Source organism: Artemia franciscana, chromosome 11, assembly GCF_032884065.1.
Source record: "Artemia franciscana chromosome 11, ASM3288406v1, whole genome shotgun sequence".
NCBI classification, from domain to species: Eukaryota; Metazoa; Arthropoda; class Branchiopoda; order Anostraca; family Artemiidae; genus Artemia; species Artemia franciscana.
Genome location: NC_088873.1, coordinates 22566693 through 22710871, shown reverse-complemented (window position 1 = coordinate 22710871; position 144179 = coordinate 22566693). Strand labels below are relative to the sequence as shown.

The 144179-nt window shown below is 35.2% G+C and overlaps 3 protein-coding genes across 5 annotated transcripts in view; 1 reads left to right on the top strand and 2 right to left on the bottom strand.

Annotated features, from left to right (window-relative positions):
* The window catches only part of LOC136032976 (transmembrane protein 64-like), a 25801-nt gene extending 7878 nt beyond the window's left edge, over window positions 1–17923 (bottom strand). Inside the window, exons 1-4 of one of the 2 annotated variants that reach the window (XM_065713484.1) lie at window positions 17801–17886; window positions 10231–11305; window positions 4349–4894; window positions 2299–2460 (exon numbers count right to left, since the gene is read on the bottom strand). In XM_065713484.1, coding sequence (XP_065569556.1) covers window positions 2299–2460; window positions 4349–4864 — 678 coding nt within the window. In that variant the 5' untranslated portion in view covers window positions 4865–4894; window positions 10231–11305; window positions 17801–17886. Of the gene's footprint in view, window positions 1–2298; window positions 2461–4348; window positions 4895–10230; window positions 11306–17800 lie in introns of both variants that reach the window. The other variant, XM_065713483.1, reaches the window with a different exon arrangement.
* A 2110-nt stretch (window positions 17924–20033) lies between these two features.
* LOC136032970 (probable RNA-binding protein CG14230) lies at window positions 20034–54453 on the bottom strand. The gene is made up of 8 exons (XM_065713471.1): window positions 54241–54453; window positions 45726–45820; window positions 42731–43339; window positions 31573–31767; window positions 28657–28847; window positions 24144–24276; window positions 20941–21193; window positions 20034–20240 (listed from the first exon to the last, which is right to left on the bottom strand). The coding sequence occupies exons 1-8, from the start codon at window positions 54404–54406 to the stop codon at window positions 20077–20079; spliced, it is 1806 nt and encodes a 601-aa protein (XP_065569543.1). The 5' UTR covers window positions 54407–54453; the 3' UTR covers window positions 20034–20076.
* A 5570-nt stretch (window positions 54454–60023) lies between these two features.
* LOC136032969 (uncharacterized) lies at window positions 60024–143074 on the top strand. 2 transcript variants are annotated; one of them, XM_065713468.1, is made up of 12 exons: window positions 60024–60120; window positions 80244–80434; window positions 84756–84883; window positions 88915–89204; window positions 95987–96328; window positions 97673–97849; window positions 106835–107103; window positions 112388–112783; window positions 115880–116686; window positions 131401–132346; window positions 134438–134638; window positions 141779–143074. In XM_065713468.1, the coding sequence occupies exons 2-12, from the start codon at window positions 80292–80294 to the stop codon at window positions 141911–141913; spliced, it is 3834 nt and encodes a 1277-aa protein (XP_065569540.1). In that variant the 5' UTR covers window positions 60024–60120; window positions 80244–80291; the 3' UTR covers window positions 141914–143074. The 2 variants fall into 2 exon arrangements, with proteins under 2 accessions (XP_065569540.1, XP_065569541.1); XM_065713469.1 differs by lacking the exon at window positions 97673–97849.
* The last annotated feature ends 1105 nt before the right edge of the window (window positions 143075–144179 follow it).

Genomic DNA, 144179 nt, shown 5'->3' with positions numbered 1-144179 from the left:
TAATTCTCTTTCTTTAGAATTGATACGTTAATTGTACGAATATTCGAAATCTCTCTTATAAAACAATTTCTAATAAGGACTAAAGTATTGAATTGCAATTTAGACTTTATATAAAATTTGAATGTAAATGTTTCAGTCACCCATAGTTTTTGCGCAATTATCTTCAGCAAATATCAAAAGTTTATAATTTAATTCATGAAATTAATTTATCAGGCAGAAAAGGAATAACATAATCCAACAACAGCAGTATAGCTTTGGAATTGTACATTTCAGTAGTACTCTGGGATTTCTAATCAATGACCTTTTATATCCACAAGTGCTAATTTAGATGAAAATCAGAAATTACTTTGCACTTGGTATCCCATGCATTATTCCTTTCTCTCCCCCCCCCCCCCCCGGGACCATAATTCAGATAGGACGGTTGCTGGAATTTGGATTGGAACTCATTTGATCAAAATTTCTGAGTTCTGCTGTCAATTTTAAAGGCCAAAATCAATTAGAGAACAGAGTGATGCTTAAGGCCCGGCGAAACTCAAAGACTCTCTGCAAATATGGCCTAATTTTGGACAGTCATACTTCAACCTTAATGATACTTAATTGTTAACATTTAATCATTTAGGACCTTTCCTTAGATAGTCCTCCAATTGTCATGAGTAGTTATGATAAGTCACTACACAAACTGTCTTAATTAGGAAACTATATGGTAAATTTGCAAGCTTCCTAAAGTTTTAAAAGATCAGTAAAAATTAATAAGAAGAAAAAAGATTGCGTTTACAAGAAAAAAACGATTTTTTAGCTTAATATTCATCTTTTCCTAGTAGAGTAACACTACTTTTCTCCAAGGTGGGATCACAAAACACAGGCGAAAAGTTTAATAAATCCCTACCAAGTTTGCCATGTTTCTAGTAGTTTCCCAATTTTTCTTCTTTTTATATGGCCTACTGAATATAAGAAAGAACTAAAACGACTCTTTCAGCTCCAAAAGTGAACTTAATGGGGAGCAATGTAATGTCAAACCTGTGTAAAATACGGAGTTATCTCCTCAAGAACTTTAGATCCCAATTCTGAGTCTCTTCTGGGTTTGAGTTTTCAATCTATGCGTGGGGAGGAAGGTCTTTGGATTATCTGATTAGACAATCTACCACAAGAAGTTGTTGGATCTTAACTAGACTTGGCAGGAAGTAAAAGCTAGTATCATATCTGACCATCTGGTTACCAATGTATTTTAGCTACCAGGAGCCAATCCAGTGTTTTAGGGAGAGAGTCCCTAACATCTTGTCATTAGAATATATATCAGGAGGAGTTGTTGGATTTCAAACATTCTCGAGGGGAAGTAATAGCTACCGTCTTTTTGGTTTCCAGACCTATTCTTGTCATCAGAACATGAACAAGAACGAACAGTAATATCTCCGACCAAACCTAATCCGAATGCAGCAGTTAATTGTGTTATTGTGATTTTCAGAGTTCAGGACTTATTCAACCTTGTTAGGTGACAGCAAACCCTAAATTACGTGCATCCACTATCTTGCAGAAGGGGTCTTCAGGCATCAACCAAACTTAACGGAAAGCAAAAGCTAATCTCCTAGTCCCTACTAACGAATAGGGGAAGGAGCTGACCCCTATTAAGAAAGTGATCCTGAAGCTGATCTCTATTATCACTGTGACATCTAGCAAGCAAGCTGTTCAATCAAATCGAACTAGATGAAGAAGTAAAAGCTAGCCCTATTTGTAACAAGTAATGGCCCAGACATGATTCTGCAGGCCATGCACATCTGCTAGTTTATTGCCTTCTGGTAATGGCTTATTAGGTTTTATTTCTAATTGGAGATTCCCTCCTGATATTTTTCTGAAGGATCATACCCCAGAAAATTGCAAAAACATTTCTTAATTATACCCCATTTTGAACCCACAAAGGAAACACACCCCACCCGCCCTCCCTCAAAGTATGGATCTCTGGGTACCTGTGTTCAATAATAAAACCTTTACTAAATTATGTTGAATACTGAAAGATGCAATATTTCAATAAAATTGGAAAACTTTTTGTGATGCTAGCTTACAGAACCCTTACTAGTATCCCTTACTTGTCAGTGGTCCAGTTTTTCAATTAATACACAACCTTTTAATAATTGCTGAACAATCTTGGTCAATACACGGGTCATAATCTAGTTCATGAATGCACTAGGAAACGCTTGAGTTTTATCCATATTTGGGTGCTGTATTTATGTTTGAAACAATCAAAAATGTATTTAATCCTCTTAAATACAGAATCCTCGATTTCAGATACAGTGTGTATTTTACCTGCACAGCAAAAACGAAGTATCCAGTGGTGGCTGTATTGGAATCAGTTAAAACATCCTGCATAGAGCGAACAGTTGATCCCAGATACACATTAATCACCTGAGTTGGCAGCAATCCGATTGCAGTTGCACACAAATAGCTTTTAATGGATAATGGACTTACCTAAAAAGGTAGTAGACAGATTAAGAATAATCTACAAAAAACGAAACCATACAGGTTGTCACAAACCTGCTATAAAGAACAAAAATTACAGAAAAGTGTTTGCTCATAGGTGCATACAGTTTTTAGTGTTAGGGAAGGTCTGGAGAAAGAGAGGAGGGGGGGTCAATTGAGAAGACAGCTAAGTTTTTAGGCCAATAAATTTGACTTTTTCTTGCGAAAAAGTTGAGGTCCTTTGGATGAATCTTTGGTATTTGGCCACTCCATAGAGAACAAGCTAAAAATTCAGACTGAAACAAGACAAAACTTCATTACCTGTCAGTTTAAAGAAAAGAATGTTCTTCAGAAATAGCTTTATCAAATGGATTGACCCCTACATTCATGTGACCTGAATTCATGCAAATATCCACTTAGATTAATCATTAAAGCAAATATTGGCAAAAAAAAATGTATGCACTCTAGAGTTGTTGAAGCAAATGAGGAAGATTTTGAATCGCTTCTGTTACAGCCTTCACAATAACCCTTATGTAATAAATTGCAGCTAATAGAAATGATAGCCAATATCCTATTTCTATCAATAGCATTTATTGAATGTCAATTTTATTTTCTCTCATTGGCAGATCTATCTTCAGGATGCCAGCACAACTAACCTTACGTAAGCATTGAAACTTTCATATTGACACAATCTATTTAAAAAGGAAATATTTAATTGCAGTTAATTCTGTCAATGGAAGTGCTGCCACAATGAAAAATAACCAAAGCAATGAGTGAAAAAAATCAGTACTTCATCTTGCTGATGCTTTATGTTACAAACTTCAAAGCTATTAGAAATTTTTTGTTTTTAAAAGAAAAAAATGATAACATAGCATTCACTAAGAGTCAAATATAAATTTGGAATACAAATTTCTATAGTAATTGGAACAAAACTTAACAGCAAAAAGATAAAAAGTTCCCAGAAGAGAGACATGGAGGGATGAAACAAGCAAGAGAGAAAGAGGGGTAGATAGAGAATCTTAGTGTCTCCAATTTTATATCTATCAAACAGTTTATGGTAATGAACTTTAAGTAAGGAGCAATGCAGCTCAATAGTAACCGAAATCCTAAAAAAACAGTGTCTTAATAACAATGGATAAATCAAAAGAATCGAACTCAACAGTATTTACTCGAATTTCATCAAATTTAATGGTAGCCATCAAAAGTTATGAGCCTGAGAAAATTTAGCCAATTTTTTTGAAAAAGGAGGGAAACACCCCTAAAACATCAAGCAATATTAATGAAAATCACTCCATCAGATCCAGCATAACAGGGAACCCAACCGTTGAGGTTTCAAGCTCCTATATAGAGAAATGTGGAATTTGTATTTTTTGCCGTGAGAACAATCATGGATGTAAGTTCATTTGTTTTTTCCCCAGGGGTGATCACATCAGGCCAAATCATTTAAATTGAGAAATTTTTCATGGGGGAAGGGAATTTTCTATGGAGGGGAAGCCAGATTTCACAGCATTATTTAAAAAACAACCAAAAATTAAATAAAAGAAAGATTTTTCACCTGAAAGTAAGGAACAACATTAACTTTAAACGAACAGAAATTATTACATATTTTCACTCTTTTCACTCTTTAATACCTCACTCTTTAAGCAAGTTTTAATGTTACTCCTGAATTTCAGTCAATTTTTTTTTATCTAAACAAAACTACATAAGGTTTTGAAAGATTTTAGCTCAAACTGAAGGTATATTCTTTTCCAAATTTAAATCATTTACCACAGGATTTTCAAATAAAACCTTAATTCATCTAGCCTACAAAACTTAAGTTAAATAAACATTCTCTAAGCCAAAAACACTAATTTTTAGACTTTGAAAAATTGTTATAAATTACAAAGACTTAACTTACAGCAAATACTGCATTCTGCAGTCCAAAAGGTATTGGTGTTAACCTTGAAATCATAACTACTTTGAACGAATCAGAGCCAGATATAACCATCAGCAAAGCCTTGAACATATCACCACTCAACAATCTTTCTGCTATACATTTTGCACAAAAGTACTTCACAGTCAAATGTGAAACTAAAACACCAATACTGGCAGTTGTCACTACAACTAACATTCCATTTACCATGCCAAATAAAAATCCACATGCCAAATTTAGCAATATATAACCCCATGTGAAGGGTAAAGAGACAATGGTAAACATCATAACAAATATTAAATAAATAATAGGTGGTGATAGAGATTCAGCCCATAAAAGCAAACTGGATACATATTCTTTGAATTCAATGGCAAAAAATGTCAAAAGACTCAGGGTAAACACAGATGTAAGTAGCTGGCATACTGTCCCAGGAGACAAACAGCTACAATTAATAGATTCGTTGGCTACATCTGGAGTTACTCTGCCATTCTTTCCATCCATTCTATAGTTGTTGAGGTGCAATTAATTAGCCTAAAACATAAACAAATAAATAATTGACAAATCTATTAGCAATTTTGTAATCTGTTAAAACGTTGCTTTACTTCAAGCTGTTGAGCCTGTAAAATTACCTTTAAGAACTTTAGCTATATTGAATTTCCTTTTTTCTTTTTTTTATTTTATACACATATTCAAGTGTCATTTTCAGTTTGTGTTAGAAATTTAGGTATTGGATTTAGAATGGAGAGTAGAATCTAGAATTCTCAAGAGTAGGGCTTGGTGTAAAAAAAAAAAAAAAAAAATCCCTGGTGAGAACACCTACATATGAAATACCAGCCTATATATATATATATATATATATATATATATATATATATATATATATATATATATATATATATATATATATATATATATATATAAAGTGGGCTCTAAATTACTAAAACCTTTTTTTGAAGTTTTTTATGTACTTTCAACTCTTTTTAATGAGCACATTGGGTTCTAAGCATACAAAAGAGTATTTAAAAGAATAAGTTAAAAAGAGTATTTTGGAAGTTTAATGTAAAAACAACTTTTAAACTATACAAGTTAAAGGTTTGCCCTATCATTGAATATTGCTCTCCAATATGCTCCCCTATAAATAAAGATGATAGGAAGAAAATTGAATAAGTACAAAGATCAGCTACAAAGCTAATTCTCTACTGGAGGCATTTGTTGTATTCAAAATGTTTGGAGATGTTAGGATTGCCAAGTTTTCACTTCTGTGGGAAGCAATCTGATCTTCTCAGTGTCCACAGTATTGTAAACAGCATTGTAAATTTGGATTAAGAAAATTTCTTTCCAAGAAGCCATTAAACATCAACCAGGCAAAACGCATTTAAATCCCCCCCCCAAAATCCAAAATAGGTGTGATGTCTTTTGTAAATAGATCAATAGAGCTTTGGAACTCATTACACTGCTTGTACTGTTCACAGTTTTAAGACTGAGTTAGTAAACACCTCTTTTTACACTGATGTATATTGTCAACCATAAGTCTACCATTGATTTTTGTTAAATATCCTAGCAGTTGCCAGTTTTTGATTTTCATTTTGAATGATATGCTTACAAACTTTTTAGCTTACAAGCTATTGGACGAATAAATAAAATATAAACAAATATATATTATGTTGCCATGAATGTCTGAAATCTGATTAATGTTGACATTCACCAGTGAATGTTTGAAATTCCTTTTCTCTGCTTAGATTCAATTAGCTTTGCAAGTTAGCCTTTTCAGTCTTATGCAAGCTATGATGGTAAAAGTTAAATTTAGGTTAGGTTAAATTATGTTAGTTAGGTTAGATTAATTTAGATTAAGTTGGGTTACATTTGATTATGAATATCAGAAATGGGTCAAATACTTAACCTAAGCTAACTTAACCCGACCTGAACTCACCTAACCAAATCTAACCTGTCATCATCAAACCTTGCATTAAATGTAAAAATCTTACTGGCAATGCTGACTAAATCTAAGGAGAAAAAAGGTATCTTGGATATTCACCAGTGAATGTTGGCATTCACCAATTTACAGACATATCAAACCAATAATGCTATGAAAAAAAAATTTTCAATTAAATTCTATTCTACAAGCATTCTAAAACAAAGCCAATGGTGTGTGAGTTTGGGAAAAGCTGTTATTAAAGGTTTTTTATTTAAGTTCATTTTCATGTAAGTATGCATATTACCTTAAGCATATAAGCAGAGCTATACCTTGCACAGAGAATGAGTGTTTGTCAAAGCCCCAGAAATAGGGTGAGTTAAGCAGGAAATATGGGGGTAATAAAAAAAAATATGGTCATTTTATAATTTAAGCTTGGAGCTCCCCGCATATACGTGTTTAAAACACTATCAGAAAATTAAGGATAGATAAATCAATTAATCTGCCTACACAATTCTTAGCTTAAGACAATATGTGCTAGAATGTATCATGAGCAGCTCCTGTTTTGCATGAAGTCTGTAGTGTAAACTGCCACACAAGTTAAATAATATATGGATGATTAGGATTGTCCTTTGATGGATACAACAAATACACATTTTTTTTATGATCACAGAGGTGCAAAAGATTATCTAACAGAGCCCTTTGAGTAAAAACTAATCCCTAGATTCTTGTTATGTCAATGAGCTACTGATTGAAAATAAGAGTTTAACCCCATACAGACACCTAAAGCTACAAGAGCCTTGTGTTTTGTTCAATCAAGAATCAGCCCCAGAAAACCAGTAATTACTAAAAAATTCTTCATTATTCTTGTTCATCCCTACCTTGAATATGGTAATGATGACTGCATCATCCTGTTTTATCAGTGATTGTAATCTGTTTAAGGGTGTCCAGAGAAGGGCTGCAAAGATGTCAATGTACCTTAAGCCTAAAAATGCCTTAAAATTCAAACTCTCAAGCACCAACAAATCCAAGGTGAAATGATTCAGTTTAGAAAAATCATGAGCTCTTCTAGCCTCCCTCCTCCTATTCCCTCCCTTTCTGTTGCTACTAAGAGGTGAGGTAATACAAAAAAATAATGGACAGCAAACTAGCTCTACAAGGGTCCCCAATAATTTCTACACAATATTTTTGGTATCAATAAAAATTATAGTATATAATTTCTCATGGTGTCTGCAGATGCAGTTTTTTTGAAGATTAGTAATGACAGAGATTGATCACTCTGGTAATTTCTCTTCAAGTACAAGATATCCTTGTGAGTTTTACATGTCCCTGAAGCCTATTGCCTTAAAATTACCTTAAATCACATCTTGGAGTGAAATAAGGACTTTTGATCCTGTTGAATCACTCCTTGTGATGACAGTTGCATACATGGTTGATTAGATTATGTTGGAAGATTCTGGTGAATCCCAGCCAAATCTCCACGGTTTGTCACTCAACTCAGCATCCAGACGGCGTTTGAATACATCTGTTGATTCTGCAGGAACAGGTTTCTCCTTGAGGCTGTTCCAGAGGTTCACAATCCAGTTCGAGAAGAAGCTGCATCTTGCTTCAGTCCTTGCATGAAGTTTGCAGATTTGTTTTGGGTGTCCTCGTGTTATGTGGGAGGGGTCAATCTCCAGGAGCTCATCTTGATTGGTAAAGAGGAGTTTGTGTGCCTGGATCATATCCCCACATTTCCGCCTGTAGACTAAAGAGGGGAGGTTGAGTTCCCTCAGCCATTCACTGTAGGGCTTGTTTTCCATACCAGATATCAGCTTAGTGGCCCTTTGTTGGATTTGCTCAAGCACTACCTTGTCCTTTTTGAATCAAGGGGTGGCCAGAATGGTCCCCACCTCCAAACATGGCCTTACCAGTCCTTTGTAGAGCTTGGTGATTACATTTCTACTTCTGCTGGTAATGCTGTGTTTTTATGATGCCTAGGGCTCTGCTAGCATTGGCTGAGATCTTCTGTGAGTGGAGCTGAATTTCAAATGGGAGTCTACAATAACTCCAAGGTCTCTCTCCTCCTGAACATGCTCCAGTATATGGTGACTCCCAGGGTTTTGGGTCATTAGGTATTGTTGCTGGGGTTGTCGTGTCCAAAGTGTATGACCTTGCATTTTTCAGTCTTGAATTCCAGCAACCATCTTTTGACCCAGGAGCACATGTGGTTGAGATCAGTTTGGAGGGATTGACGGGCAGAAGGGGTATTGGCAGGACCTATGAGTTTTGAATCATCCGCATAAGGAGTGGTTTTGTTACTGGTGATAAGGGCTAGCTCATTTATGTATATATTGACCAGGGTAGGGCCCAGGACACTGCCCTGGGGGACCCCGCTGGTGACTTGACTTCACCAGAGAGAGTGTGACTGTTCAGTCCAGCAGTCACTTTCACTTGCTGTGTTCTGTCCCTCAGAAAATCCTCAATCCAACTGATCACTTTTGGACTAAGAGACAGGGTACATAGCCTGTGAATGAGGTAGCAGTAACAAACTTTGTCAAAAGCTTTGGCTAGATCCAGTAGGATTATATCCACTGGTACTCCTTTTTCTAGTAGGTTAGTTACAAGACTGTAAGACTCAAGAAGGTTTGTATCCACTGATCTCTTACGAACGAAAACTATGCTGGCTGCTGCTGATGAGTGAGTTAGCCTCAAGATGGTTAATGATGCGTTTGTTGACAATTCTCTCCATGACCTTGCATGCCACACAGGTAAGGCTGATGCCTTCCAATCCCTTGGAAGCTTTCCGACAAGTTAAATAATTTTACCAGGGGCGCTTAAATAGCAGGGCTTAGTTCCTTCAGCAGTTGTGGACTCAGACCATCATGTCCAGTCAATTTTTTGGAATCAAGCTCCTTAAGCTGTTTGGTTACTTCTTTAAGTGTGATCAGTGAATGTAACATTGGGAAGGGTGACCAACAATCCTTAGAAAACACTGAGGTAAACTGCTGATTCAGAAGGTTAGCTTTTTTGGAGGCGCAGGAAGAGACTGAGATGTTATTCTCCAGGTCTGGTACTGAGTGTCTGCCTGGTTTAAGCAGGGAGATATTTTCCAGAATTACTTAGGGCTTTCCTTGACATTTTTGGCCAGATGTTCTTTGTAGTTTACAGTAAGTTTCCGCGTCTTTTTTCTGAGGAGATTCCTGGCAAATTTGTACTTCTTGTATACTGTTGTTGTTTTTTGTTTCACAAACTTCTCCCAAAGTTTTTTCTTCCTACTGCATAGTTTCTTGATTTTTGGAGAGAGGAAAGGTAGAGTTTTTGGTTTCTTTTTCCATGTCATGCTGGTATGTTTGGCAAGGCTCTCTAGTAGGGTATTTTTTAGGATTAGCCATGAAGCTTCCACATCACCTGAGATCAGAGTTTCCAGATTGGTATCTATCAGCTCTTTCACCATCATCTTGTAATTAGTAAAGGATTGCTTAGTATATTTTGATGGTTTGGAGTTGAGTTGTATAGATGAAAGGACCGGCATGTGGTCACTTGAGCCAATCAGACTGAGAGTCTGTGTCCTGATCACCTTTTCTGGGTCATTGGTTATGACTAGGTTGAGTGTTGAAGGATTTTGTCCTGGACGCATTCTTGTCGGCACAGTTACTGTTTGGTACAGAAAATTATCAGCAAGAACTTGAATTAGTGGGTCTTGTTATAGCCTTGACCTGGTCATACCTTGGCCATCTATCCAGAACATGCTTGGGAGGTTGAAGTCCCCTGTCATGAGCAAAGTTGCCTTTGGGAAGTTGCATAGTATGAATTGTGTCATTTCAGCAATTGCTCTTTGAGAGGACAGCTGGCATGGACTACTGGGGCTCCTGTAAATTGAGCTTAGGATAAACATTTCATTAGGTAGGGACAGGGATACCCAAGTGGCTTCAACCCAAGGTAAGTAAGAATTCAGGACAGAAATTTCTCTTACCTGGAATTCCTTGGAAGCCAGAACAGCAACTCCTCTTCTGCAGTTTGGATTGGACAGATTGCTGAAGATGTTGTATCCAGTGGGGCAGATTGAGTCTTCTGTCAGTTTAAATCTGGAATTCTTAGGGCTAATTTCTGTCAGAGTTGCAAAATCTATCTGACTTAATTTAAGCACTGTTGCCAGTTCTAGGATCTTATTGGTGATAATATCAACATTAGCTGTCATAATGTTTACAAGTTTTTGGGTGTGTCTAGGCAACTTTTGGTTATGTGCACTATTGTTCTCACTTATATTTGAAGTGGGTGAATTACAACTGAAGTACACAGAGCTGCTATTGAGGGACAATGCAGAGGGGCATGGGGACATAACTCTTAATTTACTGTTTTTACTTTCACAGAAGTTTACTGTTACATTGTTATTATCACTCACACATAGACTATTTACAGGGGGGCTGAGACGGTAAGAGGTAGTGGCTATTTTTCCATGCTCAAGCAGCTCGCCATTGGAATTGCTTGAGTTTGCCCGTTTTTTGTGATTTTTCCTTTTCTAATCACTAGTTCTGTTTCTCCATTTGCCTGTCTTTTCTTCATCTCCTCCAACAGGGTTTTTCTGGCATTGCAATCTTCTTTGGAGCTATCACCATAGAATCGAATTGTGTCTTTGCACTGGTAGGAGGCATCTAGGATAAGCTTCTTTTCAGTAAAGCTGGCTACGATGAATAGGACTGGTGGATATCGCAGTGGTTGCCCAGCCATGGGGGACAAGGCTGGTAGTCTCTTCACAGTGAAAAATTTGGTCACTATTTTGTAGGTATCCTGGAAATATTTGGCAAAGAAGTCTTCCTCACTTGCTTGGATCAGAAAATCCCATATCCGACAATGTTGAGTTTGCATTGCTGCCTTTCTTGCTTGTTTCTGACTGTGCAGCATATGTGTTCATCTAGTGCATCTGGTGCAAGCCCTATCACTTGTGCAGTGATTGCAGAGTCAACAATTGCTTTTACCTTGCTAACATTGTATTTTGTGGCAAGTTCCTTGTGAATGCCATGAGGCATTCATGTTCTCTTATTCTCTATCTTGAAGAAGAGAACCTTTAGTTAATTTAAGGCAATTACTGACCTTCCAAGATAAGCCAAGAAAAAAGAAAAGAACTTTAATTTAGCCTGCTAATTTGGAAAGCAAAATACTTTTTGCTTTCCAGGGCTCATGGTAGTCCAGCACTTGGTGCTATGATAAAATATTGTACTGGGATGTTAATAAATGGAGAGGAAATAGTCAATCTAGACTAGTCCTATTCAAAGATAGGAGAAGGACAATAATTAGTGATAAGGAAAGAATTGGAGATGGGCAGAACATTTTGAGAATGTGCTAAACCATGATAGTTACAGGAATATATAGAGAAGAATGAAAAACCTTGTGAAAATTTGGATGTGAGGGGAGACTTATTTTGTGAGAAAGAATTAGTGACTGTAGCCTACTAAAAGGATTAAAAAAAATGAAGAAAACTCTAAATGAGGATTAAAAAATGAGGAAATGAGCAATTTTAGGAACACTCAAATTACTCTCTCTCTCCCATAAAAAAGGTGATAAGAGTGAGTAGGATGTTAATAAATAGAGAGGAAATAGTCAATCTGGACTAGTCCTATTCAAAGATAGGAGAGTTATAGAGGCATTAGCCTTATTTCTATCAGAAGCAAATTACTAACCATGATACTTTTACACATAGAGACACTGTATATAAAGTTCAAAGAGAAGAATAGTGTGGTTTTAGGAAGGATAGAGGATGCTTCAACAAAATTTTCACTCTTAAATGAATAATTGAGAAGTGCCTGAGTCATCCAACCCCTCAATTGTCAGTTCCATAGACTATGAGTAAGCATTTGGTTCAGCTGACAGAATAACCTTAGTGGTCCTGCAATTGTATGTTATACCAGATAAATATGTTAGTGGTTAGTGCTATGTACAAGAATAACATTGCTGCAGTTAAGGAAGGAAATGAGCTTTGAAGCTGTTTTTTTTAGACAAAAACCAAGAGTTAATCAAGATTGTGTTCTATCTCTATTTATTTGTGTCATATTGATGGACTATGTCCTAAGGAGCACAGTAAATGCAATGAGAGAACACTGAATGAAATTGGGCAGTGAAGCTATCTTAGAATTAGATTATACTGATGGTTGAAGCATCTTAAATGAAATTGTTGACAAAATAAAAGAGTTTTTAGAGGTTTTGCAGGTTGAGGGTGCAAGAATAGGTTTAAAAATTAATGTAAAGAAGACTTAGTTATTAAGACAAGGAAGAAGCAAAGGTGAAGTGATGTTGGGCAACAAAAGATTGATCAAGTGGATACCTTCACTTACCAAGATAGCATTGTTAGTAAAGAAGGCGGGTGCAGTGATGATGGTAAATGCAGAATAGTCAAGCCTGTGGGTTTTTTCACTGTTAAAGTTTGGAAAAATAGGAAGATAAGTTTGGTTTGCAAACCAAGACTAGAATACTGGAAGTTATAGTGATGACCATGATCAAGTATGGTTCTGAAGCATGGGTGCTCCAAAAACATGGACAAGGATTTACTAGATGTTTTCTATAGAAATTGCCTACAGATTGTTCTGGGTATTCTACTCAACTAGCTGACTATAACTTAAAGAGTAGGTTGTATGAAAAATGTGGTTCAATCCTGCTTTCTAGGGCTATAATGAGAGAAAGGATAAGATCACTTGGGCATGCTGTAGATAAAGGATAACAGATTGCCAAAGTTTGTCCTTATTAGCCAACTACCTATGGCTAAGCAAAATGCAGGTCTTCCAACATGTGGATGTTGTAAGGAAAGATTTAATGGAAACAGACACTTCTTGGGAGGGTGTAAAGACAGAAGCTTTAAATAGACTGGAATGGAGGAGAAGACAGCATGCATAGCTGTGTTGGCTTCAATTGGCACCCCCTAACACTTTACCAAAAACAAATAGGGTAAGACAACCAGTACTGGGACACTTTGATCACTCTGCCTATTCTGGAACAGAATCTTTGATTGCATTACAACATGTCCAATACTGGGACAAAAGACTTTAATCTTGGACACCTAATCTATACATTTTTCTGTGTTCCTTCCAAAAGACCTGTTGTCTTTTGTCCCAGTATTGGACATGTTGCAATCTAACCAAAGATTCTGTCCCAGAATAGGCAGAGTGATTGAAGTGTCCCAGTACTGGTTGTCTTACCCAAGGCCTGGGCTACTATGCTGCAACCCAAATTTTCCTCCAACTATGTGGATGGCTTTTGGGACTACCTTAGCCAGAATACAGTCAGGCCCCCAAGTAGTGAAGCCTTCAAGTCAGCCATCAATAGAGATTGGTGCATCAAGCCATGGCACACAGTTTAGGATGCACCTGACAAGCTGTCACCTATTTCATTGACCAGTAGGCCTATATACAGGATTTTTCTTTATTGCTGGCTAGAGGTAAAATTCTAGTCCATTGACTTCTTGCTATCTTGGAAAGTTGTTGGGCTAGTGAATTGAAACTTTCTGGGATGTGTCTACAGGCTAAAGTATATCCCGGGAAGTTATTTTTAGGTCCCTAACTATACCCCTTCCCCCTCTTCTAAATAACGCAGCTTTTTGTGCATTACAGCTTATATTTTGGTCAAATTTGATCCTATATTACTATTAAAAGTGTAAATCCTTGCTTACCTTAGATAAATTCAACTTTTCACTGTTTTATAAGCTACTATATTCCATAATTAGATCACAAGCATTGAAAAACAATTATTACCTTTTATGGTATAGTTAAGACTGGAATGTAGGCATTTAAACGAACCCTCTTGTCAAGTTTAGATAACAATGTTTTGAAGTGTTTTATCTAAGCCTTTAAACAGGGTTAATTTAAGGGGTTTCTCACTCCAAATTACGATTAAGTGCAGGTTATCCTTAGCAATTCTTCTAGTAATTATTTATGCAATATAATTTTTTTTATGTTAATCTATGGAAACTTTCAATATTTATTTATCAAAGAAGAGGCTTTTTTAATTTTTGTTTAATTGATGTAATATCAAATGTGCCAGCTATATGTGATTACTATGGTGCTACAACAGGGCAGTTGCCCAAATAAAAACTTCAACAATTTCGTTATTCAAGAATTAGTTTTTATAATATGGCAACCCTGCAAGTCTTCTGTTCTTTCTTAGTTAATTTTTTTTTCTCTTATTGGCTTTTCAGGTTTGTTTTTATTTATTCAGATTTCTTGTGTGTTCAAGGGCATATGCAAGTTTTTGTTGGGGGGAGGAGGGGTGAAAAAAGTACTAAACGTGGAACGATTTGTTTATATGTATTTTGTTACTTTTTACAAGTTCAAAAATTTGGGGTGGGGTTGAAACTTAGTAGCCAACCCCCTGGGTACGGCTTTGGTAGTTTCTATGTTTAAGTGTATCAATAACATCTACCTTTTAAATCATAATGGCGTAGAGAAAGTCCATTTTTTCAAGAAGGCTCAATAGCAATTTTTAAAAACCTGAAGAGAGGCAAAACAGAAATCTGAGACCAGTGGCGTCAATTACAAGAGGGACAAGGGAATCGCCCCATACTCTCCCCCTAGATTTTTTTTAAAATACTTTCATTGAAAATGCCTTTATTTTTGTTTTCTTTGAAAAAGAACGACAGATTCCCCCCCCCCGCTATATTTTCAAAACGCATTTTACACCTCTCTAAATTTTGTGATTTGAAACTGTCTTAGACAGGACCTCTCAATTCAATAAACACAAAGAAGACTTACAAACATCTTACAGATTTGTTAGCAATCTTTAACAATATTTCCATCATTATAACTTTTTCACAGATATATTAAAAATACAAATGCTAAAATACCTTATAACTTCATCAAAAGCTCCTTTCAGATCCAGCTAAAAAGAATCAGATCCAGCTAAAAAAATCAGCTAAAAGAATTGAGTCTTTCGATTTTGTGACAATGTATACTAATTTATCACTTAATGTAGTGTTTGATAATCTAAAAAGTGTTATCAAGAAATCTTTCCTCTTATCTAGTAAAAGGTTCTTAAAAATAGACATTTATAATAAAAAAGCTATATGGACAAATTGATTTAATACTACAGTTAACTTGAGATGTTACACCTTGGATATGATTTTTGAGTTATTGGAATTTGTTTTATACAATACTTATATAAGATTTGGGGGTGATTTGTACAAGCAAATTGTGGGAATTCCCATGGGGGGGAATGCCAGCCCATTTATAGCTGACTTGTTTTTAAGACAACTAGATTATAAATATATGATGGATAAGAATAATCCAATTAATTTAAAACATGCTTTGTCAAATAATAAAAGATATTTAGATGATATTTTGGTCTTAAATTGTAAGGATTTCATTGATATTTCTAAAAATATATATCCATCAGAGCTTATTCTTGAGCCTAGTCATGGTGCTGGTCATGAAGATCATTTCTTAGATTTAAATATTAATATTTGTGATAATAATAAATTAAGTTTTAAAATGTATAATAAAACGGATGATTTTGATTTTGAAGTGATTAGTTTCCCATTCCCTGAAAGTAATATACACTCAAATATCACATATTCAGCGTTTTTCTCACAGTTACTTTGTTATGCAAGGATTTGTAGTAATTATATTGATTTTAAAAATAGATGTAAAATCTTAAGCCAAAAATTGATATCAACAGGTTTTTCTGCAAATAAATTAACTTGGCAATTTAAAAAATTTAGTTTTCATTATAACAAACTTTTAAATAAATATCAAAAGAATTATCTAGAAATACTTAAAGAAATTTTCAACTAATTTTGGAGGTTTGAGAAATGTTGTTGCAGTGCCATTTATTTTGAATTGTGTTTCTAATTGAGCGGATTTTCTTAAAAATTAGCCACATGGTAAAGATGAATTCTATAATTGTTTAGTTCATTCAGGTTTTTTGCAATGTGTTAATATTTGTGATTTGGTAAAAATTTATAATATTTAGTTTACCTATTGTTGCTAAAGGGAGGGATATATTAACAGGATAAGCTTGTTTTGGTTTTACTTGGTTGTTTTACATTTGCTGTTTTTTTCTTTCATAGGCATATATTTTGGGGGTGATACCTGACACAGGGATGCCATGGATATTCTGTGGTAGCCACAACACTGTGCTGGGTAGAGAATTTAGAGTAGTGAAACCCTATATAGGCCAGTGTATTCTCCTGATGAGCCCTTATGTTGGATGTTGCCTCTGAATTATTTGTCTATATTATTTTTTCTATTGTTTGGTAAATGACAACTTATACTTATTGACGACATGACTGCCTGTCCATGGATTATTCTTTATGGTTGATTGTGTGTGGCTATGCTGTTTGACCTATGTGATTGTATGGATGAGTAGGGTTAAGGCCTCATTCAAGTCTATATTAATCACTAATTTAGGAAAACAGTCTTCCTTTTCTCCTTCTGTCTCTCTTTTTTTTTGTGTTTGTGCTGTTGCATTGGTGATTTCTCTTTTCATGATCAATTAAACAAAAATTAAAAAAGCCTCTTCTTTGATAAATAAATATTGAAAGTTTCCATAGATTAACATAAAAAAAAAAATTATATTGCATAAATAATTACTAGAAGAATTGCTAAGGATAACCTGCACTTAATTGTAATTTGGAGTGAGAAACCCCTTAAATTAACCCTGTTTAAAGGCTTAGATAAAACACTTCAAAACATTGTTATCTAAACTTGACAAGAGGGTTCGTTTAAATGCCTACATTCCAGTCTTAACCATACCATAAAAGGTAATAATTGTTTTCAATGCTTGTGATCTAATTATGGAATATAGTAGCTTATAAAACAGTGAAAAGTTGAATTTTTCTAAGGTAAGCAAGGATTTACACTTTTAATAGTAATATAGGATCAAATTTGACCAAAATATAAGCTGTAATGCACAAAAAGCTGTGTTATATAGAAGAGGGGGAAGGGGTATAGTTAGGGACCTAAAAATAACTTCCCGGGATATACTTTAGCCTGTAGACACATCCCTGAAAGTTTCAATTCACTAGCCCAACAACTTTCCAAGATAGCAAGAAGTCAATGGACTAGAATTTTACTGAGTAATTTAAGATAATTCAAATAATTCATAACATATAGGCAACTAAGGCTGGCCTAACATATAGGCAACTAAGGCTGGCCTAGGCTATATTAGAGACCACAAGGGGGGTTTAGTGTCAGAAATGTAACCATGATATTGGGTGAGAGCGTAAAATAGGGAATCCAATGCTAGGCTACTAATTTCTTTAGTTTAGCTTGTTTCCTTCTGAAGTGTTCAACCACTAAATACTTACTGAAACCAGTGCTCTAGCCATATTTTTCTAACATCAGATTGTAACTACCCAAAATAGAATGAAGTTAAACTTTGGGAATAGGCCACATGATTTTGAATAGTAGATCAGTTCTTGAAAGTGTTACTAGCCTTGGTCTACAGCTTTCCAGGAAAGCCCAAAAATCTTATTTAGCTTGGACTATCTAAAATTTGACTGAATTGGAAAAATTACCTTTTACCAAAACAATAAAAATGATAACAACAACAATAGTACATACAAGTATATTCAGACTTTCCTCTTATTATGGGATAGGCTAGTATAGCAGTATAATTAACAAAAATGTAGGTCAGGGTAAAAAGCCCATTTTTCCGTTGTTTCTTCAATATAAGCTGCGTTTTTTGTCACCATTCAGTGAAGCAGCTCAATTGACAACGTTGCACATTTTAAGGCTGTTCGGCGTTCTTCAGTACAAACAGAAATTAATTATGGACGGCTAAAGCAGCACGGTTTTTTAAATTGCAGTCGACAGGGGGGCAAAATAGCTGTTTTTTCATGAGAAATACCAAAAAAGGTATTATTCTTAAAAAAACAAAGGTTTTTTCAAAGTTCAAGGAGGAGGAAGTGTCCCCCTCAGTTGATGCAAATGTAGGACTCTGGATCAAGTTTGATCTATGTTAGTTCAGAAACTAAAGCCCTAAAACTCATGAGGATATTTATACTGAGGTAAATTTAAACTAATACATGCAAATTTAATAAGTTGTAAAGTTAATCCATTTGCATACTGAATCTTTTATTAGGCTAATTATGCAATGCCCTATTTTCCTTTTTGAGCATAAATTTAAGTCATTTTATACAACAGGTTGATGTAAAAACAGCCTATAGGCTAATCAATCAGTTGCCCTTAACTCTTCCTATAAGTCAAGGACCGATCCTTTTTTTTTTTTGTACCTTATACTTTTCATGCTAAAACGTACCTTCCTAAACCTTCACCTTATACTTGAAAGTAGCCATTTTCATAGTATAAGACTTCTAGCTCAGGATCGTCCATTTTATTGTCAAAATTCTATCCAGACCGATTCCAAAGTGAACTTCCGACGTTCTTGTAATCAAAGTTGATTTTACTAGAGCTACCCGCTAAAGACCAGCCACGACATAAAAAACAACGCAGAAAATATTACTACAGCTATATATGGTGGTACAGGGGCTCGAGTCCTGGTCTTGCTGGTTATTTGGTTTGGAGCAAGGGTCAACGGCGTGACCCTGTAATGTCAGCCAGAGTTTAACCAGTTCTAAATGGGTACCTGGAGAAATCTGGGAGGAAAGAACTGATAGCGTCGGATGATTTGCTCCCAACATTACACTCCCGACCAAAGGCATCGAGTCAGAAGATCGGTACCTGTTTGATCCATCCCAAAAATTTCAGCTAAATTTATAAAAGCAAGTATTAAAGATTGTATGCTAAAATTTTGATTATTCACCATTGATGATGGGAAATTAAATTATTTGATCTTCTTATTTGTGTGTTTTGTTTTTGTGTCCCTGTGTCTGGGATGGCCTCCCACGCCCCTCCTGCCCGATATTTATTTATTTACTTATCCTTGTTACTTCTCTCTTATGAGTTTTTTTTTCTATTTTGTTTGTCTTTTGCCGTATTAAATTTTGGAACCATTATTACGATGAGATGTTGATGTTTTTTCTATATTTTTGCACTGTCCCCGCCTTACGAGCTCTGCTCTCTGCTGGGGCATAATATTGTTTTGTATTTTTTAAGTTGAATAAAGAAAAAGTTGAAAGTTGTACAACGCAGACCATTTGTCAACATGCGAAAAACTTTAAGTTAAGAAGTTAATCTACATATTGGACCATCAGGGTGGTTTGGACGAACTGTCGGAAACGCAAACATGATATTCGAAAAGAACAAAAAATAAGAAATTTAATGGTACCACCTATATTTTAGTAAGATGTTTCCTCCTGAGTAGCCTTTAGTCTACAACGCCACCTTAAAGATACTGTTCACCTCCATAAAATGGCCATTAACCGGAAAAATTACATTTATAAAAGTTATTGGGGTGTTACGGAATATGTCCTCGGAATGGGTTAGCATCCTAGAAAGATTTCCTTTCTAGGAAGAGAGGGAGAGGGAGAGGGAGAGAAGGGGGGATAAAGTAGAGTATTTGCATTTTCAGACCACTGTTTTGTATTGACCGCGATAACTTTCAAATTTACATAAAAGGCCAACAATAGAAAAAGCCACATATGCCGTAGTTACCAAAATAACGAAGAGTTAGTCACAAATATTTACAATTGGCCCTCAATCTTTAAACTAAAAATAAGTTTTTTTTGGTATCTATTTTCCTTTTTCTATCTGACATGTTTGTCACACAGCAAAAAACTACTCCTCACAATGATTGTTTTGCCTCGAGAATTGGAAAAGAAAACATCATTTCTACCAATAAATGAATAACTTTTTGACACACGATTCCATCCTCACTTGCATACCATTAGACTAATTTTTTATCTCAGTGTTAAACTTTATTTTAGCTTTTCTTAAAATCAATAACGTTTTCTAAGAGTATATTTCTTTTTGAAGGCTCGAATCATGGAAGAACGACGATGATGACTTCTGTAGATTTTCACTAAATCTTGACGCTTGGTTTGCCACTTAAGTCTATATTCCTCAGGATCATCGACTCGACCAAAGAAGAAATCTTGGCCTTCTGAAATGAAAACATTGCTTATTTAAATAAAAAGGATGAACAAAGAATAAACAGAGAGAAGACAGAAGAGAGATAAAAAGAGAGAGAGGGGGAGGGGAGAGAGGATAGATTCGAAGAAAACATTAAAATAAGATAAAAAATTAATACTCGCTAGGGTAGTTCCAAAGTTATATAGAACGCACAATGGCAAAGTTTGGAGATACCATGATTCACATAAGAACAGCTAAAAAAAATAGCAGAAGTTACAAATGGAACAAGATGCAGTTATCAGTAAAACACAGACTACAAAAATAATACTCCGGCAATAACATAAAGCATATGATGATGGGTTTATTCAATACAACATAACAGCTAGACAAACTGAGGGCCACAAGTGTACCATGTCCTTCAGGCCAAATTTTTTATTGAAAACCATTGATACATACTCATTCTCCCTTCAAAAAAATACATTACATAGGTACAATACCATATTAACTTGGAAATAGCCACCAAACTTGACTTAAAACTAGCCCTATGATATCCAATTCATAACACTTTCAGGCTAAGTTATTTCATCTATGTGACTTTTCTTTTCTTTAATCCACTTTTAGTAGGGTTTCTGACACGACTGTAATTCTACAGATAATAAATTTAATCACTAGATACAAAAGGATAAAAAGGCAAGAAAATAAACGAAAAAAGAGATAAGCAAGCATGTTACCTAGCAGGCGTTCGTCCTTTCTCTTGAAGAAGAACGGTTCAATCCATAGGTTTTTCGGAGGTATTAATACCTTTCCTTCTGTAGTAGTTTGTTCCTTCTTCTCAGGGGATTCATCTTGGTCCAAAGCAACTTCCACAATTTCATTTTCTACAGTGGTCTCAGTTCCAAAGTTTTGAAGGAGGCTGAAACTATCTTTTTTAGCAAACAGTCCCGAAAGATTATCTGTTGTTTCAAAAAACCGCTCTTGGGACACCTAAGGAAGATAAAATTCTAAGGTGGTTGCAAAAGTTCAAATACTTAATGAGATCAGAGGATATCTCTGGGGAGACGGTTAGGTCTGGCGTCAAAGTAAATGTGTTATGAACCAAAGCATCCTTTTTGATATTATGCCGTCTTTTTATACTAAACTTTTCATGGGGGATTTCTCTTGGAGAGATCATGAACTAACTTCAACGTACAAATAAATTTATCTTACAATATTATCATACTATTAATGAGACAAGACGTACAGTATTTTTCTCAATTCAAAATGGAACCGCTACTGCTACTAATCAAAATTGATTTTTATTTATACTAAAACCTTTAAAAAAAGGAAAATAAAAACCAAGCTTAGTCAAGGTCACAAAAAAGAAGGGTTCTGTAAAAGGAAAAAAGGGATTTCTGGTTGCTTGAACAGAATTTCAGCTTTAACGATTTAGTTTATGGTGAGCATGGAAGAAAAGAAACCAATCCCGCGAAAAAAGAAGGAAAAGAAGAGCTGAGGTTAGGAATTAGTTACGAATATCTTTCCCAAGAAAAGAATAAAACCACTGGCCATTCCTAAATTATAATTAGGGAGACTAGAGGATTAATTTTAGTCAGACCCCACAGTTTGTTTCAGATATAATTTTATACTTCACAGCAAAAACAAGAATTTCAAGGGGTCAAAAATATGGAATTCCAAGTAAAAAAAAACTAAAAAAGAAAAAAGGCCAAAATAGGTTATACGATAGGTTATGCGTAAAAATAACACTCTTTAAATTTGAAGGGAAGGGGATCCTTGCATGAAACACAAAAAGACAAGGAATGACACCAAAAATTTTGTAGAGCGAATATTGCCTACACCCCTCTAATTAAACACATATCAAACGTCAACTCTCAGTCTATACAGTTAAGATGTAGTCTGTAATAAACTGAAAAAAAACAAGTTTAAAACAATTGGCTTTCCTGTAATGTCCTGTCTTTCAATATAAAAGGTTTTTATAATAGCCTTGTGAGGGAGACGTGTAACTATCCTATAGTCGGACATAATAATATATGAATTTTGTTTTGTAGACATTTCATTTTGTAGAGCTGCGTATAATTTTTGCTTGGAAGTTACGAATCGCAATCACGCGCGGATTTTAAACATGATATCAATATATAAAATCATAAAATGGGCTCGTGACTCCTGTTTATCCACACACCTTACAATCTCTACTTTTGAGCAGAAAGGTAAGGTATTGTGCATTTCTTTTTTTTTTAAACCGAAATCATCAAAAAGATTTCAATCTGTACGATTGAAGGACTCTTTTTTTTCCAGCCGGCTTGAAATTCATGAGACAATTATCTTGGATGAATGGAAGATGAACATGACGATTTTCAGAGAGGTAATTCAACGTTTTCACTCATCACCCACTTCAAGTTAATGGGGCAAGTTCCTTAGGCCAAGGGAACAGAGGGACGGATTTTTATAGGCGTATTCTTTCCATCCCCCACCAATCATCTACCCGACAGTGCCGGAATTAGACAGCCAGGTGCCTAGAGACAAAAAGACTCCGCCCAAGAAAGTTTAGACCATTAACCTTTACGATACTGGTGATATCAATCTTGAAATTCCAGTTTCATTGTTCAAGGATTTTCACTCAATTATTGTCTTGTAATCAAAAATCTTAGACCTTATTTCACTCCAAGGGTAAGGGGTTAGCTACTTGGGTATTTCTGATACATTTAAGGGTAAATTTGTCTTAATACAAGTGGTTACGCAATGATTATGAATAACAATCTAACAACATGACATGATTTTGCACGGATTATGAAATATTACTGCTGGAATCTGAGGGGTAGACAGAAAAAAACACCTGGTCTTACTATCTAATTTAACAGAAACTAATAGTAGGTGCTATATTTGACAGTGTAACGTAGCCTTAGCTTGTATATGTTAATTTTTTTGAAATAGCAACATAGGCTGAGTTAGATTTTATTTCTAGGGGTAAAGTTACATAGTCTTAGTTTGTATACAAGGTGTGGCATGTTTGTAGAAGTAAGAACATTGATTAGGTGTCAAGAAGTAGATAACACAATAGGGGTTAAGAGGAAACAACACGTTTTAAGACTGTCTTTAAAGGAAGAGGTCATTATCTTTTCCGAAAAAAAATGTCTTTAGGACAAAGCATTGTAAAGGTTTCAGAGCATTGAAAAATATAGTATTTAATCGTGGCAAAGAAACAAAACCACAACACTTTCCAACAATACATTCGTCAGCGAAGCCAACCAAAGGCTGTTGTAAGACTTCCCGTAAAAAAAAAAAATCGGCACGCAGATTTAATTAAAAGGTTTGTGCTGTTTACGTTGCAACGGAAATGTTTATCTGTTTATGCTCGATTGCATTTTATTAAATAGCGATATGATAGACTAATTTGGTTTATTTAGCACAAAGGAGGGAAGGGGGACAACTTATGAAAAAATGCCAAAAATAGTAGAATTATATCGGAAATACAAAAGAAATGATGGGGAATATCAAATAATCTCGAAATTGTGAATCAGGGACAAAGGTTCAATGTCCCCCCTTCTCCTCCACGTATATGGTCAGAAATATGCTGAAGTGAAGAAAAAATCGGTTAAAAATTCTTCGTAAGCAACGGAAAAGGTTGTAAGTTAAACAATCATCATTGACAATCAGAAATCAATTTGACTGTACAAAGGAAAGAATTTCAGCGGGTAACATTCAGCGGAAAGGGTTAGTTAACCGCCCTACCCATTATCCTTTTGGTAGATTCAAAATCTTTTGTGTAGGAGTGGGGAATTCTTCTGAATAGCAAAAGGTCAAAACAAAGAGAATTATAGAACTTTGCGGATAAAATTGCTATAGCCACCATATTCTCCTCCCCATGAGTAAGTACTTTTTCAGGACAAAATACGGGTTTATAAGGTCAGGATTCCCGAAAATGATCTTAGTTCATTACCTCACTGTTTTGGGTAGACGTTGTTGCTAAAGTTTCGTCTCTATAGCTGGCTCCTTCATCTGATTTCATTTTCTTATTCTTTTCTATTGAATTTTCTGTTTTGGTAGGGTCATATCTGGCTAACATTGATGTTCTGAAATAAGGGAGTAAGTAATTTAGTGGGAAAACGGAGGCTAGCGGGTTAAATCACAGTCTCACTCTACTGAAAATTTTTTTTTTTTCGATATTACAGGTAAATAATATTACAAATAATTAGGCTGCGTTGGGAACTAAATTGCAATGATAATTGAATATTGCTCTTCTGTGGACCTAATATTAGCAGAGACGCTATGTATACCTCACTTAAAAATGAACTGATATGTATTTGTACTAGCTACTGTAGGTGAGATAGTTTCTCATGTCAGTCTGATTACTGAACATGAGGCAAATAAATGATTGAGGCAATAATAAATGAGACAGAAAACATCTCAACTTCGTCAAACCTCCAAAATATGTTTTTTTTTTCTTTTAAACAAAAGCCTTTTTAGTTTCCTGATTTCCTTTAAGCAATAAAAAAAAAATCTAAAACTGAAAATTTACGGAGAATTGAAGCGGGTTGAAAAAAACATTTATAAAAAAAAACTACCAATTATTCTTGCATGACCATATTTATAAAAAGAGCAATGAAAAGTGCCACTTTCTGGGACCACTCAACTATTATGCATTTTTATTATTGCACTACTTCAGGTGGTAAAACTGATTAGTTTGCATACCGGTCGGGATTTAAAATAAGAGCTCTGAGTCACGAGGTCCTCCTGAATATCAAAATTCATTAAGATCCTTCATTAAGTTATAAAGTTAAAATTCATTATAAGTTAAAATTCATTAAGTTATAAATACCTCATTTTTTCTAATTTTTCCTCTCCCTTCAGCCCCCTAGATGGTCGAATCGGGAAAAACGACTTTAAGTCAATTTGTGCAGCTCCCTGACACGCCTACCCATTTTCATCGTCCTAGCACGTCCAGAAGCACCAAACTCGCCAAAACACTGAACCCCACCCCCTAACTTCCCCAAAGAGAGCGGATCCAGTACGGTTACGTCAATAGCATATCTATGACATTTGCTTATTTTACCCAACAAGTTTCATCCCAAATTCTCCACTCTAAGCGTTTTACAAGATTTTCGGTTTCTTCCTCCAACTCCCCCCAATGCCAACAGATCTGGTTGGGATTTGAAATAAGAGCTCTGAGACATGAGTTCCATCTAAATATCAAATTTCATTAAGATCCGGTCACCCGTTCTTAAGTTAAAAATACCTAAATTTTTCAAATTAACACCCCCCAGCTCCCCCAAGAGAGCAGATCCGTTCCAATTATGTCAATCACGTATCTATAACTTGTGCTTATTCTTCCCATTATGTTTCATCCCGATCTCTCCACTCTAAGCGTTTTCCAAGATTTTCGGTTTCCAAGATTTCTGTTTCCTCCCCTCCAGCCCCCAATGTCCCCGAATCCGATTCGAAAATGGAGCATCTGAGACATAATATCCTTCTATATATCAAGTTTCATTAGGATCCGATCACCCATTTGTAAGATAAAGATACCTCAATTTTCAAGTTTTCCAAGAATTCCGGTTTCCCACCCCAACTCCCGCCAATGTCACCGGATCTGGTCGGGGTTTAAAATGAGAGCTCTAAAACACAAGATCCCTCTGAAAATCAAATTTCATTAAGATCTGATCACCCGTTCGTAAGTTACAAATGATTCATTTTGTCTAATTTTTCCGAATAACTCCCTCCCCCCCACCACGACTCCACCAAAGAGAGCGGATCCAGTCTGGTTATGTCAGTCACGTATCTTGGACTTGTGCTTATTCTTCCCACCAAGTTTCATCCTGGTTTCATCATGACCTCTCCGCTTTAAGCGTTTTCCAATATTTCTGGTAACCTCCCCCCCCCCAAAGACGCTGGATCCGGTCGGGATTAAGATCCGACCACTCCTTCGTAACTTAAAAGTACCTCATTTTTTCAGAATTAACTCCTCCCCCCCACTCCCCCAAATAGAGCAGATCCGTTCCAGTTATGTCAATCACGTAATATCAAATTTAATTAAGATACGATCACCCGTTCGTAAGTTAAAAAAACCGCATTTTTTCTAATTTTTCCGATTTAACCGTCCCTTTTAACCCACTTGGTAGATATCATGTGCCATAAAAACGACCAAACAAGATATGTTTAAATTATTTTTAGTAGCTTCTTCAAACTATGCAAAAAATCGAAGTACCGAAGACATCAAAATGATATCATTTTATGCCCCCCTGGACCCACCTTCGGTTTATTCCTACCTGAAAAGAAGGATTTCCTAGAATTTTTCTTTTGGTTGTTTCTAAATTATGAAGATTTTAATACAGTACCACATTCTTGTCCATGCTGCCACATTGAATCATGAATTTAAAAAAGCAAAACTTCTGCTTATGGAATTTTTTTTAAAAACTATATTCCCGATTTTTCCCAGTTTTTAAGACATACATGTTTAGGTGGTAATTTTCCACCTAACCCATTCCAACAATCACATTCCATTTTCACTGTCCCTGGTACCTCGATCAATTAGTATCTGGCCTACTACTACTACAACTCTATGCTACTACGTCAATCCAAATCATTAGGCGCACTTTGTTGTATTGTGTGTGCATGGCTCAGCTCTTTGATGTCATGTTTCCAAAAGTATTAACGCTTAGTGCTAAGGAGGATCAGAGGATTTTCTCTAATGCAATTTTTTCCACAAACAGCATGGACCACAAAGACAAAAAATAGCAAGCCAAAATGAGAAAAAAAAACATTTATCACAAAACATTGATAAATTAGAGTGGAGGAAGATAATAGAATTTTTTTTTTCTTTTTTTACTAGCTTTTCCGCAAGCTCAGACCACAAAGTATCGGAATCATACAGTCGTCTCTAAATTTGACATCGTTGACGCGCCCTCGCGACTGAAACATTTATCTAAAGATATATGTCTTAAAACTCGGCAAATGATCGGTGTTTTTGACCCTCTTTGGCCATTGTTTGAATGGAGGTAATTTATTTATGTTGTATGTTGTTATGCTGCTATGTTATTTATGTTGTTATGTTTTTTGTCTTGTTTTTTCTTTTTTTTGTGTGTTTACTCCACAGTTTAATGTACTTTGTGGGTTATAAATAAATTATTATGATTATTAAAGGCACGACAGTAAGTCAAAATGAGAAAAAAAAAACTATTTGCCACAAAATATTGATAAGAAAACCCAAAATTAAGCTAATATTAAGAGTCTTTCAATCATAGCCAATAAGCTGCCACGTTCAATTAGCGAGGATAAGGAAATAAGAATCCTAATTGGGTCTTCTGGAGTTAACTATCTGATCTCTGTGTATTCGAAAGGGAGGGGGTCATCCCCCCACCAAAAATAGAGAAAACGACAGTGATTTATTTTCCCAAAGTGAATCCTTTTTTCTCGAATTATACTATTATTAATAGCGTTTTGAAAATATTCATTTTGGAAGACGGTGGGTGGAGTGAAGATATTAAAAGTAGAATGGCCAAGGTCCAGGGTGATTTTTACATTTAAAAAAACTATGGAAGAATAGGAAGATATGTCTGTGAATCAAGATTAGAAAATTGGAAGCTACAGTGATGACAGCGGTCAAGTGTGGGTTCAGAAGCATGGGCGCACCGAAAAACGGAGAAAGATTTCCTAGATGTTTTCCAGAAATTACCTATAGTTTGTTTTGGGTACCAGACTGAATGATTGTATTTTAAATAGTAGGCTGTAGGACAAGTGTGATTCAATTCCGCTTTCTAGGGATATAATGAAAGAAAGGTTGAGATGGCTAGAACACGTTCGACGGAGGAAGGATGACATATTGCCAAAGATTGTCCTTTTCGTCCAACCGTCTATGGCTAAACGAAAAGCAGGTTGTCCTTGGTTGGGGTGGGAGAATATTGTAGGGAAAGATTCAAGGGAAATGGGAACTTCCTGGGAGGGTGTAAAGAGGGAGACTTCGAATAAATTGGGATGGAGAAGGAGCTTACGTAGTTGTGTTGGCCTCAGGTGGCTTGGTGCTGCAGTGAGTTGTTAGTAGTAGCAGTAGTATTTGATTTATATTATATTTCTTAAGAAATTTTTCTTTATTAAGAAAAAATTAAAAATTACTATGAAAGACAGTGAAAAGCACTTAAAGTACTTAAAACAACAGTCATTTTAAAATACCTAAAATGAGAGTGTTTTATTGTCTTTTTCAGCTCTACTACGTCAAAGAAGAAAAAAGAGACTAGGCATTCCATAATTTTACGCTCCCGTTTAATCTACTTTCTTTCTTCCGAGATCGCGAATCACAGATGGAAAGCGACATTCCAGACTGGAAAACTACATATTCTCTAAATTTAAACTACAAGTCAAATTGAGGCCTTACAAACGACACAATCAGACAGAAATGAACTTTTGATTCGCCACTTTTTAATTTTAGATAGTCGTACATATCTAACATAAAAAAACCTTACTTGACAAAATTATCATTTTTCCTTTTATCGACAGTGACTTCTTTACCAGTAATTTCGGAAAGGATTTTCAATTGTCTATCTTTTTCTAAGTCTTCAGGAACTTCTGTTGGATTTTCCATGGCTTGTTTTAAGAAGCGCTGATCGAGATCAAACCGCTCATCCTTACTGTAGCGTGACTGGAGGTCAAAGAGCTAAGAAAAAGAAGTAAACAATTTTATACTCATCAAAAAAGACATCAGCATCAAATGATAGAGCAATGGAGAATGAAGAGCAAAGATAAGTAAAACAAAGGGCAATTCAAATTAAAGATCTTACTATGTAATGAAAAGATAAGAAGGAGAAGAGTGGTAAGGAACGAGAGAAACAGATGAGGTTATCGGTACGAGTGATATGACATATTAGTCTAATAGCTGGATAATTGTAAGGGCTTGTATGTTTTCAATCAAATTAGAACGGGATTTAAATGGTTAATTTTTCTCACTTAACATGTCAATTCTGCAAGAGCAAAACAACTGAGGTTATTAAAGGGCCTACTAAACACGTCCAAAACCATATTAAATCATTTACATTTTACAGTATGACGGCATATCAATCCGTCAGGGTTGTTATCCATCAGTGGTAAGAGGTCAGACGAAAATTTCGTTGCACGAGAACTGTGATCCATAGAAAGCAGAAAAAAAACAAAAAGAAAAGAAATATGGAGTCTATCTCTAACGGAGGATCGGGGAGGTGAGATCAGTGGCAGTCCTAACGTATAGAATTCAAAGGATAACACTATGTTTACAGAGCCAACTTTGAACCTGCAAGACTTAGTGGCAGATAAAGGATGAAGAGACAACATAAATTTACTATGCGCTACCGCCAGCATAATGTAGGCCTACTCACTTTTTGTGTATCTGGCGATCGTTGTCTGTACTTGCTGACGATGAAGTCATGCAGAATCTGAACCCATTAGTGTACTAAAAAGGCAGTGAAAAAACAGGGAACATGCTAGTCTTGTCTGCCGTTGTTGAAAAGGTTAAGAGAAGACTTTGAAACCCCAGCTGGCTGCTCTTTTTTAAATTAAATAAAAAAAACATGTTTTTTCACAGGAGCAACATTAAAAACTTAAAACAAACAGAAATTATTACGTATATGAGTGGGGTTACCCCTTCCTCACTACCTCATTCTTAACACTGAAGTTTGACTTTTTGTTCCAATTACTTAAGAATGACTCCTGATCCATAAGAACCGCTTAATTAGAAAAATAGGTTTTTTTAAAATTCAAAGAATACTGTAGCGTAAAAATTGATGTACTGAGTAAATCTGAATATTGTTCAATTTACAAAGCCTTTTGATTTTAACATTCAAGGAAGTAGCAAAGCAAGAGAACACAAAAATTAACAACATTTACATGCACTACAATTGATATGATTTACTATTTCCCATTACAAATATAAAAAAATATGTTTTGAGCACGCCTTGTTGTATGCCTATAAAGGTGAAATATTAGTGTGATTGTTCTTACTTTCTCCCTAGTAGCCACAGATTTTTAGTTTTTCACGGTTGTCTTCTTTGGTTTTCCATTACAGGCCATGGAAACATATTTTATTTCCAGTGACAGTTTAGATTGTGCAAAAAGAGAGGTGGTCTATCCACGGACCACAGGATACATCTTGCCCATAGCTTAACTAATTGCAAATAACAAATTTGGCTCACAAAATACGAATAAAGAAGAAAATAAGAATCTGGATTGAAAGGAGAGGAACATATGAAAAAATGAAACGATAAAACGAAAACACAATTTGTTTTACATAAATAATCTGTTGAGGAAGGAAACAATTCCTTTTAATAACACAAACAAAAGGAAAATAAAATTGCAAACAGTAAAACATCCCTTGAAGAAATGGTAATTTATTGGACGATATTCATCATGATGAAACCGTATTTGTCACGTTTAAAATACCTTCTGAGATACTACATGAAACTTCTAGCATGATTTGTTCAATTACACCAACTTTTAGCTTATAGCGTACGATGGCCGCATAATTTTATTTGTTTTTTTTTCAACCCCATTAAAGTTTCACTCATTATTAAGCATTTCTGACCAGTAGAATGCATAGAGATTATTACCCGATGTAAAAAAAATTCCACTTTCCACGAATTCCACTCCAAGACCTAATCAAGATTTTAGCCACCGCTGTAAAAAACCCAACCCACTATATTTTGACTATGAGTCCCATGCGTGTACTGATAAAAGATGCACAAGTTGAAGTCATCGCTATAATCTCAGATCGCCAAATCTCCTTCGAAATAACACTACATGTCTACCACCAATGGCGTTGATCTATCACCTTCAGGAAGACAAGATAATTCTATGGCAGAGCTATTTTGGTGCGCTATTTAGTTATTGCAAGTGTTTTTTATTTTATTTTTAATGAGCAATGTAAACACTTTCTTAATCTTGATTATTTTAAGATTTAATACAGTACTGATGACAATATAGCAAAAGTTTTCCAGATCCATCAAACCAAAATTAAGGCCGGTAATGCATGACGCTGTTCAAATAGAAAAAGCAAATAAAGGGTTAAAAGAAAAAATAAGTTTTTGAAAAGAATCGGCCATGTATACGAAGGCTTTCACTAGAAAGATTTGGGCATACTTTACAAAAATCTTTCAAGTAACTATTTAAGGATCTCTTCAGGGACTTATTCATGAAATAAATTAACACTCTAAATAAATGACATTTGAAAGTGTGCAAAAACAGGTTTAGCCTAAAAAGAGCTTAATTTTACAGTTAGACTAACTGTAAAACGAAAGTAAATGGACACACAGAGCCAAAAAAAAAAACACTTGCATTCTTAATGCTGGCTTAATGCTACTATTAATGTATTAACTGTATTTTAAAATTAGACATGAAAATGATTCCCAAGATACCTCTTTCCCTTTCTTTCCTTCAAATTGCGGCTTCTCAGTGAAATCGGCCTCAAAATCACTAGCATCATCTTCTTCATCAAATAGTCGGGCTTTATCTATATTGAGATTTGAAGTGTCAGTGCCTACTGTTTCTTCACCATCGCCTTCTTCTTCTCCTTCATCATCAAAAATAATTTTTGTGGGTTTTGCAGCATCCTGAAAATAAGGTAAATATTTAGCTAAGGCAGTAGCAAACAGTAAGACTGGTGTAAGAGAATAAAGGAAAGAGATAGGGTAGCAAAATAGACACAGAGAATAGGACAGAAGGGAAGTAGGAAAGTTGGCATAATGGAGAATAAATAATCAAGAAGAAAATAAATAAAAGATTAACTATAGTAAAAGTTTTACCATAAAATAAAGATAGCAGAAAAAGGATAGAGTGGACGAGAAAGATAGATAGCATGTGAAAGGGAAAAGAGCCAAAAGGCGACAAGGAAACAAAATTATCCCTATTAGAGTAAAATATGAAATGTTATTTATATTTGGTAATAAAATTAGAAAAAAAAACGACTTTCAGAAAAATAGCTTTTTGAAAGAGAAGAACCACATTAAAACTTAAGACAAACACAAAAAAGTCCTATAATAATTAAAACTCAGAATGATCAGAAATTACTGTCAAAGAATAAATGAAACCCAAAACAAACAGAAACTAAAATAAAAATAGCATCATAAATAAATATAACAGAAACTGATATAGATGAATCAATAGCTTAAAACAGATATTAATATAGATAAATTAAATAATTAAATAGAGTAAATTAAAATGAATAATCAAGTCAAACCTAAAACAAACAAAAAATACCACAAATAGGAGTTTGGCTACCCTCTTCCTCCCTAATCATAAACCTTCTAAAGTGTATTGCAAGATTTGCGCTTTAAAGAAAACTATATGTATTTTGTAGAGTTAGGTTTAATTTTTCGAAATATACACGGAATACAAAAAATTTAACGATGACGATGAGTGGAAAGAGCTAATCAAAATAGTATTAAATATATAATGGTAATAATTCCTAGAAATTTCAGCAATTCAAGATTTTATCTAACAGTAATTTTCATAGTTGTAATTATGAAAAAGGCTTAAAATATATTTGGTTTTCAGTACAGCATAAAATATACAATGAATTTTACAGGTTAAACGGTTAGAAGGGGGAGAGGCAATGATCAAACTCCTGTTTGTAGAAATTTCTGTTTGCTTAAAATTTGACTTTAGTACAGCGTATGTCTAAATTTCTACTCGTTTTAGGATTTAATAATTCTTCTATGACAGTATTTGTAATCTTTATGTTTGATACCGATTGTTTATTTTAATTATGTTCCTTTCGGTTTCACTTATTCTTTAATAATAATTTCTGATCTTTTTAAGTTTGATTTTTACATGACTTTATTTCTGATCTTCTTAAGTCTAAATATAGCCTTTATTCTTCTTTCAATAACAATTTCTTAATTATGTTTTTTATTGCCGAAGAATTATTATTGGTTAACACTATGAATATTTCCGGTTTTCAGATTTTGTGCTTAAGAATTGAAAAAATGGATTCTAATCTCAATTCTTCAGTTGCATAAGAGGATCTGAGCGTTAAACGTCTATATTTCAATTTAATATAATTACTGCATAAATTTCGTTCAGCTTTAAATCAGGGTTTAGGACTGTTCTTGAACTAAACTTTTGATTCAACAGCGATTTCTAGATAATAGACTCGAACAAAGTCTCCTCAGAGAATGTTCAAAGGAATATATACGGATAAAAATTAAATAAGAAAATAAATATACATCTGAGGCACAACTCAGCTTGCTTTATTTCTCACTAGTTACTAGACACCGACAGAACGCCAATTTTTCGGCGGCAAAAAGCGAATGAAATGCGTGATTGGCATTTAGCAGTGAGGAAAACTTCATCAGCACGCTAGCGCACCGTTGGTACCGTTGGCACGGCAGTACATCGCCGATTAATCTGACGGCATCAGGTCAGCTCAGTCAGCAATGAGGAAGATAACAAAGAGCAAAACGAAAGTTTCTTCCTTGAGGAAAAAAAGAAAATATAAATCGGTCTGGCTGAAAAGCATTAACTTTCGATTCACCACCCCCCAATCACGAGAAGTAACAAATACCTTATTCCAGCTCGGAATCACCCTTCCTGTGTCCGTTGTTTTTTCATTCTTTTCTTTTTTTTATCGTCACTCGCGGCTTACTGGATGGTTATGGAGATATGAAAAAAGGTTAATTCGGAAGTTAATGTTTACATTTAGTCGATGTGTAGGCTACATATTGTGGCTGATAGCACCAGATAAAATTGTCATATGATACCTAAAATGACACTTTTGGTGCCATTTCTGGAATGTGGGAGGAGGATAAGAGGTTGGTTAGACCCTCTATAAAGTTCTTGTTGAAGGAACTCTACAGTGTGAGTATGAATTATATTGGACAATTAGGCATGGTGCAATGAAAGGTCTATTTTATAAAAATTTCTAATATCTTTTTTTTCGGTAGTGAAAAATTCCTAAGCCATGGTAGCTCAGCGCAAAAGCGCTCAACACGTATCAGAGAGTAACGGAGTGCATACCGCAGTGAGATCCCTGTTTCTGTTTTATATGTTTGTTTATGTTAGTTTTTTTCATTCTATGCTAGGCTTATCCCTCCCCCGGGAAGATTCTCACATTATTCCAAAATATAAGCTGAATATACGATGTAGAATATATTATACTGTTTATTTTTGCTTTATTTAAATTATTCTTTCGTGTCTCTCGGTGAAGAGTTCTCAAAGCTGCTACTACTAAAAGGACGGACAACTCACCGCAGCACCAAACCGTCTGAGGCCAACACAGCTATGCACACTCCACTTCCATCCAAATCTATTCAAAGCCTCCTTCTTTAAACCCTCCCAGAAAGTTCCATTTACCTTAGATCATTTTTTGCGACATCCTAACACCCCAATCCAGGACGACCTGCTGTTCGTTTAGCCCTAGACGGTTGGTCGGAAAGGAAAATCTTTGGCAATCTGTTGTCCTTCATCTGCAGAACGTGCCCTAGCCATCCCATCCTTTCTCTCATTATAGCCATAGAAAGCGGGATTGAACCAAACTTTTTGAAAAGCCTGCTGTTTAAAGTGTGGTCAGTAAGTCAGGTACCCAAAACAATCCGTAGGCAATTTCTCTGGGAAACATCTAGCAAATCTTCCTCCTTTTATCGAAGCGCCCATGGTTCAGAACCACATGACTACTGTCATTACTATAGATTAAAATATTTTAATCTTGGTTCGCAGACCTATCTTTCTAATCTTTCAAACTCTTTTCAATTGTGAAAAAACACCCTGTACCTTGGCTATTCAACTTTTAACATCTTTACTACCCCCACTGTCTTTATTAATAGCACTGTCAAGGTATGTGAAGCTGTCCACTTGATCGATCTTTTTGTTACCCAAAGTCACCTTTTCAGCTTCACTTATTCCTAGCCTTAGCGATTTAGTCTTCTTAACATCAATTTTCAAACCTTTTCCAATAAAACCTCGCAAAACCTCTAAAACTTCATTCATTTAGCTCATGGTTTCATCTAGGATGCTAGTCTCATTTTCCGAGCGAATGAGCCTCTCCAAAGCTTTTACGTCCACGATGGGTGGGGTGTTAAGGAGGGTATTAACCTTCTATAACGAATGAATTCTGCTCATTTAGTATTTACTGTTACTCTTTACTTTAAAGACAAAGGCATAAACCAGATTTATTCCCTGAAATTAGGTGGGATTAGCAATTAGTCTCTTCCTCCCTAGAACTAATTCTGTATTTATTGGAAGGCTCAAAGAGAGTTGGGATGTTTCGGCATAATATATTATGTAAAATTATACACGTTTCTTCGTTCTTTTTATTCGTCTTAATTTCCATTTGGTTGCTCAATTTTACCTTTGGGGAGAATTGTCCATGTTCCATTAAAACATGCTTTCATCGCCCCGTTCTGCATTGTTTTGAGACAGATCAATAGATTATTCAGCGGTCTAGGACAAGGGTTAAGTGGGAGGCGCATCAATTGGAGTTCCAAAAGGACTTTAATGGACTCGTCAGTTTATTCAGATTTGAACGATACGTCACTCGTCGTATTTTGAACAGGCTTGAAACTCCTTGAAATTTTCAGCTTGAAAACTTCCTTGAAACATCCCGTAAAAAGCTTGAAACTTCCGCTAAACGGTAAAAAAAAAACAAAAAAAAACAAAAAAAAAAAAAAAAACAGAAAAAACTTTAAACTGGAAAACGGTATTCCATTTGGGCCACCAAAGAAAAAATCGGCGCAGTGTTGAGGTCTACTCCTTACATTATTTTATCTATGATTTTAGCATGAGGACGTGCTTGGTGTAGTATAGGAAAGATGTCATTCAGACATTCTGGATACATATGATGTCTTTTGACATGGGATCCACATCCCTCTCAACATACCCCGGAAGTTCAAAATTAATACCCTAGCAAATCTTGATATCTTCCATGTAGGCCCTTTTGACAACCATTTTGAAAACTTAAGATGTACATTGTGTCTTCTCCTTCAGTTCAAGTTTCCCTGAAAGTTTCAACTTTCCTTGGTATTTTCACATTAATACTCTTAGCCATCCCCAAGGTATTGCACACACCATTTTGATAACCTGCATATTCATAGCATCTTTCAATGTACGTAGTTCAACATCCCCTTCAACATTCCCTGGAAGTTTTAACTTAATACCCTTAGCCATTCCTGAGATGGTGCAGATACCCACATTTGACAAAACGGTTGCATATGACGTCTTATGTTCTATTTCAATATCACAATCGAAATTTCCTGTACGTCTCAACTTAATACTCTTAGTTGTTCCTGAAATATTGCATGTATCTCTTTTTAATAGCTGGAATGCATATTGTGTGTTTTTTTTTTGTTTTTTTTTTAAGTTCAAAATCCTTCAAGTCATTCTCTAAAATTTCAACCCAATCCCCTCTGCTGCTCCTGAGATATTACGGATATGCCGGTTTCACAATCTAAATACACATAGTATCTTTAGATTTAGTTCAATACTCCCCCCAAAATTCCCTGGAAGTTTAAATGTAATGCCCTTAGCTGTTCATGACATATCACAGACACACACTTCTGACAACCTGGCTGCACATGATGTCTTTTGATAAAGCTTAACATCTCAATTGAAATTTCTTTAGAGTTTCAGCTTAACACTCTTAGCTAATCCTGAGACATTGCAGACACTCTCTTTTGATGACTGGGATGAATATAGTGTCTTTTGATTAAGTTCAACACCACCTTCAACATACTCTGAAAGCTTCAAGTTAATAATCTTGGCAGTTCCAGATATATCACAAATACGCTTTTCTGAGCACCTAGATACACAAAGTCTCTTTTGGTTTAGTTCAATATACCCCTCAACATTCTCTGGAATGTTCAGCTTAATAACTTTTGTCATTCCTTAGACATTGCAGTTTAGCCCTTTTGACAATCTAGATGCATTTAAACTCTTTTTATTTACTTCAATAGAAGTAGTAGTATCAGGAAGAGAAGTAGCAAAAACAGTAACACTCACAGTCGCAACTGGAGTAGTAGTAGCAGTAGTCGCAAGTAGTTATAGACACAGAAGTAAGTAATCGCAGTCATAGACGAAAATGGTTGCAGTTGCAAGCAGTAGTAACAGTCAAAACTTGCATAACTCACAACCCTTGTCCCAGGGACTACGTGGGGTCATGTCATCACCAGAGACATAATTATTTGGTCCTTAGACTATTTTAAACAGGATGCTTACCTCAAAATTTTGATCGGAAGTCTTTGGGGGGAAGGTAGCTCAAAAGGGCATGAGGGGTCTCATAGGCATTCATCTGTTAATACACCCAATTTTTTAATTTAGAAAAACTTTTTCCAAACTCAGTTCCTGTAAATTATTCAAGCATTTCCCTGCGCCTTGTACGTGCACTTTCCTTCCTCAGCAATTTTTTAAATCATTAAAATACATATTTTTTAAAATCCTTTAGACCCAATAAACATTTTGCCATACCCTAACAAAATAAAACAAAATCGACAATTGTAGAACCTTAAAGTTACCACAAAAGCGTGAAAAAGATGTCCACTGTTTATTTGTTTTTTTTTATAAACCATTGCCTTCCCCCTTTTTTGGACAAAAAAAAATAATCCTTCTTATTAACAATAAGGTTAAAAGTTAAGAGAGGATCAAGAGTAGGTTGAGATCAAGGGGCAACTAAATTTCTACCCAAAGTATGGAAAGGAATAACTTTGTACAAGAGGTCTCAGTCTTCAAATAGATTTCGTACCGTGAACAACTCAATAATAACATTTTTCTGGATTTTAACAAAGCTGTTTGGCAAGTTTTTATGAACTAATTTTGCAATCTCTGAACAAACGAAGATCTCTTACGAAACCTGTCTGACTAGTTTTTTAGCAAGAAATTAGACACTTCATTTAGCCATCAAGCAGTAAGAATATAATTAGGAATTCCGATATTTATAGGCAATCACGCTCTGATAGAGGTGGCGAGACTAATTATTCATTAGAATAACTAATTATTCAGTGGCGAAGAATTCCGATATTTAGAATTCCGATAGAAGCCCCCCTTGCGAGTAAGTCTCGTTTCATGTCATTCTAAGCAAATTCAACAGCTATTATAGCAAGAATGGTGGTAACAGAGGCATTCGTGGAAAAGATTTTGAAGGAGGCCGTCGCTAAACTTGATTCCAGGCTATCTGCAATCTCAGTGAGTCAGACAGCAACAAAAGATCAGTTATCTGCGGAAATTGCGTCGCAATTTAATCAGCTAAAATCGGAAATCGTAAAACTGAAGTCTGAGATTGAAGAAAAGGACACAATAATCGCTGCGCTTCAATCTACACTAGATGTTCAAATAAAAGCGACTGACTCGACCAACCAGAGACTTTTGGAGCTAGAAGTACGAGATCGGAGGCTGAACCTGATATTACACGGACTAACGAAAGAAAAACATGGCGAAACTCTACAAGCTAATTTCGAAGAAGTCATGAAAAACAACCTTGGTCTCGAAGACAGCCCCAAGATAACAAGGCTATTCCGAATTAAACAAAGGCTCGACAATGTGTCTGTTCGTGCATCGAATTCCACCAAAAAGGCAGCACCGCCTGTTATGTTCTCATGCCTGAATGAATGGGAGGTTCAAACTGTACTAAAATCTGTTGGGAAACTAAAAGGATCGGGCATGCGGATATGCACTGACCTGCCTCCTGAACTCAACGCGCGAAGAAACCTGTTACTGGCAAAAGCAAAAGAAATACGCGAGTCGAAGTCTTTTGCATTCGTTCGACTTAAGCAAAATGGTTCGTCTTTAAAGTTGGAAGTGAGAAATGCTAGCAATGATCAATGGATTGCATACGATGATGTTGCTGTATCTTAAAGGATAACAAAAGCTGTTGAATTGAAGTAAACGCACTGAGTTAAACACTGTGATGGGTGTTTCTGTTGAACGTTCTTTGTGCTTTTTTCTAGACCTAGTAGTAGTAGTAGAAATAATCAAGTTCCGTTTCTGTCCTGGTTCTTATTTTTCAGTGTCATCACATGTCTTTCTGTTTGGTACACAGTCTCGTGTAAGTAACCATCCATCCAGATTCAAACCCCCGGATTCTTTGGTAAGTCATTATATTTAGTAATTTAAATGAGTTGGGAAATACCGCTAAAAAACTACTCCGTCTCCAAAAAAGTCCCCTGGATCTTGCAAAGCATTTTTCAAAGCTGGGAATCTATAGTAAAGATGATCGTGATTTTTTTATTGATAACCTCCCTGAAAATAATTATTTGTTACCGGAAAAAGTCCCTAAATACCGACCTACGCCTGGAAGTTTAAGAATCGCTTCCCTTAACTGTAGGGGATTGTTAAAAAGCCTTGACCAATTGTCGTTGTTCCTTGCTAATCACGGAGTTGATATTTTTGGGGCTTGTGAGACATTCCTTTCTGAGTCGTCTGCCCCCCTCGCTCGTATAGATGGGTATAAACATTTATTTAAGAACAGAGAAACACGGAAACACGGTGGTATTAGTATGTTTGTTAAACATGAACTGGCAACTAAAATTATTACGGATTTTGATAACCTTTATGAAGAAATGCTTTTTGAATTTATCCTTGTGGAAATTGAAACTAAGAGTGAAACTCTGCTTTGCTGTGTGTTATATAGACCGCCTTGTGGGTCACCAGCCAAATTTTTGGAATCTCTCGATAAACTTTTATCTTCCATGCTAAGTCGGTATAAAAAACTACTATTTATGGGGGATTTTAACATCGACCTCCTTGCTCCGTCTAAACTCAAACAAGCTCAAAATAATTCTAGCTTAGCAAATGAATTTATTTCTTCATTCCTTAGTACTGGAATGCTTCCTGCATGCCGTATCCCTACTCGCGTCACAGACACTACCGCGTCTTTAATTGATAACTTATTCACCAACCTGGATCTGAAAACATGTGATGTGATTATTTATGATGATTCTGATCATTTTTTAATCCTTTCAGAAGTTACACTTGATAAGCCAAAAGTAGAACATCCTGAACGGAAAACTCGAAAGCTTGATGCAGAATCGATTGAATCTCTTAGAAACCAATTAAATAATATTAACCGTAGTCCGTGTTTGGATAATCAGGATGTTGATCAAGCAACTAATTATTTTATACAAGAATTTGAAAAGGCTTTTGATCGTGCGTGTCCTGCGAAAACAAGTAAATCAAGACGCCAAGAGCCAAGAAAACCTTGGATCTCTAAAGGGATTGTCCGATCAATTAAAATAAAAAATCAACTTTATAAAATCCGAATAGAGAACCCAAGTGAAGATAACAAGGAAAAATTCAGATTATATAAAAACAATTTAACTAAAGTGATCCGTGCAGCAAAAGCGTCACATTATACGAAACTTTTTGCAGAAGCTTCGGGTTCCCCCAAAAAATCTTGGGAGATTATCCATGGAATTATTGGAAAGAAAAAAATGTCCAAATTTCCTGAATCTATAAATCATGGTCCTGAACTGGTGTCTGATAGACCTGGTATAGCAAACGTGTTTAATAAGCATTTTGCCAATGTTGGTATACGTACGGTAAAGGAGTCTGTAGCTGCTAATAATTCTGAACAAAGAAATAAGTTTGAAGATTACCTACCTCCATCTTCTTTGTCTTCGCTATTTTTAACACCGACTTCAAAAGAAGAGCTGATAAACATAGTTAATCTTCTAAAACCTGGTGGAGCTGAAGGGATAGACGGTTCATCTACCCGACTGTTAAAACTAATTATTGCTAATGTAGCTGACCTCCTTGTGCATATTGTGAATATTTGTTTCAGGAGCGGGAAGTTCCCATCATGTTTGAAATCTGCACGTGTTATTGTTCTGCACAAAGGAGGAGACCCTAAAGACCCATCTAATTATAGACCTATTTCAATCCTTTCCGCGTTTGAGAAAGTTATTGAACGGTGCATTTACAAGAGAGTAAATAATTTCCTAGAAAAACACAAATACTTTAGTAAGTCACAGTTCGGTTTTCGGAAAAGCCATTCAACGGAACAAGCTATCCTAGCGGTCACGCAATATATTCATGATGCTCTTGATCGAGGTGAAATTCCAGCATCTATATTTATTGACATAAAAAAGGCATTCGATACAATCTGTCATAAGATTTTACGGAGAAAGCTTGAGAATTGCGGTATTCGAGGACCTGCTAATAACCTGATCATGTCATTTCTGTCTGAGAGAAGCCAGTATGTTGATGCTGATACTACGAGATCTGAACTGATCTCTTTGGATGGACAAGTCGGAGCTCCCCAAGGGTCAATCCTTGGCCCCCTTTTATTTTTAATTTATATTAACGATATTGATAATTCTATGAAAGATCTCGGCCTCACGGTTCTATTCGCGGATGACACAGCCCTCAATATTAGTGGTCCTACTGAACTTGTACTACGTTTAAAAATGAAAGAAGTTTTTACATATCTGCTTGAATGGTTCGCAGCGAATAATTTATGTATTAATACATCTAAAACCAAATTCCTGATTTTCTCTCGGATTTCAAAAGCATTGCCAACTTTTAATTCCCTAACAATTGAAAAATGTGATACTACGATCAGCAGAGTCCACCATCTTCGGTATCTAGGAGTGATAGTTGATTCGAATTTAAGTTGGAAGGAGCACATAAATTGCCTGAGGGTAAAGGTTGCAAGGAACGTCGGTATGATCAGGCTTCTTAAACCCTTTCTCCCTTATGATGCCCTGCGGTGTATTTATTTTTCGCTAATTCATTCTTACTTAAATTACTGTCCTCTTGTATATTTGAATACTTTTCGATCGAATATATTACCATTGATAAGGCAGCAGAATAAAGCTCTCCGAATTCTTAAGCTTTTTGTACCATCTCCTGATTCTTGCCCTAATAAGTCGTCAACTAAAAGTCTTCCTCTTTTTTTGAACATTTTGCCCCTTGAATCTTTTATTGTTTTTCATTCTATTTTATTTAAGAAAAAACATCATTCAAATTCCCTACCTGAATATTTTTATGAACCCGATCTATTTTCTGGAACTAAGGCCGATCACGACCATAACACGCGTAATCCTTGTAAAGCCCGGCAACCCTTGATAATTTCAGAAAGATCAAGATTTTCATTGAGAAACACAATATTGAGGGTATGGCAAAGTTATCATAATGTAATCAAACTTGAACTTTCTACTAATACGCTGAAAAACAAAACAAAATCAATGCTCATAGAAAATGTTTAAAGTAAAAAGAAAAAAAAAAAAAAAAAAAAAAAAAAAAAAAGGAAAAAAATAAATTAAGTAAATAAATAATAAATGTGTGGTTTATAGCGGTAAATCCCAACTCAGTCTGGTGGTTTGAATCTGGAACCTGGATGGATTATGATTAATTTATGATATTATTTTATGTTGATGTAGTTATAGCATACAGTTTATTTAATTGTTTGCCATTTGGCCTCGAGCCCTCTCTCTGCCAAATTGGTTTTTTATATTGAAATTATGTAGTAATAAACAGAACTTGAACTTGAACTTGAAAAAGGTGCTGTGACCTCTTTTTTTGCTTGGATGCAATTTCCCCATAAGCCATCATAAATAACTAATTTGTCATAATAATAAAAAAAAAACTCACAACTAATGATAAAGCCGCCTTCACCAAATTCTTTTGACTTAAGAAAGCTCTACTCCTTTCCTCAAGTGACTTTAAACGCTTCTCATTATCACTCTTCTTTTTAGAGTATTTATCCACATGTTTCTTCTGCTCATCTACCTTCTTTTCTTTTTTCTTTGGTTTTTTTACTTTGACTTCATTATCAGGGTTAGCATCAGCCCACACAGAAGAGAACTTCTCAAGAGACTTCAAAATGTCAGAATTTTCCTCTTGAAATTTCTCGTTTTCACAGACAATTTTCTCATTTTGTAACACATCTTTCTTGTTTTCATCTTCACACCTTTTCTTTTTTGATACTTCTTTAACTAAATCAGCAGCATGGCTTTCAGGTCCTTGATTACTAGATACAAGTTGAGTAGCTTCGATTTTTACTGTAGTTACAGCGCAAGTACCGTTAAAAGGCTTGATCTTCCATTGGAACTCTTGATTTTCTGAGTTGTTTCTTTTTCTTTTGTTTTTCTCAATACTTCTAGTTGCCCTTTGCTCATCTCTTTCACTACTGTCTGTAACAACGGTTCTCAAATCTGGTGTAATCTTAATTTCTGCTTCTGTTTTCTTCCTCCTTTCTTCCTGAAACAAGAAACATAATCAGAGTTCAGCATTATTATTTTTCAAACATATAAGATAGACCTATTGCAGGTAAATAAACTATAAAAAGCAAAAGAGCTTGTATAGATGTCGATGGTAAATAAACTGATTTTGTCAGGTACCATTGGCCTGTAAGAAAAAAAATAGCAAAAGAAAAACAAAGTCTTCATGATGGATATAAAGAGAATAATTATCCTGTATATTCAGGGTGTGCTACCCATCTTTAATCCTATATCATACATAATCCTCAATATTAGAGCGGCTGTCGCCCTTTTAAACCCCTTGCTGTTTATGCTAAAGTTTGAACGCAAATTAAAATTAAACGCAAGAAAAATGTCACAAAATAAACAACATTTATACAGCCTCATTTTCAGAACAAAAAAACTAACTCAAGAATGTTCCTTTAAAAAAACAGCATTCTTGATTCCGACATTTTGAAAGTAATTGAAAAAAGAAAGACTATTAACACTATTAACATGGGTTTATTTTAATTTTTAAAATGTTTCAGAACAGTACCGGCCAATAATTTGTATTTTAGATGGAGATTTATCTTTTTTAATCGAGTACTACTTTAATCCAACTGTTGGATTGTCAATCATAATTACAACCGCTATTTATTTCCTTTTTTTAATCTTTTCTGGGAAACAATGATCAAACCTTACTGTGAAAATTAGTCAGTGTTGGAGGTAGGCACCCGTGTAATAATACAGGATTATGCATAGTATAAAGACAGAAGGCATCCCTTTGAATATATAGGATAATTTGGGTTACTTTAAGGCTGGATTTTCGCTTTTTATCCATCAGGAAAATCTTTTATTACTTTTGTTTGAGATCCAAGTCAGTTGATTCAATGAGATTCTTCAAGACGGTTGATGCGGTAATTGGGATCCAGCATTGTTCCGTTTGTAGTTGCTCTGATATTCAACCATCACTTAGCTCCTTGATAGGTGCTCGTATTTTAAAGCGTAGAAAAAGACCCATTTTCCTGCCCCTCTTACCTTCCTACAGCTGCTTCATTGTTTTTCTATAATCGTTTACATTTTCCTTATCGAAGTATTTGAATTTTTTTTTTGCTGCAAAGCTCACTCTATTTCATCGCTTTGATGTAATGAATTTCCAGAATCTTGTTGAACCAATCACGTGATTGGGTTTTATGATTAAAAATAATTTACAGTCATTTTTTCCACGTACAGTTTCCGACATTAAGCTTAAGCTCCGGATAGGGTAATCGAAAATTGCTGATAATATGGAAAAGTCAACGTATTTTTTTTGCTATGCTTTAGCAATAAACATAGATCTTTTTTTAAACTAGACAATAATTATTTTTTTAAGAACTTTTTTTTTTAATTTCAACTTACTAAAGGGAACGGGAAAGGGGGCGTTTTCAACAGGTGGTATTTCAAACATCCCCCTAGGCGTGCTGGACCTTAGAGATGTCAATGGTACATTATATTTGTTTCCCAGTCTTCCCACTCCATAAATGTCAAAATAAGTCTCATTTTTGGTCCGATTAGGTACTTTACGATCGCGTTATCAAGACAAATCTATAAAAAAAAACAAAAAAAAAAACAAAAAACACTTAAATGAAACCGTTAGCTTTTAGCTGAGCTCTTCTGCTCATGATGGAAGGTATTACAGTATTTAAATAGAGTGTTTATCGAGTATTAACATCTTTTGTCCCTCAAGATACATCAGTGTACTCACATGTTAATGCTGAAATATATGGAACTGGAAAACTTAAAACAAATAAACCTAAATTTCTTTTTGTCATACAATATACATCTCTGAAGCAGATAACGAACTAGGCTAAGTGAACATGATTGATCAAAAATATAATTCAGAAAGCGGGTTGGCCTATTTGATAGAGGTTCATTGGAAAAGAGACCAAAAAGCGACAGCTCATATTTTCTAGTATTTTTCAAGGAAGCCGATTTGATTTGACGTCAAGTAGTGTCTTGTGGCTTTCAAGCTCTTTTCAAAATTCTCTAAAATATATTTCCATAATTAAAATCATAATCCAGGTAATACCCGTAATAGTTATTATTTTCGAATTAGCCCCAACAAGGATTTTTTTTTTTTCATTACAGTTTCTTTGAAATTGCATCTTTAAAATTTTTGATTAATAAGCATGACTGGAGAAGGATTATTCAACATGAGAATTGCAAACATCTGGTTAAGCGTTTCCAACAGCGGCAATTACTCACCCTGCTATTAAAACCAACAAGAATAATTTTATAATCCTCTTTAAAGCACATGTAAAAAGCAGTCTTAATTGGGCAAGAGACTGAATGGAACAGGATTATGTAAACAGATACCTGTTTATTTAAGAGTGATAAGACAGAACAACTTCAAAAGCCAAAGTCTATACCTGTTCACGCTTTAAGCGATCTAAGAAGTTTTCTTTAGCTTCCTCCACTCGTATAATATTTCCATGGTAGCGACTATTGTTCAGTTTTTGGATGCCTGCAAGTTGGGAAGCTGACATTAGTTTAGTTTCTTTCTCCTTACAATTGGTTCAAATTAAGAACTAACTCCTACTTTTCAATCTTCAAAGAATAAATCACAGTTTTCCATATTACTGGTTCGCTAATTATGCCATAGTTGTTTTTCAATATATGAAATCTATCATATATTCATATCATATATGAAATCTAATAAAATAATTCAATACAATGTTGTTTTTAAATACCTTATGCACTCTTTACCTTTCATTGCTCCTGGTCCACATGACCTGTTCCTGGTCTACTAGTCCGGTATTAGGCACTGTTTTAGAATGTTATATTCCCTTGAATAAGTTCGAAATAAAAAAAAACATATATTGAATATCTCATCTGATTGATAAAGTGTCTCAAAAGAGAGGAGGGTATGTACCCCATCCCAGTTTTACAAATATAGGCACTGTTTCCCAATTTTGACTGATAATCATTCTGGGGGCATTTGCTCAATAGTGCAAGCACTCCACTGTTGAACTTTTTATTCAACAGTGCACACACACCATTTCTTTTGGAGATGGCGTATGTGCTACCCCCCTTGATCCCTTTGGAGAATAGCACATATCCTTAGAAACATCATATATTTGTGTCAGATAATGGAATTTCTAGCCTTCTGAATCTAAAACCAAACTGCATTCCTCCACCAGTTTTTTCTTGGAAAAGTAAAATCGTTCTACAAGAAACAATCATCGCATAGTGAAAAAATTGCAAAATTTATGATACTGAACTAAGCATATTTCACACAACTGAACAAAATTGTTTTATGGCAAATTAACTTCCAGTGTTTGCTCTTTTGCTTGCAAAATCCTTTTTTCTCTGTTTAATGCTGCTCCAAAACACTTTATTTGCCATTTTCCCGTTTCCTACTCGGTCGTCAGGTATTAGTCAGCTAGAATGATTACATTTCATCTTCTTTGTTAGCATCTATTAGTTTACTGATATTCTGAAAATTTGTTCTCCCTGCTCTTTAAGTCAGGTTCTCAAGTTCTTATGAGATTATCTACATGGGACAGTAAGAAATAAAATTATAAGCCCATAATGCTGCCTTGATCTTTGAACACCATCAATAAACATTTTACAAGTTCGACTGCTTCCTTTGGAATCTACTCACCCCTACTCTACTTGACAAAATTCACTAATTCACCAGCCTCTTGTCAGATGCGAGCGATCACGGTTTTCTTTGAGGTATAGTTTGATAATAAATTACAATAAATGTAAAAATAATATCAAAGGATTGTCTCCGGGGAGTATAAAGAAGACATTTAAAGTTTTGATAAGTTTTTGATAAGTGAATATTTTTTATTTTATGGGTTCACCCCTCTTGCCAGTTCTAAAGTTGTCTGTTTTTTTTTCTCTCCTTTTTTATGGTTGTTGTTTGATTGTGAGTTTGAACTGGTGAGTACTATTATTACTATTAGTAGGCCTACTATTAGTACTATTATTTTTTTTTGAAGAAAGTTGTTGTTTTCATTTATAACTCCCGTGCCATTCGAGCTATGCTCTCTGCCAAGAGTAGGTCACACTTATGTCGTAATTATTGTAAAAAAATAAAAGAACCTGAACCTGAAAAACAATTGCTTTGTAGAATGGGCTTTAGCATTCCCCAAAAGCTATTGTACTACATCTCTGAAGGAGTTTAATGTCTCCTTTGTAAATGGTTTAATAGTTACACAGGCATAAGAAGCAGGAGTGTTTTGCATATCAGACAGGTGTCCAAGAAAAATGTTAATATCTATAGCCTTTAAAACCATACATTGGTACTCTTAATAGTTCATTTTCTCAAAAAGCATGGCTAATTCTCAACACTTCTCTTCCAAATACCCAAAGTAGGCAAAAAGAACTAATGCAAATATAGTGACAAAAATACTTTCAAACATTTGTTATAGACAAACCAATGACAAATCATCATTTAGGTGGATAAGATTCGATTTTAAAGTGTTTTATGAGCCTATGACCATTACAAAAAAAAAAAAAACAAGCGGGCCTGCATTCAAAATGTGTTAGCTACAATTATTCTGATGTTATGAAGTAGGAATTGTTTTCTTACTTCCCACTGTCCGAATACTTTACCCCCTCCCCCTAAGGTGCAAATATATAACCCAAGTTGTATATTTCCCACCTATTCTGTCACTTCTCTTTATCTTTTCTCATGCTAAGTTGAAAGAAACTGGCAAAAGAAACCAGTTCTTAGTGTGTCAATGCATGAACAACCTAAACTGCAGTGAAGAAAATCTTTGAAGAAAACAGATTAAATTACTTTTTCAGTTTTCACCCAAACAAATCTGGCTACACCTTTGGAATTTCTCTCTAAGCCATTGAGTTCATTCTAAGAAAAAGATTGATGTCCCTCATCAAGAGAAAAATATGAGCCAGATTCATCTTAGAGTTGGTAGTGTAGTTTAACCCTTTGGGTAATAGCTTAATTAAAATCTGGATATGAAGTTAAATTTATACTAAGACCTTTCACACTTACAGTAAATCTGTAATTTTCTGTTAATTTTAAAAATTTACTTATTTAGTTTTTCATAATTTTTGTGAATTTCATAATTATATTTATGAATTTCATGAATTTCATAAATGTGTCCATTAATGAAATTGATTGGCACATTTGCATGCAGTGGAATTAAATAATTAGAACTGTTTCTTTTTCTAAAACTAGAGTCATTTCCCACAGTTAAAATAGGTATATACTGCTGGTGCCAATGGGGGAGGGGGGTTAAATGTCTCTCCTACATTTTGAAAAATATGTTTTTTAGTGTTTTGTTGGAAAAAAAAGAAAAAAATTGCCCCCCTAGAGTTAAAAAAAAACTAGATTTTTATAAATTTGTCACTGGTACTGACATGTCTTCTGTGCAATTTTTCTAAAGCTATGAAAAAGGAGAGGAATAGGGTATCACTCTAGTGACAATAACTTTTAAAGGAAACACTATGCAATTCTTATAAGTATTTTAAACTACACTATATTGCTAAAAGCTACATTCTAAAATACTTGCTTGTATCATTCCTAAAGGATGCTTTGCTTCACTTTGCTCTCATCAGGTCATGATCATACTCATCATAATCAACAAATATACAGTCTAAATTATACACACGCTTTGTATTTTCAATAACCTAACTCATTTATTCTTATAATTTTAACTATAAACACAAACAAGCAGCAAGAAGAAACAATTTGCACAATCAGAAATGCAATGAGTGTAAATCCTATGCCTATAATTCAGGCTAGTTATTTTTCAATTAGGAGGGAGAGAATAAAGTGAAGCAAAGGAGCCCTTAGGAAGTATATAGGGCAACAGACAGCTAATCACCTCTTCAACAGTTAAATCACCATAAAATCTCTATTATACCACCTAGCAAGTGGATTGTTTCATCACTTGAGTTTTCTAAATTATAAAAATACCCAAGTCAGGCTGCTAATCACTTCAACAATTAAATCATTGTAAAACCTCAATTATACCACCTAGGAAGTGAGTTGTTTTACCATTGGATTTTTCAAAATCTTCCTAATAGGCACATAATTAGGTTGAATATTTTAAGGATATACAACATTTATAATTTCAAATAGATTGATATACACAAGTGGAGTCTAATCTTGCACATACATTTAAACCTTGAGCTTGATGTTGGATAATGCTGTCTAAACTTGGACACAGGATCTTAAAGTTAAACCAAAATATCCAAACCACATGGTCATTCCCTCACAGACAGATTTAAACTAAGACAAGTGTTGTGAAATAGAATAATTGCACTTAAATAAGCTAGGCATTCAGAGTAACTTTTGTCTAACTTAAAGCATTGAAAAACCAGAAGTTTTTGAAGGATGTTGTCAGCTGATATAAAGCAGTCTAGTCCTAATTATCAGCCAATCCCAAATGCATAACCAATATACTTAATGTCCAAGATTAGCAACTTGTTATCTATGTTTAGGAAAAGTACTTTTTGATTAGGATATTTGTCCAAGATTAGGCACTGTCTGAGTACAGGGGGTCTTACCCTAGAGTCTAACAATATGTTTCTTCATTATATCAATACAGTTGTACCTTCTAGCTCCTATATTAAACCAGTTATCTCCTCAGATTGCAATGTATCTTCATGCGGAATTGAGAATATAATTTACCAAGATATCACTTGAAAGAATTTTAAAAAGTACATAATAATAGAAGGAAACATCATAATCTGATTTGTAAAAGCATCCTGGGTATTTAAAATCAATAGTTTCATTGCTTCATCATTTTCTTTTAGTTTTTAGACATTCCCCGGGCTACAAATGGGATCATCAGGAAGAGGGGGCATTTTCAAGTGACTTGATGAAGAGCATAAAAAGGAATCAAGTAGATATATTTATCACTGTTTAAACATTGTCCAAAGCCACTCAAGAAAAAATAGAATCCAGTGTGATATGCCTACCAGTTGAAACTTGTCAACAAGCTTGCTTTAGGCCTAGGCTATTTGTTTACCTTTGCTTTTACATACTATAGAAAGATGTTACATGATACATATCCTATGAAATTCTCAATTGTTTTATAGCTGTTGATCTAGGTTATAGGCTGCAATGGTGCAAAGAAAGAGAGGTTTTACAAGAGATAAAATATTGGTGCTGCAGATTTCAAGATGTCCAATATTGAAAATCAGAATTGGGTAAGGTTCTAGAATTGGGGTTATTGAGAACACCATGTTAAGAAAATAATTCTTACTTCAGAAAATAGCCTACAAAATAGCTGTACTTAACACATTTTGACTGTAGCCCAAATAAACATATTTCCACTGCATCCCTCTTGTTTTATCCTGTGTACCTGAAAACTCAATCAACTATGGCAGAACAAGAACCAGTAAAAAAAAAAGTACAGTGGAATGGCAGAATCTATGGGGAATATGCAATCTGGGCTTATCACCTAATGAAATTGAAATCAGTGGTTACCAGATCTTTTTAAACCTGACTTCTCTACTGTGCTGTAGAGGAGTGTGCTTATTGTAAGAGATGGACTAGAGGTTACTGCCATTCATCTAAACTCTCTGACTATTAAGTGGATTGAGTCTTTTTTGGATAAAAATACACAGTCAAAGATCCTCAAACATTGTTGGTGTTGTGTATAGAAGCCCCAAAAAGTGAAGTCCAATTCTTTAAATTATGATCTTTTCCTTCTGGGTGACTTTAGTCTTCCTGAATTCAAAGCTACCATTTTTAAGTGCCAAAATTAGTGGGCTAATTAACAGAATCAAGTTGTTAAAAGAGAAAGTTTGAGGAGCAAATGGTTGAGGATGTTAAAGATAACCCAAATCCTTTCTGGCATTATGCATCTCAAAAATGTTGCAGCTTATGCTCAGTCCCTGATATCCTACATAATATTTAACTCAGGACTGATCCTGAGCTAAAAGTCGATATTTTCAACCAACAATTCTCTTCTGTTTCTCCTCTAATTCCAGCATTGTTTTCCTCCTCCTCCTGTGTATGATGTGTTGCTTGAGATGGAACCAGTTTTAATTACTGATATTACAGATCTTAAGGGAACCTCAACATCAACCCATTAGAACTGGTCACCTAAGTGACCAGCTTGAGTCAATACAAAAAAGAGCAGTCAAAGTAATATTGTGCAATGCTTTTACCAAATATAAGTTAGCATTATCCACTTTACAAATTCCCTCTCTTCAAGAGCGTCGTCTCAGTTTGATCCTTGAATTTGGCCAATATCTTCTCAGAAGTGATAAATACAGATCAATACTACCACCAGTTTTAGTGAAACATCGAAGTACTAGGTTGAAGAAATTTGACAGATTAGCAGCACCTCCTTCACGCACAAATCATTTTTCCAACTCATTCATCCCTTTCTTTGTATCAAAGTATAACAATTGTTGATTTTAAACTATTTGTCTTCTGATTTTTTTGTCATTTGATTTAATCCTTTTTTCTTTTTTGTAAGCACAAGCGCCATTTAGTTTTATGACTATGAGAGATTGTGCAAATAAAACCTATTCTATTCTATTCTTTCAAACAGTCTTATCTCAACCACTTTCCTTTCTTAAATTACCTTGATTAATTAATCATTAATTTGAGATTAAATGATGGACCAGCCTGTCTATTGAACTTATCTTTGAATTGTTCTAGACTACCACTGGACTGCCCATACTATTCTTATATTTAAGAAAGGTAGAAAGGACATTGCTGACAATTATCAATGTAAAAGCATGACATTGGTGGTTGTTAAGGTTCTTGAAAGAATAATCCACCATCTTGAAGCAAATAACCTCTTTCACAGCATGGCTTTTGTTCTGGAAGATCTATTGATACCAATCTCATTGAATTGTGTGACTATGACCACATGACTAAGTTACTTGATACAGAAGTGCCTGTTGGTATGTTTTTGCTTGACTTATCTAAAGCATTTGATAAAGTTTGTCTCAAACAGCTTGCAATCAAGCTAGATGCAGTCAAGCATGGAGAGAAATCCCTGCTCTGGATCCTTTAACCATCAATCACAATGTTTTCAGCTAGTTGATGGCTCTGGCAACAGTATTCTTTTTGCTTCTAAAGAAGTTTTAGAAAGTTCCTGAGAGAAGTGTATTGGGTCCTACAATATTTAACATCTCTATTAATAATGTTCTTTCTAGTATCAACATTAAATTCAATGCTCTATACTGATGACTCAGTTTCTTGAACCAGCCTTGTTATATAAAGATCACTCCCTTCAAAAAATAATCTTGAATTGCTTAGTCAATGGGCTGAGGATTGGCTTCCTGAATTTAATGTCACCATGTGTCATCTCATTCACTTTGATAAAAGAATCCTTGTCACTCTTATTTTATCTCAGGCCATCCAATTTCCACTATAAATGATGAGTGAGATCTTGAAGTTGCTACTGACAATGGACTAAAAGTCAGTCCTATGCTAGGAAGTCTGCTAGCTACTGGTGCTAATTCAACTCTGTGTCTGATTAAGCATACCCTTTCTACTCACTCCCCCAAAACCATTAACCTTCTGTACAAAGGACTAGTTTGACCTAAGCTTTAAGTTGGAATTTCTCTAGCCTCTCTGTATTTAAAAAAAGTCATAAAGTTTTTGCAAGACTGTACAACCAAAATGGTGTCCAGGAAGTGGAACTTTCTTACCCTGCAAAACTAGCTAAACTGAAACTTCTAACACTTGTATACAGGAGAAGAGGAGGCGATGCTATTCTAACCTAAAAGCTAATGAAGGCCAAAATGCTTCCACTAGCATTTCCTACTTTTGGTCCTAATTCAAGAACCAGAAGTCATTGGCTAAAACTTGTAAAGCAGTCTACTCTAACCAGAGTCTATAGTCAATCCTTTTCCTTAAGAAATGTTAATGATTAGAATAAACTCTCTGAAGACATAGTGACTATTGAATTTGTTGAAATTTTCAATCTAAGGCTAGATACTGAGTGGTCCTCAAGGGAGTGGAAACTTGACTGGGAAGCTACTGAACATCTGACTGCACTGGGTCACTAAACAACAATGAAAAGGACATTAGCCATCAACTCTGGAGCTTTCTAAGGAAAATTCTTTAGATTGTTCCCAACTGCAATTTAAGGTAGAATATTTGCACATTAAGGTAAAATTCTAGTTAAACTTCTTTGTGTTATCTTGGAAAAGAATTAGATTAGGAAAATGGAACTTTCAGCGATGGATCTACAGACTAGGGTATGTCATGAGACAAAGTATCCACCTCTATTCCTTTTCTCTTTAGAGGGCACTGACCTTCAAAAATTTGGTTTTATGAACTTTAAACCATGTAAAATGAATCTTCTGCTTAAATGAAGCACAAGAAAAAAATTTTCTGCAGCATAGCTTTGCTGAATCCTAATTTATAGGGTTTCAAAGATCTACAAACATATTTCCTAAATAAAAAAAACAACATTGATATGGCTTAGGATTCTACTCAAGTAAGAAAAATTGCATTTTAAAAACTAAAACTAGAGAAAAGATGAAAATTAAGGTATAATGTTTTGTCAAAATTCTGCTAGGTTTAGACCTGTCAAGTATCCTAGCCAAATTTGTAAGGCATAGTAACTTGACAATACTTTTCTAGAGTGTCTTTGGACATGGGTTCATTACTGAAAGTTTTATAGGCAATTACTAACCAAACCCCTTTCCAAGTTAACAAAGGCAGCTTGTCTTGGATTTTGGGGGAGGCGTTGGGAGGGTAAATTACAGAGGAAATCTAGTCAAAATGTATAAGATACAATTATTCTCAATATTATGAAGAAGCCTAGCTTCTCTTGTTTTTTTAAAATGGTACTTTCTTAATGGCCCCAATCCTATGCCTACATCTTTACTGAGATCTAAAGAAATCAACAATTTCGATCATTCTTGGACCTATTTCTCCAAGAACCCTAATATAATGGTAGGCCTATAGGCTACATGAGTCATGGTAACCTTGTTGGATTTTGTGGCTTTCACCACAAACAGTAACATGAACAAAATTTCTTTTTTCCGTCAGTTTCACATCTTTTATGCTTTCAAATATATTCAATATTTCTCCCAATTGAGACTCTTCAAAATTTTCAGGTAAATTCCCAATGAACAATCTTGCTTCACGCATCTTGTATCACGTTCCTTAGCTTTGAATTAGTCAATCTGCCAAGAGCAGTGTTGACTGCAGGCAAAGAAATAGATTCTCGATTAGAATCATTAAATAAAAAAAACAAATCACTAATTAGCTTCTTTAGCAGGCAACATACTTTTGTCTTTTGAAATCTTGAATTTTAGTAGTAATTTTTCGCAGTTCATATAATTGACTTACCAATAAAGTGCACTTTATTGCACAATAAACTTACCAAAATCGCTTCTACCGCAAACTCAAATTTAAGCACTTTTTGAGCTCTTAAAAATAGCGAATTTGGTTAGGTTAAAAATTCCTTAAATTTGAATTTGCGATAGAAGCGATTATTATATTCGTGAAGAACATAAAAAAAAGGCAGAGATTGGTATGTTCACTTTATTGGTAAGTCAATTATACGAGTGGGACAAAAGTGGCATTCCCTTCCTAGATTGCAAAAAATTACTTTATATTGGTGTTTTATATTTTTCTCAGGCAAAAATCCCCCGAAATAGGAAAAAATGTTGCTCTGTCCTCCTCTCTAGACTTTCTTTAATTGGCGTATTTGGCTTATCGCGCCAATCGGTGAATCATAGCTAGCGGTGGTCTAGCCAATAAGCTTACTTTCTCTTCTTATAATTTTTTCTCTATCCATTGTAAACCATTGAAAATCAAAAACTATTTTTTTTTTTTACTCTAGCTGGGGTAATATAATCACTAGGGCATCTGCTAGGATTTGTAAAAAATATTTCTAAAGTATCTTCATTGAAAAATTATGCATCACCCCTATTTGTTCAAAAATGTATTTGGCCAACCCCCATCAAATTTCTCGAATGGACGTCATTTTGCACGTCTATCAATAAAAATACAGGCGTCAGTGAAGCTATTTCATATACTAATTCTTTATGCTAAAATTTTTAGTATATTAAAAGAGCTTCTTATTACAATTAAGTGCTTTGAATTGCAAAAGTATATGAATTTGTTTATCTGCATTTTTGCATTAAGTCTATTGAACGTTTTATCTATTGAACGTATTATTTGTATTGAGTCTAAAGAACGGTTACAGCAGCTACTTGACACTATCACTGAGAATGCAGAGAATGTCGGGCTAAAGATAAACATTGAAAAATCAAAAGCATAGTCATCAAAAGCTCGCCACTTGTTCTCCATTGCAAAAACAGGGATCTAGAACAAGTCCTGAAGTTCAAGTACCTGGGTAATTGGATTGATTGTGATGGTGAGACTTCTGCCAAAATTAAACGTAGAATTGGACAAGCTACAAGTGTCTTCAATAGATTGAAGCCTATTTGGAGAAGTAATAAGTATTCAATGCGACTGATGCATCAACTCTTCAACAGCAATGTACTTTCAATTCTCTTTTACGCGAGTGAATGTCGGAAAATAAACATCCGTCTTGAAAAAAGGATCCTTGCTTTTGAAAATATGAGCCTCAGAAGAATCTTGAATGCAAGCTGGCAAAAGAAATTACACATTCTCTTTATAATCATAATGGATTATGCCCTGAGATTTGGTTCGGGCTACGGTGTAAAAGTAAACAACAAGCAACTATTTGACCTTGACCTCGCGGACGATGTTGTCCTTCTAGAAAACTCTAAAGAACGGTTGCAGCAGCTAGTACACATTGCTGAAGAACACTAGACATGATCTTGAAGAATCTGGTTGTACTGCTTTCGGTCTTTACGCAACATTCTGATTCTTCATAAAGCGCTATAATAAAATCTACTATATTCTCAGGAATTCTGTAGTCTTTCAGATGTAGTCTTGATTTTCAATGGTTTACAATGGATAGAGAAAAAATTATAAGAAGAGAAAGTAAGCTTATTGGCTAGACCACCGCTAGCTATGATTCACCGATTGGCGCGATAAGCCAAATACGCCAATTAAAGAAAGTCTAGAGAGGAGGACAGAGCAACATTTTTTCCTATTTCGGGGGATTTTTGCCTGAGAAAAATATAAAACACCAATATAAAGTAATTTTTTGCAATCTAGGAAGGGAATGGCACTTTTGTCCCACTCGTATAATTGACTTACCAATAAAGTGAACATACCAATCTCTGCCTTTTTTTTTTTATGTTCTTCACGAATATAATAATCGCTTCTATCGCAAATTCAAATTTAAGGAATTTTTAACCTAACCAAATTCGCTATTTTTAAGAGCTCAAAAAGTGCTTAAATTTGAGTTTGCGGTAGAAGCGATTTTGGTAAGTTTATTGTGCAATAAAGTGCACTTTATTGGTAAGTAAATTATAAGAACTCTGAAAAATTACTACTAAAATCCAAGATTTCAAAAGACAAAAGTATGTCAGGAATTCTGTAGTCTTTCAGAACTCTCCACAAGTAATCTCAGACAATTGAGTCAAATGCCTTTTCATGGTCAATGAATAAGAGGTAAAGGTTCTTGTTCCATTCTTTTGATTCTTCGACAAGCATTCTCAGTACAAACATTAGATCAAATCATGATCCCCCAGTTCCGAAACCATGTTGCTTTTCTCATAGAGTTGCGTCTAGTGCTTTTCGCAGACGCTGCAAAATGACGGAGACTCATAGTTTTGATGAAACAGGGTGGAGATTGATCCCACTCCAGTTATGGCAGTTCACCAAGTATCCCTTTTTGAAGAGTTTGACTATAATACCACTGCTCCAATCTCTTGGGACCCTCCCTAAGGTCCATATTTTGGTGAAGAAGGAGAACCAAACGGATATACAGGTACTAATTGAGTAATTCAACATTTTTGGTGGAAGGCCATCAATGCTCGAGGCTCGACCATTTTTTTAACTTCTTTGCTGCATGCATTGTCTCCTCGGTACTCGGAGTACCTGTTTTTATGTCTAAATTCATAAAAGGGATGTCAGGTACATTTGCTTGGCCAATCTCTCGTCAATTTTTCCTGGTTCAGATATGATGAATCCATTTCCGTCCTTGACAGGGGTGTTTTGGCTGTTTCGTTTTCCTACCATCTCATTTATCAATCGATAGACAGTCTTGGAGTCACCCTTCCTAGTGGCTCCTTCAGCTAAAGCAGCTTTCTTTTCAAGGAACTGTCTCTTGTCCTTTCTTGCGCTCTATTTTACATCATTATCTTTTTCTTTGTATGGTTGATGTGTTACCAGCTCTGAAGTCCTTGTAGTAGCTATGAACATGGCCTGCTTGAGTGCCTTTCGTTCGTTAATCAGTTTCCATGATTTTTCAGAGATCCACCTTTCCTTTGGTTTCTTTCGGAAACCTGGCTTTTCTTCGGCAATCATGGTGTATACACTTTTTATTTTCTCCCATTTCTCTTCGACGTTTTCTGAGTCTTTTGCCTCAGCAGCCAAGGCATCAAATTTGCTCCGTAACGATATACAGAAATCTCTGCGGACTTTTCGATCCTGTAGCTTGTCCGTGTTGTGCAGTTTCTTCAGATCTTGCAGTGTATACTTTTTGGGCGCGTAGTTTGATCTGTATGTGGACGATCATGAATATGTGATCCAACTGGGCGTCTGTTTCTCTATACCTACGCACGCCTAACATGTTCGTGCACCACCTTCTGGTGATCAAGAAATGGTCAATCAAAGGATAAATTCTAATTTCTTTAGCAATGAGAGAAATCTTAAGTCAAAATTTTTAGCAATGAGAGTTACATCTGATACCATTTCTGTATTAGCCTATTCGTGGTTTCAGTGTGTACCTTGCTACTGAAGTTTCCACATCTGTATGTCTAATTATTTTTGGTGTGTATCAGGGGGGAAGGGGGAGATGCTTATTGAAATAAGTTAAGCATACCGTAATTTTGCTTAGATTTTGAGAACCTTAAAATTCTTCTTTAGAAAAATAGCTACTCATTCCTAACTGTCAAGGTTGCCCACTGTCAAAAATCACCTACACCATTTTGTGTAGCATAGATTTTTCGGCATTATTTGAAAAACTATTATAAATTAAATAAGTTTTTTCAACTGAAAGTAAGGCACGACATTAAAACTTAAAACAAAACGAAATTATTCTCTCACTATCGCTTATCTTATCACCCCATTTTTCTTTCTTCTTCATTTAGATTTATCCTTAATTCAGACAATTTACCAATATCCTTTGTTTTAGCTGCCCTTATTGATCTAGTCTCATATGATGATCCATGTTGTAGATTGTTAATTGTTCAGGTGGTGGGACAAAAAAATATTTTTCTTTAAACGAATTATCATTTATAACACTTGTAAATTTTCATTTTATTGGGTGTGTTTCATTTGATAATCCAGGTTTTTATTTTCCACGCATTATTAATTTAATGCCAATACCCTTTGCTTTAGCTCCCCTTATTGATTTAGTGTTACATGACGGTCTATGTTGTAGATTTGTTAAATGTTAAGGCGTTGAGACAAAAAATCCTTATTTCCCCAATGAATTATCATTTATAACACTTGTAAATTTTCATTTATCGGTCTATCTCTAGATCAGTTTTCATACTGTTTTGTCTTTTCACACTGCAGCTTTTCAAAATGTTAGATTATTGAAGCAAGTTCGATTTTTTACACCGATTGTCTACTAAGTTTCAAACTTTCAGTTCACTTTAAAAAAGTTTTTGAATTATTACAATCCCCTGTTAAAATATATACAAATATTTACCAGTTCTTGGCTCTTTAAGCAATGTAATGTAAACTTATCCATGCATGAAAATCTTTAATTTTTTCACATAATTGTGACAATTGTGACAACGTCATGGCAATACTGATGTATAAAAAATTCACGTCACTGAAATTATTTTGTTTTCCAAAATTAAGGCTCTTAACAAATTTCCTCAAACTTCTGACTTTTCTAGATAATTTTTTTAAGCCAGAATATCCCAGTTTGCCAATTTTCCTGAAAAAAATATGGAGCCCTTAGCGAGAAAACTAAATACATGTATGCATAGATACACAATTATTGCTTACATATAAAGATAGTATTAGATATAAAGATAGGGTTTATGGGCTTTTTTAGACCATTCTCAAAGTTTCATACGTGGACCCCATTGTATTAAGAATATTTGGTCGAGTAAAAGGGTAACTGGGGTAAAATAAATAGTATGTATCTTAATATATTACGACAAAAGAATCTATTGACTTGTATTCATTTTGAATTAAGAAATCGGGGGAAGGTAAGCAGGAAGAGTATGTGAAAGCACTGGATGGCTGGTCCCCAGCCCCTCGTTTACTTTGTGGCTGATGGGCCAGGAACCGGAGATCAGCACCGGCGGTTTGGACCTTAAAGGTCTAGTGCTGTCTTACTTACTACTACTATTACATACTTATTCATTTTGAAAGATACAATTTTCAGCTTAGATTTTTTTTTTAAAGGCATTGGGTTGCAAATAATTTGCAAAAAGTGTTCACACATAGTACGGTAACATTTTAGCGGAATGAGTAGCATGCATATTGTTGTAAAGAAAAAGAGGCCAACGATTTATATCGAGATGGTGGAAACCATTAGCTCAAACCACTTAGCTTAATGTTTGGCAAATCTAGCGATATACCTCTATTTCTAGTGATTTTTCATATTGCCTAAACAAAAAAAAAAAAATCACTAAATCAGCACATGAGTCGCTATTTATTACACTTGCTAGATTATTGAACAAAGTCACTCATAAACCAAAAACCACCAAATAGTGGTGATTCTCTTTTATTTATTGGCAACCCTGTTCGTTGGAGAAAGAAGAAACAGTCAAGTATTTTAATTTTGGTAAATGGTTAGTACCCAAGCACAAGACATGGACAGGCTATGTCAAGTTGATAAGATAAGAAACTTAGCCACTTTAATACTAATTAAAATTGCTAGCAATGCTGACGATACAGCATGAACAGAGGCCTAGGCTTCTTTATCAGGAATCAGATGGGGGGGGGGGCTTTGATAGTCTATTAAAACATTGAAAAATAGATTTATAATGAAATGGAAAGTCTTAGAACAATGTTTTAAGCCTTTTTTATACCCCATATTTAGGTCATTTTTAAGAGGTCAAAAAGTGCTTAATCAAAATTTCTGGTAGAAGCAACTATTATATTTGTAAAAAGCATAAAAAAGGCATTGAGTAGTATATTCACTTTATACAAAACCAGTAATATTGTTTGCTATAAATTAACCAGCATTTGTTAATCATGATCCAATTGAATAAACAATTTAAAAATTTTGAAAAATTGCTATGTTTACTTTAAGCTGTTGCTATGACTGTTATTTAAACTGGTTACCTATAAACTGAGTCAATTGTGATAAAATCAAGAATCAGAAAACATATAGGAAATATACAATTTAGTATGTTTGCACAAGAGGGAGGAGGGGGTAAAGTGTAGTAGAGCTGCAGTCAAAATATGTTAAAATTATTCTGCATATAATGAAGTAAGAAGTGTTATTTTTAACCTTTTTATATTGACAAAAATAAGAGTTAAAGGTATCAACTTTGATGGTCCATTAAAGCCTTAAAACAGAATTTCCAAGCAAAATGACTTATTATATTTGGAAAGAGCATGAAAGAAGACATCAAGTTGTATATTTACCTTATTCATGAATCACCAATTTAAACTGCCCCAAATTTACCATCATTAACCCCTCACAATATCTGACAAGCTAATTACCTTGAAGTCTGTCTCTTCACAGCCTTTTTGGTTAAAATTCTAGTTTAGGGGCTTTTATTGTCTTGGAAAGCAGTGTAAGCTAGCTTAGTTAGAGGAATTAAACTTCCAGGAATGCATGTACAGCCTAAATTTCATTTCAGGAAGGTGTTTTAACATCCCTGTATCCACCTCTCTCCCTGAAACAAGCATTTCAGCCCCCTGTTTTGTTCATTGTTGTAACTATATTAATCTCATATCAGAAATACAAATCTGTGTCTGTCTTAGACAAATTCTGCTTATTATATTCCAAAGTTGTTTTAAACAGAACAGGCCTATTTGACTATTTAACTTTGTGAATTTGAACCAGTAAAGTCCACATGTCCAAAAGTTAATAAATTTATAGCCTACTTTGTTGCATAGTTTAGCTATAGAAGTAATTTAATACATAAATAGATAATACATCTCAAGCCCATTTTTAAGAAAAGAGAAAAGGACCTAGGTAGTAACTACTGACCCATAAGCATTTTTTTCTATGCTTTGCAAGGTTCTAGAAGGCATACTAAATGGTGACCTGGTCAATCATATAGATAATAACCAGTTACTCAACAAAAGTCACTCAACTGATAGTGATACTGTTACTAAACTCCTTAATGTAGACCTTCTTGTGGACATCATCCTGCTAGATCAAGCAAAATCTTTTGACAAGGTGAAACACAACCTCCTGCTTCTGAAGCTAAATATTTATGGAGTCCATGCTGAGCTTAAAGGTTGGAATACACAGAGTTTTCATAAATATTAAAAATGGTACTGTCTCAATACACTTGAACAAAATTATCCTTCCTCCAAATGTGCTCTGATTGAAACAATCCAATATCCAGAATTGCTACTTTTCAAGACAGTTTCTGAAGTTTAAAAATTGTTTTTATAATACTTCAAAAGAGGTTGAAGAGGGGAACAACTTAACTGTAGAGTTTCTCAAAGTAGATCAAAATCTGCTTCTTGAAATTCAAGGATGTGAGAAAAGCAACTTTGCAACATAGAATAAGGAAGAAAAGGTGATTTTGAAGACATCCAGTAATGTGAGGACAATTCTGACTGGAAACTCAGATTCAACTTAAAATTTAGCATAAGATAGACTAGTAATCTATTTTTGGACATAGAATAGTTTCAATCAGAGCACATTTGGAGGTACAGTAGTTTCATTTTAGTGTAGTAATCTTTCCTGAGGCAGCTGTAGTTCTCAGAAGTGTCCTACAAGGAACTGTCCTGTGGCCTATATTGTTCAATATGTATGCTAATGACTGTACAACAAACCTAAAGAATCTTCTGACATATGCTGATGAGTGTAATCTACAAGGGATTGCCAGATATAATGAACAATCCTAAACTGTTCAGGAAAACCTCAATATACTTTCAAGATGGTCTGGAGACTGGGGCCTGCAGTTCAATATATACAATTGTAAAAATATTGTAATGCATCCAATTGTATAAAAAAAAATATCATTAGTAGCCACCAACTTGAGGTGATAACTGAAAAAAAAGAAGATTTACGCATTAATATTGACAAGGAGCTTGAGTTCCTTGCTGAGTTCAAGCTGCAAAAGCAAACTGGGCCCTTGGGCTCATTAAGAGAAAGTTCATCACCAGGAAGCCATGTGTGATAAGGAAACTCTGTAAGGCATTGGTCTACTCTCATTTAGAGTTTGGTATGATTTTGACATATTCCCAGTATAAAATGGATGCTAATGCACTTGAGCCTTGCCTTAAAAAAATCTTATGAAGAATGTCTTATATCTTTGAAACTCCCTACACTGTACAGAAGAAAAAGGATATGTCATCATGACTTGCATGTTGCTTGAACACTGAAGTCTAAGTTCAGTTTACTCTTCACTCTTCTACAGCTCCATCAGGGGACATGGCCATAAACTATAGTTTTCCAGAAGCCAACATGTGTTTCAGAACTTCTGCATTATGTTCCACTATGGAATAGCCTCTCAAATGCCACTGTTCAATCCATAACTGCAGAAGTATTCAAGAAGGGTATTGACCAGGACTGGACAGGTGTGAAATAGAAGATAACTATGGATGCTCCCTAACCTTGGTGAAGTTCACACCCCCCAGCAAGAGTCTACTGGAGGTGCAACACCACCTTATCTCACTGGTCAAGGAAATTTAAGGCAAGGTAAATTAAGATAACTTGATGCCTTTTTGTGCTCTTTCCAAACTAATTAGATATAAAAGTCAGCTTTTAAATGAGCCTTTAAAGAATTCTTGGTAAATTTTATAGTCGACAATATAATTTAGCTAGGATGAAAGTAAATGCATCACTTGACGTATTTTTTATGCTCTTCAATAATCCAATAATCACTTCCAGGGGATATTACAGTTTGAGCCCTTAAAGGGCTAAAACTCGCTCAGAGAAACCAAAAGCTTAAAAATTTGTTTCTAAAAAAAGTGACAATTTTGCCATTTTTAACTGATTAGTTGTGATAGAAAAATGTTAGCATGAAAATGAAATTGCAGAAATTAAAAAAAAGCCAGAAACCCTTCAAAAATGACATCAGTTTTACTGTGATGTTGTTTTTGAGGGGTTTTATGCTCTTTTTAAAACTCCTGCAAATTTGTTTTAAAAATAACATTTTGCTATTGAGATTGAGGACAATAATAACTACCATTTCAGAATCTGCTAAAATGGTAATCTTTTGTCATTATAAAGTTGTTGTTTTTTTAATATATTTTAAGCTCTTGGTTGCTGTGGACTATTTTTTGGAGCTTTAAGGTCCTCCAGACCTATAGTGCTCTTGAGTTGATAACTCCCAGTCCAACCTCCACTGCTTGTTCTCCCACCTCATGTCAAGTTGATGTTTGAAAGGCTGGATGGAAGGAGTGCTGACAGTAGAGTCCTTTGTTCCAGTGGTTAATCACTCTTCTTGAAAAATGCATTTGACAGATTCTTTATCTGGAGCTTAATTTTGGTAGCTTCTTTGATTGTCCTTGTGTGAGATGATAGCCAGTATTGTGGTTGCCCTTGAAGAGTGTAGAGTTTCCTTTTGCAGTTTATAATTCAGCATTGTATCAATATGTATCTATCTTTAAATAAGGGTAGGTAGCTTGAGCTGCTTGAGATGTTCCTCATATGAGGCTGATTTTAGGCTTTTCACACACTTTTTTGCTCATCTCTGGACTTTTTTGATGAGGCTAGCATCTTTCCAGTAAGAAGGCCCAGCCAGGCATATGAAAAAACCAAAATGGGTATAACAAGAGCCTTAAAAAAGTTTTATGAATGTTGTTACCTCTTGGCTACTGATAGTTGTTTTTAATAGTCCAAGGATGAAGTTTGCTAGATTTGGCTGTGGAACCTCAAACCATCAATCAATGATCACACCAAGGTCCCTTTCTTCTTCTATTTTCACTAGGTGATCCCTTATATTAGTGATTGGATTTAAAATTGAATAGGTAGCCATTGGGTTTTTAGGTCCAAGGTGCAAAATGCAGCACTTGCTTGTATTGAATTAGAGAAGCCAGTCTTGAGTCCAATTCTGTAGCCTGTCTAGATTGTATTGGATTTATGTGGGTCACCAATGCCAAAAAGTTTGGCGTCATCAGGAAACAAATGCATGTTATTATCCACATGATTGGAAATATTGTTGATATACATCAGGAAAAGGGTTGGCCTAATACAGTTCCCTGTGGTACCCCACTCTTCTTCTATTTCAGCAGACACAGGCTTTTCAGTTGGGATTATTCAGCCCTTTTCCTTTTAACTCACTCTGTGAGATGGACAGAGCTATTGAATTGGTTTGTCCTTATTTATCTTGAATCTGCTCATAACTATGGACTCATTAGAGTAGATTGAATGGCCACCTGTTGCAAATAAACGGACTTTGTGCTTGCAGTTAGTGAGGAAATTCGTCAACCAGTCTATCAGGGAGGAGTTGATACCAGGAGCAGATAATTTTGAGCACAACTGGGTGTCCTTGGTCAATCATGTTTGTAATTATTTAGTATGATTCCAATAAGTTTCTTTCAGTTGATGTTCCTGACTGGAATCCATGCTGCTTGGGTGACAAGATCTTGTTTGTGGTTAAATGTTCAGACAATGGATCATTGACTGTGTGTTCAAGCCTTTTAACCACAACTGACATTAGGCTGGTAGGTTGATAATTCTCAGGCTTGGTGCAGTCACCTTTTTTGAATACTGGAGTAATGTTGGCTACTTTCTAGTCTGCTGGGAGCTCTCTAGTGGCAAGTGATGTCTGGAAGGCTCTTGTGAGGAGATCTGCTATCACTTTGGTAATTTCTTTTAGTAGCTTGGGACATAAGCACCCATAAGCTGAATTTTAAGGGGGGGGCATTGAAAAATACTTTATATCCTTGAATATCTATATATACTTCATTATTTTTCATTAGAGAGTACCTTATTGTACAAACACATAATTGTCCCTTTAAAAATGTAAAATGTAATTTTGATATTGGCCTTTTATTCAAAACCAATAATAACAGAAACAAAAAATACAATGGTGGCATAAAATTTGTCAACATTGATGAGTTCTACTAAAAATCGCATGTGCTCTCTGAGCAACATTCTCTGTTGTGAACCACATGAATGAAATGAAATGAACCACATGAAAGTGAAATGAGGGAAAATTGGAGTTTGCAACATAATCATGAATTTTTAATCCTTAAAAAAAATAGATTTAAGATTAAAAGTTATCCAAATCATAATTAACTCATGAAAAGAAACAAATATGATCTTAAAGTCACAACTTAAAAGTTTGTAAAAAAGGCAAATTGTAGATTGCACTTCTGTTTGGAAAATTTGTCCAAAGCCAGCTCTTCCAAATTGAACTCTTTTAGTCTACATTTGTGAATACTTAATAAGCTCAAATTTGATAGGCATTCTTTGCTCATAGTGCTCCTCAGCCATGTTCATTGCTCGCTTCAGGGTGCTAAAGGGTCTCTCCACAGAAAATATTGTTGTCAGGATGATTAGATAGTTAACTAGGGCTCTCATAATTGAACAGAAAAATTTAGTGCCAGAGAAGAGATCTATGGCTCCACTTCCTCACTGCAGTCTTTTCTTTCCCACACATTGAACCAGGTTCTTGCTTCCACTTCTAAATTTTCATTCTCATAGAACTTAGATAGATCTTTCATAGTTTCTTTTTTTTTTTTAATGTTAGGGTGAATAAGAATTTCTTTGAATGGGGTGTTGTTGTGGTCATTGTGACACAATTAAATTCAAGTGACACAATTAAAGAGTCCAAATAAGGAATAAAAACAGCTAACCTATAATAATATATTGGATTAGTCATAGAAATATTGGAATATGAATTTTCTTGCAGTTGCCCTATTTGATTTCACATTCTGTAATTCCACAAAAATTTCTTCAAATTCCGTGACTGCATCTACTCTGTGCTTTTGTAAAACCCATACCAATTTCTCTTTTACATGCATATATATAGCACATAGGCCAAAATCTACTGACTGCAGTTTGTTTACAACTGGCTTTAGGTATGAAGAGTATCTGGAAATAATTTTTAGACATATGATAAAATTACTGATGATGTTGCAATGTCCAACTGAGAGGCTTGCAAACGCGTTTCTTGGTTTACCGCATTGTCAATGGAAAGCTGACTCAAAGCTTCCTTGATGGCTTTAAAATTGTTTGAAAAGTTGCATATGCATTTGTACTTCTCAGACCACCTTGTTTCACACAGAACAGGAATTTTCGGGATGTTTTGCCTTCTAAGAGTGCTCTCCTTGAAGAAATGGATCACTTGTCTTATTGTGCCTATTGTGTTGCTAATTTCTGGTACAATATTGAGGTCATTGACAACTAAATTTAATTTAAATACACAGCTCCTGGATATTTTTGCTGGATTCTACATTAAACTCCAGTATCTTTCCCAGCCATTTTTGAACATCCATCAAATCCTAAACCAATTAACTTTGTCATGTCTAGTCGTATCTTGTCTGTTAGATGCAAAATTGCATCAGCAATACTTCCTGCATCTAATTTTTCAAGTTTGGCAAACCCATAAATTCTTCTTGGATTACCCATCCAACGTTTGGATCTATTGTACACTATTTGAATACTATTGTATCTTCTTAGTATAGTCTCACAAATATTTATCATCTCACATTTTGGACTCTATGAGATATTAAATAAAAAAAAACTATTTTTTTTAGCTGAAAGTAAGGAGCGACATTAAAACTTAAAACGAACAGAAATTACTCCGTATATGAAATGAGTTGTCCCCTCTGCAATCCCTCGCTCTTTACGCTAAAGCTTTTAATTGTTTTAAAAAGTAGATTGTGGTAAAGAGTCAAACTTTAGCGTAAATAGCGAGGGATTGCGGAGGGGACAACTCATTTCATATACGGAGTAATTTCTGTTCGTTTTAAGTTTTAATGTCGCTCCTTACTTTCAGCTAAAAAAATTAGTTTTTTTATTTAATATAAAAAACAGCTTTTAATTGTTTTAAAAAGTAGATTGTGGTAAAGAGTCAAACTTTAGCGTAAAGAGCGAGGGATTGCGGAGGGGACAACTCATTTCATATACGGAGTAATTTCTGTTCGTTTTAAGTTTTAATGTCGCTCCTTACTTTCAGCTAAAAAAATTAGTTTTTTTTTATTTAATTTCTGAACGTTTTTGAATTAATGCATGTTTGGTTTTGGCTCTCCGCATATAAATTATTAAAATGAAATTTGTATATTAATTCTTTTTTTGGCTAAATGGCTTTCTCTTAGTTTTGATGAGACGATTTTGAGAAATAAGGGATGGAGAAGGAGGCCTAGTTGCCCTCCAATTTTTCGGTTACTTAAAAAGGCAACTAGAACTTTTAATTTTTAACGAACTTTTTTATTAGTAAAAAATATACGCAAGTTAAGAATTAACTTACGTAACAAACTTTCATAACCTTATATTTTTATTATGTATACAAAGGGATTTGCACTCTCGTTAATACCTCGCTCTTTACACTAAATCGTAAGTTTTGTCCCAATTCTTTAAGAATGACCCCTGAATCAGAAAGGCTGTAGAATAAATAGTTGAAATTACTAAAAATACTTTAGCATAAAGAGCAAGGTATTTATCTCCTCCTAAATAGCTCGCTCTTTATGCTAAAGTATTTTTAGAACCCCTCATATGCATAATAATCTCTGTTCGTTTTAAGTTTCAATGCTACTTCTTCCTTTCATTTGAAAAAACGTTTTCATGTTTGTTTTTCATTTTTTTTCTTATAGTAATGCTAGAGAATCCTGCGCCCTTTTCATTGAATTTTTCTTCCCCCATGACAGATTCCTCCAAGGAAAAATCCTCCAACATAGCCCCCTCTCCTCAGCCCCACCCCCAAACGAAATAAAATCCCCCTGAAAACGTCTGTACACTTCCCAATAACCATTACTATATGTAAACACTGGTCAGAGTTTGTAACTTGCAGCCCCTCCCCCAGGGATTGTGGGGGAGTAAGTCATCCCCAAAGACATAGTTATTATGGTTTTCGACTATGTTGAACAATATGGCTATCTCAAAATTTTGATCCGTTGACTTTGGGAAAAAAAGAGGCGTGGGAGGGGGCCTAGATGCCCTCCAATTTTTTTGGTCACTTAAAAAGGGCACTAGAACTTTTCATTTCCGTTAGAATGAGTCCTCTTGCGACATTCTAGGACCACTTGGTCAATACGATGACCCCTGGGGAAAAGAAAAAAAAAAACAAATAAACACGCACCCGTGATTTGTCTTCTGGCAAAAAATACAAAATTCCACATTTTTGTAGATAGGAGCTTGAAGCTTCTACAATTGGCTTCTCTGATACGCTGAATCTGATGGTGTCATTTTCGTTAAGATCCTACGACTTTTAGGGGGTGTTTCCCCCTATTTTCCTAAATAAGGCAAATTTTCGCAGGCTCATAACTTTTGATGGGTAAGACTAAACTTTATGAAACTTATATATTTAAAATCAGCATCAAAATGCGATTCTTTTGATGTAGCTATTGATATCAAAATTCAATTGTTTAGAGTTTTGGTTACTATTGATCCGGGTCGCTCCTTACTACAGTTCGTTACCACAAACTGTTTGATATACTTAGCTTTTCCTGAATGTGTTGTAGTATAGTCTTTAAGAGGTTGATCTCATACTTCAATGTGAAAACGAAGTAGGTCTTCAAAGTTTCCTCCATGTGAATGTTTTCCACAGAGAAAAATGTCATTAGTACTACAAAATATGATTACTTTTAAAATAGATGTAAGTTTGCTTTGGTTTATCTGTATAAGATCAGATATAGCAGGATCTAGTTATTCTTTGATGTTTTTTTCTTCATTGTCCTTGAATCACAGAAGTTATTAGCATCAATTACAGCTTTATGGTGGCACTGGGATTCGGCATGGACCATTGCGTCTTCCTGAAAATATTTGAAGTCTTGGTGAGCTTTTATCACAAAACAACCAAAAATGCCTCTCTTCAAGGCTGCCTTAAGTAACACACAATGTTTACAAAGCCCGCCTTTTAGTGAAGTCAAATAGACTTACCATGGATAAACATACATCCAGGTTTTCTGTAATTGATGGATAGTTTTACCAATAATAGAAACATCTTTCTTGAAATCATGAGAATAACACTTTACACTTGGGTTTGTCAGCAATTTGTAATCAGAAATACGTGGCTTTCCCAAGAATCTCCCTAAATTAACACTTTCAACTGCACTAACATTTGTGTTTTGGGATTATACAAATTATTGAAGCTCAAAAAATCTTCTTGAAGTTGAACATTGTCCTGTCACAATTTCTTTGGCTGCTGATGATAAGAGATATAAATCAGGCAACTGCAGATCTTCTAAATTTTCTGGAGGCAAGGTTTTCTTTAACTTAGCTTTTTCATATTTTTTTGTTCAAAAGACTTCTGGATATCATTTTTCTAAAAATAAAGAAATTATATCTATAAGAACTGCCCCATTAGTAAGTTGGAGTTAGTGTTTTGTTCGAACAAGGAATTATTTTGATATAAATGGAACAAATTTTCTAGAAAAGAGCAAACTAGCAAATAAGTAGTGTAGGTGCCATTAACCAAATCTATCAGGGCTTCCAACAACATCTGCTGCTATTTCTGCAAATTAATGAATATTATTTGGCAAGTGTACATTAACATACCAGGAATTAAATAAAAAAACAATTTTTTCACCTGAAAGTAAGGAGCAGCATTAAAACTTAAAACGAATAGAAATGACCCTCTAAACACATGACTATTCGTGCTGAAGTTTTTAGTACTTTTAAAAAAGCCTCATCTTGTTCTAATGAAATGACAATTATGTTTCTGGAATCGTTCTTACAAAATCATTACTAAATTATAACTTTAGCATAAACAACAAGGTGTTGAAGAGGGGACAACCCCATCATATATTGAGGCCCTACATGGGCCAACTTTCAGATGATAAAAAACTTATGGAGAGATTGTCTAGGTCTAGGTCTAGACAATTCAATCCCGTTGAAAATTTATCCTGACTTTTACCCTTAATATCTCCACGTGTAAGATTGGGTTGATGAAGAGAAAGTTAAAACAAATCAAAGAATTTTGCTTGGGAATTATGGCAAATCCCCCAGTGTAAAAATTCCCCTCAAAATCTCATACCCTGGAAACCTACTTCCTTATGGAAAGTTGACTATACTTTCCCTTCTTTTGGTTATCTCATAATCATTATATAGTCACCAATTAACCCCCACCTCTGTGATCGTGCATGTTCCAAATATAATAGGCCTACTTATTACAGTCTCATTTTTGTATCAACCTATCTAATGCCTGGACATAACTATAGGCTACAAATCATACACAAGTTACTTATTCTTTTCCTTCACACTACCATTGTTTGGAATTATTTGGAAACAGTTCGTGGTAAATAAGACCAAAAATAATATAGAACTTCACGAGAAAATAATATGAGCCTAATAACTAAATTTTGCTTTAAGCTGTAATATAAATTTTTTATGGTTAATATTTTTGGGGTCACTTCCATTTTAATCCCCTATTCACCGACATTGTACATAGACTATAGCTTAACTTCGCCTCATTAGGATGGGTAGGGGTGGTGTAAGTTTCACGGTAAAAAGATTGTATTGTAGAAATTCAATTATACAGCATTTTTCCATTCTATTGTTGCTGTCTGAGGATTAGCCTTCATACAGGGTTACTAATTGTTCAAGCATTAAAGGTTGTAAAGGTATGCCTAGATATTTAAACAAATTTACTAGGTTATCCCTAATTTGAGCAGAATATCTTTTCTGTTAAATTTTCTTTGCCTACCTAACAGCTTTGTAAGACTGCTAAAAGATCCTAAACTGCAGTTTAAAATATTACGCTCACCGAAAATATTACATGAGTGAAGGAACCAGAATAATAATAACTGTGAGGGGAGGGGGTGAATACATTTGAGGACAAAAGGTGGCGTGACAAATACAACTCTCAGATAAAAAAGAACTTAAATGTTATACACCAAATGAAACACAAATTTAAACGGCAAGAATTCCTGGCAAAAAGATCAATTCCTTCAATACATTGTGTGTTCAATCATTAGCTATTAAACATTAATAGAGTATGTCCAAAACCAAAAATGGCAAAAAACAAAATTCAAACTTACGACTTGGCTTTCAAAAGAACTCTCTCTCTTTAGATGTTCAATTTCAGAACCCAAAATTCAAATGAACAATCCAACTTCAAATAAAATTCCTCACTAATCTTGACCACAAATGATGTAGGAATCAGATAGCGTTTGGAATATTGCATCCGAAATGGTTTAATTTCGTTTCAGGAAGAAGATACTTTTGTCAACATATGAAGAACCGTATATCATTCTAATGCGTTGTTCTGGTTTTTATGCATAGCAACACAATAGACAAAAATTAATAAGCAAGAGAGTAAGGTAGTGAAAAAAAGTAATGCAAGCAAAGTTATATTTCCTAGGGCGGATAGTCACTAGTGATAAATCACTGGAGTTGGTAACGTATTTGAGGGATCTTCGGAGATCTGGCGAACCGATTTTTTTTGGGGAGCCACAGAGATTTTCGGGAATATTCCCGAAAATGTGGAGATAGGGGAAGCCTTGAACGCCACGGAACCTTATTTCTGTAAATTTAAACAGGGATATGTGTTAATGAAATGAAGATTAAAACGAAAAAAATACGAACATTTCCCGCATTTTTGACCCTCAAAAGTTTAGCAGAAGTCAGAATTTGCTGCAAACTTACAGGACTCTTATTGGGGACCCCCAAAATGTATTTAAACTCTTTACAATTATTGACGATTTTTTGGGAAGCATATTTTTAATTTACGTGGACTAATCAGCACTTCCAATGCTGTATAATAGAAATCTCAAAACAAAGTGTAAGGCAACGACATTCAGCCAGGAGGGCTGCCCCCCCCCCCACCCCTTCGTGCCCATGGCCTGGGATGTATATAATCAGGTCCTGGTGACTTGTTAGCATTTATCTTTTTTAAACGTTTAAGGACATCTGTAGATGATACCATAGTACTTTCCATTGGGATATTTGTATTATAGTTTAGTGAGGAAGGTAAATGACCATCAGGTTCAGTGGTGAAAAATGAGACAAATTACTGGTTTAGTAAATTAACAAGTTTATTAGTCTCTGTAACTTCTCCGTCTTGCTCGGTATCAGTTGTTTTTTTTTAATACATTGTCTATTCTGGTCTTGACTGAAGACGTACTGCCAAAACTTTTTTGGGTTGGTCTTGGCTTCATCAGCAAGTTTTGATTCAAAGTTTTATTGTTCTGTTGCATAACTTATGTCTGTAATCAGGTGATTGGTGCTGTTTTTATCTTCCAATATCTGCTTTTACGGTTGATTTCCCCCTTAATCTCTCTTGTCATTTCTGGGAGTGTTTTTGGTTTGGGGACAAGTTTACTTGAAGTGTACTAATCTGCTTTATTTATTAGTAATTCTCCGAAGCGCTGCCATTGCTTTTCTAGAGAGCCAGGTAAAAGATCATACCATGCAATGCTGCCAAGATCCATTTTAATCTTCTCAAAATCAGAGAACGTCTTCTTGATTTAGCTATTTGTTGGCTTGTATGAAGTGGACAGAAGCGCTTCTGGTCTCCAGCGAAATACCAAGTCGAGAAGACTTGGTTGCTGACTATCCCTAAAATGTGTTGGCTGGTTGACGAGTTGGTGGAGAAAAACATCATGAACAATGCCAATAATTGGGCTTGTAGGATCAGAAGGGACATAGGAAAACTGGTCTTTCCAGGTTATGTCAGACAGGTTGAAGTCACCTGCAATTAGTAGGTCCCCATGTTGGGTGCCTATAATCTTGCAGATGAGCTCTGCTAGTTTTCTATCGTTTTCTTCTGGTGATGGCGCCGACGGACTTCTGTATGCGCAGCCAATTTTTGACAGGAGGATGGCTTTTATTCTCAGTAACTGAAATATCAAAGAAAATGGTTTCAGTATTAGGGCATCCACTAAAGTAGCTAATTGATGTGACAGTGTAAGAGGTTTTGACCAGTGCCAGTGTTCCCTGGCGGCAATGATTGGATGACAAGCTGGATACCATATGATAAAATTTTAAACTGACATGCGAATCTAGAAGCTGTTTTTTTTTTATTATTATTATTCTCGGGACACACCTCAGTAAGAACTATTACATAATAATCATTTGCATATATCAAAGATTTCAGCTCATTAATTTTGTTTGAAAGTAAAACAGTTCAAAATAGGGATGAAACCTACTTTATTTGACCTCAGTGAATTATCATAAATTGAGTTCGATCCAAATTCACCTGTATCTCTGTTTATGGAATTATTCTTGAATAATTTTTTTTAATTTCGATTGCTTCCCTGAAAATTTGCTTTAAACCTTGGTCCCTAGAAATCAAAGAAACATTTTCAAACAAAATAAAATGATTTGGAAAATTAAAGATATGTTCTGAGAGGGCCGACGTGAAATCTTCAGGTTTGGTATTTTGCTTTAAAGACGATAAAATAGAATTATGATGTTGTAGCAATCTCATTTTTAAATTCTGATTAGTACGTCCCACATAAGTACGTCCCACTTTGTTGCTCTATGGAAGTCCGATACTTTACAGAATTTAAAAAACTAGCCAAAGTATTACTACCTCTTAAAGCTACCTTTAAGCCATTATTTTGTAAAATTCTTTTAAGTTTTTCACTCAAACCTGGAACATATGGTAGAAAACAAAAATATCTTTCTTTTCTGTTGTTTCCAGAATATCGTCAGAAAATTCTAAAAAATTTTTCCTTCTTTTCGAAAAAGTCTGGTCAATTAACCAACCCGGATAATGGTTACTTATTAAAATCTCTTTTAACAACAATAATTCCTCCTCAATGAATTTTGGAGAACAAATTCTAAAAATGCGGTCAGTTAAGGATATGATTAAACCAATTTTTACTTGGCGAGCATGACCGGAGAAAAACGACAAAAATCTGTTATTGTTAGTAGGTTTTCTGTAAATCTTAAAATCCAGACTATTTTCATTTTTTAAAAGAAATTAAATTTTCGAAATAAAAAAAAATTATTCAAGAATAATTCCATAAACAGAGATATAGGTGAATTTGGATTGAACTCAATTTATGATAATTTACTGAGGTCAAATAAAGTATTTATCACCTCACCGAAGTGCTATGAGCTCTGTCCACATAATATGTCAGATAATTCTAATGAACCGGAACCGCTGTTTTTCGCTGTTCCATTGAAAAAAATAAGAGCAATAAACTATATGTAATTAGTTTATTAGGTATAAATTCTGTTTATTTTTATTCATGTCTTTTAGTTTTACTGCTGATGATGAACACTGTATATGTGAACACTGTATAGTAGTTGAACACTGAATAGAATAGAATAGGTTTTAGAATAGAATAGGTTTTATTTGCACAATCTCTCGTAGTCATAAAACTAAATGGCGCTTGTGCTTACAAAAAAGAAAAAAGGATTAAATCAAACGACAAAAAAAAAAAAAAAATCAGAAGACAAATAGTTTAAAATCAACAATTGTTATACTTTGATACAAAGAAAGGGATGAATGAGTTGGAAAAACGATTTGTGCGTGAAGGAGGTGCTGCTAATCTGTCAAATTTCTTCAACCTAGTACTTCGATGTTTCACTAAAACTGGTGGTAGTATCGATCTGTATTTATCACTTCTGAGAAGATATTGGCCAAATTCAAGAATCAAACTGAGACGACGCTCTTGAAGAGAGGGAATTTGTAAAGTGGATAATGCTAACTTATATTCGATAAAAGCATCGCACAATATTACTTTGACTGCTCTTTTTTGTATTGACTCAAGCTGGTCACTTAGGTAAATAGTGTTATTGACTTGTGGGCCCCATACGGGACATGCATACTCTAAAATTGGTCGAATGTAAGTAAGATAGGCTATCCTTAGTTGTGTCACTGAAAAACCAAATCGACGCATTAGTATAAGTGTCCGCATCGCACTATTTGCCTTTTTGATAATTGTATCGACATGGAGGCTGAAAGAGCAGTCGATGCTAAACTTGACACCAAGCACTACTGCCGAAGATTCACTAGGATAAGGAGGAGGAGGGCACACAAAGTCTCTCTTCAGGGGATTAAAGCGAAGGATTTTAGTCTTTCCTTCGTTGATTTGGAGGCTGTTCGCAGTACATTCATCTTTGAAGTTTTTGATTATTTCGTTACAGAATTGGGGGACAGCCTCAGACTTCTCAACAATGTACTTCAGTAGGACTGACAAGTCGTCTACATACTTAAATCTTTCTTCATAGCCGGAAAGGATGAAATTTATCACTGCCAAAAACAGTAGACTAGCGAGCTTAGTACCTTGTGGGGCTCCGCATGTAAGCTCGACCCATTCGGAGTCGGTATCTCCTGGGAAAAGACTGTAAACGCACTGATAGCGGGCTTGTAAAAAATTGATCACTAAAAGGAGAATATGTTTTTGCGCACCCATGGTGCGTAGATTTGTGATAGCAACGGAATGGCGAATAAGATCAAAAGCCTTTCGGTAGTCTACGAGGAGAAGGTCGACTATAGCACTGTATATAGAGTTTAATAATTTTATATCTATTCACTGTCAATAAAAAGGTTTCATCCCTATTTTGAACTGTTTTACTTTCGTCATGGAAAGGCAGTGTGGTCTTCGGAGTTATCTAATTTTGTTTGGTAATTGGTCAACTTTTACTATAAGAGCAGAGAAATCTTGATTTATTTGCTACTTTCTTTGGTTGAGTACTTCCTTATGGCAGTGATTCATGTTGAGGACAGACTTGTCTGCAATGTATAGAGAATTGCTTCAAGATCTACTATCATCAGTTGCATTGGAACTTTCATTTGTAAGGGACTTGTAAGATGATGAGTCTGTGAGTTCATAGGCATTAATTGGTGGACATAAATATTTCTAGATCATTATTTTTACTATGTACATGGTTGGTATCTGGGGTATCTAACAGTCCGTGGGCTGGGGGGGGGGGGGTAGACCTGACATGGATGAATCAAATTTTTTGGAACAATTTTTCCATGGTGGATAGCCAGGTTCGCTTCTCCAAGTTCAGTTCTGCGTCTAACTTCAGCAGACAAGGCTTTTCTTTTCTCCAATCTTTCCGAGATCCATCTGCCCTGAATTGAATATCCTGACGCAATACGCCTCTTTGAGTTTAGGTTTAGGAGATAGAAGAGAATGGGAGGGGGTTGGCTGGGGTTTGGTTCTTGTCGGCTTGTTTTAGGTCTATTTACTGACAGAGGTTGCACTGCTAAGCGTCTAATGTTGCTTGTGTTTGAATCCGTAATGCCGTACTGCTCTGCAAAGTGTCTTTTGATGAATGCCTTGTCACTTAGTACTCCTAGTTGCAGGAGTATACCATATGGAACCACATTAAGTTGTCTCCCCTCTCTATCTTTATCCTGTCTGAATAGTCTTTGAACTTCGTTTTCAAGCTGAGATTTAATGGTTAGTTTTAATTTATTTATTTCCTCCTGTATTGTAGCTCTAATATGTTCTGCAACTTCTGAAATAGTGCATTTTTTTTACCACATTTTCTTCAAGATTGTTAACACGTTCCTTATGGAACAGCTTAAAAAAGGCTTCTAGTGATGTATTCATTTTCATGTTAGTCAAATCATGTTGTCAACTACAAATTTACCCTACCATCTATGATGTTTCAGTGCTCTGCTAGAAATATATATATATATATATATATATATATATATATATATATATATATATATATATATATATATATATATATATATATATATATTATATATATATATATATATATATATATATATATATATATATATATATATATATATATATATATATATATATATATATATATATATATATATATATATATATATATATGTATATACAAGTTTCTTGTTTAGGATTTTCAACAGGTTTGATTCCAATGGTATAATTTTTGTTTTGCCGTGGTTCCATTTTCAAGGGGTTCCAAAGATCAATAAAATAATAATAATTACTATTACTGAATCAGCTGCAAATTGAAATTTGTCACTACCGTACATCTCTTTTCAGAAACACATTTTTGAACTTTTGGTTACTATGGGCTGTTTGAAGTCCCTGTAAGGGCACTGACTAAGAATTTGCACCTAAAGCAATTATCATATTTAGAAAGATCATAAAAGAAGGTATCAAGCTATTTATTCAGTTTCTTCCTAGCTAAATTATATGAAAAATTATAAATTTACTTTCCTGAATTTGGTCATTGAGAGCTTTTGTTGTATATGTTGTAACAAAATTTATCTTGCCTAAAAAGATTTGATAGGAGGAAGGCATAGGGGAAGAAGTTTTAGGGGGTGGCAGGGGTAGTGATAGACCGCCTACTTATAGCAATCTAGTCCATCATTTTAACACAGCCTGCTGCACCATACACAATTTTTCTGTTGGCAATGGCCTTAGTTTAATTTATGTATATTTCTTTAGTAGTATCATTATATTTCTCTATTAGTGTAAGCGTGTCTCAACTACTCACTAAACTACCAAGCCACAACATCTCCACTAGGCATAATTTAGGCTTTAAATCCTTTGCTAAAAGTTCTATTTTCCTAACTCAACTATTTTCCATGATGTCAAAAGTCTTCTAAGCTAGAATTTTACCTTTCTACGATTTCATCAGAAGTTTAAGCTGTCTTAAGGTTCCGGGCTTAAATGAGAATTAGACAAAAATATAAGGCTCAAAACACCTTCCTTGTGCTTCTTTTGAGTTGTAGAATCTATTTGTAAAGTTTTTATGTTTACAACAAAGAGAATGTCCATGGTCATAAGAAATGAATGCCCTTTGAAGGGGCAAGGGGAAGGGGGAGTTACATGCTTCAAAGACCTTCCTTTGGCATCTTAGAGGCTCTGGATCTATTTCTGAAAGTTGCATACACCAAACTTAAATACTTTCCAAGATAATATAATGTCGATCTTTTAAAATTTTCTTGAGCATTGAATAGGAATCAAATGGTAGGCTACATATCTTTTCTTTCCAACTGATTTTTGTCTTATAAGTAGCATTAAAGTAATTTTTTGTAAATCTTGCTTCTGCAAGATAGGTTTGTGCGATCTGATTGTTGAAGCTGTTTATACTCCAGATCAGATGATATGTTCTTGCTGGACATGTTGCATAAATGTCATTGCTACTTTCAATTTGAACTTGATGCTTATTTTATTGCCAAATCCTATTCTTAAAACAAGATTCAGAGCTATTGAACAAATACGTGTATAAAACGGGATAGTTAAGTTGTAAACTGCTGAAATCCAAAATTTATATACTTGACCAAACACCCAGTATAATATCCAATCAAAACCCTCAATCTTTCACCAGCTAACTAATTTATTTTCAAAAGCTGAATTATAATCTCATTATTTAGATTTTCAGTAGAGCAGTGTTTTCATAATATTGATTGTCAGTAGATTTATAAAACACAAATCTGGCACAAAAAAAGGATATTGTCTTAGGAGCAGAAAAGCCCATAAGTAGGCTGAAGAAAATAAAAGGCTAATGTATAAGGATTTCAATAGTCTTTCACTAGCTATAACGTTGATAACTTTTAATACAGCATTTTAATTCCTAAAAAAAACAATAGTGGTATCAGTTTTCAGTAAGCTACTAGTTTTTGGGACTCCTACAAATTCAGCAAATATTGTGAGTCAGTTTATTTGAACTAGTTTTACAGGCATATGTTGCATAGACTGTGTGTCAATAGTTTTTGTTGAAGATTTGTTCCTGAAAGCATCATTCATCGAACATTTCTAGAGTTAAGGAAAGTGACTAGACTACAATATTTTTCTCAATGTTGTTGTGCAAGGTTAATAAAAACTTTCAGCAATGGGTGTGTACCTGAAGAAAGAGCTTCAGAGCTTCATCTTTTCTAACTCTTACCTCCACATTCCCTAGTTGTAAGCCATGAAGAATTGTGGAAAAATCTGTATTAACTTGGAATTTTATCCAATTTTGACTTCGGGCTGGTTGTTGACCTTGGTAATGCTGTTCTCAGGTTTTGAGCAAATTATGAAGCAAGTTTCGATTTTTCTACATTTGTTTTTACTCCACTTGAAAGCTTAACTTTTGAGAGGTGTAACATTGAAAAATGTGTTTACCAGGTGGGCCCATCAGATTGCCATGTAGTTCTCTGATGCAATATGTACCACATGATGATATAAATACAAGTAGTATTTGTATACTTGAGAGGGGGAGGGGAGAATAAAAATACTCCATTGTAATAAATTTGTTATATAGAATGTGTTCATTTGTTTTACCACACCACCCACCCCCTACCCCCATTTGGTCCAGATTCATGCTAAATGTGTGCATATTTTCCTTAAATTGCTGCTGATTTTTTTTTAATTTTACTTTTTAGGTTTTCTCTTTTTGTTACTTCCATTTTTGACAAGATTAAATAGACAAACGTTAACAGTCAACTGTTAGATAATTTGAATATTGATGTAGCCTCCAGAAATTCTAAACCCCAAGGTTGTCCCAAAGCCCTTCTCTCCTGGAAGTAGCTAAGCTACAATCTAACAATTCCTTTTTTGCAATTTAAAGCCCTTTGATATTCCTCCTGAACTGTTTGCCATAGGCCTGTGCTCACAGGGCTGGTTCTTTAGGGGGGGACTCTAGAGAACGTTACTATGTGAGGAAGATGAAAAAAGGGTATTTTTAGTTCATGCATTTTATCCAAATTTTCTTGGTTGCATTCTTCATACCTACATAAGCATTTTAGATACTATATCATCATATTTTCAGAAATCGTAATGGCTTGATCCATGTTCAACTGGGCTTGATTCTGCTATCATGGTTAACAATAAGTGTCAGATATTTGAATTATCAAATGTTTATTGGAAGTCAGTATCACCTGAAATAGATACAAAAGGATCTAGTTGTTTAGACGTTAAAAATGTATTTTCAGTCAGCAAAGAGAAATTCATCATTGAAAGGTAAATATTATTCTTTGTCATGTATGTATTTTATTGGATGTAGCAACCCCCTCCCCCTCCTCCAAGTCCTGGATTTCTGTGTTCCTATGTTTGCTGTACAGTGCTGTCTAACAGTCGAGTCACCAAACTTACAGAACATTTGATGAAAAAGGCAAATGTCTCAGGAACGAGCCTGTTCTCTTCCATTTCACCATAAGCTCATTGATAAGTTGCATCAATAATATATATAGCATTGATCCCTCTTAGAGTTTCCTGCAAAATCCTCTTTTAAATTAATCTAGCGACTGAGAAATAAAGATGGACAAATAGAAAAGTAATGAAATGTAATAGTTTGTCTGTCCTGAGATTTACTCTTAATAAACGCATTTCAATAGAATTTTGTAGACAGAAAATCTTTTCAAATGCATATTTTAGCTAATACATCTACTGGAAAATTGATGAGGAAAAATCCGTCCACCCCACTAAAAAAAAATAGCTCTTCTGTTTGTTTCATGAAACATCTGCATGGAAGTCTAAAAGCTATATATATATATATATATATATATATATATATATATATATATATATATATATATTTGTAAGTGCCGAAACCCTATAGGCAAGTGTATTCTCCTGATGAGCCCTTGTGTTGGGTTGTTGCCTCTGAATTATTTGTCTTTACCGTTTTTATTGTTTAGTAAATGACAACTTATACTTATTGGCGACATGACTGCCTGTCCATGGATTATTCTTTATGGCTGATTGTGTATGGCTATGCTGTTTGACCTATGTGATTGTATGGATGAGTAGGGTTAAGGCCTCATTCAAGTGCTGGTCTATATTAATCACTAATTTAGGAAAACAGTCTTCCTTTTCTTCTTCTGTCTTTTTTTTTTTTTTATGTGTTTGTGCTGTTGCACTGATGATTTCTCTTTTCGTTATATATATTAATATATGCCCATATGTGGGCCAGTTGTTTCAATCAATCCCTCTCCACCCAAAAGAAGTCTATAAGGCAAAGAGCTAGTTCAGGAAATCAGAAAAAAGATAGAGGAAACGAATAAAACTCCTTTGGTATATGATTTTAGATTTTCTTCTGCTCTGTATTTAATAAATTAAAAAAAAATACTTTTCTGTGAAAGGTGAAGAGTAAATTTGAAACTCTAAACAAGTAAATTAGGTTATACGAAATGTTAAACTTAAAACAAATAAAAGTTAATATAGATGAAGAAAAGCCTAAGTTGAACAAAAACTATAATTGGAAGAAAATTAAATGGAATTAAATGGATTAAAATGGAAGAAAACACAAAAATAAAGTTTTTTTTTGAATAGTAAAACTAGATGAATTTATGCCAAGGAGTTGTTTTTATTCCTACACTCCCTAAAAGTTTCAACTTGATACTTCAAGACACTCCCAGTATATTAATGATATGCTATTTTGATAACCTGGTGCTACATATTGTCTTTTAGACCTAGCTACTTAGACATAAATAGTTTGTAAATCCCTAGGGGCTTATTTTGCAAAACTGTTGGGGTGCATCAGAAACGTAGTATTTTCAGCTTCTCACCCCACCCCAAATACAAAATCTGAAATCAGCTTGACCCCCTCACTTAACACGTCTTGGTAGACTAGAGACAAATATAGTTAAGCTCCTCCAGCTCCCCCGACACAAAATTTGAATTCCCCCACCTAATTATTCTTTACCTAACTATATCTAAAAATGTCAATTCTATTTCCTGTGCGATTCGCAAGACATTACAGATATGCTATTTCGATACCTGATCTGCCTAATTAAAAAAAAATATAAACAATCTCAAATACACTGCACTGTGTCAAAAGGCATGTTGATACCCAAAAACATAAAAAATTCTTTACTACCATGAAGTGCAGATCCCAGAGTCACTCTTAGACACAACCACACGCGTCCTCAGTATACATAACAATTAACCGCACTGCTTGAGTTTGTCTCACTTGAAGTTCAAAACCAGATCGCATGTTTTGGCCATTGTGCTCAGTTATCAACCGAAATAGATTGTGGAAAGGACATGAAAGTAATCTGGAAAAGAACCTAAAAGCACAAACTGAGCATAATTAATGGTAAAGAAAACCAAGAGAAAGGTAGTTATCTCCATTTATAATAGTTTTCAGTGCATGCCTATGGGTAGAACCAATAAGCGTGATTTGGAAGTTAACTGCCAGTCAACTAAAAAAAGTAGAGAAATAATTTTTTTTTAACACAGGTGCTTCAATGTCTGGATGATGCCAAGACTGGACGTGGTTAGAAAAGATGGGTTTTGGTCCGGGAATATACCAAATTCCTTGCAAAACTTATTTCTGGCTGCTTTATCATTCGTGTTGAAGTTTTGATTCCAGTTATTTCTGGATTCAGAGTTCCAATTCTTGAAAATAGTAAGACGCGCGATTTGTCTACATTTATTGCAAGACGATTTCTTTCCATTTCAAATTGAGTTTCTTCTAAGGCAATCTCTAGTTTTTCTTGGAGTTTTTCCATGCTTGAGTCATCAAAGATGCCATTTAGTGGGTCTGCGAATGCCATAGACTCATCAGAGTCGTCATTATTCGAAGCACCTTCACTGCCTCATAGTTGGCAGCACTGCAACATATTTGATAAATAAGCTCAATGACGACAGTGCATTTTCAGTAGAATGTCCTGGTTTGAAAGAAAATTGTCGTTGGTTGAGGAATACCTTCGCTTCGAGAAAAAAGCAAAAGCGGTTCTTCGTTGTTCTTTCAAAGACTTTGGAAAACACCAAGAGGATTCAGATGGGTCAGAACTGATATGGGTTTTCTTGAAGACCACTTTTGTGGAGAGGCATTATTTGAGTTTTTTTGATGATTCGTGGAAAAATCACCTTCTGCAATGAGAGGCTAATTAAATATGTCAACAGTTGCAATATAAATGACAACACTGGTTTCAACACCTCTGCGTGATCATGGTCAAATCCGGACATAGATACACCCCTAAAAATTTTGGCAATCATTGAGATGCCAAGGGAAGTGACAACAAAACTGCCACCGATTTAACACACATGGGCACTTCTCACTATCGGTGACAGAAAAAGGAGACATCACTGCTTGCCAATTCTCCTAGTTGGCATTTCTGGCTATGGAGACTCCAATGGTGCAGTTTTTATTTCGATCCGACGAGTGTCTTAATTTTGGTTACTATGGGCTAAAATTTGCTCTTTACTAGGCGTCAGGAGATTTTGCAATGCGCGGGGGGGTGCTTGGGGGGCGCGAAGCGCCCCCATCAGCTAGTTGTTGGGGGGGCGAAGCGCCCCCATCAGCTAGGTGTTGGGGTGGCGCTAACAGCTAGTTTTCTTATATTATTCAGGAGCATATGCGCCTTTGCAAGGTATTGGGCCCTTTGAATCTGGAAAGCTGGATGTATAACTGTTTGATAATTCAAATCAATTTGCTATCTTAATTTTCACTCGACAGTATTCTGGCCCTTTTTGGACAAAAATTGTTATTTTTATCCCGTAAAATGATAAAAAATGCCATTTTGCTATTTGATAACCTCTTTTGCTATTTAAAGTGGCACTAGAGCTTTCATTTTCTTTTCAAACGAGCCCTCTTTCGATGTCTAGGACCATTGATTTGATACGATCACCCCTAAAAAAGGAGGTATAAATAAACATGTATCCATGACCATTCTTCTTGAAAAAAGTACATAAACATTTCACGTTTTGGTAGATAGAGGCTTGTAACTTCTGTAACAATGTTATCTAGTATGCTAAATATGATGGTCTAATTTTCATCCAGATCCCAAGCCTTTTTGGGAGCGTTTCCCTCTTTTTCTGTGATTAGGCAGATCTGCTCTGGCTCATTACTTCTGATGGAAATTTTAAATTTTTTTTTTTTATATATTTTGCTCTCCGTAAAAAGCCAGCCGATGTAATAGGTTGAATCAGAATTCTGCTTTCTAGAGTTTGAATTATTATCAGCACAAGACGCTCTTTTCTACAGTTCGTTACCATGAACCGTTTGAACAGGGCACGAGTTCTTCTACTAATTTGCAATTAAACGGCCCGTCCGCGACTTTCTATGACCTGTTATACAACCTTTGGAGATGTATGGTTCCATATATCAAAAGTACAGTAGTGATGTCTTCCTTAAAATCTATATATTTTTTTTTATTTCCGGTGTTTAAATGGCATCTTCTACTATCAAATATTTTAAAAGTAGGTACAGCAGGTTTCTTATGGAGAAACGTTTAGAAATCCGCCGAAAATTCGGTTTTTAGAAGAATCGGCCATGCTCCAACACGGGGAAAAAATGGTGAGAACAATAATCGAGTATTATGCTATTTCGTTTTAGACCAAAGACATTGACCATATGGAGCTTTGATGTAGGAATTTGGCAAGAGCGAAATTTCTCTTGGAATGGAGCTGTGGATATCATATCCGTTGCAAGGAACAGTGCTGATTCCTTTGTACTTGTTGTGAGTAAGTCGATTTTCGTACGAAATATGTTATAGTATGACATGATTCCTTAATCTTCAAGATGTTTTACCAAGTCATTACTTGATTGTGGGCAAAAGAACACTCATATAACCTAAAACTTAAGAGTTATCTGCCATTGACAGTGTCATCAGTTTGTCTAAGTATAACTCTTTAAACATATACTCCACATAGACTATTCAATTGGTTGTCAGTTATTGGGAATATATTAAATGTTTATTTATTCTTTTTTAGGTTTTAATAGAATGACATGAACATTTAGAACATAAACAAAATCATAGACGAAGCTGCCGAAAATTATGAAAGGCGGGAACATTTTAATATTGAAGACACTGGGCTGAAAAAACCATACTTGAGCAAGGTTTTAGCCACGGGTAAAGATACGGACCCAGTGCATTTGTAAAAGCAATGGGCTGAGAGATATCTTGTTGGTTTTACATAAATCTACAAGGGGTGGGAATTGGATGGAGTAAATCCGTATAAATTGGTTGAAAGAACCCTCCCCTCCCTAAACAGACTGAATAAGTATACCTAGATGATTTATTTTTTGCTTTTTATTTACCCTTCTCCGGGAATTAGTCTTCTGCCCTTATGACGCCAAAAGCGTTAAATATAGCATTTGTTCTATCTAGTTTGTGTAACTTGTCTTATATAATGTCCTATTTATGGCTTCTGACTTTTGAAGATTTCTCTGAAAATGGAAGAGTAAGAGTAGAAGTGAAAATATGAGTTGGCAAATAATGTTGAAATCATTTAGTTGGACGGCAAAAAACTTGTTTTTTTCTCATTTCAGCTATTAATCCTTATTTCGAGAAATACCCCTATTGGGGTACAGAGTTATTAAGTAGCCAAATGGTTATAACCCAAACATTTTTTTGCAGCCTAAAGAATATGGATTTAATCGGTTTGACATCTGAATGTCTCTTATAATAGTTATACTTTGTTTCCTATATCTAAAATTTTTGGATTATGATTGCATCAATTTATAATAATGATTGCTAATTTTTTCCAATTAATCGTTACAATAGGGAATAAATAATAACGGAAACAGTCCTCTTACAAGACACAGTAAAATATGGTGAATGCAAACATGCAAACAAACAAACTTCAACTACTAAACAAATTGAGTGAGTGGAATAATACTAACAGCTCACAGGGACAACTTAACGTCTATCAAATATTAAAGATCTTGTAGTTTCTACAATATATGAGTTTTGGAGCCACAGCGGGACACCAAAGAGAAAAACGTTCCGAGAGAAAAGCTCTCTCGCATACACTTTTTTCCTTAGACAATGATTCGTAGGTCCTGGATCTTCTGAATGGATAGCTCTATTACTCCTTGTTGACTCACCAGATTTGCCATAGCACAAACCTTGGCCGTGATTCGATTTTTGTTCAATAATCTTGGCATTTTCAATGAGTTCCACTACCAGGCACGTCAAGTAGGAGTGGGCAGGTGTAGGCCTATATTTTACCCCTATATTTTTTTTGCCTTTTCCTCCTGGATTTTGAAAAATCATATTTTCGTATTTCCATGAAAAATAAAATTTTTAGTATTTTCAAAAAAATAATCGGTAAGACAACAAAATTGCCCCCCTCCTCCTAGATTTGGAAAAATACACTGCCCCGCCTCCTCCTACATTTTTGTGAATTTCATAAGTCCCTGCCTGCAATTCCGTCATTTAATAGCCAAAATAATGTTTCATCGAAAGGTGAATGGGCATCTTTTTAAATCTTCTTACGCTCGGAGTGGGACGTGGGTACAGTGTGTTTTTATGGCACTTGGTGTTAACCAAGTGACATATAGCAATCGCAAATTCTGTCGGTCCCGGTTTTGCTACTTTAGGCACTTCCAGGTTAGCTAGGACGATTAAATTTGGCAGGCGTATCAGGGGCCGGACCAGATTAAATTAGAAATAGTCATTTTACCGATTTGACCATCTGGGGGGGGGGGAGTGGGGGGGGTCTTTAATTTGAAAAAAATAGAAAAAATGAAGTATTTTAACTTACGAACGGTTGATCAGATCTTAATGAAATTTGATGTTTGGAAGGATATCGTGTCTCAGAGCTCTTATTTTAAATCCCGACTGGATCCGGGGACATAGGGGGTTGGAAGAGGGAAACAGAAATCTTGGAAAACGCTTATAGTGGAGAGATCGGGATGAAACTTGATAGGAAGAATAAGCACAAATTCTAGATACGTGATTGGAATACTTGGAATGAATCTGCTGTCTTTGGAGGAGCTGGGGGGTGTTAATTTGGAAGAATTAGAAAAAATGAGGCATTTTTAACTTAAGAACGGGTGACCGGATCTTAATGAAATTTGATATTTAGAAGAAACTCATGTCTCAGAGCTCTTATTTCAAATCCCGACCAGATCTGTTGGCATTGTGGGGAGTTGGAGGAAGAAACCAAAAATCTTGTAAAACGCTTATGTCTCCAGGGGTAACTTGACATACGCAGCTCCTCAAAAAAGAGTCTCTAATTATCCAATTAGATAAATTATGTGGAATTTTTATTATGGATAAATATTACGGATAAATTTTGATAGAAAATTGGACATGTTATACTTATTGAAATCAGTCGGCAAGGCAATCACAAATTGCAAGACGCAAAATTGGGTCCTGGGCCACGAGCTATCTGTTTAAACAGTAGTTTTCCATAAAGTGTATAAGACTCTATTCTTTAAAGGTGTGAACAGATTGATGGTAAAATTATATTTATTCTAGGTAATTTCTCTTCATTTTTGAAAAGGACATTGTTCTTTTAAATAACATCTCTTGAATGTTTGCTTGGTTTCAATGCTATCTACACCTTTTCAATTACACTGAAAAATGCTAAAATGTTTGTGGCAAGTGTGTTTTTGAGCTTCTATTTTTATCTTTTTACATTTTAGTTGTGTTAAGTGGTCTGTTACCTCCTACTGATGGTGTTATCTATTAATCTTACCAGACATGTGTCAAATTACTAAAGTTGATGCTTCAACTAGGTTCCAAATGTCCTTAGTACTTAAGATTCCTTTCTTCTATAGTCTTTTGGTATTGACTCCTTAAGGAAAAACTCTGCTCTTTGCTCATAATACGGGATGAATCATTATGACCATGTATGCACTCATGCTAGGTTTTTGGAATTCCCCTTCCCCCTCTCTTCTTTGTATTAGTATGGTCGCAAATATGTTTGATTTGCAAAATGGCCTGTAGAATGAGAGGCATAAGAAAGAAAAGCAAATATTTAGTGAATATCCTTTTTTGAGCACCGGTGGGAAAATACTTAGCCCCCTTCAAATCTGATTCAAAATTTGGAGTCCCCTTACTACCCCCCACTATCAAAAGTTTTTCTGGAAGTTTAAACTCGATCCCTCATCTGTAACTGGAACAGAGCAGACTTAAATAGTGATGAAGACAACACTGACTTTCCATCACAAACATCAAAAAGAAGAATAATAATAGGAAATTCTTTTTGCAAGGCAGTGGGAAACTAATTATAAAGAACATTTCGGCCCTATGTCCAAGGGCCGTCCGTAATATTCATTTCAATTAGTTTCCCACTGTCTTGCGAAAATAATTCCCTCTTGTTTTTCTTGTTTTTGGTTTTGTTAGGGTAGACATGCCGAAACTACGTTTAAAATTTTCCCAATTTACTGAACTTACTGACCATAATATATAAACCCAGCATTGTATATAACAGTGCTGGGCTTTATTCTTCCCACTGAGGATGACCTACAGTGTAACAATTTGCGCTCTTCAGAAGTAACACATTTTGGCGTCCAATCATTTGACACTGAAGATCAGTGCTGAGCTGAGAGATAATGACATTAGACAATACCAGTTCAGTTCAGTTTATTAATATAATACGCATAACAAATAAAATACACTGGTAGGTAGATAATGATAAAACATAGGTAGAACAAAGGTTTATATAGTTAAAGATTTATTACATTTGCCATAATCAAACCGGGTTTTTGGTATTGTATTTATTATTTATTCTTTGTTAATCATGTTGTTTTTTTCCCATAGATGCTGATTCTGAAGTGTTTATTGTTCCCACTGAGGATGACCCGCAGTGTAACAATTGGCGCTCTTCAGAAGTAACACATTTTGGCGTCCAATCATTTGACACCAGACCTCCTGTTGTTGTCTGCTGGTGGGAGCTAAGAAACGGTGCTCACGTTGGAGTTTTTTGCTATGACAATGGACGAGTATGTTTTCTGGATCTCTCCTCTGGACTCCTCGTCGGAGAGCTCAGCTTCCCTCATGGAATTGAAAGCTCAGCGCTGCACTACCTAGATAATAAAATTGGCTTGTTTGTAAGTGCACGACCTCTCTGTTTCGATTTTCAGTGTCTGTAGAAAACTTGTAACGTCAAAAGTGTCACTATGATATATGAACACAGTCCACTTGAAAATTACCTTTATAGATTGCGAACGTCATTCAGGCAGCAATATTTTTGGTGTTTTTTAAGCTCGTGCCAAATCACATATATATCCTCTCCAAGCACATGTAACACTCGTAATGTAGCACACGCCACATCTCCCAACACATGTAATTCCTTTTTTTCGTTCTAAAATTGCATCAAATGTACATACAGATTTGCATGCCTATTTTAGCAGAAATTTGATCAGAGCATTAATTTCCAAGCTTACAAGATTTTTATAGTAGTAAAACATAAATGCCTATACATCTCTATACGGCTAGATTTGTCTACGCAAGTAAGAAATTCTTATTGGCCTCTCTTTCCTTAAAGTAGGAATATTCATTATGAAAATAACAATTGTTTCACTTGCCTGTTGGCTGAAACTCATTAATTCCTACTATTTGAGTCTGTATAAAGGAAGAAAATCATTTTTGGTACATCTCAATATGGTTAAACATCATTTTGGTGTACATTATTTAAACCCTGTCAAACATTTCATCGGGTATATGTACAGATTTTGTTTTGTGTGTGTGTGTGGGAATGGCGGGTATAGCTTCGAGAAAGGCGAATTATATGAAGATATATTGGAAAGTGCGGGAAATATCTGTACATATTAACATAGACATATTTGACTGGTGGGGTGGGGGATGGTGGCGTTCATAGGATTCCTGATCCAAGGATTTGCCAATCAATATACCATTTTATTATTTTTAGCTCCTTTTTGTAAATTTGGCGTCTCGCATCAAGCAAAAAGAATCAATATAGAGGAGGGGGTCGGATAATCTGTTAAAACTGCAACAATTTTCAGTTTACATCAGTTTCATTAATTTTTAACATTTCAGAAATATAGTGTCCTGCTAACGGTGAGAGTAAAAACTATTTTCCACTGTGATAAGTTCTACATATGCCACGTCAATTGTTTGTCTATTTAGGAATTTTGTGGCTTTACGAATGAAATTCCGATTCTACAAGAACGTCGATCCTCTAATCTTGTGATGTGTTTCCAAGACCACTTGTCAACAAGTCATTGCTTGGGCCCATTACACATTGACGATAATAGAGTGTGCGTCTCCGTACTAGCTTAGCTAAGATATTCCCTGGTAGGCTGTCAAGTATTCTCATTACTTTTGTGTCATCTATCCTTAGAGATAGTTTGTTTGAGTATTTGATTATTTTGTTGCTGAATGAGCTCACGATTGGGTTATTCTTAATGTGTTTTTTACCCATTGATTACAGAGACGAAAAATTCCCGAGTGGCAATTTAGTATTGCCTCAGGAGAACTTAGTATTGTCGCGTTAAAAATGTGGAAAGTTTTATGATTACTTACTTGCTAGCTAATAGGTAACTTAAATCGTAATATTAAGGTTGATACAGTCAACCTGTTAATCAGACCCTCTTTGCTTTTGGTATTTTTGAAGAACCTGTTGAAGTATCCCAAACTATTGCAATTATTTTTTTTATAATGTTTTCACAGTTCCAGATCTCGACCTTGTAGTCTCTTCTTTTCCGCTGCAAGCCACACCGGTCTAGGTCGTTTTTGCCTGTCAAACATCGTAACACCTACCAATCGAAACATCGGTTTTTCCAAGTACCATAGGTTTCAGTAAGCCTTTGGTTACTACCCACCGCGTGTTCCTACGCAATTGTTCTAAGATTATCTAACTCTTTTATTCACATATTTCCGAATCCGTGTCGAAATTTGCATTCTTTTTCATCTGCTTTTCTCGCGTAAGTCTATGTCCAAGTTGGCTCATGTTCTTTTTAGCATCTATTGAGCCACGCTCTTTGATGCGCCTAAAAACTACTTTTCCTAGAGAGAAAGTTCGTAAGGCCTCTGCCTATACTTGGCTTGAGCCTTCCATCCTTGAATCATTAAGTTATAGTTGTGTTGAGTATCCTCAAAACTTGTATTTAACCGGGATCTTCTCTCGAAAGAATACCGATGATCCTTTAAAGGGATTTTTCCTTTTCTGCAGTCGAAATCCATGAAGATGAATGATTCTCTGATTTTGAGTCTGAATTCTCAGCACTAGATTTTCGCTCCAAAAGTTAAATTTGAACAGGAACTTCATGATTATCAGTTTTTTCCAGTGAATTGTAATATTTATGGAAAATCTATTGACTGCCTAAATCCAAGAAAGTCGCATGGTACTGATGGAGCCAGTGCTCTTCCTGTAAAAAAATGTGGTTATGCTTTGGTAGAGCATTTGATCTTTCTTATGCAGATGGGTTTTTTTTTCAGGTAGTTGTTCTTACAACATTGTTTTTAGAAGATCGTACTCCCATTCTGAAGGCGAGAGTAAGATTTTGTTTATGTAAAAAAAACTGCTGCTCTCCGAAGGGAATTTCTTAAGGTATCCATCTGTGCTTGGCTTGAGGGTTCCAACTTTGTTTAATCTTGTTATTCGGCAAAGAGGTAGTGCGGCCTTTGGAAGGAATGTGAGCGTCCAGGATTGAGGGTGTTGAATGCTGTAGGTCTTTTTGTCAAGTGAAATATCTCCCGGAGTTGACCGTCAGAACCAAATAAGTCCCATGATATTTAGAAAGTTAGTGCTCTGCATCTAAAAAGCAATGATTTTGCTTAGGTACAATATTTAACCCTTCTTATGCAGGTAGTATTTTTTAAGTGAGTTGCATGTACAACCTTTTTCACAGCAGATCTTACTCTCATCCTAAAGAAAAGTAAATCCGGATTTCAATGTAATTCCCTAAACTCTATTACAGTTTCCACAATACTTTGCAAACTTTTGAATGATTACTTATTGATGAGCTGAAGGGAAAGTATTGCGCTTCTCCCTACCAATTCGGATTTTAACGCGGTATAATTTGTATAGACACATTATCAGAAGTTGCAAATACATTGATTGATGTCAGTGCTTCTCTTTCTCAGTTGATTTTGAAAGGGCACAACGTAAAGCCTGCTTTCGATTCCCTTATTCAAGCCACTTTGATGCTCCAAGCTACGAAAACGAGTATCAATCATGAAACCACTTAAGAATGTGTAGTTTAACCTTAATATCTGCATCAAGATTCTTGTATATTTATTTATCCTCTTGTTGCTCGTAAAAGACAATTTCCTGTTTGTAAAGGAGTCGGCCAGAGGGCTGCCACTTCTACCCTTTTTACCAACTATATTTTGAAATATAGATAGAATGTCCCAGATCTTGTATTCTGCATGGCCTCAACATATCTTTAGTTTCACACTCTGGTGATCTCCTTAACCTTATTTGGTCTATTGAGTGTATTTTAGATAGTTTTTCCATCCTTTCAGGGGAATGGTGTAATTTTTGTCTAATTTTACTAAGAAATATCAGAAATTGTTCTTTTTAATTGGCAAGACTACTCATCACAAGCTGTATTCCTTGTTAACCTCTTTTGTTACGGCAATTGACCATGTCTCATACCTGAGGCTCCCAGTAGGTACCTCTATTCACCGCACTTGCAGTCTTTTCATCGCTCACATTTCTTGTCATATATGCGCCTCGTATGTTTTGATTGATTCTGAGAAACATTATTTCGGCCTTTTTCACCTTGCCAGTCTTTAAAACGCCCTCATATCATGTATGTCTTGTTGTTTTGAAAGATAATCGCTAAAACTGATAAAGTAAAAATTTGTTCTGTCTTTTTATGTTTTGACAAATTTTTACTACAACAAAATACTGACAAATTTTCTACTGACAAAATATTGACTCGAAACTCAAGATTTGGCTAATAAAATAAAATTAGCATCGCAGATCCAGAAATCGCCTTGTCAAAAGCTTGTAAAAAGTATAAAAAGAAAACAGCAGGTAAAACGTGATTTAGTGCTTGAATTATAAACGAGTTGTTTTAGTTTTTTTCTCAAATAGGCTACATTTACGTTTTGCTATCGTTGTGTTGTTAATATACATATTCGTTATACTTGTTGTTTTTTTTCTTTACTGCCTTATCCTTTTAATGTTATTGTTAACTGGTTTTCAGATAAGCATGTGACTAAAAATTTGGCACCAGAGCTGGCTAAAAATAAATTTGAATAGGCATAATTGTTTTGAGCCAATTGGTAGCGCACTTACCTGATGGTAAGCATGTTAACATTAAAGTGGATAAAAAAATAAAGCAACAATGATGAAATAAAGAAAAAATGAATGGCCACATTCATAAGCATTTGTCTTTTTATAAAGTGAACTTAAACCACTAATCATCTGATTGTCTGGCACGTACTATTCTTTGTAATGATTTGGTTGAGATTAAGCATTACTCTCATTGACAGCTTAAAAATTGCAGCGCATGAATTAGCGGACAATGCGATTGAAGCTCCATGATCGACCGTTTTGTTTTTGTCCTTCCATGCACCATTTAATCTTAGTTTCCTTTTCTAGTTTAATATTGCTCTTTTTTCTATCTAGACCTTTTTTGAACTGTTTTGTCTTTCATTTTTGTTAATAATGACTTTTAGGGAGTTTATTCAGTGGCGTCAATGAGGGGTGTGAGTGTTGGGGCAGGGGACATGTGTCCCTTAAATTTTTATTCCCTCACCCCTAGGTTTTGAGAAACATCTCTTTTGTGTTTTCATGGAAAATGCGTTTTTGGTATTTTTAGTCATAAAATTGAAAAAAAAACTAAAAAACTGCTCCCTCCCCCCTACATTTTGAAAAATTTATCCCCTCCCGTAATTTCTGTGAATTGACTCCACTATAAATATTTGAAGCTGAACGAAACCTAAAGCCTCAATTTGTCAAACTAACAAAAATACTAATTCTTGGTTTAACAGAATGGTTTTAAAGTAAATATCTTCAATATTTTAGCGGATATTTTGACAAAAAGACTTATAAAACTAGCTTGACTGTACCCATCACATTGAATCTTTCAATTGGTCATGAGAAACTGCGCGATTTTGAATGTTTTTGTATAAAAACTTCGATAATTGATATAAAAAAAAGTAAAACTTTATTCAGATACTGTTTGGCACTTAGGTTATCTTTCTTCACAGTCGCTGTTTATATTTAAACACTTTTCATAATGTTTCACCAGTTTTTCTATGCCTTTTGCATTGAAAAGTTACCGCCAACCTGTTGAAACTGTCATGAACTGCTTCTTTAAATTTTATTATCAGTGATGACTGCCCAAGCGATTTCCATCCAAAAAGCACTAAAACTTAAAGAATAAGTGAAATTCTATGGGGGTCTATTCTGGATTGTAGTGTGGACTCTCAAAGGCTTTTTGCTTGAACTGCTGTAGCAGGTCTCGTTCATGCAGCTGAGCGAGGACGAGCGATGTCGTAGAAGAGGATGACGCTGCTGCTCAGCAATCCTCTGCTTCTATTTTGTATTTTGTATCGTGTGCACATTTTGGCGTAACATCTGACAGAAGGCGTCTGCATATATGGTATCAATCTTCTGTATGCAGTCAATATGCAAAACACCCTTACGATCCTGAAAAGCCATACCTATAACCTTTCTGGAGCTCAAAATTTGTTTGGATTTTTCTGTTTCATTTTTTTGGGGGAGAGGATGGGGGTGAATGGTGCTGTTCCGTTGGTTAGTGCTTTTTGTGGGTTAACGTTGAAATTCAGTCCTATTCACCACTAAAAAAAAATTCAAAAGCTTGTCGCCACCTCTATGATAGTTGCTGAAAAAAGTCAATGCTACTCTCATTTGTATGTTCTTTTGTTTTCTGAAAATTTTTTAAGAACTCACCTTCCGTTTTTTTCTCATATTATAACATTGTTTGTGAAGTTTCAATAAAAAATGGTGTCAATTGCGAATCGCGTCCGTCCTCTTTCCCTCTTTCTTTCCTTTTCAGTTCTACTTTTGTGTTCAACATTCACAAGAGAAAGTCGGGCCTATTGTTTATCGTTGTTTACGTTCGTCTATCCACCATTAAACATGATGCACCCTTTCGAACTGATGCTTCGTTCCTCACAATCTTATGAATCAGTCGTTTGTCTTTGTTGATGGCAGTTTCTTGCATTAGAAAATGTAATGACACTACGAACATTCCTCATGGGGAGACCATCAATTGAACCGCACATTTAATGTTACGCAGCTTAGCAATAACTGAACTTAGCAGGTCCCGGCTAGTGCAAGACTGAAGTAAAACAATCCCACGGTGACTAACCAGGTGGCGGCTTTGACGAGAGAACGTTTTCACTTGCTACCTCAAAAGGTTCTTCATTTTCCGAATGACCCTCGTACATTCTCCACGCTTTCCTCAAAAAGATTTGCAGCTATGGAACAGCTATGTCATATTTTCTCGCCTTTTCCTTAACTTCTAATTTCAAACTGCATTTCTTTTTTGTTTCTTTTTGTTCCATATAGGTGTCCTTCTCTGCTTTCTTCTTTCCTTTCATTTATTTCTTTGTCGTTTGTTTTCATTACGTCTCTTTTCTTGTGTCTTTCTTTTTTCGATATCTTCCCTCCTTTCAATAAACTATTGTGCATGTTTGACATTTCTAATTCACATATGAACTCGTCGCATGAAATCCAGTTCGTCTTTGAAATATTAGAAGTTTAACACAAAATATTTAAGATAAAGCACTAAACTGAAATTTGCACTCGCATGTAGGAGAATATGGTGTCAGAAAGTGTTGCTTTCATTTCAAAGGAATGCATCTTAAACCGCAAAACTTGCATACTTTTTTGTGTCTTTAGTTATTGTAATATTGTTTTTTATTCGTTGCATCTTTGCTCTTTCAGGTTGTCGGACAAGGAAAAAAATCTTCGGTAATACTAGAAACGTCTACGTATATATATCCATTAGATGCACTGGTTGTATCCTCGTCGGATTTTGCAGGTTCTCGTCGATTTGAGCCTAGGTCAAGATTAAAAGGTCTTCGAACCTTTTCTGCTGAAGCAATTGCCAATATCAAGCAGAAAATTGCTGAGAAGACACGTGGGGTTCCAGCAGTTTGCTCATCTTCTGAAGAGCGACATGATCTGATAATCAGTGAGTTTGAACACAGAGAAGGGACTTTGCCATTCAATTTTAATCAAGAGCTTTCGTGGATGCATTATGATGACGAATCTGGGACGGTTACGGTACAAATTGTTTTTTTTTTTTTTTTTTTTTTTTTTTTTTTTTTTTTTTTTTTTTTTTTTTTTTTTTTTTTTTTTTTTTTTTTTTTACAGTGTTATGTTTCTACACGCAATATAAAAACTAATTATAAGGATTGAGAACTGGATATCCCTCAAAGGGAAGTCATGTTAATGCACTCCGGTTTATAATATACCATTGTCTTTTAAGAACGCTATTTAAGTCTGATTTTGGGTAAAGGCTCATTTGAAAAAAAAATATAAATTTTAGACTTGCTAGGGTTGTTTTTACATCCTCAGAAGTTTGAGGAACATTCCCTGAAAGGGAAATTTTTTGGGAATTGACGGTACTATTTTTGTTTTGCTATAGGGAATGAGTCTGAAGACCAGGATTAAAAGTGCGAGTTAAACTTTTTTTTTATTATTATTATTGTTTAGTCACCCCAAAGATTTAAATTTTGACCAAGGCATTCTGATACAAACAAAAAGTGAAAGTTCCAAGGTTCTGCACCCCCTAAAGAGAGGATCAGATTAGCGCAAGTGTAGCGGTTGTATAGGGACATGTAGTTTCAGGGACAAGTAGAAAGTTCCAGGGACAAGTAGGGAAAGGAAGATAGAGGATGGGGTAAGGAAATTTCAGTTTTTCGGGGAAAGAGCTAAATTATTTTTATTCCGATGCACCGAAACGTCTTTACACTATAAGCTGCTATGGGACCTATAATTCGTACACCATTAATCGACGAGATAAATTAAAAAAACAATACGTGTTGCCAGGCTATTAAAACGGTGTAACTGCTAAGTCATGGTTTGATCGATATAGGAGCTGCCGTTGCTGCAGTGGTTCTATCAATTACCAGGGCTGTGACTATGTTGTATCAAATTTTTCCTGTTTATCTACGAAGGGGGAAATCGTCGTTTCAGAACAGTCTGTTTATTTTCTACAAAAATGCATGTTGCTTAATTCTGTTTTCTAATTTGTTGCTAATATCTTTATTATAGTGTATTCCAAGAATCTTTCCCAATTTATTTTTTTCTACCATGCATAGGTCATACACCAAACCCATGATTGAATATATTTTTCTGTTCTGGTTGGGGCGCAAGCCCCTCGCTTGCCACTTTTGATTTAACATGATTAGATGCAAATAGTAGCTATCATTCCTCAACCAGCCTTAAACCCAAGTTTGTCTTGTTAGACCTTTGTTATCAGTAATTGTTTTCAAAATGTCAGTTAGGCCTACTTTGACCTTTGGTTTTCTAATTATTAAGCTTCAGCTATTGTTGCAAAGATCATAAATTAATTATATTGTTCAAATTTGTAATGTTTTTAAGTACATTCTCCATGTATTTTAGATCTACGGATCAACTTATAGTGAAGAAGACGTGCAGCCGAGATTTTATCAACTACTGCCTAAGTTATCCCAAGTGATAGTTGTAAAGAATGTGTTCTTCTGTGTTAGTGATAAAGATGGTGCCATACTGGCTGTCTCTTCCGTGCTAAGTAATGTTGACAATCAAGATTTTATTGCTGTAAGTTTTTCTTTTTACTACGAGGTATTGCAGGAAAGTTTAATTAAATTGCTGCCACAATTAGATTTGAAGTCAGATCCTCCATTGCTGGGGCAGAGTGGCTTTACCGTTGTTCTGTGGTAGTTATGATCCCCTTGGACAGTTGCGAAGGCCAGGTGTTTGCTTCCTAGTGCCACCAGTATGCTTGGCAAATTTCCACCAGGGCCACTACTGGTGCTACTAATGTATGTTGTCATGGCCTTGCCAGAGCCACGGTTTCTACAAGCTCCCCCGACTGGTTTCCAAGCTGTGAACTTGCCACCGGTATAACCAGTAGGGGGTCCGATAAGTGTACTGGGGCGTATATGCCACAGTGTGGGCCCACGGTAACAAGCTTAAAGTTGGTCTTTTAAAAGTCTTATTTTCCCCAAGGAAGGATATATCCATAATACAGGACCTCCTTGAATATACCAAACTCTATCCTCTCGCTCTCACTAGACTCTTCTTATGCTAGTCGAAAAGAAGTCGGAAGTAAAAGTAGAAAAAAAGCTTAATATTCAGGTCAACTTTACAAAACAGACTAAAGAACTCGAATCAAACAAAGCACTTCGCGACCTGCCTCCCGTGCGGAGGTGCACAAGTTCTGACCAAAGGGAAATAATGGCCCGCTCAAATGGAAGTACAAAATCAACCCTAGGATTTTGCAAGCTAATTTTATACCTGCATGAGTCATCAGCATCCTGCATTTTTCAGAAGCTTTTCTTAACTAGTCGACTTTTTATCAAGACGACTCGTAATGGGTTAACCAAGAAAGAATATTGAGAGGACAAAAAGACATTTAATGAAAAGCTAAGGCCACGATTAAAGTATTGAAATTAAAGAGAAATAAAATTAAGTTTACAAAAATTTCTTTTATCTGGTAACACCTCCCTCCTAAGACAAATGGCCACCACCGCGCCATATTAGTTAGAACATGGAAGGTAAAGTCTCAAAACGTAACGTACGCAATACTGACTTCAAAATCACCAATTATAATTCTCTTCTCGTCTTCCATCTTTTGTCAATTTCCACTGCAGCTGCAGCTTGGCTACAGGCTCTTCTGTCATACCATCCGCTTGGCTCAGGATCCATTGCCATTCAATATCTCTGTTAGAAAGGTCGAGGCTATTGTCTCTACAGCCATATCCATAAGGTTTGGGATTTTGAAGAAGGGGGATCCACGAGACTTGGGGAACATAATAGTTCTAATACAATCCAGTATTTCTCAGGCATAGCCTAAGGGGAATTCGCGTTTCCACCATCGCACCAGCATAATGGAAAAAATAAAGTCACATTAATCATATGGGTGCTGGTTCATCACTCATCAAGGCCTATTAGCACAATTAACTCAGGAATTCTCTCACTCTCATAAATTTACATCTGAGAGAAGTGAAGAATCAGGCTCTAGAATACGCGTCGATGGCAGATGTCAAGAGGGATTGGCTAAAATAGCCTCAATCTCCAACGATGAAAGCAACTCTACATCTCAATTAAAACACGAATTGCCCCCTGGCATAATTTGAAATTACTTGCGGCGCAAGATGCAACGATTGACTGTATCGATTGATGTTAGGGAAATTGTTTAAAAACCAAGTGAAATATGAATTAGCTTTTCTGGGCCCCCTTCCCTTGGATAAACAAATGAAGGTGAAACTTGGATATATAACTCAAGGGAAAATATTTGGGTGAAATAAACATCGATTCCAATACAGGGTAAAACAGCCAATAGGTTTACCGTGTATAGGCTTGTAAGAGTTTGGAAAGGCTGCGCCATGGGAAAAGAATCACAATTGGCCCAACAGTTGTGAATCAAGAAAATGGCACTTCTTCATGACTACCCGAAGGGTATCCTCCCCATGGGATTTCTCTCCTCCGAAGCAGTCGAAACGCTCCTAATAGTTTATAGGACTAATATTAGATTTCATCCCAAGCTTTTCCGAGCCAACAAAAATTCAATACCTTCTGATTTTTCCAAAACCCGTTATAATCGGTTAAATTCTACCTTTTGATCATCTCTGAATGTCCCCAATGAGTCCAAGACCTTCTCCTCCCTCCTAAACTTTTTTGTCCTCCCGAAATTTTATAATTCTTTCATAATATTACTCGCCACCATCGCAGACTGAATTTGTAAATCAACTACCTTTTTTGTAAATCTTTTCTGTTTTCCAATTTTTTTCCCATTTTTCTGCACAAAATATATCATCATCAACCTCTAATTGGACTCTAGTGTCGTTTTTCTTAGACTGCACTTTTTTTGGCAGTTTCATTTATAGTTCTTTTCTGTTTCTTAGTTTTCTTTTCTTTTGCCATAGTAAAAAATAATTAGCTTATAAATAAGAACTATATTATTAAATTGTAGTTTCGTTTCGTATCTTTTTTCTCTATTAGGTCACTTTATTTTTGCAGAAGAAGATAAAAAATTCGCCATCAGATGGGAATTGAACCTTAACAATAGGTTTTTCATATAGGACTAAAATTTAACGGACTTTACGAGAAAAAGCCGGTACAATAAATTCATTTTCAGGCTTCTCTGGCATACTGAGTGCCTCATCTTGAGTGCCTAAGACTTACTTATTGGCGCCTCGTATTTGTAATGTGTCCTGAAATTTATTATTTTCCCAAATATTTCCCGACAAATTAATTTAAAGCGTATCATTTTCTTTACAAGTTGGCTTAGCCACTTCGGCATCCCTGACTCTCCTGCCGAATGGGAAGTTTTTTCCCTCTTTTATAGAAATCTCCTGTATATTGTCCTTTAGACGGGTTAACTTCGCCATTTCTGTCTCTTCAAATCTCCTACGAAATGGAACTTCTTCCCTTGCCGTTATAGAAGTGGCTTTTACGGTGAATAGATCCTCTGTGTGTCTGAAGTTTCCTCCTACTAGAACACATATAGCTAGAGAAGAAACTAAGCCTGCTTTACTGTTTTTATAGCATCGTTCCATCATTCTTCGCAGTTTTTTATTCTAACCCAAGCTTATGAACATGGCTGCTTATCTCAATAATGACATACTGTTGTAACCGCATCCCTATGGTTTATCTCCGATTTGTTGATTAGGTCATCTGCTCCTCCTATCCTTTGCATTTTGTGGCACCTTGATGTGACCAAAGCTGCATGTCTTGATAACATACCAAATATTGTTTTCAAATCCTGCAGTGCCAAACTAGCTGGACCTTTGCCATTGCTCTTCCAAATATGCTTTCGACATTCCACAAACATGGAAGTCCGCCTATGTTATACCTACCCTAAAGCCAGATGGCGATCCAACGAGTATGGGCTCCTAAAGGCCTATTTGCCTCCTCTGCTGCGTTGACAAGGTCTATGAGAATGTCTAAAATTAATATTTCAACAGTTCCTGGAATCAAACAACCCTTCAGGTGATCGCCAATATGGATTCTGCCAGAAACGCTTAATATTGGACTTTCTAGTGGACCAGCATCAGGAGTAGATCGAACTTTTTATAATGGGGTACGACATTAAGCTAGCGTCATTTGACATCGCCAAACGTTTCGACAGAGTATGTTATCGTGGCCTGCCTAAGAAACTCCGTGCGTAGGGTGTTCGTGGATGTCTGTTAGAATTGATTGAGAGCTTTCTTTCTGATAGCTCACTGCGGGTTGTCCAACGGGTTTATTCCCGCAAATATCCAGTTTAAGCAGGAGTTCTCCAGTGCAGCGTATTGAGACCCACGCTTTTCCTCATCTACGTAAATGACATGACAGGCAACCTCACAAGCCCTCTACATTACTTCGCCGACGATACCACAACATACTCAGCCGTCCCAAAACACGAAGACCCAACACAAGTCGCCCTTTCCCTAAAGATGGATCTTTCTAAAATCGAAAGTGGTCTGATGCATGGATGATCAACTTCAATGCGTCGAAGAAAAAAGGAGCATCTTATGACCCGATCAGAGGTGCCACGTGAACATCCAGTTTCACTTTCAAGAATGAAACTATAAAGAACCTAGAGCCTTTTTTCTGTCTCATCTGGCTTTCTACAGGCTCCTCTAACCCTTGCCTCCTCATTTTTTGCCCTTTCTTCAGCCTCCCTTGCCCTTTTGTCTGCCTCCCTAAGAATAACATCTCTTTCCATTCCAGTAAAAAAATTTCGAAGGTAGATTTCTGTTTACTACAACATGAGTGTGAGCTTACCTCTTTAGAGCATGTTGGCGTTCTGTGAGTCTAAAAGTCGGACATTTTCATCGTCAACTGACATTATCTGTCTTCAAAAATATGATCCAAACCTCAACCGAATAAGAAAATAGACACATTATTTGTCGGAAATACCGCTTAATTAATTATTCGATCATGGCAAGCTCAAAGCAAAATGAGCAAAAAAATGACTGTATGCAAATACTATTAAGGATTGTCAGCGACGCCCAATATGACGTTTAATAATCTCTCGAAAAATTGGGAATATTGACGCTTAATTAGTGAATAACACTTTAATATGCTACAACCGATTCTTGGTCAGGTAAAATAAATCTTCAAAAACAAAATATCTCTTTTATGGTGGGCAAGAAAGTAAATTTAACAAACGCGAAAATGCTATACTGATTGATTAGTTGTACTAAAAATTACACAAAAAACCACCCTACGACACAAACCAAATATCAACACTAGATACTGGTCATTCCAAATGCAAATTATACTAATTCGCTAGATGTAATCTCCATGAAGCCAGACTTAGCCATAAAGGACTTGCTTTTCTTACCCTTTTATCAAAATTGCCCATACATTTTCTTCAGTTTGCTGTATCTTGTTATCTTCACCCCTAGAGATTATATCCAAGTCCACTAAATCCTCTCAAACTATAATCCAACTTTTACTTTCTTTTTTCCCGTTCTCAGACTCTGTAATATTTTCTAAAACGAAGAGGTTCCACTACTGCAATCTCAGTTCACCCTTAAATTTGGTTCCGTCAATTAATTCTACTTCATTTCCTTTTAATTCTCCAGATCTCAAATTTGTCTTACTATTTCGGTGAAGACCGTCGATTTATTTATTTTTCTCTAGTTGTTATGTTATTCCCTTAGACTCTGCTTAAACCCCTTTTCATCAAAGGAACCCTCACTGAATGCGTTCTCCCTAAGTAGAGGCAAGATCGTCAAATTTTCAATTAGAGATAGGGTTTTTTAATTATGTATTTCTCCGCACGATTTTTATATAGATTAAATAAAAAAAACAAGTTTTTTCAACTGAAAGTAAGGAGTGACATTAAAACTTAAAACGAACAGAAATTACTTCGTATATGAAAGAGGCTGCTTCCTCATCAATGCCCCGCTCTTTACGCTAAAGTTTGACTCTTTCTCTCAATTCTTCTTTCTAAAACAGTAAAAAACTTTAGCGTAAAGAGCGGGGCGTTGATGAGGAAGCAGCCTCTTTCATATACGAAGTAATTTCTGTGCGTTTTAAGTTTTGATGTCACTCCTTACTTTCAGTTGAAAAAACTTGTTTTTTTTATTTAATTTCTGAACGTTTTTGAATCAATGCATGTTTTGATTTTGGCTCTCCGCAGAGGAATAATCAAAACGGAATTTGCATATTTTTTTTTTGGCTCAATGGCTTTCTCATAATTTTGATCGAATGATTTTGAGAAAAAAAAGAGCGGGGGACGAAGCCTAGTTGCCCCCCGATTTTTTGGTTAATTAAAAAGGCAACTAGAACTTTTAATTTTTTACGAATCTTTTTATTGGTAAAAGATTTACGTAACTTATAAATTAGCTTACGTAAAGAACTTTTGTATTCTCATGTTTTTATTGCATATATGAGGGGATTCGCCCCATCGTCAGTACCTCGCTCTTTACACTAAAGCTTAAATTTTATCCCAATTCATTAAGAATGACCCCCTGAATCACAAAAGCCGTAGAATAAGTAGTTGAAATTACCGAAAATACTTTAGCGTAAAGAGCGAGGTATTAGAAGGAGGTTAGCCCCTCATATGGGTAATAATTTCTGTTTGTTTTAAGTTTTATTGCTGTTCCTTACTTCCAGCTGAAAAAGCTTTTTCACTTTTATTTTTTAATTGTTTTTTTTTTTTAAATAATGCTAGTAAATCCTGCTCTCCCTTCATGGAAATTTTCTTCTCCCATTACAAATTCTCGAAGGAAAGTTTCCCCCAGCATATCCCCCTCTTCTCAACCCCTCCCCCAAACCAAAAAAATCCTCCTGAAAACGCCTGTATAACCATTCCCAATAACCATTACTATATGTAAGCACAGGTCAAAGTTTTTAACTTGTTGCCCCTCCCACGGGGACTGTGGGGGAGTAAGTCGTCCCCAAAGACATAGTTATAAGGTTTTTCGACTACGCTGAATAAAATGGCTATCTCAGAATTTTGATCCGTTGACTTTGGGAAAATAATTAGCGTGGGAGGGGGCCTAGGTGCCCTCCAATTTTTTTGGTCACTTAAAAAGGGCACTAGAACTTTTCATTTCCGTTAGAATGAGCCCTCTTGCAACATTCTAGGACAACTGGGTCGATACGATCACCCCTGGGAAAAAAACAAACAAAAAAACAAATAAACACGCATCCGTGATCTGCCTTCTGGCAAAAAATACAAAATTCCACATTTTTGTAGATAGGAGCTCGAAACTTCTACAGCAGGGTTCTCTGATACGCTGAATCTGATGGTGTGATTTTCGTTAAGATTCTATGACTTTTAGGGGGCGTTTCCCCCTATTTTCTAAAATAACGCAAATTTTCTCAGGCTCTTAACTCTTGATGGGTAAGGCTAAACTTGATGAAACTTATATATTTAAAACCAGCATTAAAATGCAATTCTTTTGATGTAGCTATTGGTATCAAAATTCCATTTTTTAGAGTTTTGGTTACTATTGAGCCGGGTCGCTCCTTACTACAGTTCGTTACCACGAACTGTTTGACTACTATAGGCTAATTCGGGCCGCGTCTTCAGAAACGTGTGTTCAGTTCACTATCAGTATTTTGATAGTACTGCAGCCACCAGTATTTGGCTCCTAGTGCTGACAATGTACGTTGCACATTGCTCAGAATAAAAGATTATCCTCCCTTTCCTTTTTTTTCACGGTATTCATGTACTAAGGATTGAACTAAAACCTGTTAAATCAGAATACAGCGAACGGAAGTTAACAACAAAAGCTTCATCTATTATTATTACCCTTCAATTTTTTATCTTCTGGATAATTAAGTATTACAGTTTCTAACGCGTAAGAACTTTCTTAAAAAACAGAGTATTGTCTTTCTCTCGCTTTTCGCCAGCCTTTCAAATTGGCCGTTTTTTTATATAACTTGGAGTCGGCGAACTATTTACAGCAAGTAGAAAAGCATAACAAGATCGCTGAACGGTCAACAGCCTGATAAAAATGACTAATAAACTGGTCAATCGATGCATCGTTGTTATTATAATTTATGACAAAAGCTTTTATAGTTAGTGACTAAAATTACTAGTGGCCTCTTGGTCTGTATTACCAAGCATTGGATTTTCACATGTCTTAGAGATACATTCTAAATAGAGTAAAAAACTAATTTTCATGGAGTTGGCAGAAAAGTAAGAGCCTTCAAAGGCTTGCATGCCACCTGGTTTTTTCAAGACCTGGAAAAGAAACAATTATTTTTTAGACAAATTTCGAGCTATTTAATTGTAGAAACTTTTCTGAATGGGGGAAAGATGTAAGAAGAACGCAGAAACTTATTAATTCAATTCTGAAACCGGGTTACCCAAAATCAGTTTCGCCTGAAAGTCTTAAAATCAATGGCCAGTTTGCATCTGATAAGCAAATTTTTGAAAATCAGCCAGCGCCTTATTTATCTACAGCAGCTATTTCTCTAGCGCTTTCTGATTCGCCTCGTCTGAAATCTAGGGCACTGGTGCCCGTAACCAAGTCTGAAATCCATAAGATTCTTTCTTTTACTACAGGGCACTTTCTCGTCAGACCTAGGTCACATTCCTGCCAAGATCATCAAGTTTGTTTTACCTGCAACTCTTTCACACTTAGCTGAACTTGTTCAAGCTTCTTTTGTTGTTCATATTTTCCGAGGAGTACTTAGAAGATCAAGGGTTATAGTTCCTTTTTAAAAGGGGTTCAAGAAAATCGGAAAGTAGTTATCTCCGATTCCTTGCAATTCTTCCTGATGAGAAATTGGCCTGTAAATTCTACATTAATGCAATAAGTGTTAAGATTACCAGGAATATGGGCACCTTACGTAAGCTGAAGCATGGTATTCTACAGATGTGTCCTTTGATCCAGTCATATATTCCTTACTGCCCTGTCATACGGATGTCTACTTTTCAGTCAAACTTACGGAGCATAGCTTCTCATCATAAGAAATTCAGACGAGTTGTAAAGCTTACAAATCCATCTGCTGTTAAACCGCTCTTAAATATGAGATTGGCTTACTTTCTTGCATGTAGCTCTTTTATTTTTGCACGGCTGCATGAGAAACATCCAAATGTCGCCCAGTCTCCTATCGTTGTATCTGACTGCTCGTTTAATGTTCTAACAGTATAAGATTCCCTTTGATGGCTTGCGTTCATTCTGACTTAGCCTCTTGTGGCTTCTTGAAGAGTATGGAATACACTTTCAGTTGCGGCACAGGGTCACTCCTTTGACATCTTCGAACATCTGGTGGCTCAATTTAAAAGGCTAATTAAAATCTATAAATATTTATAAATGATTTCGTTTAAATTAATATTATCTTTTATGCCTAGGTATTATTTTAATCTTGACTATTTCTTTTCTCTTTTTTCTCTCCCTTTCTCTCTATCTCCCCCTCCCTCCCTCCCTTTCCCTCCAGTAAAAACATAAGCTTTTATCTGACGTGTAAATTAGCTACACGTCAAATATAAGATGTTATCCCATGCTGCTTAAAATGTACTCATTTTTGTATGTCCACTAACTTTAACACTAACCGGGCTCCTTTGGTCTATAAATTGTCCATGAAGCTCTGTATTCTCAGTAACTATTTTTTTTTTTACTTTTTCAGGAATACAACGATAAAGCTATATTAGGTAAGCACTTATTCTCAATCGGTGAGGAAATCCGAGGAATTTTTGCCTTGAAAACGCCTCATAGATACTTGAAATCCGATGCTTTGCATTTGCAAGATCAAGACAATGACGAAGTTGGTGAAGATAATAGGCCTCTATTTATGAAAAAAGACGTATCCATTGAAGATATCGAGTTCAGTGCTGATACAGTGCTTGATAGCTGCCTTGTATGGACTAGCAAAGGCTTTTATGCGTGGAATCCCAAGTATGATTTTTGCTTGATTCTTTTCTTGCCTCTTCCTCTTTTAGCCTCTTGCTGAAGTTTTGTATTTTAGATTATTTTAACCACAAACTAGAAAAAGAGGAGATTTCATACGATACGATATTTATTATTTTTTATATATTTAGTTGAATGACATTGAACTTTTCCCTAATTGTTTTTTAGCTTCTTTTTTAAGTGAATTTAGTAATGCATTAGTGTATGTCAGTTGTAAAATTGGCAATTAGATTGTCGAATTGTCGTTTTTATTGACGATTTGATTGCTAGGATCGGGCTTTAATTTCATTCATATAGTTATGCTGTAGTTATAAATTTTATTCAAATTGGATTATCAGGACAAGTACAACGATCCAATTTTTCCTAGGATGATAATAAAGTTGAGAAATATCATGTACCATAAGAATAATATAATAATGACAAATCGAAACTTTGACTGTATAGCAATGTTAATTAGGCTCACTAATATAACGCCTGTAAAAAATGCATTTTTTAATTTTCAAAATATTGCCAAAATATCATTTGCTCACTTTTGACTTGTTTAACACTGGACAACAAGCGGTCATCTGTATTGTGGTAATTTTGGTTTTAAAGCTAAAGAGCCTTTTTTGGGGAGCAAGAGGGTTGAACTGATTATAAGGCAAGTTGATACTCCTTCGATACCATACGTCCCCCCATCCTTAGCCTAAATCACTTTCGATAAACATTTTACGATTCAAATTTAAATAGAATGGTTAAAAATTGATCTCCTGGTTTTATGTGGCTCGTGCAGCCCCAGGGGCAAGGGTTCCAAATTGTCCAAATAGTCCCTTTCAAAAAGAGCTTTTATTCATAAATTTTAATACTAATGTTGAGAGGTTACACGTCCAGAAATTGGAATGATACAACAATATAAGTCAATATGATTAATATTTAGGTCCAAAATAGGCCCCTGACCCCATGTCTTAACTGTTAATTGTTAAAAGTAATCGACAGTGGAGTGTGGCAGTCTTAATCAAAGCGCACCAAGCATGAATTTCATAAATTGCGTTTTATTCCTACCAAAGCTGATATTTGAGGGTTCTTGAAATTTTGATAAACAAGGCTAATACAAGGGTAAATATTGCAAAATACAAGTCCAAAATCAAAACATGCGAAAGGCAGGTTTAACAAATAGTATTTGATTTTCACCAAAGTTGGGGTTTAAGCTTTTCCGGTTTGTTGATTATAAAACTGCGACTAATACTACAATATTGAAATCCGAGGACATCCTGATGCAATAAACTCCTTACCAGTAGAAATAGAGTAGAAATCATAATAAAATGAATATGTGTGGCTATGCTGTTTGACCTATGTGATTGTATGGATGAGTAGGTTTAAGGCCTCATTCAAGTGCTGGTCTATATTAATCACTAATTTAGGAAAACAGTCTTCCTTTTCTCCTTCTGTCTTTTTTTTTTTTTTTTTTTTTTTTTTTTTTTTTTTTTTTTGTGTTTGTGCTGTAGCATTGGTGATTTCTCTTTTCATGATAGTAATTTATAACTCGAGCAATATTTTTTTTTGTGAGATTTAAACGTACACGTACTATTACAGCAAGTGATAATCTTTTTGTCGAAAAGCAGGCTCTCATACAATCAGGAAAAACGTATTTAATTAAAAGCCACACATTATGTAATGTCATAAATTTGGCTGGCATGTAAAAGCTGCATGTCTTTAGAGCAGATTCTTGCCGAACATCCTTATAAAAGTGAGATGGTTCATAAACCTTGTGCACTTTATTTCTGGCAGTTATTTCCCGACCAAAAATATGACGAGTGTGTGTGTGTGGTACCAGTCGTGGAGAACAAGGACATTGCAGGGATCACACTCCTGAAACTAAGAGGCAGCACGGTGCTTTCGAGTAGATGACCGAATCGAAACCACAAATAACGTCAATGCTGCAGACCAACGGCGGCTATTTGAATATAGTTGTACTTCTCATTGTTCAGCCGATGAGTGTGTCCACGGCCTTTCCCATTCTTGAATTCATTTTGTTTTTCCGCCATTAAAGCATGCTGCAAAAAATGGGACAGCAGAACCCTCTCAAATAATTTAATAACTTATGCCGCTGTTTTATTTACAAAGCGATGGACATCATTTCTTTCCGAGAATGTTAGATGCGCCTTCACAGTGAAAGCTGGTAGGGGTGAGCCCCAGCTCGACGCACATTTGGAAGAGCGAGGCTAAATACTCATTTAAAAGTTTTGTGCCTGGCTGTATGTATCTCGGTATAATTCCATCGAGCCTTGGAGGCTTGTTCTCTCGTAGTGTTCCGCTATTAGCTTCATATAATTAGTCATATTAAAGCTCCATTTAGAAATTTTCACATTATTTTGACGTTATTTGAGCTGCCTAGCTGTTTTTTAGCTTAAATTTAAGCGTGGAAAGCATTTCATTTGGGAATGGCGCGAACACGTCAGCCCTATTAGGTTGAGATTGCGTTCACAGGGTTTTCGCATATCCTCGACAAGCGTTTTAATTCTTTTTTTGGCATATGGAAAGCCATACTCAGAGTGGACTTTGTCAGAATCCTTCTACAAATTGTAATAGAGCTTTAATATCCATATTGTGGAACTTGATATTTAGGCTATTGCATCCTTTTTCCGACTGGTAGTATACAAGGCAGATTCTAAAAACTTCATCTTATGTATGATTTCTGAGCAAAATCTAGCCTGTGTTTAATTTGAACATGAGTGGAACCCTACGTCAAGTGGGACCCTAGTTTCATTTAATCAAGAGTCGAATCAAGGATAGTTTTGTGTAAGGACTGTTCTCCATTTGCTCTCGATAAATCATGAACACCCGAGTCGTCGCTTGTGAATCGAGAATGGCACAAGTTGGCTAATCTCTAGTTTTGGCTGATCAGTTGGTTAACCAAATGTGATCTTTATAACTGTACCCCAAGTTGACTATCGATTTGATCACTATCAGAAATGAGAAATTCACTTGAAAGTGATCGATATCTAGCCAGGGATGCGCAACATAAAAAAGTAAATGATAAGTATTGAAGGAAAAAGTAAATAACTGAAAGGCCCTGATAAGCAGACTCCATGAGACACAATTATTAAGAATGTATTTCTATTAGAGCAGTGATCGGCCATGAATATAGCCAAATTTAAAAAATGACACATGGACCAGAGACGAATAGAAAATCAGAGATTTAGCGTCAGACTGTCGTCAGGTCAAGCAGCCCAAAATTCATCCTAATATATGATCGGCCATGAATATAGCTATAATAACAAATGACGCAGGGGCCAGAGACAAATAAGCAATCAGAGATTTAGTGTAAGACTGTCGGTGACTGAACAAGTAAACAAAGACTCCTCTTACTATGCACACTCTTATTACCATAGTTTCATTGAAATTACCTAACCCCTGCACTAAGTAAAGTCCTTGGCCGCCCAGTTTTAGTAGGATAGCAGCCAGCACCATTGTACTAATAACTGGTCCCTCTACATGAGTCTTGGGTAGTCATATATGAGCAAAATATACAGGAAGTTTAAACAAAAACGACAGGATGGCTAACAAGAAAATGAAATTGTCTCTGAAAATTCCCCAGACATGTAAACTGGATGACGAACAGAGGCTTATATACCCAATGATAATAAAGAGAAGAGGTACTGAAGAAACTAACGTATAAAAAAGTGGGTGGGGGAGAAGTGGGAAGGGTAAGCACTCCGCTCGTTGGCCAAAATGGTTCTGTCAACCTGACTTTAGACACGTCTTTAGCCTATACTAATATATGGATGAAAAAATATCCGTCTTCTAGGTGATTAATCTTCTTTAGCGTACTCAATCTATTCTAGCTTGTTTTGTTCTGCCAGCTTCCCGAGTGCTGCACTAGCCTTCGCATATTTCCTTTCTGGGAGGATATCAGGATAATATAATGGTGAAAGTTATGTCTGGAGTATTTCTCAGTTTTCTGGGGCTCGAAATATTCATTGGCATAAATTTTCACTTGATACTATAAGTAAAATTGCTTATTAACTATAAATACTTATTAACGTAAGTAACTATAAAACTATCAGTACAAGGGATTCTGGTCGCTCTGGTAAAAGAATTACAAGATTCAGATAACCTGTGGTGCAAACTGGAGTCTGCAATGATCAAAATTCCGCCAATTGGCTTTCATGCTGAGCTGTGGTGGATAGCAGGCAAAAAAATAGTTCTTTATTTGAGCTTGATCAATGACGTCTGAATTAGCTAGTGTTTTCAAAAGTTCTTGTATGCATATATACAATGCTTGGTTACAAGATTAATTAAAGCCCTGCTCATAAATCTACTAAGCTAGACATATTTCGAGTCCTGATCATTTTGGGCCAGTTGGGACTGCTTATAAGAAGTCCTAGCTATGAATGCATTTTAATTGGACCCATGAGAAACAGTTTATGTGTGGTATGTCTCCATATATTTCTGCTAAAGGGAAATGCTTTCATCCATTGTTTACGCTTGTTTCAAGTAGTCTCAAATTGTTTCTTGTAAACAGGACATTCTGAGTTATAGTGTGGATGTTTTCTGCAGTAATTACCACACTGAGTATCGCGAATGTATGGTTTGGCTTTTCAGAAATCTTGTGATCTCCGGGGCACTTGGAGCTCGTCGCATTGCTAAGACAGTCTCGTTGCAAGTCATCGAACTTCATCAGAATTTAGATAACACGGAGTGGCTGCAACATATTTTCGCACATTCGTACGGCAATAAGCATACTTTTTCAAGTTTTTTTTTTTGTCTCAGAAAGTTAGCTTAATCGACCCGTTAGTTACACAGTGTTCTGCTTCTTAAATCCTTTCATTTATTGATTATTTCCTTGTTTTTCGTATCTTTAGGGACAAATTTAGCTACAATAATTTATTTCAGTTTTTGAGCTTCAACTACAGCCATAGAGTTTGATTTTGGTATTGACTATTTCTCTGCATCATCCACGGCTCTAGCTTGCTATCCCAGCGTATTGCCTTTTGTAACTACGTAACTACTTTCTGGACTTTTCCGGACGCACTATAGTAGTTGGGGAATTCTTCTTTTGTTTGACACGGTTTATAGGATTGGGAGGGAGTCCGACTGACAGACTTATCATAACTCCAAAGATATTTTAGAAAATTAACGTTTTTAGCTCGAATATTTTTAGATGTAAATGACTGGAAGGGCATATAAATGAATAGATAAATTTATGGGAAATGTATGGACAATTGATTTTATACATTTAGAGGTGCATATGTCGTTTGCGTAATTTGTCATATTTTGTCCTGCTTTTCAGATATCCAATAAAAGTGCTTCTAACGTATGTTGCTGTTGAACTAAACCCTTTGGATGGGGATGTATTTAGATCTGAGATGATACAATTATCAAAAGCATTTGGAACTCCTTTAAGTGAAGTGTATCTAATGGCGGCTGACATAAGGTTGACGAGAAAGGAGTTTCCTCAGGCTATTGCCCTCTACCGTCTTTCAAAATGTTCGCATGTACAGACAGCGCTTCGATTTGCCACTTCTGGTAATATCCCAGAACTCTTGAACGTTTTACATGTACTTTGGACGAGCAAGGGAGTTTTTATACCTCAGCAAGATAGAATTCAGTTGGCAAATCTAGCTGTGATCGGATATTCTAAACTACTTAATCGTGCTTCTGGAGGACAGCTGGAGGACAGATGCCGGTAATTTAGTATTTTAGCTTTTTTTGTAGATTTCTGTGAAAAACGATAAAATTACAGCGTATGGTAGAGAAGTGTGGGTTCATTGGGTATGCGGTTCTTAACATTGGGTCTAGTAGAGATTGAGCTTGAGATTTTGAAACGTGATCTTACCAGTTTTATTTACTTATATGTACATACAGCATAAAGCGAATTCTTATTGCGATTTTAAGTTTTCTCCTATATCATAAATACTAACTATCAAAAGAAAAAAATCACGGGTTCTATTTCATTTTAATCACAGATTTTATTTGATTTCAACTTGAGGGGAGAAAAGCAAGTGGGTGATTTTTGCCTCTTTTGTAATCCCTCAAAGGCTTATTATTGCCCGTATAATAAAAAATTAACAGACAACTCTATTATAATATATAAAAAATTTCCAAAACGATCCCATGTTCTGTTGACATATTTCAATCTCGGCATACCACTGAAGGGCAAAAATAATTTGCAAAATAATTAGTGCTTAAACTGAGATATTATAAACTGAGCAAACAGGCTGTTTTTTTTTTTTTTTTCTTCGATTTAAGAGAAAAGAAACTTCCATTAAAATTAGGAATTCGTTGGCATATATGAAAAAAGTGGCTTTCATCTAAAACAGTTGACATTTTGAATTGATGGCAAGTCAAAACAAGTAAAATAATTTATATCTGGGGCTAAAAGAGGAATATCTGTAATAAAACATCATTTTTCTTTAAACTTAAACAGCTGGAGTCCCAACTATGTGCCCTAGCCAGGCGCTTATAAAAATAAATCAGCCAAAACACTTCACAATTATAATGCTAAAGTTAAAGGAAAATATAGTTCAATAAAAAAATGAAGTCTATTCGTGTTTATGTTAGGGTGCAGGAAGTAAATTAAGCAGTTTTCAGTTTTACTCCAACTTTAAACTTCAAACCCACTGCGTTTATGAGGATTCGATAGTGCTTTGAAAATAGAAGAAGCTGAAGGCTTGGGAAATAGAAAACTCTCCTGCTTGCGCCTGTTTGTAAATAGCTTGAATAAGAAAGTTTCAATAAGTTTTTTATGTACTTCGTTTGAAGATTCATTTTTGTCTCATTATTTTGCTACCTTTTCCCCCTAATTTCATTATGTAACAACTTACTATAAACTATAAAATTTTGTTCTATAAATAATACGCTATAAAATATTCAAAATGTAATGATATAAAACTGTAAACCAAACAAGTGAAACGGTTCAAATTTAAGACTTTAAGCTTTTAAATAAAATAAAGACACAAGCTTTTTCAACTGAAAGTAAGGATCAAAATTAAAGCTTAAAATTGACAGAAACTATTCCGCATATGATGGGGGATGCCCCTTCCTTAACCCTCGCTGTTTACCTAAAGTCGTAAAGTTCTTTTATAAAATATATCTCATTCAAATTCAACGACATTTGTTTTTGGGTAGTGTTTTTTAAAGAAACTTTACTGTAAAGAGTAAAGATTGAGGAAGGGGAAACCCCTTCTAGTGGTTGGTAAAGGGTATAATTTCTGTTGCCTTTAAGTTTTAATGTTGCTGCTTACTTTCAGTTGACAAACTTGTTTTTTTTAGACCATGCCAGGGAATCCCAGAAACTTTCCTCCCCATGGAAAATTTGCCCCATAAAAATACGACCCCCCCTCCTCACAGAAAACTCCTCCAAAAAATTTCGTATGTTTCCCAGTAATAAATAATCTATGTGAACAATAGGCAAAATTGCATTACAACAGCCGTTTTTCCAGGGACTAAGGAGAATCATTTCATCATCAAAGGCGTAGCTACTGAACATTTTAACTATGCTGAATCAAACTGCTAACTAAAAATTCTGATCTGATGTCATTGAGAAAAAGGGACGGGAGGGGGGGTCTAGTTGCCCTCCAATCTTTTGGGTCCCTTAGAAAGAGCACTAGAACTTTTGATATCCGTTCGAATGAGCTCTCTCGATCTCTTAGTACGGTTGGTTTGATGCGATCACCCTTGGAAAAGAACAGTAAATAAACTCGCATTCGTGGTCTTTCTTCTGCCAAACAATGCAAAATTCCACACTTTTGTTTATAGAAGCTTGAAAGCTGTACATCAGGGTTCTTTGATATGCTCAATCTTATGGTATAATTTTGATTAAGATCGTTGGACTTTTTTTGCGGCGTTTCCCTCCTTTTTCAAAAATCAGGCAATTTTCCTCAGGCTTTTAGCTTTTGATTGACAACGTTAAACTCAATGCATTTTGTGTATTTGGAATCAGCATATAAAGCCAATTATTTTGTATGTATCTGTTGTCATCAATATTCTATTTTTAGAGTTTTGGTCATTATTAGGCCAAATTGTTTATTTGCAGTTCTTTACCACGAATTGTTTGATTTTAGAAAACCCAAATTTCAATTGGGGAAGTCTGTGAAATCTAATATTTAACTCAAGATTAGATTTAAATGCATTTTATTCCTTATCAGCAGACGTTTCTTTTATTTCAATCTGTTATAAAGGAATATTTGTCCAATCGAAAAAAAAAAAATAAAAATACACTGACCGTTTTAAAATTGAGGATATCCTAGGGGGTTTTAAAGAATATTGTGTAAAGTAAAAAAAAAAAAAACATGGTGAAAAGCTAAAGAAGAAATGAGGAAATATGTGAAGGAAATTTCAAAATTTATTTTATGATTTTCCTTTCAATATTTATTTATTGATGGGATTTTTTGAGCAAGTTTGTTTGATTTATATATTGTATTTTGCTGATGACGGCTGTTGCATATATAGCCGAAATATTTGCTTAAGTTGTAGTCACTGTGTTTTTCACTTTCTTCACAAATTTCCTCATTATCTTCTCTTGTTTAGTATGATGGAAAAGCAGTGTGGTCTTTGTCAGTATTTAAAACCATGGTGTAAGTCAGATATTTAACGAACAAGCGATATGTACAATTACCATTGTGAAGATAGGGACCTTCGGAAATCTTGGGGAGGGATATTTTTAAAACATACATTAGTCTTAGCTTTATTAAAATATTTGTCGATTATGTGCAAACAAAAAGTGAGATCTACTACTGTGACATAGAAATCTAACTTAAGTGTTCTTTGTTTTTTTTTTCAGGACCTTTTTGGTTAAACGTGATGATTATGACCCATTAGTGGCACTGAAAACCTTCTCTAAGGCTAACTTGTGGTCTTTTTCGCTCTTTGTATCCCTTCGAAATGGGCTGCAACATGATCTCATTTTATCTCTTTTGAGCGAGTCTCCTTCAAGTGCAGTAACAAAGGATTTTCTTCTGTGCCTCTCCGAACCAAGCCTTCAGCCAATACTTCTAGTCAATGGATTATTAGAAATACATTTTTCTTTTATTGAAGCTTTAATGCCTTCATTGGATTCTGATATAGTAAAACGATTGCTTGAGCTTTATAGCTGTATGACTCCTGCCGCTGAAGCTTTTTATGATAAACTTTGTGATATCTGCTGTAAGATGGCTATCTATTCGAATGATCTCTTTCAAGTGCCTCCATTAAAAGTGACGATGACCGTATCGCCAGTAAACTGTGTTTTGTCGTGTGGTTATGGAAGTGTAGTGGCTTCATATAACAACAACCTAATTGCTTGGGGAATGGGTCCGGTTGGGACGCTTGATCGAAGTCCGAAATGTGGAGGTCCTGAGTACCAAGGCCAGTGTGCTATACGTTTTTTTCAGATTTTGAAGCTGAAAATATTAAGTATTGCTTGTGGTAGAGAACATTGTATTGTGGTTACCGATCGTGGAGTTTTTGGATGGGGAGAATCAAAGTTTGGACAACTTGGTCTCGGTGACATTAGAAGACAGAAAGACCCAAGAAGGTTGGATTTTAACGAAGACTCAGTAGACGTAGCTGTGGGGATGTATCATTCTCTGTTGAAGACAAAGCAAGGAAGGTTCGTTTTATGAGACTTTCTATAGTTACTTCAGCCCTGTTTTCTTTTCTTTTTTTTCTTTCCTATTAGCTGCATTTCTGTCTATTATGTACTGTCTATTAATATCATATACTGGCTGTCTATTATATCATATATTACATTGTATCATATACTGTCTATTAGTGTGTTGCCATGCTCAAGTGATTACTTGCTGGAGCGCTCTGATAATTAGTTATTCAATTAACTATGGATTATAATAACGATATTATTTTGTACGTTACAAAGAGTGCACAAGTCGGCAAGTAAGGTGATTAGAAGAGGAATAGGAGTGAGCAGTGCAACCATAGCTTAATATTTATGATCATTGATTGCTGAATCATTGATAATAATCCGTGGGTGCACTGCTTGCAGATCCAAATCTTAGGAGAGGCTTCAATATTCGCATTCTAGCTGAATACGCTTAATAGTTTTTGTATAGGAAAGCCACTTTCCCTTTTTTGATTTCTCGTTTATTAAAAAAATATAATTTATATGCTACAGAATCAAGAAGTATCTAAAATAAGCTCGTTTTTTATTGTAAAACGTTCATCTTGTCCTCCATTGAAATCAAGTTGTCAGTGATTCCCAGTTTTCGCTTTCTTTCTACCACTTCTCCACACTTTTCAAAGTAAATGGCCTTGTAGGCTTTTTGACCAGTAAAAATTTCTCTAAAACAAATAGAGAGCAAAGTAAAAATACAAAATAAAATTATTAGGAAATAAACAAAATTCAAATTAACAATTCAAGTACCGTCTGCAATTTGTTTACTCCTTAGAACGTGTCACTCCTGGTCTATATTTTCCAATTTCTTTTCTTTTTTCTTTTTTTGTTGTTGTCTTTCAGGTTAGGCATTAAATCTCATAATCTAAAAATATTCGTGTGAGTATAGGCGGCAGTTTTGATCATTTAGCCGGTTTATGGGATTAAAAAGTAGCGTCAATGTATTCCCCATCGATACTCTGATTATTGTCGAAACTTCAGAAGGCAATTCCTCGTTTAAATATAGCAGAAATGACGACTTTGGCTGCCAGCTCTTACATTTGATTACATTTTACATTTGATTATGCTCAGCAAAATTAGGATGCCTGGAAAGTAAAAACTCAAGATCTGGATAAACTATGAAAGTACCCTACGTAGAATCTTGTGACAAATGGTTAAACAAGACTTAACTAGAATTGCATTTGCAGCAACAGACCTTTCCATACAAGGTGTACTATACCACAAGTCCTGATATCAGGCACGTAAATAAGGGGGGGAGCATTTTCCCTCCCCTCTGAATTTTGAAAAATGCTTTTTTCGGCATTTTCATCGAAAAAACATGTGTTTTGGAAGAAAAAATCAATGAAACCAAAAAAGCCCTCCCCCCCTTACGTTTCGGAAAACACCCTCTCTCCGTCATCTTACATATATGTGAACTGACGTCCCTTTCCACTATACAGACTTCGCCATGCAATGCAATCATTTTTAAAAGTGCACACATCCAACATTAGAGGAGGAGAAAATGAAAAATCTGCCAGGCCCAGTTGTCAGTACAAAAAAAAAGAAAAATGAAAAACAAGTTCAGTATTATCTAGATAATGATACTGAACATTATACCATTCATGATCTTTTGGACGGGATGAGTAAATTTGTCGAGAACTTCAATGAAAAGCCTTAGAAAAAGGAAAACCTATTTGTTGTGATTAAAATTAACTGGAAGGAGAATACGATAGCCTTTCGAAGTTCTGCAAGATTTTCCATGAGCATTATTTTAAGCCCCAAAGCGGGAACTCTAAGAACAAAAAGAAGAGGTCGTCAAACCAGCCCCAGCACTGGTTGAAAGCCCTATCAAAGTCATCGAAAAGTGCCTCCAGGTTTATCCAGTGCTTGCTGATGTCTTTGAAGTTCTCCTCGAGTCTCTCTATCTCTTCATTAAGCACATCCTCGTTAGACAAGATACAGAGACAAGCCAGTTCTAGTAGGCCAATGCACTATGCAGGGAGATACAGCGCCTGCTATCAGCTGTACTTTGAGTTAAACTCTTCTGTAAATTTTAAAGTAGGTTCTTAATCTTACACCCACGTTCTTGCGATTTTTAATGACTGAATTAGTGAGATTAGAGGCATCGGTGCTGAATAAGTAGGATTTTATTAAATCAACACAAAGAAAAACGTTTAGACAAATGTTTTAGATAAACGTTTTCTTTTCCCAAGATGTAAGTTAAGTTTTTACCGACCTTCACTTCCATGGATTTGGAAAGCATCAAGGCTTTCCTCAGCCAGCTTTAAAGTTACCAAGGGCTTTACAAGACGTTTTCTTAGTTCCGATGTCTATCCTATCGTCTCAACTAGTCTTTGCATACTTATGACTGGTATCATGTCCTTGATATGATTTGAATATCTACACAACCCTTCATTTTGTAGCTGGACAGTCCTAGAAGTATAGCAAGACACCAGTTCTAACTTATCATTGTATTGGAAACCATACAGTTCTTCTTCAGCCCTCTGGTAAGGAAAATAGCCATAAGGTTTGAAGTGTGCCATACATTTATGAGCCTCCTTGAAAGTAGTTTGATGAAAGGCTAAGGCCTGTCCAAATCTTTGAAGTGAATCTACTCTGTTACCATTCTACTTCACTTACTTAGTGGTAGCACTCATTGTTGCACAATTGGAGAATGCTTATTCATAGACTAGGCTCTCGATAAATTGTTGTTTGCTGAGCTGATTGGGCTGAGGCTGGAAATATCTATGGCAAACATCACTGGTGGCAATACTAAAGAAAGATATCGGTTCCTTCTACAAGGTATTACTCGTTTTGGCCTCTTTGGTAGTTATGCAAAAATTGTTCATCTAGATGCAGAAGAAATGGTCAGTGAGATAGTAGTGTTCTCCATATTGATAAATCACTTTGCTAGAAACCTCGCACTGCAAAAATCAGGGTCCAGTTAGTGGCCATAACTGCTATAGCGAGAGGATTTTTACGAGATTATTCAACTTGAAGCTAGGGTAAGCATTTATTTGCTGTCAAATACAGTATGCCAAAGAAATACTAGTGATTAGCTATTTCAGGCTATTAGACTGATTTGGCTCTGTAAGTTAGCTGGAAAGGTCGCTATAATGTCACCAATATTTGTTGGATCGAAATTATTACCTACAATTCAGAATTCTCGTAAGTTCTCAATTCTCTGGTTTCATGTGTGGTTAGCACTTGAGGGTGAAACCGATCATTTTGGATTTGGCTGAAAACTAAGACAGAAAAAATACCAGCCAACGTGTGAGGCATTCCCAACAGAACCTACTTTCCTCCTAACAGTTTTTAAACGTAAATGCAGAGCAGAGAATTTGAACCTTTGGTTCTCTTGTAAGAAAACGTGCTGAGATGTACTAAGCCTGTAATTACTGCTGAGAAAGCTGCATCAAGTCTCAGCGAGAAATATTTGGGAGTTTTTTTTTTTTTTTTTTTTTTTTTTTTTTTTTTTTTTTTTTTTTTTTTTTTTTTTTTTTTTTTTTTTTTTTTTTTTTTACTCTTTGATCCGTAATTTGAATCGAGCGTATATTTCTGAAGAGAAGCAAATATTCACTATCGAAAATCTAAAAGCCGTCGCGAAGATAAATAATGGCAGAAGAAGAAGAAATCAATTGATGAAAAATTTATATTATTGATTTCATTTATTTTCTGAGTGAAAGGAACTAAAGCTCTTGCTACTCCTTTTGTTTGAGAAGTATTATTTTGCCTTTTCATATAAATCTATTGCGTGGTTAGAGTTTCTGGAATTTCCCTTTCCTGAACCCAATGTTTCCTAACACTTCTAGCCCCCTCAGGGAAGGGGGCCAAGCATCTAATTGGATATCAGAAGCTGATATTCCTATTGTTGTATCTCCAATATCCAATGATGATAGCCTGAATGAAACCATGATTACTGTCTCTGAGCCACCAATCTCTGAAACTGACAACCTGCTAAATGAGGATTTTCAGACAGTAGGCAGAAAACAGAAACGAAAAAAACCTTCTATGAGTCCTCCTGAAATAATGGGACTCTCAAACCCAAATCCAGCTGTGGAGATAAAGGACAAATCCATTATCCTTTTTGCTCCAACAGTAAAAGATCAATCCTTCTCTATCAAAAATATTACTAACATTAGAATGAATCTTTTCAAAACTTTTAGATGCAGCTTCACTGTGAATGTGAACAGAGATGGTTCACTAATGGTTATGTTTCTAGACAGAAATGAAGCCTACAAAGCCCTTAGCCTAAATAAAATTGGCAATATCCCTGTTACACCTGAATGGTGGAAACCAACCCTGAAAAATTCTCAGAAAATAGTACTATACAACATACCATTGGAACTGTCAAATGACGACTTGAAAGATGGCCTTATGAACAATAAGGGGGAAATGCTGGAGGTTCTGGATGTTCATCGTATGGGCAAACTAGATTCTAAGGGAACAAGAAGTAGTAAGAGTGTCCTCTTTATCTTACCTGCTAGTTCCCAATTTGACTCAGTATTCCTTTTTGGTCAGCAAAAAGCTCATAAAATATACCAAGAAAAACCTCTTCAATGCTCAAAATGTTTTAAGCTTGGTCACTCATCTAAGTATTGTTCTTCTTCTGTGCCAGGGTGCCCTAATTGCCTTGGTAATCACTCCCTGTCTACAGAAAGTAGATGCACTGAAGTGCCTAAATGTACAAACTGTGATGGTAGACATCAATCAACAGATCACAATTCATGTCCTAAATATGTTCAACGAGCTAAAGTTTTAAAGATTGCTCTTCAAGAAAATGTTCCTTTCCCAATAGCTGCAATGGAGCTGGCCAAGCGGTCCAAAGTACCATCAGGTCCAAGAGGTAATGAGGCCAAAGAAGGGAATTTAGCCCTTCCTCAAAAACCCTGGCTACAGGTCCACAAGAACCACCCAAATCAGGCACTCATACCTCCTACTGAGACTTCTTACCCTCCATTGGCTAAGGAGCATCCCAAGGTGGCTGAAGCTAGTCCATCCCTCAACAATCCTAAATCTTGGTCTGAAAGAGTGGCAGCTTTTCCTAATATTTCTACTCAAGCCATAACTATGCAAGATAGAGTTGGACCTCATATTACTAATTTAATTAAATATGCTGCATCAGTGGACCTAATATTACAATCAAATATGGCTAAAGATAAAAAAGCCAGTATAACAAAAGAAATTGCAGAATACTACTTTTCCAATTCTATTTTCAATGAAATAGGAACATAATTATCATCCATTGTCTCAAAATATCATGCATGTCACCTATTCAACCCTTCCTATGTTAACTAAGCTGCAGATCCTACAATGGAATTGCGTCTCTTTAAATTCAAGTAAACTTGCTGATTTTATCCAATGTGCAAATGATAAGAGAATAGGAATTATTTGTCTACAAGAGACTAATCTTCATCAGTACAAGAAAATCAAAATGCCTGGGTACAAGTGCTACAGGAAGGATAGATCAACTAACAGAAAGGGAGGGGGTGTGGCAATTTTTGTTCATGATTCAATCCAACACTCCCCTCAACCCTTAACTATCTACAGGGATGAAATAGATGTTGTAGGCATATTAATTACCTTAGCTAATGGTAACCATCTTGCCATAAAATCCTTTTATAATCCATGTGGGAGTAAGGACATCCAAAGTATCTTGGAAACAGAATTATCAGGTAATAATACCTTTATTTTTGGTGATTTTAATGCCCACAGTCCTCTCTGGGAACAATCAGCAGGTAGCAACAAAGCAGGAAGAGGAATAGAGTACATATTGTCCAATTTTCCTGACACCTTGATTTTCACTCCATTTGACTTTCAGACCAGGTATAATATTTCTTCTAACTCTTTCTCAACTATAGATTTGCTTCTAGGTCCTTCTTCATATTATGATTTAGTTCAGATGGTAAAGGTGTCGTCTCTCCAATCTGATCATTGTGCAATTCTTACATCATTTCAAGATTTATGCTACACTCCCAAACCCTACGTCCCTACATTTATCAACTCCAAAGGTAATTGGTCCCTTTTTCGTGAGATATTAAATGAAGTAGATTTTTCCTTTGTTTCTCCTAATTATGATATTAATGCCATTGAGTCTAATTTGAGATCAATCCTGCTGGAGTCAGCTAAATCGGCAATTCCAATGACTAGGGTACGTTTTTACAATGGCTCCAAAAGACCCAAGAATTGGTGGAATGATGAGTGTAGGGTTGCAGTTCTGGCAAAAAGAAAGGCTCGTAAAATGTTTCAAAAGCACCCATCTCAGTCAACAGCAATCTTTTATAAGCAGTCATGTGCTAAGGTGAAACTAATTTGTAGGAGAGCTAAACAGAGTACATGGCTGAATTTCAGCTCAAGTATCAGTTTTAGAACCCCAATTTCAAAGGTCCATAATTTCATTAGCCAACTAAATAGTGGAAAGCAGCCTAATGATGACCGTAGATATGATATCATTCAGGATGGATATCCAATTGTATCAGATAAAAAGAAGGCAGATCTGTTTACCAATGTTTTTAAAAATGATTGCTCAGACTTTCATCCCAGCCGACCTCCCTTTTGTAATCTCCCTCTTACCTGTTCTTATAAGGGTACTCTGATGAAACCTTTTTCCCAAGATGAATTTTGTGTAGCACTTAATTCTCTTAACATCAAGTCTTCCCCAGGTTATGATGGTATTTATATGAAGTGGATTCTTGAGTCCCCAAAGGTGTTTCATACAGCCCTCTTAAGTCTTTATAATCTTATTTGGTCAAGTCAAAAGTTCCCAGATGCCTGGAAGATTGCTCAGGTATTCCCAGCTTTAAAACCTTCTTATTCATCTAATGATCTCAAGTCTTACCGTCCTATATCAGTATTACCTTCCTTTAGTAAAGTTCTGGAAAGGCTTGTCTTATCAAGAATTGAGTGGTTTTCTGAAGTCAACAATCTCTTTCCTAGTGAACAAACAGGTTTCAGAAAAGGACATAGCTCTTTAGATAACATTACCCGGCTAGAAACTGATGTTTGTAACTCCCTCAAAAAAAGACATGTCACAATGGCTGTTCTGTTTGACTGGTCGAATGCCTATGGAAATGTAGTCCACAATAAATTATTGGAAATCCTAATAAATCTTGACTTCCCGTATCCTTTTATAAGTTTTATAAAGTCTTTTCTAACTGATAGATATTTTTACGTTCAAGTAAATCAGTCTAGAAGTGAGCAATGCCCCATTACGAGAGGACTTCCTCAAGGTGCAATATTGAGTCCTCTTCTATTCAACTTGTATGTTTCTGAATTTCAAGTATCTCATGCATCATTTGGCCTTTATGCAGATGATTTGATCATTTGGAAGTCAGGAAGGGATATTAGCCTTCTTCAAAGCCTTATTCAACATGATATAAGTCTAGTCCAGAGATTCTCTTTAGCATTTGGCTTTCCAATATCAATCAGTAAAACTAAAGCCATTATATTTACTAATGGTACTCTAGATCCTCCTAATCCACTGACAATTTTCTCAAGGGAGATCCCATATTGCAATTCAGTGAAGTTACTTGGTTTATTAATGGATTCTAAAATGCAGTGGCATGAACATATTAATTCTTTGAAATCTCTGATTATTCAGAGACTTTGTATTCTAAAAAGACTTGCTGGAAGTAAGTGGGGATGTCACCCAAAGATTATTTTGGATTTTTACAAATTATATATTCGTTCAAATATAGAATATGGGATTCAAATATTTTCAGCTCGTCCCCCATCCTCATTCAAAATCCTTGAATCTTTACAAAATTCTGCTATTCGAATAGCTTTGGGTGTGCATAAGCATACTCCTCTGTCAAAGTTAAGAACACTGTCGGGATTGGTGTCCCTAAGTGAAAGAGCATCTAGTCTAAGGATAAAGTATTTCTCGCAAATCCAGGCTTATGGAGCCAAGCATGCTGTATATGCACATACCTTTGCTGAGAAGTCAGCCTGTCCCAATGCCCATTCATCATGGAATCAGTTTCAACTGGAGGTCCCAAACTGGAATCAACATTCGCTTCATGCATATCCCTTTACTGAGTCCCCCCCATGGGAAATGAGTCCTCCAAGCTGTCAAGTAGAACTTATCTCTATTAGTAAAGATTTGATTCCTAATTATGAGATCCAGACTATTTTGGCTGAACACATCTCAAAGGCTTACCCCAACTATAGAAAAATATATACTGATGGATCCGTCCAGAGGGAAAGAGCTGGAGCAGGAGCATGTATCCCATCCCTGAATTTGAATATTTATTCTCCTCTCCCATTGGGATCTTCTATCCTGTCTGCTGAATTATGTGCCATCCGCCTGGCCTTGGATGCTCTTATAAATTATAACATTGAATCTGAAAATATACTCTGTCTCTCTGACTCTAAATCAGCATTACTACTGATCCAAAATATTAATAGAATTGCTAATGACAAAGATTTATATAATATTAGAAGACAGCTTCTTAATCTTAAGATCAAGGAAAATGAAGTTTATTTTCAACATGTTCCTAGTCATAAAGGTATAAAATATAATGATATGGCTGATTCTCTAGCAGCAAAGGCTTCCATGTTATCTCCTAGTCCTTCCTCTGACCTCAATTCACGAGATATTATCAGGCAAAGATCCAAAGTTAATCACAGTACATTAATGTTATCTCCATTTCATACAAGATTAAATACAGTGCTATATTACCGACTGAAATCAGGTGCCCTACTTCTAAATAGCTTGTTATTTAATTGGAAGCTACATCATTCCCCTTTATGCCGAATCTGCTTTTCAACAGAGGAAACAATCCAGCATATTTTATTTGATTGCCAGGCTCAGAGTGAGGAGACTGTTGCTCTTAAGCGTTTCTGCTCCTTGGCTAAGATTCCAAATACTTATACAGCTATCCTGGATTCTAACCTGCCATGGGAAATTGATCGTAAGATATTTAAGGCAGCAATTGATACCTTAAAGAAGAGAAATATTGTTTAATAAGGATTAAAGCTTGAAGAAGTCAATTTTTAATGGGACGCAATTTATCCATAGTTTTTGATTGTGCAGAAGAGAGCGGGAATGAGTAGGAAGAGCCGTATTGGTACCGGCCGGCCTAGTGCCTTAAACTGCTGGGGACAGGTAGCTCAGGTACTCGCACTTCCCACAATCAATAACAGTTTATTATTGTTCATAATCGTATATATCCATTGTTCGCAGACTGGAGCAGAATAGCGCTTCCAGTAGCTAGTTTTTCTGAAGAAGAAGTCAAAGAGGTGAAAGGACTTGTTGTTAGTCCATATACCTCCCTACAATTTTTGGAACTGGAGATGATCAAAAGTGTTGGAATGCATGAATAGTCATTTGAATCCATCTTCTTTTTTTTCTTTTCTTTTTTAATTGACTATATTTCGAAGATCAATCCAAACAACTCCTTTCCTGAAAACTGACTAAGAATGTTACAATGCAAGAAACTTTGGATGTTCAGGCCTGAAAATGTTTCTTTTGATTTTCCTAAAAAAAACAAAAAACTGTATAGCATGCGTACTGGACGAAAAAGCTCAAAATGACCATGTGATGCAACTACATAAAACACTTATTGGTTGATTTTACTCGCTGTTATGAAATTAAACCAAATCAAACTGTTAATGTTTATCAGTGTGAAGTTTATCAGTGAAAATTAAACTGTATTTTTAAATAGTTGATCATTGATTGTTTCCATGATATTTATGGGAAACTGTTATGATTCTAGCTGAGGAGATACTTGCTAGCACTACATAGGATAGAATAGAATATATTTTATTCACTGCAATAGCTGGAGCTAACATGAGCATGTCATGACACAAAAAAAAACTTAAAACAAATAAACAACAACAAAAAACAAAAAATTAAGGCAGCAAGTGCCGCTTCAAGGTTAATAAGTTAAAATGAGACATAGAAAAATTAATATAAATCAAGAATCTAATTTTACGATTAAAATATCGACCGTTTATATAGAATATTTCAGAACAATTAAGTATATAAATAGTTGGTACATTCAAAAACACTCGCAGGCAAATACCTGAAATAAACTGCATCACACATTAAATATTTGTCAGGGTAATATTATTAAAATACCGAATAAAATAAGGGACAAACGTTTTGCAACATCTCTCGGTACTAGAGGCTGGGTAAGTCATTACCTATGGACATATTTGTTTTTACTTGACAGAGCATTCTGACTCAGAGCCTTCAATAGGGTGGCTCTTAAGGTTTTGTAGCAGACCACGATGATCTGGGGAATTCAAAAAATTTAGTCCAAATCGATATGTCAACTCATGTCTACGACTATCCAGTGAATTCAAGTTGAGTTGTTTTAGTGTATCATCATATGTTGAGTAGTTATATCCAAGTATAATTTTTACAGCTCTTTTTTGTATCATCTCAAGTCTATCTGATTGATCTTTCTTCAAACCCGGATGCCAAGCTGGCCATGCATACTCAAGAGAAGATCTAACATAGCTGCAGTATGCAGATTTCTAAACCTCAGTTATACAGAATTAAAATCTCTTCAGGTTGGAAAACGATTGTAAAAGTGAGGCGCCTTTTTCAGTCAGATAGTCAACGTGCGAATTCGTCTTAAATCTTCTTCCAAAAGTACTCCAAGTATTTTAACAGTTTTCTTTATCGGCAGTTGGGAAATAGAAGATTTGGCTGTCAACCTTTAGGAAGAAAAAAAAGTCAAAATAATAAAGTTAAAAAAAAATTATATAAAAGAAAATCCTCGTCAAGTCAGACTGTTCGGTAGTCAGGGGGCTTAATTGCAGTGGTAAAACAGTCAAAACATCAACAAACTTAAAACGCTCTCGAACTGATGCTAAAATACGCTTAAAAATGATCAGAAAAGAAAATGTTTAGTCCCTTGTGGCGAACCGCAAAAAATATCTAAAATCCAGATGGCTCATGATAAGGGAGTTGGACACACTGAGATCTTTTATAAAGAAAACTAGCAAGCATACGTACAACAAATGGACTGGTACCCATAATCTTAGCTTCTTCCACTACTACATTATTCTCAAGACTATCAAAAGCCTTTACTATATCAGCAAATAATGCATCAACATAAATCCTATTTTTTTAAGTGTTTAAGAATGGTATCCAACAAAGCAACCAAATAATGAGCAGTACTATACCTGGGTCTAAATCCAAATCGTTGGGAATCTATGTTATCTTTTATGTCCTCAAATAAAAAAACTTTGAAACACTTTTGAAAGAGCCGATGTTTTTGAAACCGGCCTCACATCAGTAATATCCTTAGGGGCCTCACATTTGGGAATTGGGGTAACTTACGCCAGTTTAAAAATACTAAGGAAAACACCATCAATAACACATTGGTTTAAAATTGCCGTTGAAGGAGTAGATAAAAGATTAGTACACTCAACAATCAATTTAATTGGTATCTCACTTGGGTTACTAAATTTACGAGGATCAATTGCCTTCTTCTTCTTAACAAATGAATTAATCTCGAGAATAGGGATATTCGAAACTGAGTCATTAGGTGGTAATGCTGTTAGTCGTCGATGGATTTTTTAAATTAATGCAAAAAATTCATTAATCTCATTAGGTTGCTGGGGCGTACCATCATTATCTCTAACTTCAACTTTGGTCACTTTTTTGCCGATAATATTCTGAACTGTATGATGGAACTTCCTTGGATTGGATTGATATATTCTGCTTATTATTTTTGAAACATATTGCTTACGGGACATCTTATTTTATACACAATTGTATTTATTAACCTTTTGAAATCTTCCTCAGGTCCAGTTAAATGCATTTCATTCATCAATTTTATCAGATCCCGAATATCTTGAGTAATCCATTGTTTTTCATTAGATTTCACATATTTTGTTTTTTGTGGGACAGTTTTAGAGCATTTTTTAGTTCTTCTACAAAATAAACGTGCCATTTTGTCATCATCAGACAATGAGAGGATATCACGCCAGTCACGATTTTTGGGTCATTCCTTGTAGAGATTTACTAGCTCAGGTGTGTAGGGCCTGTACGCCACACTATTTTTTTTTGTCTATTTTGGATAAAATGATAAGATACCCAAGCAACACACAGGTGGTCCCTCAAACCTAGTGGGTGTAACATAACTTGGGTATTGTAATATTCCGTACAGTTGCTAAAGATGAGATCTAACATACGGTTACCTCTTGTTGGTACATTAACAATCTGTTTAAGTGACAGTAAATTGCTTATGCATTTGGGATCCAAGTCATTAAAGTCGCCAGTTGTTATGATACCAGCGTTAGGATACAATAATTGTGCATTATCAGTACAATTTAGTAAGTAATTCACAAGGTCTTTACGATAAGGGCCATGGGGTGGATAGTAAACAACACATATTACCAGTGATGCCACTTCCTTAGGTAGTCTCTTAGATCTGCACTTCAACCATAAGACTCCGAAACCGTGTTTATTTAGTATATTGTTAAAATTGAGTACTCTTTATTTTTTTTATAGATGATCGATAAATAATACTAACACCACCACCACGTGTCACTGTAATTTCATCGGGTGTCATTCTTGGTTTAAAATAGGTATCATATCCATCAAATGCATCATACTCTTCAGTCGCGGACCACGATTCACAGATACAAGCAATATCAATAAGCTCCTTTTTCAAGCATTGTTCGACCTCTTCCATTTTGTTCATAAGTGACCGGACATTTGCCATTAATATTTTCGGAAATGAATAGGGATGAATTAAGGGCTTTACACTGCGGTCTCGAATTTGCTTGACAGCACACTGAATTGGTTCCAAGATGGGAAACTCAGAAAACATGGTTTGAATGGTGGGTGAACCTTTGATTTCTTTAAAATTCCAACTCCGTTGGTTGTTTGGACCGGACGGATTGTCGGAAGGCTGGCTAATGTTGGTTCTTGCCAGATTTTTCCAGGGTTTCAAGAGGGGGACTGTTATGATGGAGGAGGGATGTACATTGTCTGATTTAAGATAGGCGGCATGAGATTCAAAGTCATAAAAGGGATCGGATATGGCTGTCTTTGGCAGCCCTGCATCAACAGAGGTGTATTTTTTGCTCCCCGTTTTTTGGACTTTGCAATTCAGTCTTAAAACGTAGCTTTCTCCTTCTGTGGAAAGTGAGATGCACATTAAGACAACAAATGTGTGGTTCGTAATATAAAGGTTTAAATTAAACAAAATCTAGACCAATTTTTACGACAATTGAACCTTGGTGCATATTTCCTATATAGGCATTTGAACACACTACTCATTAAATTACGCCTTACGAAGTCTAATAGACCCGTGAAGCCAGGGTAAAGTTAATACAAGTATAAGTAGATCGAAAAAGAGCGACAGTGTTGCATACGTTTCAAGAAATCCTGAATACCATGTGTTTTGATGGGAAACAAATTTTTTTGCCTTGCATCATTGACGAGTCAATTTGTAGTTTGCTTTTTTTTTTCGTTTTTTATGAGTTGAGAGACGTATTGTGTGAAATTAAAGGATAGCTAATCTAAATTTACCAGTCCTACAGTCAAAAATTTACTTGCAAACACATGCACCGGCAACAAAGTCATTAATAAAAATTCAAATTGTTTGTAATGTAAAAACATAAGGAGGGTGACAACGTCCAGTCATCCGCAGGCGAATATCTCTTTGAGACCATGCGCTTAAGAAACGGCTTTACTTGGATTTGTACATCCTCTCGTTTGATCTACCTAAGGCAATCATACAATCAAAGGTTTCATTGGATTTCTCTGACATAAGGCTCATATATATATATATATATATATATATATATATATATATATATATATATATATATATATATATATATATATATATATATATATATATATATATATATATATATATATATATATATATATATATATATATATATATATATATATATATAAATAGTCTACGAATGAAGCTAAACATCGGATGTGTGGTATCCGATGTGGTATCCAGCTATTGTTTTTTTTCTTTTTCTTTTTTAATATTATTACAATTATTAAAGTACCAAAGACATGAAATTGAAAACGTTTTTCGCACCTTTTGACCAATTGTAGGTCTATTCATGCCCGAAAACGGTTATTTTAAGATTTTTCTATTGTCTTTTTCAGAATAACAGTGTTGTCGTTACAGTTACCACGTTATTCGAGAAAATAAATTACATGCTAATTGTTTAGATTTGACAGACGTTTGTAAAAATTCAAACGTTAACAATCCATTGATTCCTAAGACAGCTACGCCTTCAAAGGAAAGTTTTACCTTCTTTAGCTGTTTGCTGTTTGATCTCACCCACGTTTCTTTTTTTTTAGTTTTGTGCCCGGAGTGCATACGGAGGCTTTTTGGTTAAAAATTGAATTCATTATTTTTCCTAATTTTGGTATTTAAAAAACAAATTAAACAAGAGACCGTTATTTAAGACAAAGTGAAATTAGTTTCTTGAAATATGAATGCAACAGAAAATCAAATATAAAAGGAAAAAAAGGTATCAGAGGGATAGTTGCTTAACAGGAGAAAAAATATTGATGCTCTAAGACAAACAGAAGGAAAAAGTCAAACTAATTAGATATTAGTTTTATTAATAACATCATTGCTCATTATAAACATATAGTAAATGAAAATATTTAACCCATTAAAGAACATTGAATAAACTACTTATTTGGGATTATCTTTGTTTTTCTTTCACTTTCTAGAAAGGTTTGTGTTTTAATAAAAGATGTATTTTTCTAGAGTTTATTCATTTGGCTGGGGCGTTCATGGCCAATTAGGTCATGGTTCATCGTTATCAGTCCGAACTCCAAAATTGGTGAAATCCCTATCCAACGTAGAAACTATTACAGCAGGCTACTGTCACAGTTCTGTCCTGACTAGTCAAAAGAAAATTTTCATTTTTGGAAATTCTTACTATGGTCAAGCAGGAATGGGCGAAAGTAAAAACATTTACCTACCTATGGTGCTGGATTTAGCTGACCCAGCGTTAATTTCAAGTGGGTATTTTTTTACAATTGTATTAACCAATGATGGAAATCTACATGTATGTGGGTCAACTCCTATGATGATAAAAGAGCAAAACTTTCAGCAGAAAAGAACAAGGATTTTAAATGCAAAAAAGAATTTAGAAACGACTGAAAATATTTGTTTGAATGTTTCTGATACTAATGACATTCAGGAAAGTGCCAAAGAAAAGAGTATAATTGAAAAGGATTGTTCCGAGTCACGTGAAAGCTCAAAGGATAAGTATAACAACAGAGCATCAGAGAGCTCAGTTACCCCTTTTCATGCTGGAAGTACTCATGTAGAGTGTGAAATACAAAATTGTAACATCTCTGAAAGTGGTTGTAAAAGATTAGGTGTAATAGATGCCAATTTTATCTCGAATAAAAGTCCTGTTATCGTTACAAATCAACATGAGCACAGTACAAGGTCAACTAACAATGGAGATTCAAATGCACAAATGTATTGTGATAATAGAGAATTGACTGAAACTCCGAAAGTCACTGTTTCGTATGCAGAAGCTTTAAGGCGACCTGAAAATGAACCTCCATGTCAGGATGTACTTAAAAAAGACGTTAATGTGATTGGACTGATCCCTAGAGATGATGTACCAAATGACAAGCTACATTTGTGGCCGAGAAGGATGGACCTGAGGGCCTTGGGTCGAGAAACAATTGTAAAAGTAAGTAAAACTTTACTGACGCTATGCTTGGGAGTAAGATTGTCTCGCCAATTTGTAACCCGTTTAAAGGAAAACACAATGGAAATGTATATGTACTTTTTTCGCATATTTATTTTCATGTGGGGTGTATAGGTCATATGATCTTTAGTGTATGGGGGGAAGGGGGGAGTTAGATAGTTTTCCTATAATTTATAGTTATTTTTCAGGATTTCATAAAAGAACTAGCAGGCTTGTCAATAAACTAACCTCTAGGACTTTCCCAATATGCAAACTTAATTTGCGATTAAAAAGAATTATTTATATTTTAGTAATTTAATTTAGTGTTAGAGAATCTTTTCGAGGAAAACGGTTTAAACCGAATAGAGAAAAACGTTTTGGTCGTCTAAACCGTTTCTTGCAAATTCTAATTAAACAGTTCGTGGTAACGAACTGTAAGTGAGGAGTGACCCAGCTCAATAGTAACCGGAACTCTAAAAAACAGAATTTTGATACGAATAGATATATCAAATGAATCGGAGCTCTATGCTTGTTTTAAATAGGTTATATAAGTTTCATTAAGTTTAATCTTACCCATCAGAGGTTACAAGCCTGAGAAAATTTGCCTTATTTTTTAAAAAGGGGGAAACGCCTCTTAAAATGTATTGAATACTAATGAAAAATCACACCAAGAGATTCAGCGTACCAGAGAACCCAACTGTAGAGGTTTCAAGTGTACATCTGAAAAAATGTGGAATTTTGTATTTTTTATGCCAGAAGAAAGATCACGGATGCGTCCTTATTTATTTTATTTTTTTATCCAGGGGTGAACGTATCGACCCAGTGAATTTAGAATATCGTGAGAGGGCTCATTCGAACCGAAATTAAAAGCTCTAGTGTGCTTTTTAAGTGACCAAAAAATTGGAGGGCAACTAGGCCCCCCTCCCACGGCCATATTTTCTCAAAATGGCCCGATCACCATTTCGTGATATCCATTTTGTTCAGCATACTTGAAAGACCGAATAACTATGCCTTTGGTGATATCATGAACCTCCCACAGCCCCTAGCGAAAGGTGGCAAAATTTACCATTGTTTGCGCATTGTATTTGTTGTTGGTAAGTATGCATACATTTTTCAGGGGGGGGGGGTTTCTTCTGGTGAGATTTTCCATGGGGAGAGAAGTTTCCAGGGAGTCAATTTTTCAGTGGGAATTTGCCAGAATTCCTATACGAATTTCTTCTTATGTCTTGCTTCCTCATTCCGGACTCAATTTTACGCGTGGAGATGTTAAGGGTAATTGTACTGGGCAAATTTTCACCAGGATTGATTTGCTTGGGGAGGAGGGATTTTTCCATAGAGGAGTTGCGAGATTTCTCGACATTGTTTAAAAAAACTATCAGAAATTAAATAGTATCTAGTAGAAACATAGCGAATACTTTAGTAGCTTTAGCAGTTAAACCAAATGGGAGTAAATTCAGGGTGACTTGGAAGCCGATAACATTGAAACACGAACAAACTATATCAGCTGCATTTTGGAGAGCCTGAAGATCGTCTGATATTGGAAGATCTCGTCTACGTTGCAGATGTGGCTAGCGAATGGTGTTATTCGCTGCTAAGCGAATAACCGTCGGTGTTAAGACAGTTCGAATGGCGTTATTGAAAAGAGCTGGGCTAAGTACTGAGTCTTGTTTCAAACCTTTCTGAACAGCGATTGTGTTGATCAGTTGGCTTACTAGCCGCACCTATATGGACACATTGTCATACCTATTCCAAAGGAAACCGCAAAGAAAAGAGTTTTATTCTGCTTCCCAGTTGAGAGAGGATTGTCTGTGAATGTATTCTGTAGTCTATTTTTACATATAAAAATACTTTTTGTTCAATGCAAAGCTGTCAAAACACAAGTTGTGCTGCTAAAGTGTTGGCAGCTTTTTAAATTCTGCTACTGGCATCTTTGAAACTTCATTCATACCTGGCTTTTGTAATATCTCTTGCCCATCATACTGCAAAGATAACTGAAGAATAATACTATACGCTATTTCGATGAAACATTTGTCTATAGTGTTTTTCCCTAATACTTTATATTTTTGAATCAAATACAATTTTATATTTTTACAGATTACATGCAGTGCAAATCAGATCGTTTTACTAACAGATAAGGGCAATATATTTGGATGGAAACCAAAGATTGGCCTAACACAAGTTGAATTTAAAGAAGAAGCTCTTGTATTTGAAGACATCGGAGCTGGATTGGACTTTTGTGTTGCCCGTGACAGGCTTGGAGAATTGTGGAGTTGGGGTAACAACAGTCTTGGTCAGGTAACTAGAAATATTTTCTCAGCGTAAAAAACACTCAGGGGAACTAACAAAAGCTTAAACTCGAATCAGTCTCTGTGAGGAAATGTGCCAGTGCCATCTAGTCACTTGCGCTTCAGTTTTAAGGCAAACATCAGTAATTTAAATTTGTAAATTCATAGACAGACGGATATAATCTGGTAAATATATTACCTTAAACAAAATATAGATTGTTAACATAATCATAGAGGATTAAAGTTGTAAATTGCTACAAAAATCGAAAAAATGGTAAGAAAAAAATTGATAAACTACACCATGATTAGTAAACTTGAGTAAAAACAAGGCGCTTATTAGGACATATAGCTTAAACTCAAAGTTTTGGGGTTTTTCGATAGGACTAAATTAAATTGAAAAGCTGTAAAAGGATAGTTACGAAATAACTCTTTCAATAATCTTTTTACAGGTCGTGACTTAGCCACTTCAAGGAGCACCTTAGGGATCGCTCCGACCGTCCAGCCCCTTGGATTTTTTTCCTTTTAAATAATTAAGGGAAAATACGATCAAGTTTATATAATCTCTGACCGAATTCATACATACTAGAAAAACATCTTGTTTCTTCTAAGCTTTTTCTGGCTTGGGCACGCACGCAAAACTTTAGTTGAGGAGCACATTTCTTCTCTACAATTTCTATTAAATCATTAATAAAAATCCGAAAAGTCCGAATCAACTTGTATTTCACATACAAGTCAGAATATTTGTTTTCCTAGGGATAGATCACCCAAACGGTCGTCTTTTCTTCTTTCTTCTTCCTTTTGAAGTGCTATTTAACAGAACATACTTCTGGGCAAAAGAACGAACAATACACTGACTAAAAATGTCGTCTTTTAGTTGCAACGTAAAGTTGGGTCAGTATGCCTCTAACTCTCGTATCCCTAGTCATGGTTGCAGCGATAGCTGTAATATTGTGAAGAGTGAAGCACGACCTGTAGCACCTGGAATTTTGAAGTTTTGAGAAAACTGTCTTTATTATTTCGGTCAGTTTTAATAGTCAAAGTTTATTGCGAAAACAAATTTGCAGGAATCGGAGGTAACGCTATAGTGTTCGTACACTTCTTATAGAAAGAGTGGTTGCATAAATTTTAGAGGTAAAGGTAAAAAAAAATAATTTTAAATTTTAATTAATTTTAAATTTTAATTAAATTTTAATTTTATTAATTTAAATTTTAATTAAAATTTAATTTTAAATTTTGGACAATTCCTGTGCCCCTTTTCCCCAAAAGCATCCGATAAAAATTTTGAGATAGTCATTTTGTTAAAAATAGTTCAGCGATTAGATGACAAAAATTTCAGGGTCAACGCAACCCCCCAGGGTCCGTTGGCAGGTGTTGTAAGTTGTGCCCCAAGGAATATATGGTTTGTAAGGAAGGGATGATCGTATAAACTTCAGAGGGGGCTCACTCGATTAGAGATCGGAAGCTCTATTGCCCTTTTTAAGGGTAAAAAGTGATCTAAGGGCAACTACCCCCCCCCCCCAAGGCCCTTTTATCCCAAATGTATCCGATCAAAGTTTTGCGATAGCCATTTTGTTCAAAGTAGTCCAAAGATCTAATAACAAAACTTAGGGGTTCGACAAAACCCCCGAGCTCGGGGACAAATATTGTAACTTACGTCCTGTGACATTTAAGGTTTTTATGTTGGGGATAGTCATATAAACTTTAGGGGATGGGGCTCATTTAATTGGAAATTAGTTCCTATTTTATGAGTGAAAAATGGTTCGAGGGCATCTATCTCTCCTCCCGCACCTCTTTTCCCCAAATGCATCCGATCAAAATTTTTATATAGCCATTTGGTTCGAAATTGTCTAACGGTCAGATAACAAAAATCTTGGGTTTAACATAACCCCCCAGAGCCCGGGGGAAGGGATGTAACTTATATTCCATGTGCATATTATATTTTATAGAAGAGGTGGTCGTTTAAACTTTGGAGGGGACTAAGCTGATTAGAAATTGAATGTTCTAGTTCCCTTTTTAAGAGTCAAAAGTGATTGGATGGTAACTAGCCCCTGCCCCTGCCCTCTTTTCCCCAAATGTGTCCGTTCAAATTCTTGAGATAATCATTTTGTTAAAATAGGTTTAAAGACCAAATAACAAAAACTCCGGGGTCGACACAAGCCCCCAGAGCCCGGGGACTAGTGTTTTAAGTTACGCCCTGGGCGCATATAAGGTTTTTATGCGTGGGTTTTTAAAACAGTTCGAAGACCAGATAATCCTGACCCCCACCCCTACTCTAAAAAAATTTAAAAGCCTAGCCCTCCCTCCATGCCCCCCATATAAAACTTATTTATTTTAATTTATTCTAAAACTTATGGGGGCTGACCCCTGGCCATCCATGGCCTGATCCGCTCCTTCCTCCCCGAAAAAACGTATCAATGATAAATCATGGGAGCTGATCCCTGGCCCTCACTCCATGGCCCGACCCCCTAAAAACAACAAATTATTAATGATATTCCAAAACTCAAGGGAGCTGATCCCTGGCCCGACCCCCTCCCCCCCCCCAAAAAAAAATATTAACGATATTGTGTTCCAAAAATCATGGGAGCCCCTAAACCTCTCTCCAGCACCCAACCCTCCCCCCAAAAAGTACTTCTTAACGATATTTAATTCTAAAAATAATGAGAGCTGATCCTTGGTCCCTCCTCCATGCCCCCGTCTCCCCTCAAAAAAATATTAACGACATGTTTTTTCAAAAAATCATGGGAGCAGATCCTCGATCTCCCTCCATGCCCCCTTCCCCCAGAAAAAAAATATATTAGCGATACCTTATTCCAAAATTCGAGGGAGCTGACCCTTGGTCCTCCCTCCATGCCCCTGCCCTTCAAAAAATCTCATTCCAAAAATCATGGGAATTCAGTTTAATTTTATTAGCTCTTTCCAAGATTGTTCAAGACACCTATAGTATTCACTATAAGCAAAAGCTTGGCTACTGCCCGGTTTTCCTAACCGTAAAAGCATAAAGCATACTAAATTGACGCTTTACTAAAACGAACTATATCACAAATATTTTCTTTAATACCTATTACAAAATTGAAAATAAAATGAAAATTGCGGTGAAATAAGATCTCGAGGTGATGAGTTTCAGCAATTAATTTCATTATATATTAAATATTCAGTTTAATTTTGTTAGTCCTTGCCAAGGCTTTTTAAGACACATATAATTTTATTTTGGAATAAGGAATTTTGAAAAAGTTGAATATTTTGCAATTAAAAATGAATAGAAATTAATGTTTTTTTTATTCTGGAAAAGAAGTTTTTCAAAGAAAAGTAAAAGCCATATTAAACCTAAGATCATAAGAAGTAAGAACTTACGATAACTCAAACCCTCAACGACCAGAAATTACTATTAAAGAATAAATGAAACCCAAAACGAACTGAAATTAAATGAACAATCATAGCAAAAAAACATACAGCAGATCCTGATATAAATTATTAACATAATTTATTATATAATTAATCATTATATAATTATTTGTTAATTATTGTAATATTAATATAATTATTAGTATTAATATTAAGGAATAAACAAATCTTAAAACGAGTAAATCTTAAATTGAATATGCAAATCAAGCTTAAAACTAACTTAAATCTATTGAAGTATAAATGAAACCGAAAACGAACATAAATCAAATAAACAATCATAGCAAACAAACATACGACAGGTACCAATATAAATGAATAAATAAATGTTAAAACGAGTGAAATCTAAATTAAATATACAAATCAAGCTTAAAACGAAGAAAATCACTGCAAACAAGAGTTTGGATAATTCCTCCTTACCCAACTGTAAAAGTCTAAGACCTACTGCGTTATTGGCGCTTTACTGAAAACGAATTAAATTAATTTTTTATACTTATTACAACATTGAAAGCAAACATAAAAATTGGTTCACCATAAAATTACAGTAAAATTAAATTTTGAACTCATGAGCTTTCAGTAATTAATATCATTATTTGTCAAATAATCCGTTGAATTTTAATAGTTATTCCTAAGACTGTGCAAGACACGTGTAGTTAACCGACAAACAGGAGTCTTCAAATTTAAACGGATTAAAGTTTTTGAATCAGTTAATTCAAGTTAAGCTTCACCCGTTTCTAGATTTGTTTATTCATTCATATTAATACCTGTTGTATTTTTTTTCGCTATGATTGTTTATTTCATTTCTATTCGTTTTGGGTTACATTGATTGTTTAATAGTAATTTCTGATCGTTTTGAGTTTGAATTATTGAGTTTCTGTTTAATATGGCCTTTACTTTTCTTTGAAAAACTTCTATTTCAGAAATTGATTTCTAAAAAGACCCTCAAACCTGTCAAAAATGACCAGTTCAAAAATATTAGAGCTCTCTCTCTCTCTCTCTCTCTCTCTCTCTCTCTCTCTCTCTCTCTCTCTCTCTCTCTCTCTCTCTCTCTCTCTCTCCTTCCCTCTCTCCTTCCCTCTCTCTAGCGCTTGCGGACTAGCACGATGAGTCTATGTAATTAGGGTGTTTACTTCTCTGACCCCATCAAGCCTTAAAAAATTGATCACTTGTTTGACGTCGCACACAGGTTGGTCATTTGGGGACAGGGGAAAGGTCCCTAAATTTGGAGAATTTAATCTTTTTATTTTTCATAATAATATGATTTTAATAGACTGAACTCCTAAAATGCCAAAGTCCAAGATACAAAAACAATAACAGTATACTTTCGTATGAGATGTTAAAAAAAAGTTGCTGTAGAAAAATTGTAATAATAATAATAACATTCCGCAATTATATTAACTACATATCTTAAGAAAAAAAATTATTGGCCTTCAGTTTTCTAGGATTCATATATTTCGTATAGGACATTATTTCATAACTAATTGATTTTTTATATATATACTATTCAGAGATGGTAAGGGTAATATATTCTTGAACTCTTTATGAGACAAAATTACGGATTTTTGAAGGGAAATTTTAAGGGAGGTGCAAAATTAAACCTATGCTAAATTAAACCTACAAAAATTAAAAGTCTATTCTTCCAAAAACATACAAAAATTAACTTGAAAAATTAGAAGTTTTTCTGACGAAAGTAAACATCGAAGTTGACAATAAAAAAAAGTGAGATATGTGTTGCAAATCTTGCTTCGCAGTTTTAGCAACACTTATCTGAAAAACTAGCGCTTTTCTGAAAACTGAGCTTGCTTGAGGTTTTAGAGAAATAAAACTGCATAGTAAAATTTATTAATTTTATGGGCCGGTGAAAGAGTTCAGAGAATCCTATAAATTAGCCTTTTATTTTTTGTTTGCTACTTAAGGATTTTTCGGCTCCTAATCTTGTTCTGTTGTGTGGTTTTGTGTTTTCAGTTAAAAGCTAGTTTTTCAGAATTCTAAAAATTTAGGGAATTATTACGAGTCAGTTATTCATCTGTGCCTTGCATAAGCTCGAATTCACTGATTTTTGTTCGTTTTAAATCTTTGCTTTCATCAGAAATGCTTTATTGTTTAAAATCGATAAAGATCAAAGCTAAATGAAAAGGTAGGCTTACTCCATATTCAACCATTTTGAACTCCATCTCTCGAGTAAAGAAGAAATTACTACTGATTTAAACCGTACTACAGAATTACAAGCCAGAGTCGGGTTTTTTACCCCTATTTAAGAAACAGTCTTTCAAAATTTGAAAATTAATGGAACTGTGTTACTTTTGAACTACGTGCATGAGCAGAAATGATCGTTATGTCCAAATAACTGAACATTTCTGCTTCTTAATATTTTCCCTAAAAATTGGATTTGATTTTGGTTGGCTCTTATGAAAAGATCAGAAGAGGGATAAAGAGAGAACTTCCTCTGACCCAAACCTTGTGTACTAATATGATCCTTGGTATTATTAGTTTCTGTTTTCTATGCAGCTTATTAATGGTACTTCTGGTTTGGTGTTGCGATTTTTTTTAAGTTTTGTCCGAAGAGAAAGACTTCACCCAAGATATTTTGAAAGATTTCGTTAAAAAAGAAGGAAATTAAGATATGTAAGAAAATTTGTTTCATTTTTTAACTCCTGATTAAAAACTGTGGTAAAAAAAAAAGCTAAATGATGGATGTTTCTTTTTAAAAATGTCTGCCTTCCTGATTTTTACAAGAAAAAGAAAACTAAATAAAAATTAATTAAAATTTTTTAATTAATTTTAATTAATTTTTTTTAATTAAAAAAATCAAAAAAAAACTATGAGTGGTGAAAGCTTTCAGGTTACACAAGAGGAAATTACACAGGGAAAATGATTATGGATCAGAAGCACGGAAAACTTCTGTTGGGCTCGAATTTCGTTTCTAGAGTATAGCTAGAGTAAAATTAGAAATCATTGTTCGGTTCTACTAAATCAATTGCCTTAAAGGAAGAGGAATCTTTACAAAATCACTGATAAAATAAAGGATTTCGCAGGGATTTTTATGATCCAATAACCAGGACGTGTCGCACTCTTTGTCGTAATTATATTTTGTAGGCCATTGTAGCATGATGATTCAAAAATTTATCTGCATACTCAGTAGAAATTTTCCACTGTGCATTTGCATACTTTTCTTTTTAAACTATAGAAACACTCAATCAAGTAATCGAATCACAAATGCATGATTTATGCTAGCTTAATTCTCAACTTAGCCAGTTTTTTACTGTCGCTTTAAGAAACTGTAAAATTCACTCGTTCAAATTATTAAGTTTACATGAGATTAAAATTTTGTATATCCGTTGGTTTAAATACACTTTCGGAATAGCAAAGGAGATTTTCTTCTATTGGAATCAAGTTTCGCTTTTCCCAGGTCTATGAAAATTGCAATAATACCTCCAACCCTACCATCTTATGAAGTTTTTAAGACTTAAGTGAAGAATTTATTTTCTGAATTTGGAAACTTTTTTCTTTAAGGTTGTATCGGGATGGGCTTACCTTAAAAGAATAGTTTGAAACTTGAAAACACCTTCTGAAGGCCCAATTGTGGCTCTAGGCTCCTAACTAAACATTTTATTGATCCTGAAAAAATTAAAACCCCACCTTCGATAAGTCCCTCTCATTCTCTATTTCCAGTTTTGCTTCCTTTGAATTTTCCCATCCAATATTTCATTCCTACCCAAATTCATATTTTTACATAAATATTGTTTTCCAGCTTGGTTTCTTGCCATCACTAGAAAGTCAAAAAGAGGGCCGCTCCATTCTTGTAAGAACTGGTGTAAACATCACACACAAAGTGCCACTATCTGGAAACTGTGTCAACCTGCCTCAGAAAATCAACTTTCAATGAGCACTTTTTTGTTTTTGGCAAGTAATAGACTTGACATATTGCTTCTTAGCAGCAAAGATTTTTGTTTTTTATGCCTTGCCATATTTTTCTATTTCTCCCAAGTCCTACCGGAGGTTATGATCTATTGTTTTATTTAAGAGTTGTGTTTGTACTTCATGGACGCGCTTTTGTTGTTGTTTTTTTGTCATTGTGCCATTGCTCAAAGATACTGCTCTTTTACTCGTAACCACCCCCCTCCTTAATGCTAAGAAAATATGTGTTTTTTTTTGCAGACGTTAGTTCTGTATTGATAGTGGGACACATAAAGATTAAACAGCAAATTCTTGCAAATCACTCTAATGATATTGTGTTATCAAGACTCAAAGGAGTGCTTGCCGTGAATAAGGTTGAGAACTTCTTACTGGGACATAAAATTGCAATTTTTGCTCTTTGGGTCTGAGCATTATTCACGAAAGACCAGTTTCCTTGTGTTCAACCCCTTAAGGCTGGATTTATAAGAAAAAAATTATATAAAGCTTTTGTATCTTTTTTTTTTAAAGTTAAATAATTGCAATGTGGAGTGTCCTACGTCTTCAAAGAATGATTCTTGATTGTAGTGAATTATTAGATCTCTAAGTAAAACGTAAATTTTTAAAGTACGAGTGCATTGGCAAGTTTCTTTTCCTTGTTTTTTACTCAAATTTCCTACTGTTATGTCGCACATTTAAGGCAATCACAATATTCTCTATCACCCTAGTACTGAGCTTTCGGTTGGATGTACCGTTTATGATTAAAATCTCTGCTTTATCAATAGGTAACCTGGAATGATTATATGTAATTTTTCTTATTTAATCTTGTTCAAAGCAAAATTTTTCCATAATTTTTCATACAACTTAATTTCATGAAAATGGTTTTTCTCTGTAGAAAATAATTTTTCTCTGTATAGTGAGTTTTGATTATTTATGACAATCAATCAATTTCTAGACTTTTTTTGTCATTTTTAACCTTAGATCTGTACTTTAGATTTGTGACGAAACTCAGATGGATATTCTTTTCTTTTTTTAAACGTTTATTTTTAGTGGTTTATATATGATTTTCGGATTGTTTTCTTTCATTTTCATCCCAAGGATAGCATGTTGCGACAATGTACTTTTTGCAAGCAATAAAACCAGTTGTGGAATATGTGTTAGTTAACTTTTGGACCACAAGTTACAAAATTATTTATATCTTCCAAGTTTTCTCAACTGTTAAAAGAACCATATTTTATAAATATAAATCTCATTCAATAGTTTGGTCAATAAAATGACTACGGCTTGCTGAAACACTATTTAAAGTTAAATCATGTCTCTCAATCCTTGGCAATTTTTCTACCTCTCTGTGTTTCGAGTATCTGAAAATTCCTTGGTTTTATAGTCTGAATTGAATTGGCATCAGACTTGCAAGGTTGGTTGCTATGTTTGTTTGTGTTGTACTGAAATACCTAGAAGTTATTAATATAGGTGCTCTTTGAGCTGACCTAAATATTTGTGGGATATTAGTTATTAGAGTTGAATAAAGTATTTTACTAAAAAAACAGAAACACAGTTTGGATGAAAGGATTGTGTGAAGATATCATTATTAGTTACAGTATCTTTCTTTAACGGTGTGTTAAATTGGAATGGTATAAGTATTTTTTAGCTTGAACTGCAGAATGTCTTTTTAAAATACGATTTCTATCATAAAAATGAGAAACACACCATATCACAATAAATGACTGGCAATCAAACAGTTCGTGGTAACGAAGTGTAGTAAGGAGCGACCCGGCTCAATAGTAACCAAAACTAAAAAAAATGAATTTTGATATCAATAGCTACATCAAAAGAATCGCATTTTAATGCTGATTTTAAATATATAAGTTTCATCAAGTTTAGTCTTACCCATCAAAAGTTACGAGCCTGAGAAAATTTGCCTTATTTAGGAAAATAGGGGAAAACACCCTCTAAAAGTCGTAGGATCTTAACGAAAATGACACCATCAGATTCAGCGTATCAGAGAACCCTACTGTAGAAGTTTCAAGCTCCTATCTACAAAAATGTGGAATTTTGTATTTTTTGCCAGAAGACAAATCACGGGTGCGTGTTTATTTGTTTGTTTGTTTGTTGTTTTTTTTTGTTCGTTTTTTTTTGTATTTTTTTTCCAGGGGTCATCGTATCGACCAAGTGGTCCTAGAATGTCGCAAGAGGGCTCATTCTAACTGAAATGAAAAGTTCTAGTGCCCTTTTTAAGTGACCAAAAAAATTGGAGGGCA

Bases quoted from the DNA above. Each gene is read 5' to 3' on its own strand.
- LOC136032969 (XM_065713468.1), top strand. From the start codon at position 80,292: ATGGTTAACAATAAGTGTCAGATATTTGAATTATCAAATGTTTATTGG. The intron at 84,884-88,914 runs GTAAGTCGATTT...TTTTTCCCATAG, and splicing joins TTCCTTTGTACTTGTTGTGA to ATGCTGATTCTGAAGTGTTT. The intron at 89,205-95,986 runs GTAAGTGCACGA...TTGCTCTTTCAG, and splicing joins ATAATAAAATTGGCTTGTTT to GTTGTCGGACAAGGAAAAAA.
- LOC136032970 (XM_065713471.1), bottom strand. From the start codon at position 54,406: ATGCGTGAAGCAAGATTGTTCATTGGGAATTTACCTGAAAATTTTGAA. The intron at 21,194-24,143 runs GTAATGAACTAA...TATCTTCCTTAG, and splicing joins CGTCTACCCAAAACAGTGAG to GTGTCCCAAGAGCGGTTTTT. The intron at 20,241-20,940 runs GTAACATGCTTG...TTTTCATTTCAG, and splicing joins AAAGGACGAACGCCTGCTAG to AAGGCCAAGATTTCTTCTTT.